We start from the raw sequence: 144,179 nt of genomic DNA on the forward strand, positions 1-144,179 counted from the left end.
CAAGATTCAGTAGTCAGCTCTGGGCAACACCAGATTGTAAACCAGTTGAAGGAAAGGATCTACTCTATTCCCAACTGTATAGACAGCTATCATATCCACAACCAAACACGCGTCCAAGAAGCTCACAAATAATAGCTACTTGTAAACATGTATTGACTACCTGGGCTCTTTGCGGGGGCTGATGGCAGACTCTGAGAGGACTCATGCCAAGAAGTACTTCCCAGAACTACTGCTGCCAGTGCCCTTATCTTCACGGTGAGCCACAGCCACCCCCTGCCTCAGCAGGAGACCCCCTCAACACTAGCAGCCGTATGGAGGACAGGCTCTTGGTGCTCCAGCCAGTCGTCAGGGCTGTGCCACTGAGATGGGAGAGCCAAGTTCAGGACGCTGGTCCACAAGAGACCTCCCAGCTCCACGTAATATCAAACAGTGAAAATCTCCCAGAGATCTCCATCTCAACACCAACACCCAGCTTCACCCAACAACCAGCAAGCTACAGTGCTGGACACCCTATGCCAAAAAACTAGCAAGACAGGAACACAACCCCATCCATTAGCACAGAGGCTGCCTAAAATCATAATAAGGCCACAGACACCCCCAAACCCACCACTGATGCAGTAATGCCCACCAGAAAGACAAGATCCAGCCTCAACCACCAGAACACAGGCACTAGTCCCCCCCACAAGGAAGCCTACACAACCCACTGAACCACCCTTAGAACTGGGGACAGACACCAAAAACAACAGGAACTACGATCCTGCAACCTGTGAAAAGGAGACCCTAAACACAGTAAGTTAAGCAAAATGAGAAGACAGAGAAACACAGAGCAGATGAAGGAGCAAGGCAGAAACCCACCAGATGTAATATGCAGTCTACCTGAAAAAGAATTCAGAATAATGATAGTAAAGATAATACAAAATCTTGGAAATAGAATGGAGAAAATACAATAAACGTTTAACAAGGACCTAGAAGAACTAAAGAGCAAACAAACAGAGATGAACAGCACAATAAATGAAATTAAAAATTCTCTAGAAGGGATCAATAGCAGAATAACTGAGGCAGAAGAACGGATAAGTGACCTGGAAGATAAAATAGTGGAAATAACTACTGCAGAGCAGAATAAAGAAAAAAGAATGAAAAGAATTGAGGACAGCCTCAGACACCTCTGGGTCAACATTAAATGCACCAACATTCGAATTATAGGGGTCCCAGAAGAAGAAGAGAAAAAGAAAGGGACTGAGAAAATATTTGAAGAGATTGTAGTTGAAAACTTCCCTAACATGGGAAAGGAAATAAATAATCAAGTTCCAGGAAGCACAGAGAGTCCCATACAGGATAAATCGAAGGTGAAACATGCCAAGGCACATATTAATCAAACTCTCAAAAATTAAATACAAAGAACAAATATTAAAAGCAGCAAGGGAAAAACAACAAGTAACACATAAGGGAATCCCCATAAGGTAAACAGCTGATCTTTCAGCAGAAACTCTGCAAGCCAGAAGGGAGTGGCAGAACATATTTAAAGTGATGAAAGAGAAAAACCTACAACCAAGATTACTCTACCCAGCAAGCAGCTCATTCATATTCGACGGAGAAATTAAAAGCTTTACAGACAAGCAAAAGCTAAGAGAATTCAGCACCACCAAACCAGCTTTACAACAAATGCTAAAGTAACTTCTCTAGGCAGGAAACACAAGAGAAGGAAAACACCTACAATAATAAAACCAAAACAATTAAGAAAATGGTAATAGGAACATACATTTCAATAATTACCTTAAATGTAAATGGATTAAATGCTCCAACCTAAAGACATAGACAGGCTGAATGGATACAAAAACAAGACCCTTATATATGCTGTCTACAAGAGACCCGCTTCAGACCGAGGGACACATACAGACTGAAAGTGAGGGGATGGAAAAAGATATTCCATGCAAATGGAAATCAGAAGAAAGCTGGAGTAGCAATTCTCATATCAGACAAAATAGACTTTAAAATAAAGATTATTAGAAGAGACAAGGACACTACATAATGATCAAGGGACTGATCCAAGAAGAAGATATAACAATTGTAAATATTTATGCACCCAACATAGGAGCACCTCAATACATAAGGCAAATACTAACAGCCATAAAAGGGGAAATCAGCAGCAACACAATCATAGTAGGGGACTTTAACACCCCACTTGCACCAATGGACAGATCATCCAAAATGAAAATAAATAAGGAAACACAAGCTTTAAATGATACATTAAACAAGATGGACTTAATTGATATTTATAGGACATTCCATCCAAAAACAACAGAATACACATTCTTCTCAAGTGCTCATGGAACATTCTCCAGGATAGATCATACCTTGGGTCACAAATCAAGCCCTGGTCAATTTAAGAAAACTGAAATCGTATCAAGTATCTTTTCCAACCACAACGCTATGAGACTAGATATCAATTACAGGAAACAATCTGTAAGAAATACAAACACATGGAGGCTAAACAATGCACTACTTAATAACCAAGAGATCACTGAAGAAATCAAAGAGGTAATCAGAAAATATCTAGAGACAAATGACAATGAAAACACAATGACCCAAAACATAGGTGATGCAGCAAAAGCAGTTCTAAGAGGGAAGTTTATAGCTATACAAGCCTACTTTAAGAAACAAGAAACATCACAAATAAACAACCTAACCTTACACCTAAAGCAATTAGAGACAGAAGAACAAAATATCCCCAATGTTAGCAGAGGGAAAGAAATCATAAAGATCAGATCAGAAATAAATGAAAAAGAATTGAAGGAAACGATAGCAAAGATCAATAAAACTAAAAGCTGGTTCTTTGAGAAGATAAACAAAATTGATAAACCACTAGCCAGACTTATTAAGAAAAAAAGGGAGAAGACTCATATAAATAGAATTAGAAATGAAATAGGAGAAGTAACAACGGACACTGCAGAAGTACAAAAGATCATGAGAGATTACTACAAGCAACTCTATGCCAATAAAATGGACAACCTGGAAGAAATGGACAAATTCTTAGAAATGCACAACCTTCCTAAACTAAACCAGGAAGAAATAGAAAATATGAACAGACCAATCACAAGCACTGAAATTGAAACTGTGATTAAAAATTTTCCAACAAACAAAAACCCAGGACCAAATGGCTTCACAGGTGAATTCTAACAAACATTTAGAGAAGAGCTAACACCTATCCTTCTCAAACTCTTCCAAAATATAGCAGAGGGAGGAACACTCCCAAACTCATTCTACAAGCCCATCACCCTAATACCAAAACCGGACAAAGATGTCAGAAAAAAGGAAAACTACAGGCCAATATCTCTGATGTACATAGATGCAAAAATCCTCAGCAAAACACTAGAAAACAGAATCCAACAGCACATTAAAAGGATCATACACTATGATCAAGTGGGGTTTATCCCAGGAATGCAAAGATTCTTCAATATTCACAAATGAATCAACGTCATACACCATATTAACAAATTGAAGGAGAAAAACCATATGATCATCTCAATAGATGCAGAGAAAGCTTTTGACAAAATTCAACACCCATTTATGATAAAAACCCTCCAGAAAGTAGGCATAAAGGGAACTTTCCTCAACATAATACAGGCCATATATGACAAGCCCACAACCAACATCATCCTCAATGGTGAAAAACTGAAACCATTTCCACTAAGATCAGGAAAAAGATAAAGTTGCCTACTCTCACCACTATTATCCAACATACTTTTGGAAGTTTTAGCCACAGCAGTCAGAGAAGAAAAAGTAATAAAAGGAATCCCAATCAGAAAAGAAGGAGTAAAGCTGTCACTCTTTGCAGATGACATGATACTATACATAGAGAATCCTAAAGATGCTACCAGAAAACTACTAGAGCTAATCAATGAATTTGGTAAAGTAGCACGATACAAAATTAATGCACAGAAATCTCTTGCATTCCTATACATTAATGATGAAAAATCTGAAAGTGAAATTAAGAAAACACTCCCACTTACCATTGCCACAAAAAGAATAAAATATCTAGGAATAAACCTACCTAAGGAGACAAAAGCCCTATATGCAGAAAATTATAAGACACTGATGAAAGAAATTAAAGATGATACAAATAGATGGAGAGATATACCATGTTCGTGGATTGGAGGAATCAACATTGTGAAAATGACTCTATAATCCAAAGCAATCTACAGATTCAATGCAATCCCTATCAAACTACCACTGACATTTTTCACAGAACTAGAACAAAAAATTTCACAATTTGTATGGAAACACAAAAGACCCCAAATAGCCAACACCAACTTGAGAACGAAAAACGGAGCTGGAGGAATCAAGCTCCCTGACTTCAGAGTATACTACAAAGCTACAGTAATCAAGACAGTATGGTATGGGCACAGAAAACAGAAAGATAGATCAATGGAACAGGATAGAAAGCCCAGAGATAAACCTACACACCTATGGTCACCTTATCTTTGATAAAGGAGGCAAGAATATACAGTGGAGAAAGGACAGCCTCTTCGATAAGTGGTGCTGGGAAAACTGGACAGCTATGTGTAAAAGAATGAAATGAGAACACTCCCTCACACCATACACAAAAAGAAACTCAAAATGGATTGAAAACCTAAATGTAAGGCCAGACACTATCAAACTCTTAGAGGAAAACAGGCAGAACACTCTATGACATAAATCACAGCGAGATCCTTTTTGACCCACCTCCTAGAGAAATGGAAATTAAAACAAAAATAAACAAATGGGACCCAATGAAATTTAAAATCTTTTGCACAACAAAGGAAATCATAAACAAGACGAAAAGAGAACCCTCAGAATGGGAGAAAATATTTGCAAATGAAGCAACTGACAAAGGATTAATCTCCAAAATTTACAAGCAGCTCATGCAGCTCAGTATCAAAAACCAAACAACCCAATCCAAAAATGGGCAGAAGACGTAAATACTCATTTCTCTAGAGAAGATATACAGATTGCCAAAAACACATGAAAGGATGCTCAACATCACTAATCATTAGAGAAATGCAAATCAAAACTACAATGAGGTATTACCTCACACTAGTCAGAATGGCCATCATCAAAAAATCTACAAACAGTAAATGCTGGAGAGGTTGTGGAGAAAACGGAACCCTCTTGCAGTGTTGATGGGAATGTAAATTGATACAGCGACTATGGAGAACAGTATGGAGGTTCCTTAAAAAATTAAAAATAGAACTACCATATGATCCAGCAATCCCACTACTGGGCCTATACCCTGAGAAAACCATAATTCAAAAAGAGTCAAGTACCACAATATTCATTGCAGCTCTATTTTCAATTGCCAGGATATGGAAGCAACTAAGTGTCCATCAGCAGATGAACAGATAAAGAAGATGTGGCACATATATACAATGGAATATTACTCAGCCATAAAAAGAAAGAAATTGAGTTATTTGTAGTGAGGTGGATGGACCTAGAGACTGTCATAGAGAGTGAAGTAAGTCAGAAAGAGAAAAAAAATACCGTATGCTAACACATATATATGGAATCTGAAAAAAAAAAGAAAAGAAAAGAAAATGGTCAGAAGAACCTAGGGGCAAGATGGGAATAAAGTTGCCGACCTACTAGAGAATGGACTTGAGGATACGGGGAGGGGGAAGGGTAAGCTGGGACAAAGTGAGAGAGTGGGATGGACATATATACACTACCAAACGTAGAATAGATAGCTAGTGGGAAGCAGCCGCATAGCACAGGGAGATCAGCTCTGTGCTTTGTGACTGCCTGGAGGGGTGGGATAGGGAGGGTGGGAGGGAGGCAGATGCAAGAGGGAAGAGATATGGGAACATATGTATATGTATAACTGATTCACCTTGTTATAAAGCAGAAACTGACACAACATTGTAAAGCAATTATACTCTAATAAAGATGTTAAAAAAGAAAAAAAAAACCATGTATTGAATGAGTGACAACTGATCAGGTCGTATCTCCCATCTTTCTTACCTGCTTTCATCCTGCCCTCCCCCATCCATTTGCTTACCCCACCCACCCCCATCAAGCCTCAACTTTTAGGCTGCTCAGATGTCTCAGTCACAGGGAAAGTCAATCTGATTGATTAATCCTCACTATTTTGTTTTATGGACCTAAGCAGTGGTGTGCTGGAGCAGTTTACAATGGTGTAGAAAAGTCAATTGTTGTATCTCTTTTTAATTCTTCACTCAGCGACAGCAGGTTGGTAGCTTGAAATCAGCCACAGTGGGAATATTTATATCAGAGGAATTGGCAAATGCTACAAATCAGGGCCTTTTTCTGTTCTTAAGGGCCATTTGTTAAACCTTTACCGGTACACCAATGGCAATAGTATGTATTAACATTATACCCTACCTGTCCCACCCACCCTCTGTTCTAAGAGAATTCTGGACCAGGCTTAATTCAAAGAATGGCGTACCAAGAAAGATTTAGAGGCCATACATTTATAAAGCAAATACTTCTTCCCACTCTCCTGTTCAGGCTCTTTCACAGCTTTCACTGGTAAGTGCTTTCCAACCTTACCTCTACTCTTAACAATGCACTTCATAGTTTGCCAGCCAAAAGAGACTAGAGTCAAATTAGAATATTTTAGGGATTTTCGCTAACTTCTCTATGTCAGTTTAGAGAGAATGAGAAGACTGCCTCATGCAGAAGCAGCTCCAAGTTCTCAAACTGGACTAGATTTTGTGCTTAAAATTGATATCACCGCACATATACATATGAACAGATATATTGGTATGTGTATGTACACACTTTTTTCATTCAACCTTCTGTACTTCTGAGACCAAAACTACCATAAAATTCCGTAGGAAATTACTTGTTTCCTGGCCTAGTGATTCTGTAGCACAGACTCTTAGAATTTTAGGTCTATCAGAAAAATGAGAGATTATCTGATAGGGTGCACTAGTCCTCAACCTAGCTATACATTAGCATCATTGGGGAACTTGAAAAAGAAATGACTCTCTTGACCCCTCCCCAGACAAATTCAGTCAGAAACTCCTGGATTGGAATCAGGCATTTCTAGTTTTAGAAGCTTCCCAGGTGATTCTAAGGTGTCATCAGAGAAAAATCACTGATCTTATCACCCCCCAGTTTTCAGATGAGAGACCCAAGCTCCAGGGCAAATGAGTGGAGGGAGAACTCTCTAAGACTCGGGTCTGTTCAAGTCCCAGACCACAGAGCTTTCACAATCATGCTCCAGACCTCAGGACTTCCCCGTTTCTGTTTCATAAGCCCCCAGATATGAGTCACAGAAACAATGAAAGGTTTTGCTATGGCAGGAATCTCATAAGGGGCAGGAGTCTTATAAGGCCTGACTTCATTCTTAAATCTAATTGATCCTTGATCTTGAGCAAATGATTTCCTTACATTTTCCCACTATTCAGTATTTTCTAAAATAAAGGGAGAATACTTGTGATAAGATATGGTAATGTAAATTATGTAAAGACAGGAACCACTGTGTCTAATCTTTACTGTGTCGAGCAGTGGGCCTGATCAGGGGCCACATGCCCATTAATCCACCTATAAATGCTGGATGTGTTCAATGCTTTGTCTAGATGATTGGTCATTTGATGATACGGTGAAGGTGTGGACAGTGAAGTCCTATCTCCTGGGTTCAAATCCTGGCTCCACTATTGACCAGCCTGAGACCTTAAGTAAGTTATTTAACCACTCTGTGCCTCATTTTTTTTTTTTTTTTCTTTTTTTTTTGCGGTACGCGGGCCTCTCACTGTTGTGGCCTCTCCAGTTGCGGAGCACAGGCTCTGGACGTGCAGGCTCAGCGGCCATGGCTCACGGGCTCAGCCGCTCCGCAGCATGTGGGATCTTCCCGGACCGGGGCACGAACCCATGTCCCCTGCATCAGCAGGCGGACTCTCAACCACTGCGCCACCAGGGAAGCCCTGTGCCTCATTTTTAAAGAATTAAAGCATTTTTAAAGTTGCTGTGCAAATTAAAGAGATAGCGTATAGAGTGCTTAGCACATTGGCTGGTCCAAAACCATTCAACATATACTAGTTATTATTGTTTTGTTGTATCAGCCTGTCTCGTCTCTTGAAGCCTGCTGGGAGAAGAGAGGAGAGATATGAGTGATGAAGGGCCAGGAAGTGGCAGCCTTTAAGCATCTTGACCTGGACTCTCTGCCGTGGCCTGGAGGGTTACTGGTAGCTAAGAGGAAGAAGCTACACTGCACCCCCAGGGGTAGCCCTAAGGGCAACACACCAGAGGAGGCCTGGAGCAGTGGACTCTGGGCTGGGCCCTTCTTCCTTCCTCAGTGAATGACATTGATTCTTTTTTGTTTTCTAATCAGGCTATTTTATTAGCATTGAATTACTTTAAAATAAACCAGTAGATGATTCTAACAGAGTTAATCGTTAGAAAATTTGTTAGCTTATAAAAATGCAATCTATAGAAAACCTTTCAGGAACACTAATATTACCTGCAATACTTTTTCAAAATTGAGATACAATTGACATATAACATTATATTATCAATAGTTTCAGCTGTACAACATAATGATGTAATATTTGTATATATTGTGAAATGATCCATCACCACACAATTATACAATTTTTTTCTTGTGATGAGAACTTTTAAGAACTACTCTCTTCGCAACTTTCCAATAAACAAGACAGTATTACTGACCATGCTGTATGTTAGACACTGATTCTGGGGGCAGCAGCCCCACTAACCCTTCTCTTGTCCCTCTAACTGGGCGCTGGGCTGCAGGGCGGAGCTGGGAACCTGAGCAGTGCCGGTACAATCCCAGCTCAGCAGCTGATCGCCATCTCCTGCTCCCCGCAGGGCTGCTTCTCAGCTAGAGTTTGTGTTTCACCCAGCATCCCAGTTCAGCCTCACCCAGACCGACAGGAGATGCTAATCAGAAACCTGTCCCCATGCATAACACTGTCATTGCTTCTGCTCTTCAGATCAGTCTTTAATGAAAACTCCCATGAGATCAAAGCAGAGCCGAGGAGGGAACAGAGAATGATAAATGTCCTAAAGCAAAATGCGATACAGTTCCGAGATGGCTGGGCTGCAGTTGCTCTTTTAGACATTTTATGAATGACATCGGCAAAAGTGTCAACAGCCTTTGTCTGAGTTTCAAATATTAGCACAGGATATTTTCTTCTGGTCATTATCAGAGGCAGAAACGCATTCCTACTTAGGGCCTCTTGTGGAGTCTAGTCTTCAACTAGAGCATCTTTCTAAAACTGGCTTTAAGGTTGTGGGATGAGGAATTTGATGAAAAGAAGCATGCAGAGAGATCAAAATGTAGTTGGACGGGGCTTTCAGAATCTCATTAGTTCAAAGTCTGAATTTACAACATACTTTAGTATGCAACTATTCACTTTTCCAAAGGATTCACTATCCACCCAGGCAGGGCAGAATGCATGTGTGTACATATGTATGTAAATATTTTCTTGTCTTATTTTCCCCACCAGTTGGCCCTGTAACAGCCTTTTCAGTTCTCCTTAATAGATGCCCTCCCACAACCCACCCCCGTTCTCAGCAATTTATCCAAGCTTGAATTTCCCAAAACCTGATAACCTAAGAAAATCTGGAAATATTCAAACATTTCAAATAAGCATTCTCTCTCAGCTCAGAATAATGTTTGCCCATCCTGATAATAGGCTTGAACTGGTGAGATGGTATCTTACCTTCACCTACTATCAAGTATTTACTATAGGATTTTTCTCAGAGGCACACTTTAATATTATTTAATTCACAAAAAAATCTATTTGCACAAAACATTTCAGGACCATGAAATTTGGAGCAGACATTCCTAAGATATGAGCCAGCCCCAAATCTTCACTTTAGAAATGAAGAAATCAAGCACAAGATGAAGAGAATCCTTCCAAGGTCACAAGAAAATTCTTCCATGGTTAGAAGCAAGGTTAGAATTAGAACACAGGACCCTGATTCATGATTGCTTATTAAAAAAATATGCATACATACACAAGATAGTTATTAAACAATTACTATATGCCAAACACTGCGCAATATACTAGAACAAATAAACCAAAAAGATATACTCCTACTCTCATGTGCAGTAGGAAAACAGATCTACAAGTACAAACTCAAATGGTATGAAATGATAACAGGGTACTTGACCTGGTCTGGGGGCGGAGTGGCAGTCAGGGATGACTTCCCTGCTGAAATGGCATTTGAGCTGAAATCTAAGAGATGGATGAGTAGGAGTTACTACGATGAAGAGGTGTGGCCCAGGGGAGTAGGAGAAGTTTCCAGGTAGAAGAGACCACAAACGCAAAGATCCTAAGTGTTTTCCAGTATACAACTGACTTTTGAACAATGCGGGGGAAGGAGGGAATGGGGCACGGACTCCCGCTCTGTGCAGTCAAAAATCTGAGTATAACTTTATAGTCAGCCCTCCATACCTGAGGATCCACATCCTCCATGGATTAAACCAACTTTGGATCATGTAGTGCTATAGTATGTACTTGTTGAAAAACATCTGTATAAGTGGACCCGTGCGGTGCAAACCCATGCTGTTCAAAGGTCAACTGTATATCACTACTTCTTGACAACTGAATCACGTAAAATGCAGTTTTTTTTCAGCCATCTTGTTTTTATCTTTCCTTTGATTTAGGTAGGTCTAATTTAAGAATATAATGTCCAGTCATCAATCCCTGTTGGTGACAAGAATCAGCAAGGACTAGCTAGCTTAAGAGGAAGGTAAAACTGGATTCTGGAGTGACGTGTTTGGTATGATTTTTAAAATAATGAACATAAAGAATTATTGGAATTCATTCTAAACTCATCAAAGCACTGGTTTTCAGTCTCCTTCCATATTATTCCCAAACTGAAAAAGATTCACCTCACCCCAAGTCTCTTGATTTTCACCTAATTCCCATTCAATTCAATTCCTTATTTATACTTTCCCACTTTCTTTTCCTAAAATAAAAGGAAAAGTGCATAACTTTGGAAGCATAGAGATCATGATGCCAGATGGGAAATATGAGCTTTAGAATTACTAGGAAGACTTCAATATATTGCTTTCATCTTAAAAGCAAGGAAACCTGAACCACGTAAATGAGCTCTGCGTACGGAAGGAGGTGGGAAAGAGTAATGAGGAAAGGGGGCATCAGGGAAGTAATGCCGTTAGGACTGTGAGTGGTTTTCAGTCATTCTTCTAGATGTGACATGCTGCAAATTGATTTGAGTGCCTCTCTTCTCTGGTCTTTTCATCTTCTCTTAACAACTCAACCCACTGCACATTCTAAACTGCAAGGTCTAGAGCACTTAGGAGTTGTAGTGAGACATATGATACAAATGAGAAAGTTTGCACATCAACTTGATCCATGGATATGGAGTTGTAGTTGTAATCACAAATGGGGAGAATAAAGGGCCTTGGAGCTGTGACAGATAGTTGACAACTTGTCTTGGGAGGGGCAAGAATGGGCAGTCAATGGTAGTATCCCGTGTTTTTCTGTGTTTCTGTGTTTGCCTCATACATGTGCTCTTGAGTCTTTTAACATGCTGAATCTGCATGGGATATTATGATTCATGTGGGTGTTAAGTGTTACAGCTGCAAAAGATATAAAGCATTCTTTAGGGATCTTTCTGGTCTGAGTGTTCAAAATGCATGTAGCAATAAATTTTGAAAGGGTGTAGGATGTAGGCTACAAGGCTACACAGAAGCATTAGTTTAGGAAATACTGAACCCACAAGAATATTAAACCACAAGGAACAATCTATAGAAGAGTCACACACAAGACAGTGATATAATTATGCAATTCATCTATAGGGATGATCTTAAAGAATGAGTCTAGCCGAAGAAGTTCTATAACTCCAAGATTCTCAGCCACTAACTCCAAAAATGATTAAGCCATATGGCCCATTAATATGACTTCACCAACATCCTTGAGAATGTTTTCTCTTCTCTCAGTTCTTATATCTGTCTGCAGTGCCAATCTCTCATCTCCTCCAGCACAGAAGCCTGGAGTTAGCTTTTTCCATTCCCCATCATCAATCATCTGTACACAATCCATCAGCAAATCTATGTGTTTCTTCCATCACTAATCTTTTGCTTTAGTTCTTTGAGGTCCTTTCTTTCCAACCCCATGCCCTCATCACCTCAGCTGGAATAATGCAATCATCTAGCTAGTCCATGACTAACCAACTCCTCTTCTGTGTTTAGAGAGTTCTCCAGTGTGTGAATCTCAATGGGAGGCTGTGATATTGTGATTTATACTAAGAAATATATATTTGGTCTTTGTCCCCATTTCTAGCATAGAGCTTCTAAAACCCTTGGAATTTCTTAAGTGACGAGAGCAAATAAAGGTGTCTTTTGTTATGTTAATGAGGCCACTTGTGGAAAACCCTAGGTAACCTGCGGCCTGGTTGCTAAGGAACCCAACCGTGTGATTAGAAGGTGGGAACTTTCATTTCCTCTCTAGCTCCCCACCTCTGCACTCCCCGCAACGCCTCTGTCCTCTAGGGAGGGGAGAAGAGCTGGAGGTTGAATCAATTGCCAATGGCCAACAATTTAATCAATTGTGCCTATGTACTGAAGCCTCCATAAAAACCCCTGGAGCGGCGGGTGCGGGGGCTGGTTCAGAACGCTTCTAGGTTGGCGAAGTGATGTGGGGAGAGTGGCATGCTCAGAGAGGGTGTGGAAGCTCCACGCCATCTCCCCATACCTGACCCTAGGCATCTCTTCCATCTGGCTGTTCCTAAGTTATATCCTTTTACAATAAACTGGTATTGTAGTAAGTAAAATGTTTCTCTGAGTTCTGTGAGCAGCTCTAGCAAATTAATTGAACCCAAGGAAGCTGTTGTGGGGACCTCTGCTCCACAGCCAGCTGGTCAGAAGCACCGGTGATAACTTGGGCTTTCCACTGGCATCCCAAATGGAGGGCAGTCTTGTGGGACTGAGCCCTTAACCTGTGGAATCTGATGCTATCTCCGGGTAGATAGTGTCAGAATTGAGTAGACATCCAGCTGGTGTGGAGAACTGCTTGGTGATGTGTGGGAACTCCTCACTCCCTCAACCCCACACCCACCCATTGGAATTGGGTTCAGAATCATTAGAGGCAGAGACCTTCTGTAGAAACCAAAAAGGGCAGATGAGTTGTCTCTCAGCCTCTCTTGCAGCTAGAGATCTGGTGCCTGCACCTGAGCTTGGCCAGTCAGAAGTACCCATCCCAGACACTAAATCTGGCACTATAATCTACGGGGTGGAAACAGTTGAGAATTCCCTTGCTGCAGTGGCAGTGGGTGTCTTCAGTGCCACACAGGAGCCCTTAGTATGCTGGGTCAGCCAAGCCACAGTGCCCAGTGTTCAGCTACTACGCTAGCAGTGTCCTCCCCAGACCAGCTCAGTGGGGGTGGTTTAGCTCTTGTTGTGTAGCTCCCTTCAGTTCTGCTCAGTTCCTCAACCTGGTTCTCTAAATTTCCCAGCATTTTTGTGAGTTATACAATAATCCATTTGAAAAATTCCTTGCATGCTTAAGATAGCAAGAATTTGTCTCTGTTCTGAGACTCTTCAATGATTGTCCAGTCTCTGTGTCTGCCCCTGCCCCCAAGCTGTCACCCATACACTGCCAAACTCTTTTAAAAGCTTCACCTTGATCATGTCATTTCTTAAAATATGCTTAAGAAGGTAAAATGGACTCTACGTGGTTAAGAAAGTACAAAGAATTCTACATGAAGTCTAGCTCCCCAGTTTGATGGTCAACATTCAGAATAACCCAGCCTCTCAGTCTAAAGAAGCTGCCATCTTCTCTGCTGTCTGTCTATCCAGTAGTTTTCCAAAAAAATTTTATGAGATCCATAGAGATAAATAAATTTTAAGAACCAATAACACGACACAATTGAAGCAAATACTTCATGAAAAAAATACTATAGGCAATAAACTGATATTTTCTATTCCTCTCTCCTTTTTTTTTTTTTCACTTAAAAAAAATGCTGGTTGACACTCATCAAATTGATTTGGAAAACACAGGCTTAGCCTTACTTGTGGTTTTCTGGCCACCCACACTCTGTTACCAGTTTATGACATGGGCAGGAACTACATAAAGGAATTCACTTAAAATCTTCCCTTAATCCCACTTGTCCTATTAGGGTTTCTTATATTTACACAAACCTTGCAGGAAAAAAAAAAAAAAAAGCCAAAATTGACATCATGACAACGAAGGGCTGTAAAATATTATTCTCAGGGCTAACTGAAGAATACTGTGCTTGAATATGCAATTAAATCAAGGATAAAAAACTGGTCTTTCCAATCTTTTATATGATTTTGCACATTACCACGGAAGAAGAGTTTTATTCCACACTCACAAAGGCATTTTTTGCTTAGGGTTGGTCTCTTGGAAAAAGTCCTGCTTTGGTTCAAGGGTTAGGGCACTGGCTACCCTGATTTATTTGACCCAGGATGTTTCTCTGCAGAAACTCTAACCAAATATATGTGTAACAAATCATTGCTGACATTCTTCAGATGAATGAGGTAGACTTAGATCAGTGAAATGATTAGAATAAAATGATTAGAAAAAGTCAAGTCTACAAGGGTGGGCATGACGGGTTTCAATGAACTGTTAAAACTGCAAATGTCTCTTGATAAAAAGTGGACTGAGGATGGGGGTTGGAGTCTAGAAACAGAGATAGGTGAAAACTGGCAAAGACTGAACAGCTCAGGGCTGGTAGAGGCACATCTGAGTTCCTGCCCCAGGGACATCCTCTCACCAGCTGCTGCCCTTTCACAGCTTACCACTCCCTTCCACGAGGTTTCTGGTGTCAGTGTATCTACTCCTTATGGTTGGATGGCCTGTAGCCTTTGTGCTTTGCAGCCCATTATAACAATCTGTTAACCTTTGTGAATACCTAATACATAGCAGAATGTGCTCCCTTGAGGTTAGAACTACACACTGAATTAAGAAAGGAAAAGATTTTTTTTTCTTTCATTTAATTCCACAGTGGTTCATCTTCCGACACAGCATTGTATTCATCCATCTTTGCGGGCTGGAAAGCTAGCCATTTGGAGTCAGACACACAGAGCAGATTCTCCCCCGCAAGAGCTTGGGGGAGCATAAATAATGACCTCTCTCCCTTCCTCCTGTTAGCCGAAATCTCTTAGTCTCCTGGCTATTTCCAATCACTTTGGAGTCTTCTGCAGCTCTCTGCTTCACAGCTTCCTTTCTCTGCAGTACAAGCAGCACAGAAGAGTTGCCAAAATACAACCAAATCAGAAATCCCTTGGTAAACAGGAAAATGCGTCCTGATTCCTGCATCCTGATGGTCTCATTTCTGCCCCTTCTGCCTACGCCTCCCAGTCTATCCTCACAGTACCCTTCAGAGATTCAGGCTTTTGTCACAGTGAAAAGCTGCTGGTATTGGGGAGACTGGCATTTATTTACTTTGTCTAATCCACGGGGACATCCTTGCCTTTCTCTGCACTAGCATTTGAGGGTAGCGGTAAAGTAAGGGAAGTTGTCTAATGGATCATGGAAATGAACTCTGGAAATTGGAAACAATCAATGACAAGTATTCCTAATGCTGCCCTCCTCCTGTACAGAGGAAGTAATACAGAATAGGGGTTAAGAACCTGTAGTCAGATGACTTAGGTTTAAATCCCGCTCTGCCTCTAACTCCTTATCTGAGCTTGAGACATTACTTAACCTCTCAAAGCCTGGGTTTCCTTCTTTGCACTCTATTCTATTATCCCCTGCAGGGATAAAGGTGTGTGCTCTACCATCCAGGAACTTGCACTGAAACGGAAAGAGTAGTCAGCCACATGTTTACATCATTGTTATCCCAGTGTTTCACCAACCGTGGATGCTGTGACCATCAAGTGCCTGGTAAGAATGTGAGAACGTGGGTCAAGTGCTTTCCTTAACATGACTTAGGAGCTAGAGCTCACCTTTCCCTCCATGGCTCATTTAGTCTTTAAAGACAAATGACACCCTTGGCCTTCCAGGTTCGTTGATTTCCTGGTGATACGACACTAACCTGAGGTTTCAAAGCAGAGTCTTTCCCTGTCAAGAGCATGTATGCCACAACGCTAGCATCCTATTCAGCAGGAGTGACCCAAGCGCTGAAAATTGATGCTTCTGGTGGCAAATGAATGGGTTTCATTCTGCAGCAAAATTTCTCTTTTCAAGATGAGAGGAGCCTTCCTTCCTTCCTTCCTTCCTTTCTTCCTTCCTTCCTTCCTTCCTCCCTCCCTCCCTCCCTTCCTTCTCTTTGCCTATTTGCTACCAGAAATCATAGAATTATTTGGGACACGTTTCTTTACTTCTAAATAAGGGTTGTTGACATCAGCTGGATATTACGGAGTCCTACCAAATATCTAGTGTGTTTAATTAGATCATGGTATTGTTGACAACTCATAAGTCCAATTTTTTTCTTCTTCTTTTGTTTTTTTTAAACTAATCTGGAGGACATCAGAACGGACTAAAACATTTTCCCCATCTGCAAAAGATTTCCCAGACAAACAGTACTTAAGCTGAGAAATCCCTCGATATATTTGTCAGTAGACCAATTCTCCTCATTGGTAGAGGGAGGTTTATAACTGGAATCCTTTGTGCATTGTGGAAGACAAACACACATGCATTTTACATGAGCAAATTCTAAACCAGCCAGCCATGATTTTTTTTCAATTACACTTTCTTCAAAATAACCTCCTTTAGAACCAGTTCTCAAAGGTTTTCTCCCCATTATTGTAAGTTGCTCTTGGATCCCTGGCAAGGGTGCAGAGAGAAAACTGAGAGTCAAAGGTTTCCATGTAACGACAGTTATTTTTTGCTTTGGAAGCTGCCTATTTTTGTTCTCTCTAGAGACAGAACTGCAGAAGACTTTTACGTCTGTCTCAAAATTCATTGTGTTTTTAGGTTTACCAAGTTCAGACTTTAAAAAAAACTCTCAACAAAAGAAACACAAAAGTAACACTTATCCTTTCTGTGCATGTCAGGGAGTCTGTTCAGCACTTGTGCCTGCTTGGAGTAACATCGCACATTGCATGTTGGCATTTACTGTGAAACACTACAAACTTAAAAGTAGCAACAGGAGGATACCATGGGGACAGCTGTGTTCTTTATGTGAATTGATTCAAGGCTCTCATTCATAAATTAGCTAAACCTTTGGGTTAGTTTTTTGTTTCTTTGTTTGTTTTTCAGGTGGTAACTCAGTAAACACTGGATCCAAGCCACTCCCAATGCTACCATTTAAACAAATTATTCGAAGTCTGGATTTCACATTTGTCGGGGTAAAAAAAAGCTTAATATTTCAAAACCAATCTTAGCTTTTATTCTTGCGTAATTAGTGGTCCTTTTGGGAAGGGGAGAAATGCTTAACATAAAATAATGCGAAGGCAATAAAGGCAGAAAATTCATAAAGAAGTAGAAACTAAGAGGGAGGCAGTACAGAGGAGATGGGAAAAAAAGGAGGGAGGAGGAGAAGAAGAAGGAGAGAGAGAGATTACATTGGTTGTATGAGCCTTTACAAAGGGCAGGGAAAAAAGAGAATTTAATGAGCGGACTTAACGTCATCACTGGATGGTGTTGGTGAGTACAGCAAAACAGACACTGAGAGTTTATCCAAAAAAATCCTTCAGGCTCTGATACAAAGTTTTCAAATGCTTATCTAAACCCAGCAAGCCCTATAGGAATGGCTTGAGTAAAGCTTAATATAACCCACATGGTAGCTGGGATCCCCCTACCCTTTTGAGATCTAGACAAGTTTGGCTTGCGCCCTTGATCTGTGTCTCACAGAGGCCCAAATCTCTTTTGATAAAGTCAGATTTATCAGTTTTTCTTTTGTGGGTCATACATTTTAAGTCCTATCTTACAAATCTTTGCCCTCAAAAGGAGGTATTTTTAATATAAGATTTCAAGCAATTTTAAATTGAACATTTGACATCCCTGCCAGCCTCCCCTCCACCAAGATTTCACACTGACCACTCCATGCAGAGATGCTTCAGACTAACACCATCCCCTGGCCCCTCACCCCCATACACTCCAGATTCTCCCCAACTCTAAGGCCTAAACTCCAAATCCTTCTCCCTCTAACATACAGCTATTTGAACTTCTAAAGCTCCAGGGTTAGCTTTGTGTAAATAAAACCTACAAGCTGCCCAGCAAGTCAGAAGAATTTCCCAGAACACAGTAGTGACTGTAACAGCAGTTTTCCTCTTCTTTACATTATTGAACTAACTCAAACTTCTGGCCCAAGTTTCCCATCAACATTTTGGGATTTTAAAAATTAAACTCTTTTATTGAAATAATATCCCAAACCTTTAACACCTAGAGACTTCAGACACTTGTTCTCTTTTTACTCATTGCATTCATACTTCTGAGTATGATGTGATGTGGCTGAATAAGAAATGAATAGGCTACCTCTCTCCATGGTAACACCCTTGTCTTCTGGTCTTAATGACATTCAACGCAATCATCTCACAGGCCAGTGACTACTCCTCTTATTTCCAATTCCTGAAACCATTTTGCCCACGTCTACCAATGGAAAATCCCAGGCATTGCAGGGTTACTCTACAACATAGGACTCGACCTTAAATTGCTCTTCTCAAGAGTTGAACTTCAACTTTAGGATTCATAGAATCTTTAACAATTTATCTTTAGCGGGATTTCAAACTGTCCTGCCACCTTAAGTTCAACATGTCCCAGAGAGAATTTGTCTTTCCTTCCAAAATGGCTCGCTCTCCTTTTCAACTGTCCCATCTCTAGCAGTGTTCAAATCACATTGGACTCTTACATCCTCCTTAGCCTCTGTCTGTTACTATGAAATGGCTAATACTTGTCCTTTTTTCTCCATTCCCACCTTATACCAGATCTTCCTTGCTTGAGTTACTGCTATAACTTCTATTCTCCCTCCATTCTTTCTCTCTTCAACTCTCCTGACTCTGTCATCAACCCTACATCATTTCTGTACTAGGCAGACCTTTCCATATTTGCTCAATGACCTACACTGAATCGCTCTGGCCTACCACACCTCCTGACTTTGAGGACTCCCGAAGACAGGCTTCACCCCGCCTATCTGAGATATCTCCCAACATGAGCTCCATTCCAGGAGGCTGGTCTCCTGGCTCTCCCCATGTGTACCAAGCTCATTCTGCCTTTGAGTCCTTTGCTTGGACTACCGACTCTCCCTAAAGACTCACAACTTAAAATGCTCCCCTTTCATGGTCACGTTTTAAATCCTTCTCTTTCAAAACTTGGTCACCTTACCTTCTCCAACAAATTTCACTTTTCCATAAACTATTGCTTCTCTTATAATTCACTGAGCCTAGTTTGAAATATCTGGATAATATCATCCAGGCCACAGAGTTCGTGATAATCAAACGGAAACAGATTTTTTAAAAAGTCAATATGCTTATAATACAGAGGCTCCATTAGACAGGAACTGAGCCCCGAGGCCCTGGTAAGTAGATTTGGACTCTGTTCCTCCCCTTGACATTTCCTTACATAGCGCTCATTTACAGGGGGACTGAAAGCGTCCTGGGGAAAACAAAAGCCGTGAATGCTGCTCACCGATGGGATCACGCCACACAGCCATGTCCGATGGACTGGGCTGGCCCCAACAGGAGCCGGAAGGACAACAGAGTCTTTAGAGAGAAGTTATCACTGGGAAGGCAGAATCTGGCCCAGTGATCCAGACTGGAGAAGTGATTTCAGGAATGGCCCAACAGCTGATACCAGAATCTTCCTGGCCTAGTCCAGGTGAGAGCACTTGTCATTGTAGAAAAAGGGCTCAGTTGTGTGAAACTGAACGAGCTGTGTATTAAGCACTGTAGCACTTCGGGGCTCAATAAACCTCACTGACAACCCTTTCTTCTATTTCCTCAGCCTCCTGCCAGGGCTGACTACACACGAGCATTCTTTCCTCTTTGCCAGAATGGTGACAAGATCTCTGGCCTCAGGGTATAGTGGCATTATTCCAATTTCCCAAACAATGGGTGCAGTGGAGTCCCACCTCCACAGGTGGCTAGAGGGAAAGGGAGCCAAGTTCCACTCCTAGAGGGGCACCTCTATAGACCTGCCAGGGCCCAGGGCTGCAGATTCCCGGCTCAGCTTGACACCGATCACAGTGGCCTGTGAGTGAGTGAAAGGCTGGATCACACTTTGAGGCCCACTCATCGTTGCTGTGCTTGCACCCAATTAAACCTCTCAGGATGGTTAAGGTCCATTTTCTAGTCCTGGACAGAAAGTGCAATCTTTTTCCTCTACACGAAAGAAGAGATTCAGGGTACAGACCGAAAACAAGCGCACTTTAACGCGACCTGCTGTCTTTCCATGACCAAAAAGAAGAGGATTCATATTAAATAAAAGGGCTACATTTTCTCACCAGCGCAGGCAGGGCTGGGTGCAATCTGCCAGTGAAGGGGAAGTTGATCTGATGGCCTGTGGGTTCCTGGGAAGATGGGTCCTTCTTAATTCACTTGGGAGAAGAAATAGCCCGAGTGTTGAGGTCTCAGAAGCTGCGACAGCAGTAGGATAGACCAAGTGACTGTCCTAACCCTCACATGGCTCTGGGGCCCTTCATTTCAGGGGCCATTTAATGTGGGACTGTCTCTAAAGGAGAGCAGCCAGTCATGAAGCCTGGACTGTCGTGTCACATCATAAGTGACTGGAGGATGATAACTCACCCTTTGAAATCACGGCTACAACCATTCCCATACTTACATTTCAAGTATGTATTACCACCAGTATTCAAATGACACATTATAACCAAGTTCATCAGCCATATACACATACATCCCATCAACTTCTTACACTAGGGCACAATCTGGTGTCCAAAGGAAAAAAATCTTATTGCGAAGTGGCATTTGCTTAGGGAGACTAAGACCACTAAGAGGGGAGAGTACAAGGTCTCTACCAAGATACTACGTTTAACCAAAAGGAGATACTATCTCATTCTGTGAGGCATTAGTGAGGCTCTGGCTTCGAGACCCAGTGGCAACATAGTCATTTCAGCTTTGGATGTGTTGATTTCTAGCACTATTATTATGGAAGTTGAACTATGAAATAGATTATATTTGGGTATTAATTTCCTTTTGTATTTGTTTTTATAACCTTAAAATACGTCAAAGTTCTCAGAATTCTATAAAACATTTGTGTACACATCTAACAAGGCACAAATGTTTAGATTTTACCTCCAGGTTTTTTGAAAAACAAACAAAATAAAATGTTATGGTTACAGTGGAGGCTCTTGTTTCCCTCTCCAGCACTATTTGTTCTCTCCTCCCCTCCTACAATCAACTTTTCCTGTTCCGTATCCTCCACATCTACAGTTTTAAATCTTTAAAAAAAAATCTTATGATCATTCATACCCACAGATAACATATAGTATGGCTTTGAGTTTTTAAACTTTTACACCAAAGCTACCATACTATACAAATCTTTCAGTAACTTGCTTTTTTTTCCTATTTTTTTAGACCTATCCATCTTGATACATTTACCTCTGTCCGTTCATGCTGTATTGTCTTGTTACATGAAATACCATGGCCCAGAAGTAGCAGCATCACTAGGGGGCTTCTTAAAAAGGCAGAACCCCAAGCCCCACCCCAGAACTAAAGATTCCCCAGGTAGTTTTCACATGAAAGTCAGGAAAAAACCCTGTTGTATTGCATTTCATTATACGAACATCGCCACAACTTACTTATACTATATAATATACAAATACATTATAATATATGTGTAAATATATTTATTGTTCCCCTATTGATGGACATTCAAGTTGTTTCCATTTCTTTTTCTATCAGAAACAATGCTGCAATGAATATACTTATATGCGTCTTAAAGTGCACATGTGTAAGAGTTTTGCTGGGTAATTACTTGAAAGTAGAAATGCAAAGTTGAAAGTATGTTCATCTGTTCATCTTCAACATGATATTGCCAAATTGCTTTCCAAAGAGGCTGTGCAAATTTTATACTCCCTTCTGCAGTGTACAATCAGATCCTTGACAACACTTGATATTGTTAAAATCTTTTTGAATTTTGCAAGTCTGATGAGAGTGAAATTATATCTCATGTGATTTTTTTCTTCTTTTTACTGCTTTATTGAAGTATAACTGACACACATCAAGTTGTACAAAAAGTGTGCAATTTGGTGTCTTGACATATTTACACTCCTGTGAAACTATCACCATAGTCAAGATAATGAATATGTCCGTTGCCCTCCGAATTTTCTCATGTCTTTCCATAATCTCTCCCTCCTGCTCCTCCCCTGCCCCAGGCACCACGGATTTGCTTTCTGTCACCATAGATAGTTATCACTTTCTAGAATTTTATGTAAGTGGAATCATATATACTCTTTTTTTGTATGGCTTCTTTTCTTCAGCATATTTATTCCAAGATCCATCCATGATGTTTCTTATATCAATAGCTCATTTGTTTTTCGTTTTTTAATTTATTTATTTTTGGCTGCACTGGGTCCCCACCGTTGCGCGCGGGCTCTCTCCAGACACGGCGCGTGGGCTTCCCATTGCGGCGGTCCCCCCACCCTCAGCGGAGCACAGGCTCTAGGCATGCGGGCCCCAGCAGCTGCGGCACACGTGCTCAGTAGCTGTGGCCCACAGGCTCTAGAGCACAGGCCCAGCAGCCGTGGCCCACGGGCCCAGTTGCTCCGCGGCATGCGGGATCCTCCCGGACCAGGGCCCGAACCCTTGTCCCCCGCACCGGCACGCGGACTCCCAACCACTGCGCCACCAGGGAAGTCCTAGCTCATTTGTTTTTCTTTGCGGTATTCGGGCCTCTCGCTGTTATGGCCTCTTCCGTTGCGGAGCAACAGGCTCCGGACGCTCAGGCTCAGTGGCCATGGCTCACGGGCCGCAGCTACTCCGGGGCATGTGGGATCTTCCCAGACCGGGGCACGAAGCCATGTCCCCTGCATCGGCAGGCGGACTCTCAACCACTGCGCCACCAAGGAAGCCCTCATTTGTTTTTAATGCTGAAAAGTATTCATTACATTAATATACCACAATTTGTTTATCATTCACCTGTTGGTGGACATTTGGGTTCTTTTACATTGGTATTACAAATAAACCTGCTATGAATATTTGGTCCAAGTTTTTGTGTGGCCATATGCTTTCATTTCTCTTGGGTCAATACTTAGGAGTAGAATGGCTGGATTGTGTGGTAGGTGTACGTTAAGCTTCTTAAGAAATTGTCAAATTGTTTTCCAAAAGTGGTTGTATCATTTTACATTCCCACCAGCAGTAGATGAGAGTTTTAGTTGTTCCACATCCTTGCCAACAATTGGCATTATGTCTTTTTAATTTTAGCCATTTTAATAGGTGCGCAGTAGTATCACATTGTGCTTTTAATTTTCATTTCCCTATTGACTCATGATGTTGAGTCCTTTCATGCATTTATTTACCATTCTTTTTATCTTTGATGAAGTGACTATTCAAATATTTTGGCCATTTTAAAACTTGGGCTGCTGGAGTTCTTAATTTTGCTCTTGAGTTTTTTTTTTAATATATTCTAGATACAAGTCTTTTATCAAATATGTGATTTTCATACATTTTCTCTCAGTCCATGAATTGTCTTTTCATTCTCTTGTCTTTCAAAAAAACAGAAGTTTTACATTTTGATGAAGTCCAGGTTATCAACATTTTCTCTTATATTTAGGTCTTGTTTAATGTCTTTCAGCAATGTTTTTTAGTTCCAGTGTACAGGTCCTGCATCTTCTGTCAAATTTATTCCCAAGTATTTCATATTTACTGTCATACATATTATAAATAGTATTATTTTCAATTTCTAATTGTTCACTGCTAATATGAAGAAATACAATTATTTTTTAACTACTTACCTTGTATCATGCAACCTTAGGGGTTTGTTGATTTGGTAGGATTTTCTCCATACACAATCATGTCTACAAATACAGTTTTACTTCTTCCTTTCCAGTTTTTATTTATGCTATTCATTTAGTTAGTTAGATTTGCTGGATTATTTCGTTTGTGTTATTTTAGTGATTTCTTTAGGGATTATAATATATATCTTTAACTAGTCACAGTTCAACTTCAAGTGACGGTATACCTCTTCACATATAGCATAAGAACCTTATACCAATATGTTCCCATTTTCCCCCTCCAGGCCTTTGTGTGTTGTTTGTTCTCATGCAGTTTACTTCTACATATGTTATAAATCTAACAACACATTGTTATGATTCTGGTTTTAGATGGTCAGTTATCTTTTAAAATGATTAAAAATAAGAAAAAAATTTGTTGTATTTGCAGGTGAGCCTCATACCTTTGTGTAAATTCAGATTTCCATCTGGTTTTGGTTTCCTTCTGCTGGAAGCACTTCCTTTAACATTTCCAGAAATACTGGCTTGTGGTGGAATTCTCAGCTTTTCTAGGTTCAAAAGTCTCTGTTTTACCTTTTTGATAAATATTTTTGTTGGCTGTAGAATTCTAGATTTCCTGGTTTTACTTGTAGTACTTCAAAGATGTTGCGCCATTGTTTCCTGGCTTGCACTGTTTCTGGTGATTAAATCTGCTGTAATTTTTAGTCTTTGGTTTTCTGAAAATAATATGTCTTTTTGCTCTAGCTGCTTTTAAGATTTTCTTTTTATCACTAATTTTAAGCAACTTGATTATGATGTCCTCAGTGTAGTTTTCTTCAGTGTGTGTGTGTGTGTGTGTGTGTGTGTGTGTGTGTGTGTGTGTGTGTGTTATTGAGCTTCTTGAAATTGTAGGATTATAAGTTACACCAAATTTAGAAAAAAAAAATTTGTCATCTTCGTCTTTGCTTGAGTGTAGTTTTTATCTCTAGACATTATAGTTTCCATCTCTAGAAGTTTTATTTCTAGAATAAATAAAAATTTTTTAAAATCTGCTCATCTCTTAACATGCTTCATCTTTCTTCTACATTCTAGATCACATAGTATGTAATTATAATAACTATTTTAATGACCTTAGTTACTACTTCTATTATCTCTCTCATTTCTGGGTAGGTTTTGATTGATTGGTTTTTCTCCTCATTATGGGTCATATTTTCATGTTTCCCTGCCTGCCTGGGAATTTTTTCTTGGGCCTTAAACATTATGAATTTTACCTTATTGAGTACCAATATTTTTGTATTCCTACAAATATTCTTGAACTTGTGCTGGGACACAGTTAATTTAATTGGAAGGAGTCTGATCCTTTCAATACTTGCTTTTAAGCTTTACTGGGCATGCTCAGAGCAGTCTTTTGCCGAAGGATAATTTTCCTCCTACTGAGGCAGTAGCTTTGTGAGGACGCTACCTAATGTTCCGTGAGTTATGTGAGTTTATAAGGCTTTTCCTCTCTGGCTGGCAAAACATCAAACTATTCCCAGAGCTACACGAGCCCTGAGATTGTTTTCTCTAATCCTTTCTGGTGGTTCTTCCTCCAGCCTCGGGGAGTTTCCGCACACACATTCACTAATTGGTTCTCTGGTGAAAATTTGAGAGGACCCTTTTCCGATCTTCAGCGCTCTCTCTCCGACTCTCTCCTCTCTGGAGTCTTCCCTGCAAACTTTAGCTGCCTTGGCCTCCCCCAAACACGCAGCTCTGTTTCCTCAACTCAGGGAGACTGTCAGTTTCCACCTGGGCTCTCTCCTTGGAAGCCCAGAAGCTCTCCAGGAAGGAAGCTAGGTCAACCATAGGGTTCACGCCCACCTCTCAGGAATCACTCTGCCTTAGGTCCAATGTCCAGTAACACCTTATGTATTCTGGATACTCATCCTTTTTAGGACAGATGTACTGCCAATATCTTCTTCCATGTTGTGCCTTTTATCTTCCCTTAGTTTATGATTTCTTTTGTCGTGCCAAGGTTTTTCATTTTGGTGACCAATTTGCCATTTTTTTTTCCTTTATGAGCTGTGCTTTTTCGTGTCTATATGAGAGATCTACTCCATTGCTGGGATCATATACATATTTTTTCCTATATCTTCTAATAGTTTTGAAGTTTTGTTTTATACTGTCACATTTTGGATACCCAAATATCAAGCTATTACATCTGTACTCATTGGCTTGGAACCTAGAGATACTTGAATTACAAATATATTAACAGTATTATCACAATCTTCACAAAATTTAGTATTATAACTATCTCTAAATTGTTTTTTGTTTGCTCATTTGGACCAAACTACTAAATAGTGAGATTAGTTAGTATAAAATAAATAATGGAAACATATATTTTAATAATCACCTCTGGCATTTCTTTAGCATACTGATGTCTGTACTCCATCCAGCTCTTCTGGGTCAGAATATCTAGCAATGATGCTCACTCAGACAGATAGGTTTAAAAATCTCCACGAGGGCTTCCCTGGTGGCGCAGTGGTTGAGAGTCCTCCTGCCGATGCAGGGAACACGGGTTCGTGCCCCGGTCCGGGAAGATCCCACATGCCGCGGAGCGGCTGGGCCCGTGAGCCATGGCCGCTGAGCCTGTGTGCCCGGAGCCTGTGCTCCGCAACGGGAGAGGCCACAACAGTGAGAGGCCCGCGTACCGCAAAAACAAACAAACAAACGAAAAAAACTCCACGGGTGATTCTGATCTACAACTTGCTGAGGGCAATTTCACTCATAATTATATGCTTACAAATATTTCCTTTCACTTAGCAGCCATTAACTGAGCAACTATTATGTGCTAAATACTGTGTTAGGTGGTGGAAAATAGATATAATTAAGGCATAAAGCTTGTCCACGAGGAACTCACAGTTTAGTAGAGGATGCTGACGCAAAAGCAGAAAATTTTATATAAATATACATGCATGTCACAAGCACAGTGATGGAGATTCGCACAGGGGCCGTGACAGAACAAAAGAGGCACCTAACGCTAAGTCGGTGTGGGGAGGGTCAGGAAAACACCCTGCTAGAAGTGAGACCTGTCCTAGAAAGAATGAGCATTAGATGTCTGATGAGAGGAGGAAAGATATTTCAGCAGAGAGGGCAATGAGCACAGGCATGGAGAATAAAGCCCAGGAAACTCAAAGTTGTTTAATGATCCTGCATCTTAAAGTCCAGGGGCAAAATGGAGACCATTAATGCTGGAGACATATGGTGAGTGCCACATAAAAGAAGACCTCAAAGACCTTAAGGACACCAGATTTTGACCTATAGGTCAGTGCTTCTTAAACTTCAGTGAGCACATGAATCACCTGGGGATCTTGTTAAAAAGCTGACTGATTCAGAAGGTCTGGAGTTTGGCCAGAAATTCTGCATTCCCTAACAAGCTTTCAGATGCTGCTGTCTGTACCGCTGGTCTGCAGACCACATTTTGGGCAGCAAGGCCATGTAAGTTGTCTACCGTGTTACAAGAGCAGCTAGTCTGAGATCAGAGTGCTGAAGAGGAGCACGGAGGCACTCTGGCTGATGGGGCCAGATCTCGCCATTCTGACTTTAGAGAAGACATCTCAGGTCCTCCAGACCAGCCCATCTGTCATCTAAATACCAACCAATAACCCCAGTTGATGTACAGAAGAAGACTGCCTAGGCGAGCCCACTCTGAATTCATGATCCATGAAATTGTGAGATATGAAAAAATGGTGGTGGTAATAAGCCAACAAGTTTCTGGGCAACTAAGTTTTGGTGTGTAGCAAATAGGTAACTAGCACAGAATTTAGTCTAATAGGCACTAGCTGCATATTTAAATAAATTAGGGAGCTTTATAAAAAATATCGATTCCCAAACCCTATCTATCTCCAGAGTTTCTGATCAATTGGTCTGAAGTAGGGCTCAGATATTGATAGTTTTAAAAGCCCCCAAGATATGCCTATAGAGATTTTAATGTGCAAGCAGAGTTTAAGGCTATTGCAATAGGTGATGATGCAAAACCACCAAAGAAGTTTAAGCAGGGAGCTGATGTGCTCATGCCTCTGTTTAAGGCAATCCTTGTCAACTAAATGGAGAACAGATTTGAGAGGTTGGAGGCTGGAGCTGGCAAAATCAATTAGGAAGTTGTCGGAATCCAGGTGAGAAACGAGGGAAGCTTCAATGAGAACAATGGTAGGAGGGCTGGAGAGGACAGGATGAATGAGAAAGGTTCAGAAGACAGACAGTTCTAGGAAACTGGATAAGGGAGATGATGCAAAGGAAGGAGCCCAGCATACAGTTTAGGAATGCAGCTTGGGTGACTGGGTGGGTGATGGTGACATTCACAGCAATTAGAGGCATAAGAGGAGAGGCAAGCATAGCAAGTGAGATGAGTTCATTTGGGGGATGCGTTGACTTGGCATTACTACCTGGAATATCTAGGTAGGGCTGTCTGGTAGGCAGTTAGATGTGTAAATTTGAAGCTCAGGGGAGAGGCGTTAACTACAGATGTTGATCTGAGTGGCATCATCGTTTAGATGGTAGTTGAAATCAAGAGAATGGATGTGACTGCTTTCCCAGGGACGTCTGTCAGGGATACTAAGATTGTCTAGCTCCAGCCCCATCCACCCTCCTCTTACGGTCTTCCTATTCTGCAAAGATGAAAAGACCTTAGAAGACATGTGTTTGAGATTTGGAAAGCCATCCTCTTTCAGTTCTTTCTGCTGGCAAGTAAGGTGATGTATTCTGGAGTGGAGAGGCAACTGCAGGACCAGACTCAGATGGCCAGAGGATGGCTTCTTGGCTCCTGTGCCCCCAAACTCCATCCCACCCTTTTATACCCAAACCTATTTTTCTCATGGCCTCACATACTGTGAGGACCCTCCATTTTCTCGCTACAACTCTGTACCCATATCCATAAAGTTAAATATTTTTTTTTGCTTGTCAATAGTTCTCAACACATTAAAATCACCTAAACTGCTTGAGAAATTGATGCAAAATTCCCAAGCTCAGATATTCTGATCTAACTGTTCTCAGGTGTGATCTAGGAATAATTGTGGGTTTTGAGAACATTCCAGGTGATTCTAATACGCAGCCAGGCTTAAAATATTGACTTCTGCTGGCATATATATAATCTTGATCATTTTTCGCAAATCATAAAATCTTGCTTGTCTGTTGCATTGTTGCATCTTCACTGTACGGATCATGATATGTGTTGGTTATCCAGTTTTCAGAGAACAAGTTAAAGGACAGTTATTTACCTTGATTTATACTCTAGTTGAAGTAAAACTTAGGCCGAGGCTTCTTGAATTCAACAGCAGTATTATTCATGTTTATATACCTATGAGCAACTTTCTTACACCAAACAGATGCACAATAAATAATTATAGAATGAACATTACTGACTCGAGTATTTTGTAGAAGACTGGTGTCTAAATCTATTAAATCTCCATAAAGCATAAGTATGCATTTTTTCCGTAAAATATTCATTGACAAGCTAGATTTGTGTTTGATCTGGACTTAGGGTGTGAACATAGCACACAAATGAGATGAACAAGGAGTTGAATCTTTTTTTCCCTGCCAACAGCATCTAATCAGGCTAGAGTCCTTCAAGTCAGTATTCTGATTAAATGCCCCAATTACCAGTTAATTGCTAGAGAATAGATGCAACTGACTCATTTATCTTAAAACTTCCAAGTTGGAAGCCTCAGATGAACAAGAATAATTCTAGCTCCAGAGTTTGTTAAATGTCAGGCTGAACCTGGCCAATGTCACCGTAAAATATGCCCTGAGGCATCACAACTTCGCATATAGCACCAAAGAGATTTAACATTAATAGGGTGTTTTGAAAGAGTGCAATCACAGCGGAGAGCTAAAATCCAACAGTAAAAACGCCATGGATCCACACTTTGCAAGATAAATACCTCTCATGACTCCTTAATTAAAGTCATTAATGATAATTAACCTCAGGGGAGAAACGACTCAGCCGATTGGTAAAAATACACTTGGTTTCATTTTGGCCTATTGTCTTCTTTCTAAGGTTACAGATGGACTGCCTTTCCTTGTACACGTGTGTACTCACCTGACAAGTCAGAAGTCAGAAAAGTGTGGATGGCCTTTCTGTTGATTTTCGAAAGAATCAGAGTAAAAATCTGACGCTGTATCGTGCTCTCTCCCAGATAAGCCTACTGTCTTCCCGGAGGAGACGTGGAAAGCACGCCAGTGCTGGTGACTTAAACGTCACATTGGATGACCAGTGATAAGTAATGCAAGGTTTACTCACGTTATTGGCTTGCTCAGAAAAGTCAATTCAGGGACTCAAATTTATTGTCCACTGAAATGCATGGATCAATTAACATGCATTGTTTACTCCTGGGTTTTAATCAGATTTGAAACACATGCACTGTATTATGACACCATGAGGAAGTTAGATGTGCACAAGTTCCCAGCACAGAGGTGGAACCCTTCCATTTTCTCATTTTTAGTATAGATCGGATGGCAAGGAAGAATATCCCATGAGTTTCATTGTCCCTATAATTGACACCATCACCGCCCACACCCCTTTCTTGCCCATGGAGAATCAAGGCAAATTCAACAGGTAAGGGATGGGTAAGCTGTTCTTTTGGCACTGAAGCGGGGGTGGGGTGGGGGAGAATCACAAAGGTTTGGGAGCCTGTTTACTTAAAGCAGCATAAGCCTGATAAGGGGCTATACGTGAATATTCTTTTAAAAACAGATCTAGGTGACTCTTTTCTTCCAAGATCCATCCTGGCCACTCATATAGCATCTCCAATTTCCACATAAGAACCCTGAGTAATAAATTCCCAGGTAACTTGTTCAGCACTGAAATTAGGATCCACTAGCAGGGTTTATGTCACCTTCTTCACAAACCTGAACTTTAAAATCAAGTCATATGAATGGTTGTATCTTTTGTGTGGCATAGCAAGTCACTTTCAGGATCTTGGATACTCGTTCCCTCAGTTTCCTAGACTGTTGGCTGATGAAGGCCCACAGCTCAGTTACTCTCTAGGAATTGACAGCAGCTGAAGGGAGCTACATTACACAGAGTTATGCCCCTTCCTTCCCCAGGCTGATTGCTATCAAAAGACCACGTGGGCCTAGACAAGGAGCATCTCAGTATTACCCAGTGAGGACAAAAGACAGATTATGTTAAATTTGTAAGACTTCTGGTGCCTTTGAGTAATGGGGTGGGTGAAAAATTCCAATAAGAACTGGGATTGATTTTTTGTGTGTCTTCCTGGCCAGTGGAATTCAAAGTCATTTAATCTAATATAAAAAATATAGTGATGCCCAATCAAAAAAATGGGCAGAAGACCTAAATAGACATTTCTCCAAAGAAGACATACAGATGGCTAACAGACACATGAAAAGATGCTTGACATCACTAATTATTAGGGAAATGCAAATCAAAACCACAATGAGGTATCACCTCACACCAGTTACAATGGTCATCATCAAAAAATCTACAAACAATAAATGCTGGAGAGGGTGTGGAGAAAAGGGAACCCTCTTGCACTGTTGGTGGGAATGTAAATTGGTGCAGCCACTATGGAAAACAGTATGGAGGTTCCTTAAAAACTAAAAATAGAACTACCATATGATCCAGAGCAATCCCACTACTGGGTATATATCAGAAAAAATGAAAACATTAATTTGAAAAGATACATGCACCCCTATGTTCATAGAAGCACTGTTTACAATAGTGACAACATGGACAAGTCTATGTCCATCAACAGATGATTGGATTAAGAAGTTGTGGTATATATATAGAATCAAAAAAAAAATGGTTCTGAAGAACCCAGGGGCAGGACAGGAATAAAGACGCAGATGTAGAGAATGGACTTGAGGACATGGGGAGGGGGAAGGGTAAGCCAGGACGAAGTGAGAGAGTGGCATGGACTTATATACACTACCAAATGTAAAACAGATAGCTAGTGGGAAGCTGCTGCATAGCACAGCTATCAGCTCGCTGCTTTGTGAGGACCTAGAGGGGTGGGATAGGGATGGTGGGAGGGAGACGCAAGAGAGAGGGGATATGGGGATATATGTATTTGTATAGCTGATTCACTTTGTTATACAGCAGCAACTAACACAACAATGTAAAGCAATTATACTCCAATAAAGATGTCCAAAAAATAATTTAAAAAAAAGATGTGGTATATGTATAAAATGGAATATTACTCAGCCATAAAAAGAATGAAATATTGCCAATACAGCAATGTATTGTAGAGAATATTATACTTAGTGAAATAAGCCAGACAGCAAAAGCCAATACTATATATTACTTATATGTGGAATCTAAAAAATAATAATAATAAAAAGAATCTATATAAGAAACAGACTCACATAGAAAAACCTATGGTTACCAAAAGTGGGGGAGGGACAAATGAGGAATACGGGATTAACAGATACAAACTACTGTACATAAAATAGATAAGTAACAAGGATTTACTGTATAGCACAAGGAATTATACACAATATCTTGTAATAACCTACAGTGGAATGTAATCTGCAAAAAAAAAAGAATCACTATGCTATACACCTGAAACTAACACAATACTGTAAATCAACTATACATCACTTAAAAACATACAGTGATGCCATCCTAGCATTAGGATGAATTCATTACTCAGTGATATTTTTTTCAATCCAGTATGGTGGTGGAGCAAAATTCATACCAGCTAAGCGCAATATAAGCACTAAGTTTTACATCCAATTCATCACTGCCTGGGAATGTCAAGAAATTTCATGGCAAAAGATGAAATTTAATAGAATCCTTAAAGACTGAATAAAAATGAGAAAAGTGAAAGGAGGGAGTGGGCAACATTCCAATTAACCATGGTGCAAAAACATAAAGCTGGGACGTACCTTTCATTCCTAGGGGACGGGATCCTTTAGGTACTTCTCAAAAAGCACCAAAGGCGGGCTTCCGTGGTGGCGCAGTGGTTGAGTCCGCCTGCCGATGCAGAGGATACGGGTTGGTGCCCCGGTCCGGGAAGATCCCACATGCCGCAGAGCGGCTGGGCCCGTGAGCCATGGCCGCTGAGCCTGCGCGTCCGGAGCCTGTGCTTCGCTGCGGGAGAGGCCACAACAGTGAGAGTCCCGCGTACCGCAATAAAAAAAAAAAAAAAAAAAAAAGCACTAAAGGCACAATGTTAACAGCCGTATCTTTGAGATGGTGCTTGAAGCTCTAAGCAAGAACTGTCCATATCTGCTTCTAAAGGGTCTCCAACGCTTCTCAACAGGTACTGGCGTCATTTAAGCTGGAGCAGCAGGTTTACCTTATCATCATGCATCAACCCTCACCCCCTGAGATGTTCTCTTCGAGTGTCAGTGATGGAAAAAGCAGCTGCTCCTCCTCCGTTTCCACACCTTACTTTGCCACATTCTTCAGAAGGAATCAGGGCGAGCACGGGCTCCTCCAGTATTCCTCTGCATCTCTCGTGGGCCACCATGGTTAAAACCAGAAAACACGCACCCACATCAGAAATGAACTGTGCACGCAGCCTCTAGGAACAACTCTGGACTGCAGCCCCTCTTCAGGCATGGATTCTTTTTGCTATTCGAAGTTAAACAACGTTTCCTTCTCACCAATTAGTGGAAAATGCTGAAACTGCTCTTTTCCAAACCATCCTCTGTTTCCATTAGGAAGCTGTTAACCTCTATCAGCTGGGTGCATACCTGGCCAAACCCAAATTTTTCTATTTACTGTATTGCTTTGCTTGATAACGGATAAAGAACCATGGACCTATAATCTACTATTTTAAAATACCATTAAGTCTAGTATTTAGCTATAGGAATTGGTGACTATTTGGAAAAGCCCCGGTATTTAGTTTTATCTGTGCATATTCAACCAGGAGAAAATATATGCAGACACTTAATGTCCTCTACTTCTTTTTCTCTGTGTCTCCAAACTTTGCTAACATCCATTTTTTGTCTCCTTCTTCTCCTCCCTCACTCCCCCCCACCCATTCCTCTGTCTGATTACATGTCTGCGCTCTAGTCCATAGTTTCAAGAGATCCAGGAAAGCAGGCTCTCTAGCTCCTTAGAGCATCCTTCCTGGGCACTTTAGTAACAATGAATTTGCTTCCTTGCCCTACATTTCTCTCTCATCTCTTCCCCTTGCTCTTTGTTTCTAATGACAATTGACATTGTTCTCTTCACAGTTCATTTAATGTATCACAGAGCCAAGTCCCTGACTTGGCTGAGTAGAAAAACTCTTCCACTCTGATAAATTACACATGATAAATACATAGGGAGATATATAGAAGAGGGAGAAATGATTTTTGACAATGAACAGGTAAGCTCTAAATTAGTGTCCTAAGATGTTCATCCTTGCTCCTGACAGGTGCTAAGATTAAAGCTACAGATTTCAGAATGGGGGCAGAATATCCACAGGACAGGTGAGGTGTTTCTTAATTTAAAAAGTCCATCGGAAATGATCTAGAAATAATCAAAGAACGATTTTTCTATAGACTTCTTGAAACATCATCAACAATTACAGAGGGAACACTAGTCTAGCAAGTTTCCTGATTTGGGGAGAGATGTCAAATGTCCATAAATGGCATGAACAGCAAACTCCAACTTGAATCCAGTGGTAACTGAATGTTGCAATTACAACTATTTCTGTTCCTCTAGAAGTTACCATAGTACGCAGGGTTGATGGGGGTGGGTGGGCACACTGTACATAAACAAGCAGGGAGAGCATATAGCCCAATTCTAGTCACCAGAAGAGTCAGGGAGCCCCCACAAACTAATATTTAAATCAAATAAACGTTAAGCTATTTATGCAGAATCCCAGAGTCCTGGCCCACAGAGCATTCTCACAAGGGATTGAGACAACAGACATCATACTACTGACTTGTCTCTGTAGATGCTGGACAGAGAGCCAGTTTGAGCATGAGACTGACCTGGACCCTCTTAACTCCTTTCCTTGACTGGAGCCCAAGTAAAGGCCCAGAGTCAGGTGGTCGTCCCGCCACAGGGAGTGTGCAGCCTGGCTTGGACTACTTGCCACAAGGAAGCAGAGTGGAGAAAAGACGAGGCTGGGTCTGAGGGCTTGAGAGTCTCAGAGAGAGCAAGACACACTTCTGTGTGTCTGGGCCATGTACAATCAGCGATCTGATGAGCCGCTCTCACAGGAGGGGAGAGAGGCACAGGATTCCTCCAAGCAGTCCCGGCCTGGAGAGCGAGGTACAGGGCCTGTCTCTCTTAGGGGCCTCAAAATTCCCAACTAGAAACCCCCAAAGAGCACTGGGTATGGTTTCTTTCTGTGTTAGTCTGCTAAAGCTGCTGTAAAACAAAGCACCACCAACTGGGGGGAATGAAACAACAGAAATGTATCATCTCACAGTGCTGGAGGCCAGAGTCCCAAATCAAGGTGTTGGCAAGGTTGGTCCTGCCTGGGGGCCATGAGGGAAGGAGCTGTTCCGGGACTCTCTCTTCGGCATGTAGACGGCCGTCTTCTCCCCGTTTCTTCACATTGACTTCCTCTACACGTGCCTCTGTGCCCAAATTTCTCCCTTTTATAAGGATACCAATCATATTGGATGAGGACCCATGCTAATGACCTCATTTGAGCTTGATTACTTCTGTGAAGACCCTTTCTCCAAATAAGGCCACATTGGGCATGGTTTCTTGCTTGAATCAAGTGTTCCAGGAAAAGCTGGCTTAACAAGTATGGAGTTTATCAACTTATACAGCACTAGCCAGACAGCAAAATGCCTTACTCCAAGGTACGTGTGCACTTCTGGAGCACATAGCTCGTGCTGGAGAGCCCAGCCACACTCCTCCAATCGCCGTAAATTCTGAAGAAGACTTCTGAATTACATGGCTTCATGAACGCTTTGGGGTCCCACATCTTACACAGAGTCCCTGTCAGGAACATGAATAACCCACTCCTTTGCACATGTTCCCTGTCAGAATTGTTCAGCGATCCAGAGCTTCCATCTCTAAATATTTACAAAGTACTATTTATCAGTATGAAAGAGAATGTTTCTGCTCCACTATGTCTGGCATATGGTAGCAGCATGAGATAGAAGATAAATCGTGCTGGGTGATTCCAACTGGATTTAATGCCAGCAATAATTATTTCTAATCACATGGAAAGTTCCCTCCTGATACCAGCCCATCTAACATTAGAAAATAATTTTGTCAGTTCTCATTGTCTGCTGCTGTTTCTATAAATAATCTCCTAGGTCCTTTGAAGTCTAACTTTATATCTTTCCTTTTCTCTTTTCTCGTCCATTCTTTCTATGGTAATGTTCTATCCATTCTCTAAATCCTGGCTTTTCATTACAGGATGGCTTCACAAAATCCTATCAAGCATTTGGGGCTTAAGCAAATCCTGTCACAACTACATGGAATTTCAACAAATTTCTTGATTCTCGGTGCACTTCTGCCCTGTTCCCCATACCCCTCCCCTCCAAGACGGCGACTAAATATAACAGCCTGAGAGCAACCCAGATCAGGTGATACAGAATTTGCATTTGGTGTGTGTTATTGGTGTGAGGTTGGAAGGAGGTTAGATATGTTACTGGGGTAATAAGACCCCAAAAGGGCACCTGACTGCATGCACTGTGTGTACACAGCCTACAGCGACCCACACCTCATGAAAGCACAGACAAATTTCCTGGCAAACTCTGATCTGGAATTTTAAACATAACTGAACATTTAAAAAATAACTGGCTGTTTAACTGCATTCACTTGTAGGTGTAAAAATACGTGTCGGGGTACAGCTAAAACATCCTATTTCCAAGCAATACAAAGAGGAGATTCATGTCGATGACAATTTTCCATCAGTGGGGCATGGGGGAAAGCCACATCTCTGCCACAAACCCACCAATCGGTCCAGGCTGATGATGCCTCTGGCGCAGAGGGCATTTTCCTTCTGGGCTTCATGCAGCTCCGGAAGGCGACACCAGACCAGAGGGCCTCACCAAGAGAGCGTCGGCCAATGTCAGGTTTGCTCACCCCAGCTTTGGAAGTTTGCTGCCTACCATGGCACTTTGTCCTGTGAGCCCAGGACTTGGCCAAGCCCCTAGCCTTAGAGCAAGCAGAAGTGTTTTTGCTAACATGCAAAAACTCACTTCCTACTGTGAGAAGAAGAGTCAGGAGAACAATCCCCTTAAAAGGCAGCAGCGGGGGCCTTTGTTCCTGGCTTAGGAGTCAAGTCTGTGCGCCTCCCGCTTCCGGACCCCTTTGTCCATCTATCTTCCTGGGTCTGGGGAAAGTGGCTTCTCGTTTTGGCTCTTCCTGCTCCAAACTGGAGGCCAGACTGTTGGTATCTAAACTCTCCAGGCCACTGAGAAATTAGTTTACTCCTACTTTTACGTGGGGTAGACTGACCTGGGTCCCAGGCTGCTGCCGCCAGCAGGCCTCCAAGAGGACAGCCTGACACTGCGAGTCACAAGACCGTCCAAGGCACACGCCAAGAGAGTTCTCTGGGCCTAGCTTGAAGCTCTTTGACTTTGAGGTGAACTCTTACTTATAACTGATCTTGGGAACTTGCCTTCAGACAAATAATCCATTTTACAATCTGCCTTTGCCCCTGGAGCAGGGAGAGGCCTTATCGCTTTTCCATGTAGAGCTTTACTGTGATGCTCCAGGGGTATAAAAACATCAGGGTCGCCAATCAAAGAAAAGTTAGAGACATTAGTGCAGGCACTGAAAAAGTACATGATTCTGATGACTGGGTCACAATTCCTTCCTTAAGTCAGCTGGTTTCCAGTTCTTTGCTTTCAACAGAAACGAAGGAGGAATTGTCACCTCATATATCATTAAAAATAATTTTGGATAATAGATCATCATGGGATGGTGGGGGGACCAGGGAGGAAACTAGCTCCAAGGAACGAACATAACTGGTGACTATGCTCTAGCAAAATTCTTTCTGTTCCATCTACTAATTTAGTGCTTTGCTTAAATACTTCAAGAGAAATTTACTGTATGCCAGGGACTAGTTTATGAACTTTACATGCATTAACCTGTTCAAACCTCACAACAACCCTGTAAGGTAAGTTGTACTATTACTCCTAATTTACATTTGAAAAAGAAAACTCAAGAAGTCGACTACTTGTCCAAGGTCACAGAGCTAATGAGTGACAGAATTGGGACTTGAATTGGTAGACTGGCCCCAGAGTCTGTCTGGATAATGGCTGTACTGTATTTAATATTACTTCTGAGCTTATAGCAATAAAAGCAATAATGGCAATAGAATTGATGCTGAACCCTAACTTATTTTAGCCATAGGTATACCCATCCACTGATACATGAATGAGTTGAAAATTTTAAAATCGCTATCCAAGCTAGTGGGAAGCAGCCGCATAGCACAGGGAGATCAGCTCGGTGCTTTGTGACCACCTAGAGGGGTGGGATAGGGAGGGTGGGAGGGAGGGAGACACAAGAGGGAAGAGATATGGGAACATATGTATATGTATATGTATAACTGATTCACTTTGTTATAAAGCAGAAACTAGCACACCATTGTAAAGCAATTATACTCCAATAAAGATGTAAAAAAACAAAACCCACTATCCATATTGAGATAAATTTCCAATAAAATTTTACTCTTTAATTATCAAAATTTGTAACACATTCTGGTTAATTTTTATTAACTTGATATTGCTAATATTGCTAATAATAACCAATCCAGAAGATATTTTATCATTTAAAGATTTGGACAGGGCTTCCCTGGTGGTGCAGTGGTTGAGAGTCCGCCTGCCGATGCAGGGGACACAGGTTCGTGCCCCGGTCCGGGAAGATCCCACATGCCGCGGAGCGGCTGGGCCCGTGAGCCATGGCCGCTGAGCCTGCACGTCCGGAGCCTGTGCTCCGCAACGGGAGAGGCCACAGCAGTGAGAGGCCCGCGTAGCGCAAAAAAAAAAAAAAAAAAAAAGATTTGGACACAGGGAATTACAAAATTAAATTTCTATATATATGCATTTTTGTTGCAAAGTATAATAGAGTAAGAAATATAAGATTTTTAAGCAAAAATACTACATTAAGATAAATTTCTGTGGAGGCAAAGTTGAAAAGGAAAAAGGAATGACATAAATTTTCCAATTTTTAAAGCTGGGCTTATGTGTTTTTCTCATTTTTATATTTATCTTTGCTGTATCTTTGATACAATAAATTTTTTTCTTATGCATAACATATCCTGTATTTTTTTAAAGTGGATAACTCTTGGTATCAGATTACCATAATATTTAGATTCCTTTGGAGTTTTTAAAACCTCTTTATTCAGATATGATTGACATAGAAAAATCTGTGTATATTTAATGTACACAACTTGATGAGTTTGGAGATAAGCATACACTCTTAAGACCATCACCACAATCTATGCCACACATATATCCATCACCTCCAAAAGTTTTCCTTTGGATATTGTTTTTAAAAGCAATGCAAAGGTTTATTTTATTTATTTATCTATTTATTTATTTATTTTTGGCTGCATTGGGTCTTCGTTGCTGCACGCGGGCTTTCTCTAGTGGGCGGTGAGTGGGGGCTGCCCTTTGTTGCGGGGTGCAGCCTTCTCATTGCAGTGGCTTCTCTTGTTGTTGAGCACGGGCTCTAGGCATGCAGGCTCAGTAGTTGTGGCTCACAGGCTCTACAACGCAGGCTCAGTAGTTGTGGCGCACGGGCTTAGTTGCTCCGCAGCATGTGGGATCTTCCCGGACCAGGGCTTGAACCCGTGTCTCCTGCATTGGCAGGCAGATTCTTAACCACTGCGCCACCAGGGAAGCCCAAGGGTTATTTTTAAATGTCAACATATTTACAATATCCTGGCAATTATACCTTTTGCAACTGTTTATACTTACAATACATTTTTTTGAATGTCAATCTAAAAATGTGCAAGGAGTTACATTGTTTTTCAAAATTATTTTTGGTGTTATGTGAACAAAAATGTTCAAAGACCACTGCTCTAGTCTGTGGGCCTCTCCCCTCCATTCCCTGTGTGTTTTAGTTTTCTCACTCTTAGCACACCCTAATTTAATTTACTATTTAATCAATATTTATTAAGTGCCACTATGTGCCAGAAAGGGTATCAACATACCAATGAACAGGACAGAAACATTAATGATTTTATGAAATAGTGAGATGCTAATTCCTTCTGTGGAATTTTTTTCTTGCTACCCTTCTCTGTGGCTTCTGAGTCTCTTTATTTTCATGTATTATTTTTGGTTGGGGCCCAGTTCCCCTGAGTATAAAAACCATTAAAAATTATTTAAATTATGATATATCTCAAACATAGAGTAGTATAAGGAACAGTAAACTGTATACTTGTCTTCTTACCACCCAAGTTTAATAAATCTTACCATTTTGCTCAACCTGCTTCATATTAAACAACAAAACAAAATAAGAAAATATTACATACACAAATGAAGCCACCTAAGTACCCTTCCCTAAATCCATATGCTTTCCTCACTCTTCAGATATAAACTCTGTCTTGATTTGTGTTTCTAATTCTTAAGAAATGTTTATACTTTTGCTACATATAAGCAACTTAGAGGTGTATTGATTTGTGTGTTTTCAAACTGGATAAAAATAGTATCATTTTGTACATATGTTGCAACTTGTTTTTGGTATTCAACATTTTTTTTTTGAGATTTATACAGTTTATACATGTAGTTTTAGTCAAGTCCATTCATTTTTCTTTGGTGCATAATATTCCACCATAGGAATAAGACACATTTAACCGTTCTTCTTTGGTGGAGATTTAGGTTGCTTCTCGCTTCTCACATCATGATGTGGCAATGAACCTTCTTGCACATGCCTTCTGCACACGTTTTTGCGTTTCTCTGGGGTCTAGATGAAGAAGTGGAATTACTGTATTATAGTTTGTGCAGGTTCAACTTTATTAAGTATTGCTAACTTGCTTTTTTAAATTGTTGCTCACCCTTACACTCCAGCACAACATGAGCATTACTCTTTCTATTCTTTTGGTGGATACCTTGGAATTTTTAAAAATGTAAACCTACGTTAATATTTCTCTTCTACTTCTGACATAAGGAACTTAGCAAGTTTGAATTATCCATTAATACTCCCCCCATGTCATCTTATTTTTCCCTGAAGTTTTAGTTTTACTTTATTTTAAAAGCATAAAAATTAATTACTTTTAAAATAAGTAATTAATCTTTGATTCAATTTTCAATTTTTCATTCTGTTCCCCTGGGTTCATGTTTCTTTTTGTTGAAGTACATCCTCTAATTGTTCTTTTAGTGAGTATCTGTAGGTGACATATCCCATTAGTCTTTGTTCAAAAATGTCTTAGTCTTTTTCCTGAATGATAGTTTAGATAGGTATAGACTTATATTTTGACAGTACTCTTCCACCCTTGATACTTTGAAATTATATCTCCAGGGTGTTCTGGTTATTGTTTCTGAAGAGTTTAATGTTTCTGAAGACAAGTCTTCTGTTAGTTTAATTTTTATTCCTTTGGTTTGGTAGCTTTCTGTTTATCCTAGACATTCTGCTATTTTGTCATAACATGTCTAGGAATGGATTTATTTTTATTGATCCTATTGAGTACTTGGAGTATATGTCTTCTGAAAGTATGAAATATTCTCAGCTACTGTCTTTGCTTTTTTAAGTTCAATTTTTACCTAACTAAAAAAAATACATGTACATAATTTTAAAAGCAAAATACTTGTGTAAGACTTATAATGAAAACCAGCAATTTCCTGCGTCACATCTCTCCAATCCTGACATTTTTAATCCTTGGAAGCAGCTACTTTCCACTTTAAAATATTTTATCTGTTTCTTTTAGAATTTACTTCTATTATTGAAAATAACATTCATGTACTATGATTTATTGATTTTTTGTTTTAGATTTATTAACTTTCTAACATGAAAGGTAAGAATTTACCCCTCTTAAACCCTCACCCTCAAACACATATTTTGCAATATCTCTCTTTCCAATGTAGTTTTATTATATTCATTGTTAAACCATTCAGAGAATTTACCCAATTATAACTTTTAAAATATTATTCAGAATTGAGCCATGTGTTATGCTGTGATTACACTTTTTCTTTTAAAAGTTTTTATTTTCCCTATTTGAGTATTGCTTTGTTCTTTAATTCATTTAGATTTTTATGTATTTAGAATTATCCTACTATAAAGCATCATTAAATATGATCAGATACATCAGGTAGTCTGTAGTTTCATTTATTTCTTACAGATATCTCTCCTAGAGCCCTTCAATCTCCTCTTCTGGGCTGAACTGGTTGCTTCCCAGCTTGGCAGCTGTCACCCAGGAATCTCCCCTAATCATCCTGCAGATTCCCTTTTCCTCTTTTCTAATTGAATCTCCTGTTTCCTGGATCCTATGCCTTCTTCCTTTTTGGTTTATGCTCTGATGTTGATGTAGCATATCCTCAAATAGCTTTCTGAGGAATGGTACAAGGAAGTAAATTTTCTGAGACCTTGCATGTTTTAAATTCAAGGTCTTTATCCCTCTCTCACACTTTGTTGATAGTTTGACTGGGTATATAATTCTAAACTGGAAATCATTTTCTTAGAATTTGCTGTTGAGCAGTTTAAAGCTTCTTATTCCTGATACTTTATACTTCAATTTTTAAAAATTGTGTTTGAATTATATTAGAATTTCAATCTCCAGGGCCCAGAAATTTGAAAGTAGCACACATTGACATGGGCCTTTTTCTTTTGGCGGGGAGGTGAAATTTAGTGGATTTTTTTCAATCTAGAAACATTTTTTATTTAGTACTTGGAATTGTACTTGAACTATTTCATCTGTGCCTCTTTCCTTTGATTACAGAATCTCTCAGTAAATGTCTTCAAAAAGAAAAACTCCACTCTTCTTCTAGGGAGTGAGGAGAGGTGGTAACCTGGCTGTACCTAGTGAGAGAGGGATCTTCTTATGAAGACTTTCAACCAATTCTCCTTTTAGAGTTAACCAATCCTCAAATTTCTGAACCATTCTTTTATTTTGAGGTGCAAATTAGCTTGGTTATTGTTGACTTCTCCCTTTTGAGATTAGATTTAATAAACTCCCATCTTCCAGCTGTTATAATTTATTCATTTACTTTTCAACTTCTGAAATTTTGTCTTTTTCTTTTCTCCTATCTAGAACTTTGCAGATTTACATCCTTTTAATGCTTTACTGTCATTTTAGTAAAGTCTTAACAAGAAGCAGCAGTAAATGCATTTTTAACTGGAAGTCAAAGTTACTATCTTTTTAAACAATTACTCTCCATTATTCTTTCTCTTTTCTTTTCCTAGAACTTCTATTAAATGTATGCTGGAGAATTTCAGTTTATCCTATAGTCTTTAACTGTTTGTCAGTTAAGTTGTCAGAGACAACTTCTGTCTCTAATGTGCTGTGTTCTGGATGAATTGCTAGTGCATTGTTTCTTCAGTTTTTCCAATCTATAGTAAACTGCATTGCATCTGTTAAGTTTTTGTTTCAATGACTATTTTTTAATTCTGAAAATTTCTGATAATTTCTTTTCCCATTCTTATTTAATGTATCCTTTGTTTTGTTTCATGGTTTGAAGTCTTCGATCAAACTTTTATTTAAAAAATCAATTTCCTCTAGAATAAATTCATATTAAAGATTTAAAGTTGGCTATCTCTGTTAGCATTAAATTTCTTTTTGTATTTTGGAATTTGACTTTGAAGTCAATTTTTAGTCATCGTCTTTCTCTTTCTCCTTCTGTGCTCAGTTTTCCTTGTGCAGTGGTTTTGTGGATATCATTACTCAGCTCCCAGATCTGGTCATATGAAAACAATTCAGTTTTCTTGCCCTGACGTGATATTGACAATATGCAGATTTACTTAGCCAGCCAGTGGCTTAGTTCGGCTCTAGGTTGGGAGACTGTCTCTAGGTCTTCCTATCTTCTTAGACCTGTAGCTTATCAGGAGCCATTGCCCTAATCAGCAATTGAAAGTAGCTTTTTTCAGACCACTCTCAGGATCAAGGTAGCTCCGCTAATTCAAGGAGTGAGCTTTAGGGATCATGTTTGGAGAACTTTAAATCCCCATTACCCCACAAGAGCCAAACTTTTATATGCCACTCTATGAGTCCAGGAACCTATATAGCCTAGCGATTTCAGCCCCTTTCATTACTCCGTGATTCTTTTCCAAATCTGGTCTTAAGCTATGTTTATCTTATTTTTGATCTGGCTTATGTCATTTGGATTTTCTCTCTCTCTTTTTATATTATTTGACTGAACCATATGAAATTGCCAGTTTATTGGCAAAATGGGCAAATACTAGCAATTTTATATAGTTCATATTAATAAATCCATTTTTGCTACATGTTTTACACTCGGATGCATCAAAGCATGAACCTCTTTTGACATCTTGACTGGAGGTCTTTATAAGTCTTTGATCTTTCTTTCTCTTCCCAAGTAGTCAGCCAGTCAAACAGCCAAATACCAGAATCAACTCACAGCTCCACACAGAGAATTTTTCCTCCCATAAAGTGCCTTTCAGACTTTGGAAGGCTGTAGAGAGGGAGGGAAGTGGTAGTGGGAGGTTGATAAACAATGAATGATTGAGAAAAAACTTTGTCTACCTCCTCCAAATGGCATTATTCCTTTCTGCCGTCATCCAAAAGTTTAAGCCAAATTAAACTGCATTGAGTCTAAGAGCTATGGTTGGTATTTTTCATTTGGCAAAGGGGGAAAGACTAGAAAATATGCATAGTAAGGGAAGAAATAACATATTTATATATTATTTTTATCCTTAAAATCTTGAATTATACCCATTATCAGCAAACATATGAATAGCCTTGCTTATACAATGAATAAAAAGCCATGGGTCCTGAGGAATGTCAGAACGAGGCAGAAGGCATCAGAGCCCCTGGATGAGTTCATGAAATAGAGCCACTCACCCACTCTGAATCACCTGCCCACCTCCAGAAAGTGATATGAAAGAGAAATCTGTGCCTCTTTGAAGGTACAGAGGAAGAAACAAGTGAAGACACACTGAAAAATACTAAGAGCCTTCAGAGTGAGCATGGCCCTTCCAACACCTTGATCAGAAGGCCCAGGTGGAAGAGCAATGGCACAGGGGCATGCTTTTCTCCTGGTGCAGAAAGGAGCACAGGAAGCCATGTGGCTGACAGGGTCTTGGTGCTCCGGCTGGGTGTCAGGCCTGAGCCTCTGAGGTGGGAGAGCCGAGTTCAGGACACTGGTCCATCAGAGACCTCCCAGCCCCACATAATATCAATCAATGAGAGCTCTCTCAGAGATCTCCATCTCAATGCTAACATTCAACTCCACTCAATACCAGCAAGCTCCAGTGCTGGACACCCCATGCCAAACAACTAGCAAGACAGGAGCACAAGCCCACCCACTAGCACAGAGGCTGCCTAAAGTCATACTAAGTTCACAGACACCCCCAAATCCACCACTGATGCGGTAATGCCCACCAGAAAGACAAGATCCAGCCTCATTCACCAGAACACAGGAACCAGTCTCCTCCACCAGGAAGCCTACACAACTCACTGAACCAACCTTAAGCAAAGGGGCAGACACCAAAAACAATGGGAACTACGAACCTGCAGCCTGAGAAAAGGAGATCCCCCAAACAGTAAGTGAAGCAAAATGAGAAGACAGAGAAATATGCAGCAGATGAAGGAGCAAGGCAAAACCCCACCAGACCAAACAAATGAAGAGGAAATAGGCAGTCTACCTGAAAAAAAATTTACAGTACTGATAGTAAAGATGATCCAAAATCTTGGAAATAGAATGGAGAAAATACAAGAAACGTTTAACAAGGACCTAGAAGAATTAAAGACCAAACAAACAATGATGAACAACACAATAAATGAAATTAAGAATTCTCTGGAAGGAATCAATAACAGAAAAACTGAGTCAGAAGAACGGATAAATGACCTGGAAGATAAAATAGTGGAAATAACTACCGCAGAGCAAAATAAAGAAAAAGAATGAAAAGAATTGAGGACAGACTCAGAGACCTCTGGGACAACATTAAATGCACCAACATTCAAATTGTAGGGGTCCCAGAAAAAGGGAAAAAGAAAGGGTCTGAGAAAATATTTGAAGAGATTATAGTTGAAAACTTCCTTAAGATGGGAAAGGAAATCATCAATCAAGTCCAGGAAGCACAGAGAGTGCCATACAGGATAAATCCAAGGAGAATCATGCCAAGACATATATTAATCAAACTATCAAAAATTAAATACAAAGAAAAAATATTAAAAGCAACAAGGGAAATGCAACAAATAACACACAAGGGAATCCCCATATGGTTAACAGCTGACCTTTCAGCAGAAATTCTGCAGACCAGAAGGGATTGGCAGGACATACTGAAAGTGATGAAAGGGAAGAAACTACAACCAAGATTACTCTACCCAGCAAGTATCTCATTCAGCTTTGAAGGAGAAATTAAAACCTTTACAGACAAGCAAAAGTTAAGAGAATTCAGCACCACCAAACCAGCTTTACAACAAATGCTAAAGGAATTCTCTAGGCAGGAAACACAACAGAAGGAAAAGACCTATAAAAACAAACCTAAAACAATTAAGAAAATGGTAATAAGAACATACATATCGATAATTACCTTAAATGTAAATGGATTAAATTCTCCAACCAAAAGACATAGACTGGCTGAATGGATACAGAAACAAGACCCATATATATGCTGTCTACAAGAGACCCACTTCAGACCTAGAGACACATACAGACTGAAAGTGAGGGGATGGAAAAAGATATTCCATGCAAATGAAAATAAAGGAAAGCTGGAGTAGCAATTCTCATATCAGACAAAATAGACTTTAAAATAAAGACTATTAGAAGAGACAAAGAAGGACACTACATAATGATCAAGGGATCAATCCAAGAAGAAGATATAACAATTGTAAATATTCATGCACCCAACATAGGAGCACCTCAATACATAAGGCAAATGCTAACAGCCATAAAAGGGGAAATCAACAGTAACACAATCATAGTAGGGGACTTTAACACCCCACTTGCACCAATGGACAGATCATCCAAAATGAAAATAAATAAGGAAACACAAGCTTTAAATGACACATTAAATAAGATGGACTTAATTGATATTTAGAGGACATTCCATGCAAAAACAACAGAGTACACTTTCTTCTCAAGGGCTCATGGAACATTCCCCAGGATAGATCATATCTTGGGTCACAATTCAAGCCTTGGTCAATTTAAGAAAACTGACATCATATCACGTATCATTTCTGACCACAACACTATGAGACTAGATATCAATTACAGGAAAAAAAATCTGTAAAGAATACAAACACATGCAGGCTAAACAATACACTATTAATAACCAAGAGATTACTGAAGAAATCAAAGAGGAAATCAAAAAATACCTAGAAACAAATGACAATGAAAACACAATGACCCAAAACCTATGGGATGCAACAAAAGCAGTTCTAAGAGGGAAGTTTAGAGCAATACAATCCTACCTCAAGAAACAAAAAACATGTCAAATAAACAACCTAACCTTACACCTAAAGCAATTAGTGAAAGAAGAACAAAAAAACCCCCAAGTTAGAAGAAGGAAATAAACCATAATGATCAGATCAGAAATCAATGAAGAAGAAATGAAGGAAATGATAGCAAAGATCAATAAAACTAAAAGCTTGTTCTTTAAGAAGATAAACAAAATTGATAAACCATTAGCCAGACTCATCAAGAAAAAAAGGGAGAAGACTCAAATCAATAGAATTAGAAATGAAATAGGAGAATTAACAAGTGACACTGTAGAAATACAAAGGTTCATGAGAGATTACTACAAGCAACTATATGCCAGTAAAATGGACAACGTGGAAGAAATGGACAAATTCTTAGAAAAGCACAACCTTCTGAGACTGAACTAGGGAGAAATAGAAAATATAAACAGGCCAATCTCAAGCACTGAAATTGAAACTGTGATTAAAAATCTTCCATCAAACAAAAGCCCAGGACCAGATGGCTTCACAGGGGAATTCTATCAAACATTTAGAGAACAGATAACACCTATCTTCCTCAAACTCTTCCAGAATGTAGCAGAGGGAGGAACACTCCCAAACTCATTCTACGAGGCCACTGTCACCCTGATACCAAAATCAGACAAAGATGTCACAAAAAAAGAAAACTACAGGCCAATATCACTGATGAACATAGATGCAAAAATCCTCAACAAAATACTAGCACAAAGAATCCAACAGCACATTAAATAGGTCATACACCATGATCAAGTGGGGTTTATCCCAGGAATGCAAGGATTCTTCAATGTATTCAAATCAATCAATGTGATAAACCATATTAACAGACTGAAGGACAAAAATCTCAACAGATGCAGAAAAAGCTTTCGACAAAATACAACACCCATTTATGATAAAAACCCTCCAGAAAGTAGGCACAGAGGGAACTTACCTCAATATAATAAAGGGCCATATATTACAAACCCACAGCCAACATCATCCTCAATGGTGAAAAACTGAAACTATTTTCACTAAGATCAGGAATAAGACAAGGTTGCCCACTCTCACCACTATTATTCAACATAGTTTTGGAAGTTTTAGCCACAGCAATCACAGAAGAAAAAGAAATAAAAGAATCCAGATCGGAAAAGAAGAAGTTGCTGTCACTGTTTGTGGATGACATGATATTATACATAGAGAATCCTAAAGATACTACCAGAAAACGACTAGAGCTAATGACTGAATTTGGTAAAGTTGGAGGATACAAAATTAATGCACAGAAATCTCTTGCATTCCTATACACTAATGATGAAAAATCTGAAAGAGAAATTAAGGAAACACTCCCACTTACCTTTGCAACAAAAAGAATAAAATACCTAGGAATAAACCTACCTAAGGAGACAAAAGACCTGTATGCAGAAAACTATAAGACACTGATGAAAGAAATTAAAGATGATACAAACAGATGGAGAGATATACCATGTTCTTGGACTGGAAGAAGAACCATTGTGAAAATGACTATACTACCCAAAGCAATCTACAGATTCAATTCAATCCCTATCAAACTACCACTGGCATTTTTCACAGAACTAGAACAAAAAACTTCACAATTTGTGTGGAAACACAAGAGACCCCGAATAGCCAAAGCAATCTTGCAAAAGAAAACCGGAGCTGGAGTAATCAGGCTCGCTGACTTCACACTATAATACAAAGCTACTGTAATCAAGACAGTATGTTACTGGTACAAAAACAGAAATATAGATCAATGGAACAGAGATAAAGCCATGCACATATGGTCACCTTATCTTTGCTAAAGGAGGCAAAGATATACAGTGGAGAAAAGACAGCCTCTTCAATAAGTGCTGCTGGGAAAACTGGACAGCTACATGTAAAAGAATGAAATTAGAACACTCCCTAGCACCATACAGAAAAATAAACTCAAAATGGATTAAAGACCTAAATGTAAGGCCAGACACTATCAAACTCTTAGAGGAAAACATAGGCAGAACACTCTATGACATAAATCACAGCAAGATCCTTTTTGACCCACCTCCTAGAGTCATGGAAATAAAAACAAAAATAAACAAATGGGACCCAATGAAACTTAAAATCTTTTGCACAACAAAGGAAACCATTAAAAAGACAACCCTCAGAATGGGAGAAAATATTTGCAAATGAAGCAACTGACAAAGGATTAATCTCCAAAATTTACAAGCAGTTCATGCAGCTCAATATCAAAAAACAAACAACCCAATCCAAAAATGGGCAGAAGACCTAAATAGACATTTCTCCAGAGAAGATATGCAGATTGCCAGCAAACACATGAAAGGATGCTCAACATCACTAATCATTAGAGAAATGCAAATCAAAACTACAATGAGGTATCACCTCACACCAGTCAGAATGGTCATCATCAAAAAATCTACAAACAGTAAATGCTGGAGAGGTTGTGGAGAAAACGGAACCCTTTTGCAGTGTTGGTGGGAATGTAAATTGATGCAGCCACTATGGAGAACAGTATGGAGGTTCCTTAAAAAATTAAAAATAGAACTATCATACGACACAGCAATCCCACTACTGGGCATATACCCCGAGAAAACCATAGTTCAAAAAGAGTCACGTACCACAATATTCATTGCAGCTGTATTTACAATTGCCAGGATATGGAAGCAACCTAAGTGTCCATCAACAGATGAATGGATAAAGAAGATGTGGTACATATATACAATGGCATATTACTCAGCCATAAAAAGAAAGAAATTGAGTTATTTGTAGTGAGGTGGATGGACCTAGAGACTGTCATACAGTGTGAAGTTAAGTCAGAAAGAGAAAAACAACTACCGTACGCTAATACATATACATATATATGGAATCTAAAAAAAAAAAAAAAAGGTTCTGAAGAACCTAGGGGCAGGACAGGAATAGAGACGCAGACATAGAGAAGGGACTTGAGGACACGGGGAGGGGGAAGGGTAAGCTGGGACAAAGTGAGAGAGTGGCATGGACATATATACATTACCAAATGTAAAATAGCTAGCTAGTGGGAAGCAGCCGCATAGCACAGGGAGATCAGCTTGGTTTTTTGTGTCCACCTAGAGGGGTGAGATTAGGGAGGGTGGGAGGGAGATGCAAGAGGGAGGAGATATGGGGACATATGTATACGTATAGCTGATTCACTTTTTTATACAGCAGAAACTAACACAACATTGTAAAGCAATAATACTCCAATAAAGATGCTAAAAAAAAAAAAGCCATGGGTAACGGAACCATGTCTAGTTTGTGTGTGTGCATTTTGGGGACTTCATTTTTGTTAAAAACAAGACAGAGAAAAGTGAAACATGAAGTTTTTCAAAGAAGAGTGCAAATATCCATCATCGTGAACCATTCAATAGCTTCCTTTCAAACATATTGAATTTAAGAAGCATTGACATCTTTTAGCCTTAAAAGATTCAGTATCTCTGAATTCCTGCCCTACCTTGTCACAGGCTCCTCCCCACAAATATCCATTCACCCCTCTTCTAACATAATCCCCGCTCTGCATCTGGGCAGATTGCCACCCAACTGAAAGACTACCTTCACCAGGCTACACAAGTAGCAGAGACACCATGTGACCAAATTTTGGCCATAGAATCACATTTGACTTCTGCGAAGTATCTTTAAGGGAGAGGTATGATCTTTGTCTCTGCATTCATGTGGCTGCCTGCAGCAATGATTTGATGGCTGGAGTTCAAAAGCTATCTTAGAGCATGAGGGCGGGCAGAGCAGAGAACCGGGGTTCTCTGGGGGCCCTGGGTCTCTACTGACTTAGTGGAGCCCCCAGAGAAGCTCCGGTTCTTTGCTTTTAGACTTCTTTTATTTGAAACAGACATAAGCTCTTGTCCTGTTCAAGCCACTGTTATTTTTCTTTTTTTAAAAAATTGGGGTATAGTTGCTTTACAATGTTGTGTTAGTTTCTGCTGTACAATGAAGTGACTCAGCTATATGTATACATATATCCCCTCCCTCTTGGATCTCCCTCCCAACCCCCTCCCGCCCATTCCACACATGTAGGTCAACACAGAGCACCGAACTGAGCTTGTGCTATATAGCAGGTTCCCACTAGCTATCTGTTTTACACATGGTAGTGTATGTATGTCAATCCTAAGTTCCCAATTCATCCTACTCCTCCTTTCCCCCCACCCCATGTCCGTATGTTCATTCTCTATGTCTGAGTCTGTATCCCTGTCCTGCAAAAAAGTTCATCTATACCATTTTTCTAGATTCCACACATATGCATTCATATACAATATTTGTTTTTCTCTTTCTGACTTCACTCTGTATGACAGACTCTAGGTCCATCCATGTCTCTACAAATGACCCAATTTTGTTCCTTTTTATGGATGAGTAATATTCCATTGTATGCATGTACTTCTTCTTTATCCATTCTTCTGTAGATGGCTTCCATGTCCTGGCTATTGTAAATAGTGCTGCAATGAACATTGGGATGCATGTGTCTTTTTTTTATGTATTTATTTTATTTTATTTTTGGCCGCACTGGGTCTTAACTGCTGCACAGGCATCCTCTAGTTGTGGCAAGCAGGGGCTACTCTTCCTTGTGGTGCACAGGCTTCTCATTGCAGTGGCTTCTCTTGTTGTGGAGCACAGGCTCTAGGTGCGTGGGCTTCAGTAGTTGTGGCTCGCAGGCTCTAGAGCACAGGCTCAGTACTTGTGGTGCACAGGGTTAGTTGCTCCGTGGCATGTGGGATCTTCCTGGACCAGGGCTTGAACCTGTGTCCCCTGCACTGGCAGGTAGATTCTTAACCATTGCACCACCAAGGAAGCCCGATGTGTCTTTTTGAATTATGGTTTTCTCTGAGTATATGCCCAGTAGTGGGATTGCTGGGTCATATTGTAGTTCTATTCTTAGTTCTTTAAGGAACCTCCACACTGTTCTCTATAGTGGCTGTATCAATTTACATTCCCACCAGCAGTGCAAGAGGATTCCCTTTTTTCCACACCCTCTCCAGCATTTATTGTTTGTAGATTTTTTGATGATGGCCCTTCTGACCACTGTGAGGTGATAACTCGTTGTAGTTTTGATCTGTATTTCTCTAATGATTAGTGATGTTGAGTATCTTTTCATGTGCTTCTTGGCCATCTGTATGTCTTCTTTGGAGAAATGTCTATTTAGGTCTTCTGCCCATTTTTGGATTGGATTGTTTGTCTTTTTGATATTGAGCTGTGTGAGCTGTTTGTATATTTTGGAGATTAATCCCATGTCAGTTTCTTCATTTGCAAATATTTTCTCCCATTCTGAGGGTTGTCTCTTTATCTAATTTATGGTTTTCTTTACTGTGAAAAAGCTTTTAATTAGGTCCCATTTGTTTATTTTTGTTTTTATTTTTGTTACTCTAGCAGGTGGGTCAAAAAAGATCTTGCTGTGATTTATGTCATAGAACGTTCTGCCTATGTTTTCCTCTAAGGGTTTTATAGTGTCCAGTCTTACATTTAGGTCTTTAATCCATTTGAGTTTATTTTTGTGTATGGTGTTAGGGAGTGTTCTAATTTCATTCTTTTACATGTAGCTGTCCAATTTTCCTAGCACCACTTATTGAAGAGGCTGTCTTTTCTCCATTGCATATTCTTGCCTCCTTTGTCATAAATTAGGTGATCATAGGTGTGTGGGTTTATATGTGGGCTTTCTATCCTGTTCCATTGATCTATATTTCTGTTTTTGTGCCAGTACCATACTGTCTTGAGGACTGTAGCTTTGTAGTATAGTCTGAAGTCAGGGAGCCTGATTCCCCCAGCTCCGTTTTTCTTTCTCAAGATTGCTTTGGCTATCAGGGTGTTTTGTGTCTCTACACAAATTTTAAGTTTTTTTTATTCTAGTTTTGTGAAAAATACCATTGGTAATTTGATAGGGATTGCATTGAATCTGTAGGTTGCTTTGGGTAGTATAGTCATTTTCACAATGTTGATTCTTCCAATCTAAGAACATGATATATCTCTCCATCTGTTTGTGTCACCTTTGATTTCTTTCATCAGTGTCTTATAGTTTTCGGAGTACAGGTCTTTTACCTCCTTAGGTAGGTTTATTCCTAGGTATTTTATTCTTTTTGTTGCTATGGTAAATGGGATTGTTTCCTTAATTTCTCTTTCTGATCTTTTGTTATTAGTGTATAGCAATGAAAGAGATTTCTGTGCAATACTGTTATCCTGCAACTTTACCATATTCATTGATTAGCTGTAGTAGTTTTCTGGTGGCATCTTTAGCATTTTCTGTATACTTTTCTTTTTCTGTTCTGTGTAACCAATTCATAGTGCCTGCAAATTATTCCATTGCTAAAGTAAATTTTGTATCATGACACGTTCATTTTGATGATAAGGCTCAGCACTTAGTATTTTCATGACAAAGTGAAAGGGCAGAGAGATTTGTCATTTGATTCATTCCACTTTAGTTCCAAATGCTTGAAAAACAGTTGGGTTTCCCTCAAGTTTGCTTGATCATGCAGCGCTTTCCAATGACTTTAGCCAACATGTTTGAAAACTGTGTTTTTCATGTCATAACTATCTGGTCCTCTACAGTAAAATCTTTTCATTTTCAAATGTCAACCTCCCTATGAAAGAGAAGAAATGCGTTTGAAAGCTAGACCCCGTAATTGCTGTGAAATTGCTGTAGGTGTTCCTCACTACAAGTGTGTTCTTCATTTATTGGCTATATTAACACCCACCACTTGATTCCTTCCTAATTTTCACTGTGTCCTAGGCTAAGTTCTCATCATCCTAAAGATAAGGCAGATACTTGTCAGAAACTTTTTGATTTAAAATGAGAGAAATTTCATTCGAGCTGGCTTAATGAAAGCATAATGTATTTGTTCACACCACTGAATAGTCCATGGAACATAAGTCTTCTGGCTTCTGGCATGGCTGGGTCAATTGGTGTTATCAGGAATCTATTTCATTACATTCTAAGGCCTTGCTCTCCTCTGTGTAGGATGTCTCTGCATGGTGGACAAAATCATTCCCAGCAATTAAATGTTCCCATAGTCTTTTTTCCCCCCCATAATCTTTAATATTAGCATTACTACCCCAAAATGGGCTGCCTCTCATTTGTCTGGCTTAAGACATGTGCTCACCCTAGTCTAATCCCATAGCTGGGGGTGCAGTCTTCTGATTAGCAAGACCAGTCCACATGGACCCTTGTAGCCAGAGGTGCTGCATGAGCAGAGCATGAGAATAGAATGAAAAAAAAGAAGAGGAATTTTATCCACATAAAAGAGCATAGTGAGGGGCTTCCCTGGTGGCGCAGTGGTTGAGAGTCCGCCTGCCGATGCAGGGGACACGGGTTCATGCCCCAGTCCGGGAAGATCCCATATGCCATGGAGCGGCTGGTCCCGTGAGCCATGGCCGCTGGGCCTGTGCGTCCGGAGCCTGTGCTCCGCAACAGGAGAGGACACAAGAGTGAGAGGCCCGCATACCATAAACAAACAAACAAACAAACAAAAAGGAGCATAGATAGCAAGAAAAGACTGCAGATGTGCACCACAGGGCAATTCAATAACTTTAAAAATAAGGATAAATCATGTGTTACTTTCAACATCTTTAAATGCTCCCTAGGTCTCATCCTTTTCATCTTACTATATTTTACATCTCATTATATTTTACCGCTAACTCACTTGTAGTTCAGCTAATACTTATTGTTCATACAGGTTTCTCACTCCTCTATCTTCCCTTCTAAACTTCTGGGTTTTCAACCTAGAGGGACATGATTAAGAAGAACAAGGCTGTGGAGAAATGGGGACTTAAAATTCTTTTCCTTAAACAGATGGAATGGTTGGGTTTAAGCATTTGGAGGGATAGTCAGTTAGAGGGTGAAAGAACCCTCATTTTGGAAGCTCTTTGAGAGATCATGATACTGGGTGCTAACTACGTGGGAAAGGAATAGTACTGACAACTGGCATAAACAGGATGGTGGAGTTTGTCTATCACAGGTTTTTATTTCTCGGGGATTTCAGCTCCAATTCATGTAGGGACCTCAGTGTAAGCCAGGGAGAGCGAGAAGGCCAGGACATAATAGAACCAAGGGTGGATCAAGAAGGATTGTTGGCCAGTCGTCCAAATGCAAATGGTGCCCTTGGCTTTGACCAAATGGCATCAAGAGCCACGTGATCCTCAGGTGGTAAGTGGCATAAGGCAGCAGACAATATGCAAGTCAAGGGGTGAACATGTCAAAGTCCTGAGGGCTGAGTGGAGCCCTGAGTACAGGGTTCCACTCAGCAATGCTGGTTACTGAGAGATCTGTATTCCTCCCTCAAGAATACATACTGGCAAAAGCTAGCCAAAACTTCACATCCCGCAGGGAACCTCAGGTATCAATCAAGAAACAAAGGTAATCAGAGCACACTCATGAGGACCGGGGTGCTGGCTTTGATCTGGGGCTCGCCATTGCCAGACAAATCCCAGATTACAACCTCTGGAGGGTCTGTAGCTGCTAATACCTTGCTGACTTGAATCACAATGGCTGAGAACTCGAGGCTGAGTTTTCCAGTTAAAGTTTTCAGCTGAGAGCCTTCCGATGAAGAGGAAAAAGATAAATTTGAGGAAATTCTCAACTAGTTCATAACTTACACTTATTTTTATATCTTGAAGCTTCTACTAAAATGCTGGGCATTGTACTCAATACAGACTTACTGAATTAAAGGAGGAATGACATAAACACACACTCATCATCCCAATGTGACCATACATAAAACTAGGGGTGACAAGTATAGCCACAGATGGGAAGAATGCTGGCTGGGGCGTCTGGCTATATGAACTTAGTCTGCTTATTGCAGTGTTCTAACCACACAAGCCAAACAGCTTCGAGCCCACACCTCCAGAATCCACCAAAACTCTTGTTAATATCAACCTGCCCTTTTAGTTCCCAGGAGTAGATGTGAGTTCCTAGGTCTACACTTCATTGAACCTTGAAGTTTTGGGAGAGAGTAGTGCAAGCCATTGGAAGTAGAAACATGGGAGTTGTCACTCCCAGAATAATGACATCTCCAGGCCCAGTACTATCTAAGAAGGGAATTCTGTCCTTCTTAAACTTTTATACTGGGGTGATTTGAGGGCATTCTCACCCATTGTATCTTTCTGGCTCCACTATAAGAAAAACACTTCTTGCCTCTCTGTGCTTATTTCCCTCTCAAACAACATGTAAACTTTACAGAGGCAATCCTTCATGGCTTCTATGGCCACTAGTTATATGAGACTGCTAAACAGTTTTTGGAATGTCTTAGGAATCAGAAAAAGGAGGTGTTGCCAGATTATCTTGGCCATCATTGGGCTGACAGATGTCTCATCCAGGTTGTCCTCATGCCCAAGTGATTATTGGGAGCCAGGCCAGAGCTCCAAGCTGGTGGTCCAAGGGCACATGCAGCCAAAGTGGGCAGCGGGTAAGAGGCATAGTTGAATCTGAGCTATACGTGGGTCAAGGCAGGCAGCTAGCCTGAGAGGTAATCAAAGTTACACAAGGCAAGGTTCCCTGTGGGGGTAGAAACAGTTTGTATCTTTTATAGCAGAGAACATTCAGGTGGGGGGAAAAAGGAAAAAAATACATTGAATAGCTCTGTGTGCCCATGAGTGCCCTTGACCTTAGGGAGAGCTTGGTTAGAGGACATCATGAAGTTCTACTGTCACAGTCTGAGACACTCTTTGTTGGTGACTACCTCCTTCATTCTTGGAGCTCTGTTTGTGAAAGGGACTCTGTTCCTGTTATGTGGAGCTTAGTTTCTAAGGAATCACCTTCAAAGTGTCCCTCTTATACCCCTAGGAGCTCTAAGCCTTAGTCTTATGGGAGGCTTGGGTCTTATTTGAATTAGGGCTGTGGGTGGGGTCAGGGACCACATCTTTAGGAAGGTGATGGTGCTGGGGAGGAGGCCTGCCTTGTCCACCAGACCATTCTTCCCCCAGCGGCCTCTGTTTCCTGGGGCCGGGCAGTACAGCACTCTGCTGTGTTCTGGTGAGACCTACAGCTGTGTGCTGGGCACACATTTGCTGGGCAAATGTTCAGGGTGAGCACCACTGATTACACCCTTGACGGTGGTCCAGTTGGCCTTGACATTTGTAGACAAGGTCCCTGGGCCTCTGCATCATGCAGAAGCACTTGGGAGAAGGTGGCAGTCCTGGACAGACATTCTCTGCTCACCCACAAAATCCTCAGAGGGTTTCCCTCTGTGGGTTTATAAAAGCCCATTATCTAATTCATGACTCAGAGAATTGAGCTTGCTGGCAAGAGGCTTTTTAAGCCACATTTTGAATAATTTCTCAGCAATTCATTACATGGGAAAACAGGTCCTTTTTGTTCTAATACTTAGCCTACGAATGCAACTCCCCTCTGCCAAAATTCATTAACAAAACCTGTGTATAGGGGCCCAGCAACTCTGGCCAGTTTCTTAAATGCACTCAAACTTGCTGATCATTGAAATGTAAATTTTTACCTTTGGCTGGAAATGACTCATGGGTCTCAGCTTGTAGGAAACGGCAATGTCGCTTTCAAACACCCGGGATAGCTCCAGACCAAGTGCCCATTGTGAGATGAGGCTTAACGTGTGGCAACCAAGAGACGGCCGCGTGTCATCTTTCCGATTGGCAGCAGAGGGAGGGCTGGTAATGAACATGCTAACAGCTTGAAGGGGGACAAAGCTCCACTTGTTGGCAATATGGTGACCCAGAGCTCAGCAGAGCCCCACGACAGGACCAGGCTGTTCAGGCTCTGCTCACACCAACCATCATCCCTGTGAGAATAGTTTGGGCTTGCCATCCCAGGCTGGCCTGTGCAGAGTGGTGGGCTGGGTTCTCTACAGAAAGGAAGAGAGAGGGGTGGCCAACGGAGCTCAGACCAATGAAGCTGGTGCAATGGGTGAGGCATAAATAGCCATCTCAAACTTTGCTTGATACAAAGCTGGATATGCTTATTTCTAAATATATATTTTTTATTTATATTATATGTAACATAAGGTATATTTAAACTATATTACCTTATATATTTAAATTAATATGTTTAAAATAAAATATTAAATATATTAAAACATATATCTTTTTAGTTTTTTTATTGTGTTAAAATACACATGACATAAAATTTATCATCTTAACCATTTTTAAGTGTGCAGTTCAGTGGTATGAAGTACACCTATATTGTTGTGTAACCATCACCACCACCCATTTCCAGAAGTCTTTTCATCTTGCAAACAAAAACTCTGTACCAATTAAACAATAACTCCCTATTCCCCTTTCTCCCCAGCCCAGGGAAACTACCATTTTACTTTCTGTCTTAATGATTTTGACTACTCTAGGTATCTCATAAGTGGTATCTTCTTATAATGATGTCTCTTAAGGGCACTAATCCTATCATGAGGGCCCCACTCTCATGACCTAATCTAACCATAATTATTTCCCTTGAGATCATCATACTAAGTGAAGTCAGTCAGACAGAAAAAGACAAATATCATATGATATCACTTATATGCAGAATCTAAAAATATGATACAAATGGACTTATTTACAAAACAGAAATAGACTTAGAGAATGAACTAATGGTTACCGGGGGGAAGGGTCGGGGGGGAGGAATAAGTTGGGAGTTTGGGATTGACATGTACACACTGCTATATTTAAAATAGATAACCAACAAGGACCTACTGTATAGCACAGGAAACTCTGTTCAGTATTCTATAATAACCTAAATGGGAAAAGAATTTGAAAAAGAATAGATACATGTATATGTATAACTGAATCACTTTGCTGTACACTTAAAATTAACACAACATTGTTAATCAACTATACTCCAATATAAAATAAAATTTTTTTAAAAACTTAATTATTTCCCAAAGGCCTCATCTCTAAATGCCATCTTATTGGGGGTTAGGGCTTCAGTATATAAATTTTGAGGGGACATAATTCAGTACATAGCACTATACAAATACCTCTTCAAGACCCTGCTTTCAATTATTCTGGGTATATACCCAGAAATGGAATTTCTGGTCATATGGTAATTCTATTTTTAATTTTTTGAGGAACTGCCATTCTGTTTTTCACAGTGGCCGTCCCATTTTACATCCCTACCAACAATGCACAAATTTTCCAATTTCCCCATATCCTCGTCAACACTTGTGATTTTCTGTTTTTTTGATAGTAGTCATACTAATGTGTGTGCGGTGGTATCTCATTGTGATTTTGATTTGCATTTCCCTAATGATTAGTGATGCTGAGCATCTTTTCATGTGCTTACTGGCCATTCAAAAACATATAATATACACTTTTAATATATACTTTATATATTTTAAAAGTACATGCTAATATAGATGCTTGGGGAAAAAACTGAAAAAATCATAAATTCAAGGTTACTGATTCTGCTGGCAAGATTAAGGGTAAATTTTTGGTTTCTTTCTTATATTTTTCTATACATTCTAAGTTTTTTAATAAGAAGGCTTTTCTCTTATAATTGTTATTGTCATTATCATCATCTAACATTTATCATTTTGCTCCTGGCACTGCACTAAGCACTTTACATGAATTCTTTCAAACAAGTCTTATAATCACCATAGGTAACTGGCACCACAATTATTTGTAAATATGCTATTTTGTTTTTTTTAAAAAGTTCAAGGATCTCAGGGCTGTCAAGGTGACTTACCACCAAGTTCATCAGAAATCCCTTTGTGGTCACTTCCATAGCTCATTCTGCCCCTGAGCACTAAGTTAAGCAGGTTGCTCAGTAATAAGACAAGCTTCTTTGTGCTAGTGTTCTCAGAAGCACTCTGTGGAGGTGGATAATTATACATTCCATTTGTTTAAACAATGTAACAGATAATTATGGAGCACCTACTATGCACTAGACACTCAGACACTGGGCTCAGAAGGGATGCCACGAGAAAAGACAGTCTCCACCTTAAGAGTTTGGCAGAATTAGACACGTGAACAAGCTTCTGTAGCATCCTGTAAATGCTCTCCAGGGGAGCCATGACAGTGGTACAAAGAAGGATGGGCTCTGCCCCAAGGATTTCTATATCTGGTGGCACATCAGAATTATCTGGAGTGCTCTGTAAAGTTACAGACTCTGGAACCCCACCCCAGACTTTCTGGATCAGAATCTCTGAATGAATCCCTGGGAATCTGTATTTTAAAATAGTTGCCCAGGTGATTCTGATTTGCAGCCAGGATGAGGAATCACCGGTAGATCCAACTTCTTGACTTGCATGGTATGTTGTAGATGCTATTGTTGACTGATCGAGTAATCTCTTTTCAGATAAAAGAGGGAGGGAGGAGTTCTATAGAATAATAATATAGAAATAAGATGGGTGGGGAAGAACGCTTATGAAGCCTGTGTTTTATTCCCTCATTCAAGCTCAGTCCTATGGGTAATATATCTTGCAGAAGTGTTAAAGAAGACATTTCTCCTTGGTATAATCATTTTGGAAAAAAGTATGGTGGTTCCTCAAAAAATTAAAAGTAGAACTACCGTGTGATCCAGCAATTCCACTCCTGGGTAAATATCTGAAGGAAACAAAATCAGTATCTCAAAGGAATATCTACACTCCCATGTTCATTGCAGCATTATTCACAATAGCCAAGATATGGAAACAATCTAAATGTCTTTCAATGGATGAATGGATAAAGAAAATTTATATGTTAGAATATCATTCAGACTTAAAAAAGAAAATCCTGCCAATTGCAACAACACGGATGGATCTTGAGCGCACTGTACTATATGAAATAAGTCAGAGAAAGAAAAATACTGTGTGGTAGCATTTACATATAGTATCTTTTTAAGCCAATTTCATAGAAACAGAGAATAGAATGGTGTTTGCTAGAAGCTGGTGGGGAGAGGGAAATGGGAGATGTAGGTACATTATATTTTCATTATATGAAGAATAAGCTCTGAGGATTTAATGCACAACATGGTGACTATAGCTAATAATATGGTATTATATACTTAAAAGTTGCTGAGAGTAGCTCTTAAACATTCTCACCACACACCAAAAAGAGTTAACTATGTGAAATGCTGCATATGTTAATAATCTCGATCGTAGTAATTACTCTACAATGTAGATGTATATCAGATCATCACATTGTACACTTTAAATATATACAATTATATTTGTAAATTATTTCTAAATAAGTTTGGGAAACAAAAACAAAATTCTTCAAATGTTTCTTGTCACTCTTAAAATCTAAACTCCTTGAACAAAAACAGAAGACATATTTCCCTAGTAATTTTTTTCTCAACCTAAAACTATTGAATACATCAAAGATTGTTTTATACAGTATTTGTGTAAATATTTCTACCACCCAGCATCCAATTCAGTCCCTATTCATCAAACAATTCAACTCGATAAATATCTCTTCTTGGACCAAATATCACTCTTAGACCAAATAAGAAAGCAAATAAGAAATGACCCCTGATCTTAAGGAGAGCAAAGGGCTTTGTAGATAGATAATATAAGGAGAAAGAGAGAAGAGTAGTAGGTAATAAATGCATAGACACTGAGAAGAGTTTGATCAGCCCGCAAACAACTTCAGTTCACGTGAACCTTGAGGCTGGATTCATATCTTCCCACACTACTGAATTGCTGGCTGTAAATTTAGAAAGTAACTTCTAGTTTCCTATCCCAAATCCACCCTCACCCTCTTTTCCCAGTTACTGGAGACAAAAAAGTGCCCAGTGGGGGAAAAAACTTAAAATTTCCAGCCTCCTTTATATTTAAGTGTGGCTGATGTGATGTTAGCAGAAGTCATTGGCTGAGGCTTTCAATAAAACCCTTGTTTCCCCTTCTGCCCTTTCTACTGCCTGAGGTTCAGAAGTGATGGCTGGAGCTCCAGCAGCCAAGCAAATCACAGAGACCTTAGCTCTGACATCTCTGTGCCACTGAACTAAGGACAGTCTCTACTTACCTCCAGACTTTCTAATACATGGGAGAAATAACTTTCTGCACGGCAACTGTGTGTTTAAGCCTCTTTAGCCAGGTTTCTGTTCCTACTAACTACCACCTAATAGAAAATGTGCAACATCTATCTCCCAGAGCCTAGATGTTATACATAGAGAAAACCACAAACGTGCTTCAATGTACTTGCATGTGTGGCTTGCAAATTGGATTCCTAAACACCATCAAAGAACTAATAAACACTCGACTGAGGGATCCTCTATTTCACTCCTCTCAGGAATGGCAGTTAGTTTTCTTGGCAAAGGTCTTGCAGGTATATGGTCAAGTTTGAGACCAAACCCACAGGTTTATATCCGCCTGGGCTTTGTATTTCTACTGCTGTGTGACATCACTGAGCCATCCCACGAGGCTCTTGACCTCCCCAATTAATCAAGGATTAGAAAGGCAGTGTTGACATTTATAAATTCTGTTTCATCACTGGTCATGTCAAAAAGAGACTGCTTTGTTGCCAAATTTGTGGGATTTGGGGAAAGATTCTGCTGTTATGGAAGACTGGGTAGAAAGACAGGCTCCCCTTTCACTCTTACAGAAAATCTACCCCTGCCCCAAAGCTGGCGATTACATTTCCTTTGCTTTGATAAACTACAAGTGGTTTTAAATTGAGTCATAAATTTCTCCAGGCCTTTTAGAGACCAACCCCCTGCCTTTGATTCCCTCACCTCCCGTGGCAGTGAAATCTGCTGGAGACCCACTCATACACTTTGTGCACGTTTAGGCTGGGAGTTTGAAATTTACAGGCCAAGCCTTGCAGCGTGACCTCGACTTTTTAATAGCTTGAGAAGGAACCAGAGAGACTGCAAGTGGGGATTCATCAGGGCTGCAGGTCTTCGAGACAGACAAAGCTGCATCTAGAGAAGACCCTCACACCAAATGCTAGAAGTGAACAATTTATTGGTGGCTCCAATAAGCTCCTTGAGGTGACTATGTGGACAACTGGCTTTGGAGTCATGGTCTAAAATTAGTTTTTCTTTTTAAAATAATGATTTGTAACATATATACTTTGCCTTGATTGGTAACATATATACCAAGCTTCAGGAACTGAATAACTTTATGTGTAAAGCTGCTACGTTCAGTGAAAAATCGTTAGCAAACTCCATCTCACCACTAAGTCCTCGTACATCCCCTTGGCAGGTCATGTGCAGAAGACCCTGGGTGGGTTCGCGGATACCCTCATCTGTCCCTGATTTTCTAGAATCAATGTATCAGGTGAGGGACAGCAAAGTGAATGGGGAGCTTCTCCCTAAGCAGGGGGGTGCTCGCGGCCCGGAAACAGGAGCAGCAATTTCCTCTTACCCACTTCTGCAGGCTGTACTCTTCCAGGTGGCTCAGAGCACGCTGGGCAGGGCTTCACACTTCCCAGTCGTGGCCAACTCCAGTCTGTTCTCTGAGTTCATCTGACCTTAAGCAAAAGAAAATTCCACCTCTGAGGTTTTGCCTGAGGTCAAACCTATCCCTAGCAATATGTATGTACATATGTAAATATGTGTATATATAAAATAACTAGTTAATTCTCATGTAATTAGCAGCTGTGAGGTAGGTACTATTACTAGCCTCATACTATGGATGAGGAGACTGAGGCATAAAAGGTTAAAAATAACTTCCCTAAATGCATACAACTAGAGAGTGTTATAAGGATTGAGTTACTGTGTAAAGCGCTTGGAACAAAACCTTGTACACAGTACGATATAAGTGTTAATTATGATTATGATAGTTATTATTACTCTAACATTCCAGGCACTCTACTAGCACTAGAGATACAATGATCAAAAAGATACAGCCTCTGTCCTTTAACAACTCACTGTGTGGTGGGAAAAATTGTCATGCAAATTGATAATTATGCTATAGGTAAATATCTGAGGTCTGAATAAGGGACCGTAAGAGCACACGGAGGAAGCACTTGGGTTCAGCCTGGAGTTCTTACAGAGCAGCACTGTCCAGAAAAAGTATAGTACAAGCCAGATACTCAATTTTAGAGTTTCTTGAAGCCAAATTTAAGAAGTGAAAAATATGGAGAAATCAATTTCATAATATACCAAAATATTATCCTTTCAATGTATAACATATTTTAAAAATCATTACCATAAAAATATTTTACATTCTTTTTTTTGTACTAAGTCTTTGAAATCTGGTGTGTATTTTATACTTAGAACACATCTCAGTTCAGACGAGCCACATTTCAAGTGCCCCGTAGGTCTAGTATCTCCTATATTGATCAGCAGATACAGAAAGCTTCCTGGAGGAAGTGACATTTGAGCTGAAGGAGGAGGTTGGGCCCTATTTCTAATTACTCCTGAGAAGGATGAGATTGTGATTCACTGGTGACTTTGATCCCAGGCTCTACTTCTCTAGGATAATACCCTGTGTGGTTGGCAGAATAATGACCCCCAAAGATGTCCACTTCCTGATCTCCAGAACTTGTGAATATGTCACTTCACCTGACAAGGGGGAATTAAGGTTGTAGATGGAATTAAGATTGCTAATCGGCTCACCTTGAAATGGAGAGCGCATGCTGGTTTATCCAGGTGGGCCTAATTTAACTACAAAAGTCCTTACAAGTGAAAGAGAGAGGCTGGAGAGTCAGCGCCAGAGAGATGCCACGTGAGAAAGACTCCACCAGCCATTGCTGGTTTTGCAGATGGAAAGGGAGGTTGTGAGCCAAGGAACGTGGGTGGCCTCTAGAAAATAGGAAAGGTAAGGACCCAGACTCTCCCTTAGAGCCTCCAGAAGGAACACAGCTCTGTGGACACTTTAATTTTTGTCCAGTGAGACCCATTTCAGACTTCTGACGTTAAGAGCAGTAAGATAATAAATTTGTCTTGTTTTAAGTTACCAAGTTTGTGGTGATTGTTGTAGTCGTAGCAGCTGAAGGAAACAGCCTCATTTCCTTCTTCTTTCCTGGTAGCCCCAACTTGATCCCCACTCCTTGAATGCATTCCGCGGATGTGGGTTGGGTCACTGGGAACACCAGCTGGGGGATTTCCCAGCTGCTGCCACCGTCACCTCCACCACTAGACTACACTCATGTTCCGAGGTCCTATGTCCCCAATCAGCAATCATGTGACACTCCTGTTTCCTGAACAGTCTGTTAAATGAGACGCTGTAGGTGAAAGTCCTTCCTCTTCACAAAAATTATCATTGTCTGGTACTGCTGTTCATAATGTTAATTAAAAGGAAAGGTTATTAATAATAGGGAAACTGGGGGAGTGAGGGAGTATATGGGAACTCTGTACTTTCTGCTCATTTTTCTATAAACTGAAAACTGTTCTAAAAATAAAATCAATTAATTTTTTAAAAAGTAATTTACAAATAAATCAAGTAATTTACAAATGAAAAAAGTAGAGGGAAAATGGCTCACAACCCAATACCTGCAAATATGTGGAAGGCCTTGTTAGCAAGATGTAAAGGAGAGATAGGATTAGAAGAGTAATAAGGATGCTTTTCAAAGCACAGAAGGAAGACTGTACTATGTGAAGCAATAAGGGACCAGGAAAAGAAGGCTCAATTCCATGAGTCCACGGAAAAATACGCGTGACTGTACTTTTGTTCTTCAGGGATGCAGGACCTTTGGTGTCCCATTCCTTTACGATGGGTATATAATGAAAGGAAAATGGGCCAAGTAATTTAAATAATGACTTCTGTCCATCACACCCAGTCTCGCCCCACTGAGAACCATCTGAGTGTATTCTTAACCTTTCCTCATGTTCCTCTCCTGTGAAAGGAGAGCGCAGGTTGTCCTTCACCCCTGCCGGGCAGCAAGGCTGCCTTTCTTACCAAGACTCCTGGGAAAAGTGAGAGACAGATTGGACCCCGTTCTCATGTGAATAGTATTCTCCTTACTGGCTCGCGGGAGGAGGCTTGGAGAAGACACTGAGTAGAGTGGAGAGGGACACACACCTCGGTTAATATTCCTCATTTGTTTCCAAGAGTTTAGGATGAAAGACAAGCCTCATATCAGCAGGCTTCACCTCCTGCGTCTAACCAGCCAGGTAAAGACAACTTTTTTTTTTTCTTGTTTTCCTATTTTTTAAAAACGGTGCATTATAAGAGTGTTTAAGTTGTAAGAGAGCAGTGAATTCAAGGCCCCTTGAGGAAAAGAGCAGGAAGAAAGGATGCCCAGAGAACATCAGTGCTCTCTCTGCACTGAAAGCCCTCCATGCAAATGGACAGGGAGATTTATTACTCACTGCAGGTTAGAGAGCAGATGCTTGCTACTCCAGAGATTTGGCACTCTGGGATTTATAGACTTAATATAGTTTATGCTTTTGTGGACTCATTCGTTGGGAAAGTATAAGATTCCTTGGCAATAAAACTTAAAGCAGGGATAATAAACCACATCCTACAGGGTTTGAGAATCTCCCTGCACAGGTCCCACCAAATCCTCTGCCTGGATAAGACAGTTCCAGGCAATTCTTACCCCAGCCCTGCTCCTCCCTCAGTGATGCGGCCAGTGTCTCAAGAAGGGAAACTCAAAGAGAGTGAAACTGGGTGAAGATGAGCAACTTCATGCCCGACCAGACGGGATGCCTAGGGCTCCTTGAAAATGCGAAAGGGAAAGAGGTAGCTTTGTTGTAGGTATCTACGTTGATATGTTATCTTGCTGCCAATTGAAACAGTAGCAAAGAAGAACAAACGTGTTTCAGCATATGGACACTGCCGCACACAAATATGGAAAAGAATATGGCAAATAATTGGTTATTTGAAATCAGTGTTTTCCTTTTCTTGATCACATCCTAAAGTACTTATTACCTGGCAAGAAAATGATGCAGTTCAGCTGGAAGCTTAAGGTGCCCAGAGATGGATTTAATTCAATAGCATCATCGAAGTGCAACTTTTAAGCACCTAGTTATTAGGGAAGGAAGGGGAATATGTCTGTGAGTCAGAGGCTGGGAGCATTCCTAAGAAAATATAAGTTTTATTACCTTTGTGGTATCTCAGGGCAGAGGCAGGCAGGCCTGGGAGATGGTAGATGAGAACCCAGGGATGCATGGTTCCCAGACCTGCCCCAGCCATCAGAAGACTCCCTCAATACAAAGCACAGTCAAGGACAAAACAAAGGGAATAGCCCAGAAGATGAGGCTGCAACTCTGCTATTTTTAAACTGCCAATTAGAATGTCTAAAATTACGTGGCTGGAACTACCACATCTGCTTCAAGATAATCATACTCTTCTGAGCTGAAGTCTTAAACCTTCTGTTTTCCAAGCCCCTGATCAGAATATTTTAAAAGATCATTTCTTGGCTGCATTAGGCCCAAAGCCAACTTGTGCTTCAGTATGTTTTCTCCTGGGAATGACTTTTCTTGGTTATAGTTCTCAAAACCTGTCTTTTGAATATTTTTGTTTGTTTCGGGGGGGGGGGGGAATAAAGAAAAAACTAGAGATTAAAAAACAAAAGAAACAGAAAGAAAAATATCAGAAAAAAAAACTTGTATGAAGATTAAAAAAAAAAAGTGACAGGGTTCTGTGAGTCTGTTTGATCGATCAAATTAAAGTGATTAACGTAGGCCTGTTCATTACTCACCCTTGGCCTCCTGTTAGCCCTTCTTTCCCTCCAGGTTTCACTATCCAAGCAGGAAGAATATGATGTTTTGCTTAAGGCAAATGAATCCAGTTTCCTCCACTGACATCGGACCCCAGAGAGTTCAGTTCAAATGAAATGAGAAACCGTGCATATTAAAATCCTCATCAAGCCCACTTCCAAGACCTGATACAGAGTCTAGGCTTCATGAAGCCTGCATGAACCAAAAAGGTGTGTCGAATCCCCAGTAATTCCTGCACCATCCACACTGCACACTACCCACCTTGGCTGTCTATGCAACATGTGGCTCGTGTGTAGCCTCTTGAAGCTACCTGATATAAGAGGACAACTCTGAAACACGATAAGGACTGAAACAAAAAGAGGCCAAAAAAAAAATCTATCTGTATATGCCGTATATGTGTATATATATAGGCAGTGTTTAAGTAAAATTAATTTTATTTAATGGATTATTAGGTTTTAGCTCATGCCTCTGTATGGTTCGGGGTGGGGTGGGCGTTGAAGTATACTTGATTTACAATGTGTTAGTTTCCGGTGTACAGCAAGGTGATTCAGTCATATATATACACACATATATATATATATATATATATATATATATAAAACTTTTCATATTCTTTTCCATTATAGGTTATATTTAATATAGTTCCCTGTGCTATACAGTAGGACCTTGTTGTTTATTTTGTATACAGTAGTTTATATCTGCTAATCCCGAACTTCTAATTTCTCTCTCCCTGCCCCTTTCCCCTTTGGTAACCATGTTTGTTCTCTCTGTGAGTCTATCTTTGTTTTGTAAATAAGTTCGCTTGTATCATATTTTAGATTCCACGCATAAGTGATATCATGTAGTATTTGTTTTTCTCTGGCTTACCTCACTTAGTATGATAATCTCTAGGTCCATCCATGTTGCTGCAAATGGCATTATTTCATTCTTTTTTATGGCTGAGTAATATTCCATTGTATATATGTACCACATCTTCTTTATCCATTCCTCTGTGGATGGACATTTAGGTTGCTTCCATGTCTTGGCTATTATAAACAGTGCTGCTATGAACACAGGGGTGCATGTATCCTTTTAGATTATAATTTTCTCTGAATATATGCCCAGGAGTGGGACTGCTAGATCATACGATAACTCTATTTTTTTTTTTTTTGCGGTACGCAGGCCTCTCACTGTTGTGGCCTCTCCCGTTGCGGAGCACAGGCTCCGGACACGCAGGCTCAGCGGCCATGGCTCACGGGCCCAGCCGCTCCGTGGCATGTGGGATCTTCCCAGACCGGGGCACGAACCCGTGTCCCCTGCATGGGCAGGCGGACTCTCAACCGCTGCGCCACCAGGGAAGCCCGATAACTCTATTTTTAAAGGAACCTCCATACTGTTATCCACAGTGGCTGCACCAATTTATATCCCCACCAACAGTGAAGGAGGGTTCCCTTTTCCCCACATGGTCAGCATTTATTGTTTGTGGACTTCTTAATGACATATGCCTCTGTATGTTGTGAGGAAAGCACATTCTATGTGGTCATTTGGAAGTTGTATCCTACTTCCCATGATTGTGTATTTATTCTTTAAATTCTGTCAGTCAGGAAGAGAGTTTTAATTTGTTTTTCTCAGAGAAGAATATGAAAGATTCTTGAGGACAAATAGAGCAAGTGTTTTCCATGCCTTGGGAGAGGGCATGTGTGTCCACCATGTGCACACTTGTTCCAAGTGACGGGGCTGGTGAGAAGGCCGGCTGTCCCCTGGCGGCCTCTTGCCCCTGTGCAGCTCAGCCCTGGGAAGCTCCTTCCCAAGAGGCGACCAAAAGAAGCTGGAAATGATGTGAAGGAAGGACTGTTGCCACCTTCAGCATCTCTGTCTGGATCAGTCTTCAATGTATTTTCCAATTATTACATTTCCCAGAAAAACATTTATCCCCTATAACCTCACATTTAACAAAAGGCTGCTTACACCATAAAAAAAGGCAAACGGTGGTGAACACAAAATTACTTTTTAAATGTGTGCTTATGGCTTCTAAGCATTTACAAATATATCTGTGTACACAGTGCAACCAGCACCATGGCACACATCTTGCAGCTGAAGCCACTTTAAAATGAGGTCCTATTGGCCTTTCAGTAACTACAACTCCTTGGATGAATGCAAGATGAGGCAGAGAGCTCTGCCCCAGGTTCCAGGGCAGTATCGTTAAGAGATCTGAAAAGATACAAATAGCAGTGGTTCTATGTTATTGTGGGGAAACTGAGTTACACTCTAATTAAATAATTGTTCCAAAATTAAACTGAAAAAAAGAAATCAGGAATGGAGTTCAAGTGGAATCCTGGTCTCCTAGCCCTTATCATCTAGCCCTTTTCTCATTTAAATACTACAGTATATCTTCTTTCTGCCATAATAAATAGTATAAGCTCTCTTCTCTCCTGAAAAGAGTTCATTCTGGGGACCAGACAGGGTGCCTATTTCTTTTTAATACTGCCCCTCAGTCCTGTGAGCTCTGATTAAATGATTTCACATGCTGAGTCCAATAATTGGAGTTGCCTAGTTCCCGACCATTTGTTTGCCAGCCATAATAAGTGTCACTGTTTTAAGGGAATGACTGATATAGTGGAGAAGCGAGAAAGGGGCTGCGAGGACTAGCAAACAAGGAATCCTATTCAGAAGAAGTGAGGCGCTAAAGGTCACCACTGCCCAGCTTCCCAGGCACGCCCCCATCCCCCCACCCTCCCTACACCTACTCTCTCATAAATTACAAATCCACATTCAGAGCTCAATACTTTAACCTTGCAAACTGGATCAAAAACTCAAATTCTGGTAATACCAAGGCCTTGTTTCCGGCCCTTCTTCTGTTTTTGTCATTGACCAGCGTCCTCAGGTCAGCTGCTTTATCTTTATAAAGCTGTACTTTCCTCACCTGTCAAAAAAAAGAGACCTATCAGGGCCTCGGTAACATTCTGTGGCCCGAATTAGGCAAGTTGGTTAGAGATACTCTAATGAAAGCCCCCCATGGTCACCTAGAGGCCCCAGAGGAGAACCCACGAGCCTCAGAATGTTATTTTATGTATTTGGAAGGAAGTCTACTACAAAATAGACTATGTCTGCACTTACAAACTTAAAATTTAATAGTAGCAATAACACATGAAACCAGGAAAAGGAAACCAATAAAAGAGTGTACATACAATACCTACAGTTTTAGAAAGTATATAAAGAGGGGTCTTGCCATTTGAGAATTCATTAAAATGTCCACAGAGCATCCACCATGTGCTCCACACTGCAGCGGGTGCTTGAAAGAGGACAAGACACAACCCTCAAGGTACTCCGCGTTTGCCAGGACGCACGGAGTGCTGGGAACCCAGAGGGGGTCTGTGAATTCTGCCTGCAGGTATGTGGTTCAAGATGACACGGAGCTGAAATGCAGGCTGAGCCTTAGAAACAAGCAGGAGTTAGCCAGAGAGAAAGGAGATTAAGAATCCAAAGCTGAGGCAATGCAATGGGCCAAGGAGCAGAGCCTGGAAAGGGCAGCTGTCACCGGTTTGGAGGGGCTAGAACACGAGTTATTGGAGGTGAGAAAGGGCAGTGGAGGAAACTGACAAGGAGAGCAGAGAGGGGTCCTGAGGAGCAGAGGCAGCCAGGCCCCAGAGGTTGGGATGTACACCAGGGCACAGCTCTGGGCACCTGGAAGCGGCTGTTGAGCAGGGGGAGGTCACAGTCCATCGTGTTTACATTGTAAGAGCAGAAATGCAGGACTAGGTGAGTGTGTACGTGGTGGAGGAGGGACATGAAATAGGGGATGTAGGTAGAGAGAAAGTTGTGGTGAGCATAATTATTACTAAAAGAAAGAACTTTTGTTCATACATTATGAGGAGACAGCCTAAGGTAGGGATGAGCAAACTGCAGCCCATGGGCCAAATCCTGGCCCTTACCTGGTTTTGTACGGCCCCGAGCTAACAATAATCTTTACTTTTTTTTAAATGATTGAAAAAAGTCAAAAGAAGAATAATACTGAGGACTTCCCTGGTGGTCCAGCTGTTAAGACATCGCGCTTCAACTGCAGGATCCCTGGTTGGGGAACTAAGATCCCGCATGCGGTGCAGCCAAAAAAAAAAAAAGAATATTTAATGGCACATGAAAATTACATGGAATTCAAATTGTTGTGTTCATAAATAAAGTTTTATTGTTGCACAGTCATGCCTGTTTATTTGCTATTGTCTACGGCTGTTTTACCATCACAGTGGAAGAGCTGAATAGTTGCAACAGACCACATGGCTCCCAAAGCCAAAACTTTTTACCATCTGGCCTTTTATCGGCAAAGTTTGCAGAGCCCCAGCCTCAGGCTTGAAGATGAGGAGAGGGTATAGGCTTCTTGAGGGCAGACATGGTGTTTTCCCCTCTCCGTACACCCAGCTCATGCCTGCCTCATAATAAATGCTCCAAGAGCGCTCGGTGGAGGAACAAGTGAGGACCAGGTGGAAACAGTCATAATAAACTTGAATGATGACAAACTCGCCCCAGAGGTTGACAAAGTAGCAGTTTACCTTGGCAGGGTGACCTTCAGATCTGGGAAGGACCCAGTGCCCCCTGGCCCCAATATATTCCACCACCTTTAGTGGGGCAGGAGAGGAGGGGGAAAGACACCAGAGAGCAAGATATGAGTGACACAGAAAGACTCATTTTTTTCATTCTCTTATTTAAAAACAATTATGAGGCACCTACAATGAGTTGGAACTGGGCAGATCCCCAGGATACATTTGGGGTATAACACTGGTCTTCTAACTAGTGTCTCTGTCTCTTTCCCTCCCCTCCAATTTCTTTCCTGTGCAGATACTAGGGTAATTTTTCTCCAACACAGTAGAAGAGAGTACTCCATGCACCATATTTCAGCCTCCCCTAGAAAAAAGTCCAAACACTCAGCCATGCATAAAGGCCCTGTGTGGTCTGGTTCTTCTTTAGCCATCACTCCCCAAGTCCTCCTTTCAGTGCCACACTCTAGGGACACCTAACAACCTTCAGTTTCCCAAATGGGCCAGGCTATTTCGTGCCTCTAAGTCTTCGTTCTTGCTGGTCCCTCTGCCTGCCATGTGAGCCCTACCACCCTGCAGCATCTACTCATGCAATACAATGCAGTTCCAGGGTCACTAGTTTTGTAGCTGGCAGATGTGAGGATAGCACATAGCACTGGGTAGAGAGGTGGGAAGCCTGGATACGGAAAAGATCGAGACCCAGGATCCTGTTTATTAGGGGCAAGCATAGGGGTAAGACAGCATTGGCAGGCTCAGAGCTGAGGTTGGGACTCAGGGCTTGAGCTGTTTTCAGGCTGTCAGAAGCTATTGATTTTATAAGAGCTGGAGTTCTCAAACTTTGGTGTGCATCAGAATCACCTAGGTGATTTTTTAAAACACTGGTATCCAATTAGAGTGGCTGAAATTAAAAAGACTGACAATACCAAGTGTTGGTGAGGACATGGAATAACTACAACTCTCAAACAGTGCTGGTGAGAATCTAAAAATGGTGCAGCTGTTACCAAATCAGGGTTATTTTGCCCCAAGCACAGCAAGCCAAAACTCTGAGACCTTGAGGTTTGCAGCAAAGATAAGGTATGTGTGCAAGGCAGCCAAGAGAGCTGGGAGTGGAAGGGGTGGAATCTCAGATCCAGAATCCAGATCTGCCTCCCTAAGGCAAGGGACTCGGGGTATTTATGGAATAAGGAATAAAGCAGCAGGGCGTCTGAGGTGTGGAGGGAGTGGGCAGCATGGAGAAAGGTGATTGGTAAAAGATGTGGTAATGGTAATCTTTCTGCACAGGTGTAACTAAGATACAGGGCCTCTGCACTCAAATGTGCAGGCACTTGGCAGGATCAGAGGGTGGAGTTTTCAGCCCTCTGACGTCTAAAGGTCACAGAGAGGTCACTCACACATGTCCAGTTGGAGGGTCAGTGGTCCTATCCAGTCTTAACCAGCTCAGCTCCAACTAGACACAGCTGACTCCAAGTTCCTGAAAACAGCTCAGGCAAGCATCTTACCGTTTAAGCTACATGCTGCCTGGAGAACCTGCAAGTCGTAAAACCACCTTGATTAGGGAAGGCAGGAGAAAGGGATTTGACTAAAAATTACTCAGGGTTTCACAGTCATTTTGGAGAACAATTTGGCAGTTTCTTATAAAATTGAACATAAACTTGTCGTGTGGCCGGCAATTCCACACAGACTTCTATGTGATTGTTCATAGAGTTTTATCCTCAATATTAAAACTCTATAACAACCCAAATATCTATCAAAAAGTGGATGGATAAACAAACTGTGGTAGAGCCACACAAAGGAATACTCTATACCAATTAAAAGGAATGATTCAAAGATATATGCAACAAAATAGATAAATCTTAAAATATTATGCTCAGAGAAATAAGCCAGACACAAAATAATACATAGTGCATGCTTCTATTTTTATGAAATTCTAGAAAAGACATTAATTATAGTGACAGCACATCAACGGATGCCTGGGGCCAGGAGTCTGGGGGGTTAAGGGCATTGAGTGCAAAGGGCATGAGGAAACGTTTTTGGGTGATGGAAATGTAGATCTTGATTGTGGTGGTGGTTACAGGGGTGTATGCTTTCATCAGAACTGACTGAACTTTGTGCTTAAAATGAGTCCACTTTATTGTTTGTAAATTATATCTCAATAAGGCTGACAAAAAAAAAAAAAAACGGTTCCAGGCCCTGTAACAAAACTCCTGAATCAAAATCTCTGTAGGCTGGGCCCAGGGCATCAGTGTGTTTAACAGGCCCAACAGGGGATTCTGATTTTCACTAAGTTTGCAAATCATCTGATTACCATTTTACTGAGCTGGCTGAGAATACTGCAGCCATGGCTCCAGCTTCAGTGCTCTCTGTATCAACCTTGGCTTTTGGAGTGAGTGGTGGTGTCACAGTCTCTCAGTAGAGACTCCATTAAACTAGAAGAAACCTTGTAAGGCCACACAGGCCAATCCCAGGTATAAATCTGCTCCCTGGGTTCTGCCTAGTCTTAGTGCATGCAGTAGAAAGTTCCAGATACTCCTTGAAAAAGGCTCCCGAGTGGGCTTCCGACTCACAGTCCTTGACAGGGGACATTTCCAAATGGCAGCTCAAAGCCAAATCTCCCCAAAGTGAGCAAACGAGCTCCCCTTCCCCAAAGCTCCCACATGAGCCAAGCAATACTGCAGTCAAGTCTGTATTCCAAAAGCAGTGCAGTTTCTGAAGTTAGGTTATTTACTTTCCTTCTCACCTCTCTATGGAAACTAAGACAGTTGTGCACTGCATAGACTTACATGCAACTGTGCCTGATTAAAAAAAGCCTCAACTTCAGGTTGTAGAAAATTACAATTTCCAACTAAAATAAATATGCCACTTTAAGGAAAGGATGAGTAATTCTGTGTCTGTGATGTTTCTTGGGATGGGTTCAGGGGTTTAGAGTGTAATGCAGTACAGGACTCTACCTGTGGTAAAGTGCTTCTCTACATCAGTAGCAAGCACTCCAGGGTTTCTTCAGCCTGTTTAATTGTGTAAGATAGCTTACTAGATGTTTAGCATACTGTAATTTGGAATGCAATGCATTATGGGTTAAATCACCACCCAAACACTACAAATAAATTACAGCCAGAGGTAGAAATGGATATTATATTGTCTTTGGCAGTAGAAATTTTACCTTCCTGGAGGCTGACGGCCTTGTCTTGATCAGGACTGCTGCTCCTCTGGCATCTGCATTAATAGAACAGATCACTGGTAAAACAGAGCTAGAGTCGCAAAGGACTGCTGTTACAGAACAGCTTGAATTACATTGTCTCTCGACAATGTCAAAGAAAATTCAATACCCGAGTCAGAGGGACTTTTACAGGATTATTGGGAAGATGATTTTTATCATTGATGCTCTTATTTTTGTTCATGTGTTTAAAATTTTTGTTCAGTTTTAAAGCAGCCTGATTCTATAGAAAAATTCTTGATCTAGGTCTTTTCATTAAGTAAACCTGGAGTAGAGAAGCTCAACATCCCTAAATAATGTAAGACAAAATTACATGCACTCCACAACTCTCAGAAAAATAAATGATGGAACGAAATCTCCTTATATCAGTGCATCTTGGATATATCTAGCATTAGAACAAAAAGGGAAAGGCTTTGGTGCTTCAAGAAAGCAGGTGAGAATATCTGTCACATCCTAGCAGCAGTGTCTGGGACTGGGAATGTTACTCTGGAGTAACAGGGGTGGTGGCATTTGTAGTGGACATTACGGTGACGACTACTTACAGAGCATTATCTGTTGTGATGGTGTACGTCCCAAAGAGTTGTGAAGATGATCAAAACGATGTACAGGAAGCACTTAGTACAGTTCCCAGGGCACTGTGAGTGCTCAACACAGGGTGTAATTACCATCATCTTTGTCATCATTAACCCTATTTTAGAAATAGAGAAATTGAGGATCACAGAGACTCAGTAGCTTGTCTAGTGTCGTAAAGTAGTGAGTGTCCTAACAGGAATCTAACTCGTGTCTGACTGACCCTAAATCCATGGTTTTAACCAATCTCTGTACCTTCTTGGTTTGTAGCTGCATGAGCCTGCTGAGAAAATTATCTCCCCAAACACCAAATTACTCTCTTGACCCAGCTAAATAACTGAGATTTTGGAAACAACTCAGAGGTCTATATTTACCTATTGCTGGGTCTCTAGTTAGAGCACATGAGCCGAGTGAAGGGGGCTCACAGGCTGATGAGTGAGGGGGGGGCAGGGCAAAGCTGTGTCAGGCTAAGGGAGTGGCTTTGCGTACATCGCTATTGGAAGTACCCAGGCTCCCGTACCTTCTCCACACCTCCTGTTCTGAATCAGAGGTAGCATTCACAGGTATGCAGGGCACACTGACATCTGGGTTGCTGGGATTTGTCCTGCAGATTTGGTGAATTTAGGATACACATTAAGCTGTCTTAATGACTTCACAGTTTCTCCCAAGAAAACACATAAGGTGTCTAAAGCCAAGTATATTTAATAAGTGATTTTTTTTCATAAGGAAAGGCATTTCAGCCCTAAGTGATGAAAATCACTTAGGTCGCCTGCGGTTGAGGACACAAATCCATCTCTACTCGGAAAGTATCGCAGAAACCAGAAACTGAAAATGTTCACGGGCAGTACAGAGAAGGGCTCTGTTGCTAGCATGCCCACTGATGCATAAATAGATAAGGACTCCACAAAATCTTACTAATAAAGTTGATGTGGCTTTGGTTGACTGGCCAACTATGGCTGCCTTCAAAGTCATTAACCTTCAGACCAGGCTCAAGATTTATTACGAGATCTTGCTGCCTGATAGTCTGTAGGGATATTCTTATAGCAGTTGTTACTATCATGTTCAGCCCCTGGGTAAATTCCCAGCAACCAAGGTTTCAAGAGAAATTGAAATCAAGTTTAACATAATTCAACCACAACAAGAACACAATAGGAAACAAAACAGAAAATTCCAGAGACCAATGATTTCCTCATAGATAATTTTACATAGACATTAAATAAGAATTGTTTTAGGAATCCAGGGAAGAAAATTTTTGCTTTACATGAAAACACTATTGATTCATTATCATCATCATCATCATATTTATTCACCACTCACCACATATGAAGAATTGTGCTAAGTACTTCATCCCAACATCTCCATAAAATAGAGATGCATCCATCCTAGAGTATCCACCCTCAATCCTAATTGAGACACACAGAGATAATCTTGAGATAATATTTTCTCAAGATATCTCAAGAGACATAGAATATTTTCTCCAAAAATGTCTAAGCAAATTAACCTCAAGGCATTTATTTTTTTAAGAAACAAATGTATGCTATCCATCACTTTTAGTTAGAAGAGGCATTCAATAAAATCAAACTAAATAAAATGGAATGTCTAAATCCCCCAATAGTGGGGACTATGCCTCTAAAGCTATAGGAAGGCACCAAAATCTTACACCTGGCCTGTGAATATGAAAATTGATTAAGCCAGCTCCTTGGGGAAACTTAGTAGAACCAATGCTTGAGGATTAGAGCTTCAGAAAGTCAGCTCCTTGGGAATACAAAAAGGTGCTGTGTTACCTTCCATCGCAAGAGCCTTTTGAAATATTGTGAAACAAGAAGCGTCATCTTATCTCTGAGTTGAATGCACAAAATGAGGGAAGGACTGAATCACACCGCAAGACCAAGAAGGAATCCTCCTTTTGCGTTTTCTGACCTCTCCTCCCTTCATCCAGAGGCTTTAGGGTACACCCGTCTACCTTAACCCTCTAGAGATCGGTCTAAGGGCCAACAGGCGCTGCTCTCAAGGTGTGGCAAATGACATTTAAAGACTTCTTTTTTAACTTCACTTCCAGCTCTTACATTGAAAACATTCACCTTTATAAACATCTCTTTTCACATTTTTGTCCTCTTCCCTCTAGGAGAGTCAAGGCAGAATTCCTATAGTGCTCCCTTTCTAGACAGAATGTTCAAGGGCTCTAAATACGTCCCTCTAAACTAGTGTCTTAGTTTGGATCCCTCCCAAAAGAGGTCCTGAGACAAAACCTTGAGTACAAGCAGTTTTCTTGGTGATAATCCTTGGGAGCAGACTTGAAGCAGCGGGAACATAAGGGAGGGAGAAAACCGATAACTCATGCATCAATGAGGAGGTTACGACTGAGGGCACCTGAGGAACCTGGGGACCCTCTGAGAAGCCATGTGGAACACATCTCAGAATCATCCCACTGGGCATTATCCACCAACTCCCATTCCCCACTGGTGGAGGGTGGCCCAGGGACATGAGCTCCTCTTCACTTCCTGTTGACACCAGTGTACTCATGGAGGGTGTGCAACAAGCAGGAGAAAGTCCTCCAGCAGAGAAGTGAGCTGCAGGGCCTTGAGGGGGAAAGCAGCTGGTGTGCCTTCCCCGGCAGCTGCAGGTAGATTCAGGTTGGCTGGGGGATATGGGGCAGGGCAACTGCTTTTCATATGCCCCTACCTCTCTCTTCTCAAATATGCTTCAGGAGTTCTTGACCAAGTTGCCTTGGGGAAGAATTGACCTCTGTCCCTTACTAGTTATGTAACCAGAGGCTGACTTAACCTCTCCAGGTCTCAAATCCTTTAACATGGAGATGGTGATAGCACTCACTTCATATGGCCTTGTGGAGACTTAAATATGTAAATACATGTGAAGCTGTTAGCACAATGAACAACAAGGCATGCAATAAAATGTTGGCCATCTTTATCACTTTTGTTTGTCTTACCTTTTATGTTTTTAAGAAGAAATAGCATGGGACTAAGAATTCTGAGACCCTGGTTTCAGCCCTAGCTCTGCTGCTAGCTGTGTGATCTTGAGAAAGTCACTTAATGTTTCTGAACTTGAGCTCCCTCATCTGTTAAATAAAGGGGTTTAAATAAATGAGTCTTTGAGGGGGAGGGTGTTAGTCAAGGAATCTTGTATTCAAACCCAAACACCTAAAATGTCAAGATGTGGAAACTGGAAATCCAAAGAGATGGGGCCCTGGCAGTTCAATCAGGTTTGTTTGTTTGTTTGTTTTCTAAAAATCGATGGACTTGATACTGAGTTCCTTAAATCTCTTTCAGTTACAAGTAATGAAACATCAAACATGAACTGGGTTAAACGGAAAAGGGGGATATATTGACTTGGAAAATGAAATTAAAATCCCCATCTAGATTACCTTCAATTGTGGCTGGGTCTAGGGGCCAAGTGATACCATCAGGACCACGTTTCTCTGCACCCCTCAGCTCCATGTCTTTCTCTGCTGCCTTCATCTCAGAAAGGCCTGCCCTCCTGGTGGCAGCAGGAGCAGGTGCCAGCAGCTCTCCATCTCACTCCTATCTTAGGACCACAGGAGAAAAAGTTCCCCGCAAGAGGTATTTAGTCCTGGGATTGACTGTTATTGGCACAAATAAGGGTGAGACATGCTCATATCTGAACCAATCACAGCAACAGGACAGGAAATATGCTCATTCATTGGCTTGGACCACAGGCCGACTTCTGAATGAGAATATCTAGGGGGGGCGGGTGGGGTAGGTGGGAGCAGTGCTATTGCCAACAGAAGGAAGGATGGCTATCATGTGCCAAAAACAACCAATGCCCACTGTGAATCTATTCAACTCCAACCTCTAAAATGTCTCCTTGCTGACTCCTTCTTGTCTTCTGGGTTTTATGAAAACCTCTGAATTTCACCATCCAAGTTGCCTCATCCCTTTGCCACATTTCCTTGCTGTTGCATCCACATCCCTTAACTGAATAACGAATGGGTCAGTAAGTATGTATGAAACACTCTCAATTCTGTGGGGAAAATAAGACATCTCTGAGACTAGACCTTTATCCTCAAAGAGTTTATAATCTAGCTGGGTAAAAAACCCCAGAATTATTCTGCTTATGTAGGTTCATAAGCAGTACAAGTTCATAAAGGGGGAGATCAATAATATGAACAGTTCCAGGCAGACTGAAATGATGGTCAAACCTAGCCAGATGAAAGTCAATAAGGATAAATATAAACTCCCACGCTAAGATCCAGGGGCCCTAGGGAGCCACTGAAGGTTTTTAACCAGCATAGTGATAAACAGTGGTTTAGGAAGAATTATTCAGCAATACGTATGGATGAGTCAGAGTAGGAAAAGATGGGAAGGTGGGGGCCAGTTTAGAGTCTACTGCAATAGTATTTGTATAGCATGAGGTTACAAACCCTAGACCTGAGGTATTTGTGGAAATGAAAAGAAAATGTGTACGGAAATGTACTGGTTGAGGAAGGCAGAGAAGAATGAGTTAAGGAAGAAAATTGTCCATGAAGATTTGAGGCTGGAAGACTGAGGAAAGGTGCCATTAGAAGTAAGAAGGTGGGAGGAAGGAACGCTGACTGGGAGTGAGGGGCAGGATGGAGAGTGGAGCAGGAAATAAGCTGTTTTAGACGTGCCACATTCGTGATGCTGGAGACATGCAGGTGGAAGTCTTCAAAGGGCCACTGGAAGTTTGGTTCAGAGTCAGGGGAGAGAAGACAGCAGTTAGGGAATCAACTTCCTGGAAGTAGGAGCAGATGAGATGAGATTAATGTCACTTACCTGTCAAAACAATAGAGAGTCAGAGAAGAAACCCAGACCTTTCGGCTCCTCCCCCTGCTGCCCGAGTGACCTTGGCCTCAGCCTCCTCACTCATACACTGGAGTTAAGCAATAGCAAAAGCAGCACTGACTATGGGCATAGAGTCCACAGTTGGCTCTCTTCTCTTGCACATCCTATAAGGACGTGCAGTTTCCTGATCAGTCATTCTGAGTTACACCACTGCCTGGAAACGAGTTTGTCCCATCAGCTACCTGGCCCCAAGTGCACCTTAGTCTCTCCACGGAGCATGCCCAGGGCTCTACATGTTGACACCCATGTTTACTTCAGCTAGACCACAGTAAATATGACTTGTGCACGACATAATTCACATATTATGTTAATGTCGTTTGATAATTCCAACACCCACACGCTCCGCATTGCTGACTACCCCTGCCTCAGGGTGGAAACATGTCAAAAAGACTTTCTTCTCCCACCTGGCCAAGCTTCTACTGAATTTATCTTTGACCCAACTTTAAGTTTTCTAAATATTTTATTCTCCAGCTATCTAACTTAAAATCCTTGAAATGCATGTCTTATCCAATGTTTCTGCCCATAAGATGGACCATGAACGCCGACTGTCCCCTTTATCATCAAGACAGAGCATCTACTTGACAGTCCTTTCTCACATTAGAATTTGAAACCAAGATGAGTTATTTGGACAGAAACGTTTCCCCTGCTGCATTGCAATGGGCTGGCATCCAAGCAGGGCGTAAGGACACCTCTCCAAGTGGCAGATGGCAAATAACTGGCTTTGTATAAGTAACTCAACCTGATGATTACGTCTAATAATTCCAGGCCTGATCCTGGAGACTCTGACAGTGCAGAGAGCGCTCCCACTGCCATTTCCAATGATGAAGCATCCTCAACAGGAAGTATGCTTTCACTAAAAAAATTATATGTGTGTATGTGTGTGTTTGTGTGTGTGTGTGTGTACAGGTTAAGGTGTACTGTACTGTCCCACACAAGCTGGCATTAACTCTTGCTGGTTCATCAGTATTGCTTTTGCTAAGTCATTATTGCTATATTTAGGTATCTCCAGCCTCTGAGCCAAACTATAATCCTTTGAAGTGGCCCCTACGTATGTACAGCAACATCAGGATATATTTACTATTTACTGAGTAATTATTATATGGTAGGTACTGAAATTACTCTCTTAATTTTCACAGAAATCCCATGAGGGGTGTATCATGAACTCACATTACAGGTGAAGAAAGTTAAGTAACATGCTTAATGCTCTACGGTTAGCAAAGGTGGGCTGGAACACAAACTCAGATTTGAATTTGAATTTTCCCAGGCCAGATGTCTTTTCTACCTTGACTACTATTAGGAGTCAGTGTTAATGAGTGCATGAATGAGGGACTCTAAAACTCACACCTTTAACCTTTATGTTATATTGGACCAATTTATAGCCACAATAATAAACCCAAAGCCCTTGGACTTCCGTATGTTCCCTAGATGTAGATGGTTGACAATGACATAAAATTGAGTCGTCTTCAAAAAATGTAACACCAGAATGGGTAAACTGTAGTACACTCAGATAGTGGAATATTATTCAGGAAAATGAAATGAGCTATCAAGCCATGAAAAGGAAAAGACATGAAGGAATCTTAAATACATATTACTAAGTGAAAGAGGCCAATCTGAAAAGGCTACATACTGTACGATTCCAACTACACATATGACGTTCTGGAAAAAGCTAAACTGTGGAGACAAGTAAAAAGATCAGTGGTTACCAGGGGTTGGGGGTGGAGAGAGATGAATAGGCAACAGGCAGAACACAGAGGGTTTTTAGGGCAGTGGAAACACCGTTTACGATACTATAATGATGGATACGTGTCATTATACACTTGTCCAAACACACATAATGTACACCACCAAGAGTGAACCTTGAAGTAAACTATGGACTTTGAGTGATAAGGATGTGTTAATATAGGTTCATCAGTTGTAACAAATGTACTATGACACTGAGGGACGCTGATAATAGGGGAGGCTATGAATGTTTGGGGACAGGGAGTATATGGGGAATCTCTGTACCTTCCTCTCTATTTTACTGTGAACTTATAATTGCTCTAAATAAACAGTCTTTAAAAAAAGTACTAGCAAGGGAAACAAAATAGACCAAGGTGATTCACACGTGGAGAAAACCTGAACTGAACTCTGGTCATCTTTATCACTGCCATTGACCACCACCATTCCTCAGGTCAAAATCTGGACTTAGGCCACACTTGCCAAGGAGTGGCTAAAAGACATGCATCGGCTTGGCTTTGGACCATTAATTTCACACATTAGGATTATGACCTTGGGGAATTAAATTTGCAGAGGATTTACTGTGAGCAAGGCTTGGTGCTAGGTCCTAGGCTTGAGTTCCAACTCTCCCACCCACAGTCTAGGTCTGGGAGTACATTCCTACAGTATCTGGGGTGCATCACTGCTATTCTCCTTCCCTAGGATCTTGCTGATGGCCTGATAAACACACAATATCCATGCCCCATATTCCTCGACATTATACAGCTACAGAAGCAGCACATTGTTCATATTTGGCTAGTGGCTCTTGCTTTCTGCTACCCAAATGTGTGCCAACATTTCCCCATAGTTAATGACTCTAAGGAATGAAAGTCCATGCACATCTGGTTCATCTCCATCTTTTCTAAAAAAGTCACCTCTTTTTAACTCATCTCTCCTTGTAACAAGTGGATTTTTCTTTCTATTAGAGGTTATCTCTTAAGTTCACTGTCGAGTCCATTTTAATTCTTGCATTCCATTATGAGGTAGTCATTCAAAAAGAATTGCTATCCTGTCAGTTACATAGCTCTGCTCCCGGCATGGGAATTGTATTTCTTTAATGGCTTTATTCCTCTAAACATATTCTTTTTCGAGGTCTCCATTATCCCCCCAGTCCTCGGAGGGAACCACTGGCAATTGCAGAGTAGGGCTCTCTGCTGCCTAGAGGCTTGAGAAACAAATCTGAAATATTTTAAAACTAAAAGAGCTCCTGAACTGATGTGTGTCCTGGATTGACTGTTACTGGGCACGAGCACCAGACACAGCACAGAACGGCAATTATTCTTCCTGGCAGTCACGGTGCCAAATGACTTTTTTCTGTGTTTAAAAATGGACAGAGGTTTGCAGTAATTGGATGAAATAATGTAGAATAATTTAAAATATTGTTCATTCAGAGAGAGATTAGGCTTTAATTAAATGGTGTCATTTAATATACCATCCAGCAGATACTATAATTGGTTTCTTTAGCAGAGGACACAGTAATATCTAGGCTTACTGAAGTGATAATGGTACTAATTTAGCCCAGTGGATACATCAACAGCTTGGCTGTTTCTGACACCCCCGGCGAGCAAGAAGTAAGCTTTGAGCATGATCTCTGCCTAACTCTTAATCAGTCCTTTCTTTCTGAAATAAAATTACTAATCACGCAGACTAAACAAACTCTGTTTGTATTAAACAGGTACAATATCTGGGATTTTCAGGGGTATTAAGCTCTTCGTTTCTATGGATAAAAAAAAAGCAGGGTTATCTTCAAAGCAGTTATGAAATTATATTTCATTTGAACAGGGAGAACGGCATTTATTATTTTCAAAACCTGGTATAAATGCAAACCAGCACTCCCAGTTCGTTCAGAGAGGGCAGACAATTTTCTGGCATGACAACAGCTGTGTATTTTAACTCCTGTTTTCTGTTGGTCATTTACAAGGACGTTCTCATTTCCAGGCTTGGCTCCTGTTTCCTCATGGCTCATTCCTGAAATGTGATACAATAAGGTCCTATTCTCTTCAAACTATTCTGCTTGATAATTCTGAACAAAGCTAGAAGGGGGAGGGGGTGGGGTGTAGAATTTAACTGAATCTAAAAGAAAAAAAAATTGCCTTCTAAGGTCTAGTGCCCCAGACAAATTACAAAGTAACCAGAGATTAGATTAAAAGCCTTTGCTAAATTCTTCATTTTCAAAACTACATGCACGGCACCTAGGGATGGAAAACTTTCATTCCTCTGTTTGCAAATGACCGTCAACATGTTTATTTTGGAAAAGAATGGAAACATTGATTATGGCAAAGAGCTAGCTGGGTCACAGTGTCAGAAAAACAGGCTGGCTCTGTCACTGGGTGGGGAAACAGAACTGGCAATTACAGGATAGGATCCCTGGAGTGTAACTCCACCTTTACAGACTTTCCAGCGGATTTTCAGGGATTTGGTGCAACACGTCAGAACTCCTCCCTGACCCATTAGAACTCAGGGAAGGTGTTCCCCACTTCATCCTCAGAAGATGCGAAATGTAACTGAGGACACAGGAATTATTTGCAAATGGCATCCTGAAAACTCTAAAGTCGGGATACTCCCTGCAAATTCAAGAGAGCTGGCAACCCAAGCGGAGCTGAATAAAGGCTGCCTTGGAGTCAGCCTGGGTCCTCACAGTTAAAGGACAAACCTCACGCCAACACAACTGCACATCAAATACAATTCTCAGGGACCATTACAGTCGCTGAAGCCCACTGGGATTCCTTTATCCTTGGGATGTCTTCCTTACAAAGCAAACCACACTCGCTGGACTGAACAACCACTAAAAAGTGACTGTGCTCTGGACAATTAGAGCCTCTGCTTTGCTCTCCTGTAAATTACTCTTTAAACCAGGGCCAACCAGTTGCACCCAGAGCACCGTTCTGGAAGGTCCTCACTGACCTCCTAATAGCTACATCCAGTGGCCTGTATTCAGTTATTGTGCTTCTTGACCTCTCTGGGGCAGACAATACCCACCTCCCTGGCCTTTCTCCTCCACTGGCTACAGCAACCTTATGTTAGATTCTTCCTCCTTTCTCTCTGACTGCTGGAGGACTTGTTCTAGAATGTGGACATGCTCAAGTTTCCCTGTTTAAATCTTTCTTTGACTTCCAGTTCCTACCGGCTAAAAACTCAATGGCATGTCATGCAAAAGCCTTCAAAGATGGCTTCAAACATCCTTACTTTTCCAGCCTCGTTTCTTGAAACTTTCTAATAACTATCTATTCTTCCCTCACCCCCTGACACACACACATTCTTATAATTATCTCAGTACCGCATGCTTTGCCAGGTTTCTGTGTCTTTGCTCATTTCCTCTCCTTTTCTCTTTTTCTTTCTTCTTCACCCAATGAGACCCAACTCATCTCTCAAAATCCTTCCTGGCCCACTAGACTGGAAACTGCATGCAGGCAAGACCACTCCTGTCCTGCCCTTCACTGGGACCTAGCACAGAGCATGGCACAGCACAAGCATGCAGTATGTGTTTGCTGCAATGAGTTAAGTTGATGTCCCCGATTATTTAGTCACACTGTCCTTCACATTCTCCTCTCACTGGATTCTCACCATATCTTAAGCATCACAATTTTTAGTTTGTGCCTTAATTATCTGGATGGGAATCACACCTACCAAAACTGAGTTTTTCCAGGTCAGAGACTTATCTTAGCCACACGCTTGGCACATAGTAGGCACGCAAGAACTGTTTGCTGAATGAAGGAGGAGAATGTGAGAAGTGGCCAGGTGAGCGTCAAGAGGTGGGTTTCCGTCGAACACCTGTGCCCTTCCCCCTTCCTCGGGGGGGCGGGTGCGGAATTCCATAACTTTACCACCTCCAGCCAGGGTTTTTTTTAAACTCCTGCCTCCCGGATGCCTGCTGTGACGCCAGAGTCACAAAGCAGGCAAGGACTGATTTGGCACTTTACCCACAGCCCAACTCACAGCCTCCCTCAGGGATAAAGAAGCCTGTTCTAACCTAATCAAAGAGCTGCTTCATAAGGCTTCATTTGCGTGGATTCTCTGCATTCTCCTGCCTACTCCCTTAGACACCCACCAGGGAATAACAGCAACCTCCCAAGCCTGCAAAATGAACCCACCGGGATTACAGCCATTCCCCATAATTGAGCACACTGCCGCTCAAAATGCCCATACATTTTGCATTAAACACAGTGTATCAAATTAAAAATGAAACTCAAGTTGTGTGCTTAATGGTTTTCCCAGACCTGAGGTTGAGACCAGACCACTGGTCCATCTCTTCATGAATGTTGGCTGGTTTTGCTGCTTTTTCCACAGACACTGTTTAGCTATTATGGGGCACATGAGGCACTTTTATTCATTCTTAAACCTAATGTCCAACTAACTGAGAAAGGGGATTCATTAAATAATTTAAACTAGATCTAAATTAAAGGGCAGTTTTCTCAGTCGTATTTGCAAAGAAGTTCAATTTGACTGAAAGAAGTAATCATGTAAGCCATGTTGGTTTGGGATTACCTCTAATGGGGGTAATTTTGAATCAGCTCCATTTATATCTTCTTTCAATAAGTAGCATAGGGAAATCTTGCCTGTGACATCTGTACAACATTTCCTCCTAGACAATGTGTTTAAACTTAATTCTTTGAAAAATTATGTTTAAAAGTTTTGGTCACAATCATATATTGAGCTTTTACTGAGGACCTGTTAGACAAGACGATGAGTCACATTCATTTCCAAGATGCTAAAAAAAAGTCCCCGGGTAACTTCCGGAAAATCAGTTGGTTGTAGACATCATTCGTGTCAGTTTATTCTTAAAAGAGCTGGGAATAGAACTCAGAATATTTGACGTGTACTCCAGTGTCTTCCTACCTCACCTGCTTAATATTCTGCCAGGGAGACCTACAGTCCAGAGTTGAGTCATAGGGGAAGCAGGGTAGGGGATTCCGGCTAATTCACCAGGTATTTGCAGAATGTGTTCTTGTGCTAGGGAATGCAGTAGGAGCAGACTGATCTGTTCCTGAAAGTTGGCTTCTCTAAACTGGCATGCAGTTAATGTCAACAGGAAACAAGTCAAGGTTACAGAAATCCTGCAAGTCCTTCTCTCAAGTCCAGGGCTTGATCCAGCCCACCAGGGCCTCTAGAACAACTTCTACCTGGGCCATTCTACTATTCCTTTTTCCAAACAGTGGATCCAAAGAGGAGTGCATAAAAACAATCCTTTCAGTGGGCTTCCTCAGAAGGCCAAGTCCCAAGTTCACTCTCACAGCCACCAGCCAAACTCTCAACTCCCTGAGCCAGAGGAGCTCTTCTTACAGGCAGTCCTCTTTCCAGGTACGATTTTGTAAACAGACTTTCTGGGCCTTGAATTTGGTCTTTTACTCTCTTCAATCAATGTGATAATAATAATTATTATAATAGTTATATTATCATTCACATCAAAACACTTATTTCCAGTTGCCCGCTTCGTAATGAGCTCAGTACATTCCCCCCTCTCTTCATGGTAAATCAGACTGGGGAAACAGCATAGGCCAGAGGCCTTCAAGCAATCAGGTCCCCTCTTCATGATGTTCCATGCTGCTCCCATGCTGGTTTCCAGCTGCTCTTCCTCAAAGGAGTTGCTGGCAGTGTGTTGCCAGCTGTTCCTAGTGGGGATCTCCCATCAGCAGCAGTCCCTTCCACCCTTCCTGTCCCCTACCCCAGTTTATCACCTGGGAAATTTCCAGCTGCTCTGGTCAGCGGCCTCTCTTGCCTCTGGGAGCAGGTCTGTAACTTCCCAGTAGCTTGAAAACTTCATTTCTAGTCTCAACACCACCTTTAGAGAATGGCTCCTCAGAGGGTTCACTTGGAGTCTTCTAGAAGTAGCTACAAAGCTGAACAGCCCTTGAACAAACATTAAGAGAAAAAAAAGACCATAATGACATTTATAAAGAGGTATATGGCTACACAGCATTTCTACATGCATTATTTATTTTCATTTTCACAAAACTCATAGGAAGTAGATACTGTTATTTTATGCATGAAGATTGTGGCAAAAGGCCCCCGATTCTTCATGTGTTCCTCTGCCCTCACTTTCACTTTTGTAAGGCATAAGAAAACCTAAATACTCTGCTGTTGTCAGTTCTGTGCCCATCTATGATTCCCCATTGTCTGTAGAATAAAATCCTAATTCCTTAACCTAGGGCACACGATTAAAGCCTATGCACTATGATTAACGACTTCTTTTCCCATTTTGTCTCTTGTGTGCATGCTGTGATCCAGCCGAAATGAACTACTGAGGGCCTCACACTCACCCATCTATGAGAGATACCTTGTTGCTATAAGAAAAGCACTAGATTTAGATACACATTTTTTTCAGATTCCCAAGTCTACCATTAGCCAGCTATTTGAATTTGAGAAGGAACTGAACCTCAGTTTTTTCTGTTGTTGTTGTTTGTTTGTTTGGCCATGCTGCGCTGCTTGTGGGATCGTAGTTCCCCAACCAGGGATTGAACCTGGGCCCCAGCAGCGAAAGCGCCAAGTCCTAACCACTGGACTGCCAGGGAATTCCCATGAGCCTGTCTTTAAAAATCGCTGTATCCACTTGAAATACATTTATTGGTGAGCAAACAGACATGGTCCTTTCGATTCTAGAGCCCACACTGTGGCAGGAACGGGAGGTGGGAACTCAACTTTGGTGCAGTTAAGTGGGGGGGCAGTCAAAAAGGAGGTGCGGAAGAGGGAACTGAAAGACATTTGGAGTGACTGGAGGATGGATGTGTAGGATGGAAGAGTGTTCCAAGATGAAGCTGAGGAAGGAAGCAGAGGCTAGCTCGTGAAGGCTCTTTAAGCTTTGTTCAGGAATCCTTTTGTCTAAGAAAAATGAAGAACATTCACAGGGTTATAATCAAGGGAAGAATGTGACCAAATATGCATTTCACAGTGATCCGTCTGGATGCAATGGGGAGAATGGACTGAAAGAGGATTCGAGGGGTGGGTAGAGGGAAGACTGGAAGCAGCAAGATCAACTGGTGGAAGGTGGGTGCGATGGTGCCTGAGAGATGGTGATAGCCTGGAGCAAGGCAGTGGCAGCTAGAGTCCAGAAAAGTGGGGGGATTCCAGAGATGTTCAGAGGGTGGAATGAACAGGTGTTGATGAGGCTGAGGGGCAGAGGGGGAGGGGCAGAGGGGGAGGAGTCAAGGATTCTGAGCAGGAGCCAGGCACAGGGAATAGAATGGACAGTGATGTCATTTACATGCAGGAAATGAGGGAGCTGGATGGGCGGAGGGAGAACGAAGTGTTGAGTTCAGCTTGAAAATTTTGTGTTTTGTGTGCTTATGGAACAGACAATACCACCCAATAGAGTTCTTTAAGAGTTAGATGAAATGACATATACAAAGTTCCTGGTACCCAGTGGATACCCACTGTTATGGACTGCATGTTTGGGTCCTCCCCAAATTCATATGTTAAAACCCTAATTCCCAACATGATGGTATTTGGAGGTGGGGCCTTTGGGAGGTGATTAGGTTTAGATTAGGTCATGAGAGTGTTGCTCGTGTGATGGGATCAGTGTCCTTATATGATGAAGAAGAGATACCAGAGTTTTCTGTCTCTGCTCGCTTGCACTGAGGAAATGCTCTGTGAGCACAGTGAGAAGGTGGCTGTCTACAAGCCAGGAGTCGCACCAAGATCAGAATCTGCTAGCACCTAGACCCTGGACTTCCCAGCCTCCAGAACTGTGAAAAATGTCTGTTGTTTAAACTACCCAGTCTGTGATATTCTGCTCCAGCAGCCTGAATAGGCTTAGACACCAACTGAAGTGTGGTTTTCTTTTCTATTTGTTAAACCATTCCCTTTGCCTGGAATGCCCTCTCCCTCATTTCCGTAAGTTCAGATCCAAGCCATATTGTAAAGCCCATCTTAAAAACTCACCTTCTCCCAGAAGCCTTCTCTGATTTTCCCAGGTAGAGACTTTCTGTGCATATGTTTTTACCTTATATTGTAGTTATGTATACCAATATCATATTGCTCCTAAAGCTAGAGACATTTCATTAACAATAGGACCCATGCCTGATTGACCCCTGACGCTCAAATAAGCACCTGATAATAAATAATTATTTATCTATTAATAAGCAATAAAATTATTATAATTTATGTAATTTATATATCCTACTCTGTATAATGTATAATATAGTAAAATTACAACAGTAACAGTATTAATATAATAATTCAGGGAGCCAATGCATTCGTTACTGAATGAAGATGCATATTTTCATCCTTGTCCTTATCTTGGCCCATTTCTCTCCTGAAAGAAGCAAAGAGAGACAGGCGAAAGAGCATAGGTTTCTGTATTAAACATACTTGAGAAAATAGTTTTTTCAATTCCTGTGTGATTATAATAAGTCACTTAATATCTCTGAATCTGTTTTTATATCTGGAAAGTGATAAGAAAAATACCTGGCTCTTGAAGTAATCATGAAAATAGACAAAATATAGGAAGTAACGTGCCCAGCACAGTACCCGGCACTTGATCAATAAATTCAGGCTCCTTCCCATTCCCAGTGTTGGCATTCACCAAAGATCAAGGAGGAATGGAGAACCAGAAACAACAATAAGACAATATTTATATATGTCAAGTTTTTCAGATATCATAGCCATTTGGTATTCTCATTTATAATATAAATTTCCAGTATGCCTGTTGTTATTAAGGCTGTAGTGTTTTACTCCGTTTTCATTTCCCATTACATTGTATGCCTTGCTTCCTCTTACTCTGCCCTCTCTGCAAATCTGTATATTATAGTACAAACAGTAAACAAGAGCTTTGCTTTGATCAGAGTCGGACAGAAATCACTGGTAAAAAGCTGAACTGCCCATTATTTAAAGAACTTTCTGAGAATAGGAAATAGTGAAGTAGAAAACAGTAAAAATATTCACTGAATACAACCACAGAACTCAGAATGCCATTGTGCCTAATCAGGGCTTAAAAGAAACAGCAAAATGTTTAAAATCAGAAGTTTAAAGATGCAAAAGTTCAGAGATGAAGAGTAATTTTTGAAAATGTTTGCATTTGCAGATAAAAGGGTTCAGCTTCCTGTCATTAATATCCAATTTGGCTTTATATTTTTCAGGACCAATCACACAATTAAAAGCATATCTGGTAACAGATGATAGCACAAAAGCATTTGTTTATATTATACCATATTAAGAGGTGTTAAAAAAAAGCTCAAAATAAAAACAAGAATTATGACCATGAAAGAAAAGCAGACACATCATTTATGAGTTTTTCCTTTGTGTGCTCTGAAAAGGCAGGATAATTTATTTTCCATGTAAAACAACCTTGAGATTGAAAAGAAAGTTACTTCTAGCATTTTCTGAATCTTCTCTGGGTAATCAATCAAGATGTAAAATTTGGAACTAGGCAGCTCCCTCCCCAGTAGACCAAGCTTTGTCTATATCTGCTCTTGTCAAAACAGATCTAATACTAAACCACAAGGCAAGTTCATAGGCACTCTTCCAGAGAGTGGAGTTACATTGTGAGCAGAGTGGAGTTCTTTTTTTTTTTTTTGGCTGCGTTGGGTCTTTGTTGCTGCGTGTGGCTTTCTGTAGTTCCGGCGAGCAGGGGCTACTCTTCATTGCGGTGCATGGGCTTCCCATTGCTGTGGCTTCTCTTGTTGCAGAGCACGGGCTCTAGGTGTGTGGGCTGCAGTAGCTGTGGTGCGCAGGCTTCAGTAGTTGTGGCTCGCGGGCTCTAGAGCACAGGCTCAGTAGTTGCGGCACACGGGCTTAGTTACTCTGTGGCATGGGGGATCTTCCTGGACCAGGGCTCAAACCCATGTCCCCTGCACTGGCAGGTGGATTCTTAATCACTGTGCCACCAGGGAAGTCCCCAGAGTGGAGTTCTGTGCACTGAAGTTTGATCCTCAACTCTGCCCTTACTGTGTAAAATGGAGAGAATACAATCTCTTCTCTACTTGTATGGATTACACAGACTAATACATGGCCCAGAGTTCTCACACAAATGGCAGCTTTTACAGATTGAGAGAGTATAACTTTAAAATTGCTGAAACAATCAGGCAACCCTACCTGAAAAGAAAAGCCCTAGAATCTGCCTTTACCCCTGGGTCACCCTGTTCCAGGTTCACTCCTTACTCTGTCTGCTCCCCTTTGAGGTCCCAGCATGCCTTGGGGCTGAGCCCACATGGGTCATGACTCTGCAAAATGTTTTCTGAAGAAGGTCCAGAGTTTCCATGCTGTTACTTTCTTCTAAGGCAACATTAGAACAATATTTTAATGAAATACTGCTCATTAGCTTTCTTTCCTAGTTGGTGTTTTCCTTTGGGATTTTTATGGCCTTAGATAGCAGGGTCTATGTCCATTTCACTCACCATGCACTCATCATTGCTAGGTAATAAAGACAATAATTTAACAACTCCTGCTCGTTCTTAGGTTCTTTAAGATTCATTTTCAGGAATGTGGAAGGAAGGGTATCTGAGGTTCTATTGGCAATCATTTTTTATAGCCTCAGTGGGTGGCAAAGGTGGCTAGAGAGCTGTTGGGAATAGGGGAGCTTCTGTCACTCACTGTGGCCACCTTCCCTTCAGTGGATCAGCTGACCTTCAGCCCTACCCAAGCCACAACTCCCAGTAGCAGAAGGTTCACTGGGGCTCAGGCTTGTAAGCATATGTGGGCAAAGGGAGAGTGAGATGAGCAGGTGAGCACCTCTACTTTGGATACTGTCATCTGGGGGAGGCCAATCTAAACCCAGGGGGCTCCTGGACAGTCCATCCTGTTGCCAATTCAATTTTGAATCTAAAGACACATGCTGTCATTTTACAGACATCTTTAAGCCCGGCCAGGAAGGAATCACAGGTTTGGAAACGAGCATCAGGGGATTCACGGCCTGATCATCACCTTCCACATCTCTTCCTAGACAATTAAGTATCTACCTACCCTACGGTCAGAGACTGAGAGAGCAGACGTTTTCACAGGAACCCAGCAGCATCAAAGTCCTTTATTCGATAACTGTTTATTGAGCACCTACTATGAGCTCAGGAAATAACCAAAAAATGTTACTCTTACTATCTGTCTAGAATTTTTCATGAAGGAACCTCAGCGACTTGTTCTAGGTTAGCATAATAGTATTTCTAAACTAGAGAGAGCCTAGAATTTGAATTTAAACCCTTTTTTAGGCGTGAGGAAAAACAGTCCAGGATCCTAAGTGACTTTCCCAATGTTAAAAAAATAGACATGACAGAGGTGAGTCCAAGTTCAGGTTTCCTGGATCACCATCCAGTGCTCTTGCCTGCTACATCAACCTTCTTGCAGAGTAGCATGAACATAATTGAGTTCTCAGAGAGATACACTGAAGCATCCAAACATTATTTTTCAATTAATCAATAAGCGTTTATGGCGCGCCCACTTAGGAATGCACTGTGACTTTCATGGGGGTCCCAAGCACTTCTGTCTTTGTGGGCCTACTCCTTCATAAAAAAAATTATTTAAAAATTATATTTAACAACTGTGCTGGTATAAATATGAATATATTAATATTATATATTAAAACATTTTCTTTGACCCAAAAGTTCATTTTTTTCTTCTGATTTCAAAGAAATCAAAATATTTTCAAGGGCCCTAAAAGTCTTGTGGGCCCATAAGTCAGTCCTGCATGTGATGGATTCAAGGCATGGAAGGCAATCATGGAAAGGACACTGAAAAACTGTGAAGATATTCTCACCCTTAGCCAACACACAGAATAGTTGAAGAGGGAGCGCAGAGAATGCACTTTGTTCTCTGAGTAGTGAATCCTCTGTAGACACAGTAAAGATGAGCATTTACTAAAATAAAAACTGTGTTAGTCACAGATCATTTCCTACAACCATGTCTCTCCACTAAAGAAACCCAGACACAAGCATTTTGGTTGTGTCAAGCCAGTCAATTCTCCCGCCCTCTTTTGCCCAACCATTTCTAACAACAGTCAACCATTCCGGGGATGGAGATAATGAGCCCATCTTCATCGGGGTAATATCTTTTCTCACTCCATCATTAGCCGGATGATTGGTGTCATCTTTCTTAATAAAAAGCCACTGCTAGAAGCTATCTCCACTAAATACTCTTGACATCACTTCCTTTAATAGAGCTTAAAAGTTATAAAATATTTAAGTAGCAAGGCGTGACAGAGCATTTATTGCTCTGGGCCACTCACTCAGCTCTCTCTGCAGGTGTGAGACAGGACACTGAAGGCCAGTCCATTCCCTGCTTCCCCCAGAGCTGAGTGTGGATGCTGAATACTGCCTCATCGGGAAAACGATTTTGTTATCAATGTTGGTTTTAAAAATAACTAGATGGAAAAGCATCAGCACAGATGATTACCATGAAAGTAACCTGACAGCGCTAAGTCTCCGGCTCTCCATCCTCTGATTATTCTGTAACGTCGTTGTCTCTCTGTACCAGTGGACAACTAACTTACTGGAGTGAGGTCTTCTTAAGCAGGACAAAAATCTGTGCTGGACACCAACACCACGTATCCCTACTTTTCAGTAGAGAAAGAACTGGATGATCACACGAATTGGAGAGCAACTAAACAGAAACCAAAAAACGAATTGTGCAGTATTACACACACACACAAATAAGCTTTTAACAGAAGTAAGAGCTACAGATAAAAGTTGATTACTACTAGAATGGCAATGGAAAGCCATGACCCTCCCAAAGCAACACTCACTCTGTACTGATAAAGATGTATTCTTTCTCAAAATTTACGATAATTCTAATCATCTATAGGGTATATGCTCAATAAAAACTTTTTAAAATCAAGACAGTAGAATATCTAGTATGTCTAGTCAGGTTTCTTAATGTGTCTATTTATAAATATCAAATTTCAATAAGCCTTAATAATTTGTTTTGTAGAATGCTAGACAGTGGTCATTAGCTATAAGTAAAAATGAAAATATAAATGTACGCATCATTCACATGTACGATCCAAAGGAAACATTTGTAATTTTGAACTGGTTTTCAACTCATCCTTAAGAACTTAGAGAAGCACTGCTCTGCTGAGACATATTTACACATAGTAGGTGCTGAAGAAAACGTAAAAGCTCGATCCTAGTTGTTCCCACTATTCCCCCCAAGCCCCTTCTCTTTGTAGGATGATAAATCACTACCTCTCTAAGACACAGTGGCTTTGACAGGATGTAGACTCAAAGAGCCAGGAGATGGAGTCCAGGTTCCTTGCACTCGAAAAATGTCTCCCAGAAACACCCACAACTCTTTAGTAGGTCAGATAAAATTAATTTTTAAAAAATAAATTCAAAAACTGAGCGTTTGAAGGCTTTGAGAAATCCACCCAAATTGCAGAAATGCTGAGTATAATGTGAGTGGGTAATTAGGTGGCAGCTCATGTCCTGACAGATAATTCCAGAGAAAAAGCCAAACAAAGCCTGCCATATGTTCAGCTCTCTGTGTAAATCACTACAGCCAGAGAGAGCTTTACGGAATATTCTATAGCATATGTCTAGTCAGTATGTTTGTTCCATCTTACTTACTGCCAAGTTCCAAATGCTTAAAATAATTAACCTTTCCCACCTCTTTGGAAAGCTTTGCAATATATTCCAAAGGGAATACTTTGCCGTCATCCTTTGAGGCAGTCAGTACCCCACCAAAATTTACCAATGAAGTAGGTTTATTCCCCTTTGGAATTCAATTCTGGCATGGATATTAAGAAACCTCTCTTCTCCAGAATACTACTCAGGTGGTCATACAAACAAATGCCAAACACTGGTTTTTCAACCACCAAGAAATACATATAAGAAATAATATTAATGAAACAAGCATTCTACTGTGTTAAGTTGTTATGTGTAAGAATATATTTTTATTACTTATTTTATTGAACATTGATTAAGTACCTTCCACTTAAGCTTCAGATACGAATATAAATAAGACCTGTTACTTGCTCAAAAGAATTTAGACGCTGATGGTGGAAACATATCTGAAAAAAAACATTACTCTAATAAAAGGAAGATATGGGGGTGTAATGGATTCATACTGTGTCAGATAAGTTTTGCTGGATACATGTTTCTCAGAATTCCCTTCACTCTAAAGCTCCAGGTTAGCATGGACCATGAAAGCTATTTTATGGGAAATTTGGAAGACAGAAAAGTGAAATAGCCTTATTCTTATTACACTCTGAGGTTTGGAGCAGATGTGGCTGCTTATTGCTGGCTTACCTGGTCGGGGAAGGGGGACAGGCAGCAGCTGGGCTCACAGCAGCTCCAACTCCTGCTACATCCTCCTTCAGCATCTCTGACTCCTGGCTCAGTACATATCAAGTATCATGACAAAGTGCAGTGGCTTCTCCTGCAGCGGACACCTACAGCATCAAAGTTGGAGGTCTCAAGATGGCAAAAGACCAACAACACAGGTTCCAATTCACCCTCATAGGTCCCATTCAGGTTCCAATTTGTCCTTCTTCCCCATTTCCCTTTCCAACTGCCTGCCCTGAAGGCAGACATGACAACCACCCATAGGCTGTTTTACCAGTCAACTGGCTTCCACAATTGTTTAAGTCAAATTCCTATAAAAACCCATATCCTAATGGTTCTGCCAGGGTTATCAAGAAATGAGCCTTGGGCTTCCCTGGTGGCGCAGTGGTTGAGAGTCCGCCTGCCGATGCAGGAGACACGGGTTCGTGCCCCGGTCCGGGAAGATCCCACATGCCGCGGAGCGGCTGGGCCCGTGAGCCACGGCTGCTGAGCCTGCGCGTCCAGAGCCTGCGCTCCGCAATGGGAGAGGCCACAACAGTGAGAGGCCCGCGTACCGCAAAAAAAAAAAAAAAGAAATGAGCCTTAATCAGATGATATTTGACTTGAGGGTCTTCAAAGATAAGGAAGAGTTCCCCAATACAGCGAACAGTAGAACGACCTTGAAGGCGTGGAAAATAGCACATGCAAAGGCTTGAAGACATTCAAGAGCATCATATATTCATAATATAGTGACCATCAAGTTTGTGAGAGAGGGTGCTAGGAGACAAAACTGAAAAGGGAGACTGAATAGGTCTTAAGGACCACATGGGCCATGCTAAGACGTTTGAATGAAATCCAGTAGGCAATCAGGAACTACAGAAAGATCTTAAGCAGATAATGCATGGATGTGAGTGCCTGTGAATGTGTAAAACGATCAGATTTGTATTTTAAAGATAGCTCTGGCAGCTGTGTGAAGGATGATTAGAAGGGACAGGACAAGCCTGGAGCCAGAGAATTTGGTTAGGCGCCTGTTGCAAAACCAATTAGCAAAAGATAAAGGACGGTGGAAGTTGGGGAGAGTCACCTGTCCTGTTTAGTCTATAATTTCACTTTGTATATACAATTATATGGGGAATAAATTCAATCAGCATGGGGATGCTGAAGATTCTCCCTTTAAAACTGTCCTTCTCGGGCTTCCCTGGTGGCGCAGTGATTGAGAGTCCGCCTGCCGATGCAGGAGACACGGGTTCGTGCCCCGGTCCGGGAAGATCCCACATGCCGCGGAGTGGCTGGGCCCGTGAGCCATGGCCGCTGAGCCTGCGCGTCCGGAGCCTGTGCTCCGCAACGGGAGAGGCCACAACAGTGAGAGGCCCGCGTACCGCAAAAAAAACCCTGTCCTTCTTCACACAGAGTTAAATCACACTGACTGAGTACCAGTTAGGAACTCTCAAGGTGGAAAAAAAAAAAAAATCAAGAAACCTAACTCTATGGGAAAAGAATCTAAAAAGAGTGGATATATGTATATGTATAACTGATTCACTTTGCTGTACATCTGAAAACACAACATTGTAAGTAACTGTACTCCAATTAAAAATAAATAAATAAATAAATAACAAAACCTAACCCTAACTGGTTAGAGAGTTTGGAAGGGCTTTAAGACTGGTATGACCCAGGGAATCAACCACGCCACCACCAAAATTCAGTGATTCTTTTTCGTCTCTCTGCTCTACCTTCCATGAAAATTAACACAAGTACAGCAACAACAATAGACAGATAACATGTTAAGCACTTACTTTGCACCATTTAAACCAGGAACTGTTTAAAGTGCTTTAAATGTGTTTACTAAGTTTCATCCAGAGGCACACTAAAAGCAATTAGAACTGCACAAGCCCTCGACCACAGGCAGCAGGAAATAAAAGCATTTTCCCCGCCACCGCCAGGCAGTAGTCACCTCAACACCATTGCTGTGGCAATGGCAATGAGATTATACTCACTGACTAATCAAATCTCATTCTGAATCTGGGAATGGGGTCGATGCCATCTGACCAAAAAATGTGGCATTTCATTAGAAGTACAAAGGAATGACTGGGAAGTCAACTCAATATCCATTATACTCTGCTTTACTTTTAGTCTAGGATCCAGGTCCTAGATCTTCCCTTGTGTGTTCTGTTGGTACTTGCTGTCACCTTCACGGAAGTGGCTGTTTAGCATCAATGCATCAATGTGGCTATTTTGTACCATGTATCAATACTAAGGGAACAGAAGACAAAGTCTTATTTTCCTAGTTCTAAAACTTCCTATTCTTCCATTGTATTCTAAACACAAGTTTCACGTCCCGGTAAGATTGTAAACTCATTGAAGATACGGACCTTGTCATATTATTCTGTATTTCCTAAAGCCAATATATAGTAAGCATTAATATAAATGTTATTAATATAAATGCTTTCTAACCTGAATTGTAAACTTGGAGTCTGAAACATATCTACGTAATGCTATAATGCTACGTAGAGCCATTTATCCATTTAATTCTGTCCCTTTTCTGCCTCACGTATTTTGAAGCTCTATTATTTGGCGTATACACATTTATGACTATGTTTTCCTGATGAACTGATCCTTTTATCATTTGGAAATGTCCCTTTTTATCTATTTTTTCTGATATGAGTATAGCCACTCCAGTCTTCTTATGCTTCCTATTTGCATGGTGTATCTGTTATCCAGTCTTTTACTCTCAACCTATCCACGTCTGTTTTTTTAATATATTTATTTATTTTATTATATTATTTTCTTCTTTTCCCTTTTTTTTTTTTGGCTGCACTGGGTCTTAGTTGCCGCACACAGGATAATCATTGAGGCATGCTGGATCTTCTGATCCGGAGCACAGACTCTTCTGGTCTCTTCTTTGTGGCGCTTGGGCTTCTCTCTTGTCGTGGTGTGCGGATTTTCTCTTTCTAGTTGTGGTGCACGGGCTCCAGGGTGAGTGGGCTCTGCAGTTTGCAGCACGCGGGGTCTCTCGTTGACGCGTGAGAGCTCAGTAGTTGTGGCACGCGCAGGCTTAGTTGCCCCGTGGCATGTGGGATCTTAGTTCCCCGACGAGGGATCGAACCCACGTCCCCTGTATTGGAAGGATTCTTTACCACTGGCCCACCAGGGAAGTCCCTCCATGTCTATTTTTAAAGTTTAACTCTTATAGACAGCATTTTTAAATCCATAATTTTAAAGTATGGTCTTGCTTTTTAAAATCCATATTGATAACCTTTGCCTTGGAACTGAACTGTTTAATTCATTAATATGTAACATAGTTATTCATATGTTTTGATTTAGGCTTACCATTTTCATGATTTGTTTCTTGTTTGCCCCCTCTGTTTGTTTTGTTTTGTTTTTTGTTCTGCTCTCTCTCTCTCTCCTGACTTCTTTGGAATTATCTTAACATGTTTTAGAATTCCATTTTAGCTTTATTTATTGGCACTTTAGCTGTACTCTTTTGCAATGCTTGTTAACGTTTGCTCCAATGATTAAGATATCCATCTCTAAGTTTTCATTCTAGTTAGACTTATTATTATACCACTTTACAAAAAATATAAGAATCTTGCGATTCTCATAGTTCTATTTATTCAACTACAGTAGTCTCCCTGCCCACCCCTTCCACTCCCCGCTTCCACTCCCCCATTATCCACAGTTTCGCTCTCCATGGTTTCCATTACCCAAGGTCAATCACGGTCCAAAAACATTAAATGGAAAATTCCAGAAACACAGGCATACCTCATTTTATTGTGCTTTGCTTTATTGCATTTCGCAGATATTGCATTTTTTACAAAATGAAGGTCTGTGGCAACCCTACATTGAGCAAGTCTACTGGCACCATTTTTCCAATGGCATTTACTCATTTCGTGTCACTGTGTCACATTTTGGTAATCCTTGCAATATTTCAAACTTTTTCATTATTATTACATTTGTTATGGTGATCTGTGATCAGTGATCTTTGATGTTACTATTGCAAAATGATTATGACTTGCTTAAGTCTCAGATGATGGTTAGCATTTTTTAGCAAAAAAAGTATTTTTTAATTAAGATGTGTACTTTTTCAAGACATAATGCCATTGCATACTTAATAGACTATAGTATAGTGTAAACATAACTTTTGTATGTACTGGGAAACCAAAAAATTCATGTGACTCACTTTATTGTGATTATTGTGGTGGTCTGGAACTAAACCCACAATTCTCTGAGGTATGCCTGTAAACAATTCATAAGTTTTCAATTGCACACCATTCTGAGTAGCAAGAGCCATCCTGCTCCATCCCACCTGGGACATGAATCGTCTTTTTGTCTAGAATATCCATGCTGTATATGCTACCTACCTGCCCATTAGTCACTTAGTAAGCTCTCTCAGCTATCAGATCTGCTGTCCTGGTATTGCCCCCTGCTTGTATTCAAGTAACCCTTATTTTACTTAATAATGGCCTCCAAGAACAAGAGTAGTGACGCTGGCAATTCACATATGCCAAAGAGAAGCCGTAAAGTGCTTGCTTTAAGTGAAAAGGTGAAGAGCCTAATGCTATGTCATAATGCTTGTGTCATTCACCTCACTTCATCTCATCATGTAGGCACTGTATCATCTCACATCTCCCAAGAAGAAAGGTGACTACAGTACAATAAGATATTCTGAGAGAGAGAAAGACCACATTCACATAATTTTTATTACAGTATATTGTTCTATTTTATTATTAGTTGTTAATCCCTTAGTGTCTAATTTATAAATTAAACTTTATCATAGGTATGTATGTATAGGAAAAAAACACAGTATGTATAGGGTTAGGTACAATCTTCAGTTTCAGGCATCCACTGGAGATCTTGGAACATATTCCCCCAACCCTTTTCCTTTATTCTATACTCTATTCCTTTATTCTATAGTTGTCATGTGAATTTCATCTACATACATATATACACACATATATATATATATATATATATATCATAAACTCTACAGTAAACATTATGGGTTTTGTTTGAAACAGTTCTGTTTTAAGGAAATTAAGAGGTAAATTAGTCTTTTATATTTATCAATATATTTACTACCTTAAGCATGCCTCACTCCTTCCTGAAGATTCAAGTTCCCTCCAGTTTCAAGTTTCTCTCCAGTATCATTTCCTTTTATCTCAGGGAGAACTTCCTTCATCATTTCTTTAGTGCAGGACTGCTAATGATGAATTCTCTTAGCTTTCTTTTATCCCAAAATATCTTTAATGTATATTCATTCTAGAAGAATATTTTTGTTGGATGTAAAATTCAGGGTTGACAGGTTTTTTCTTTATTTTTTAAGCATGGCAAGGATGTTGTTCTGCTATCTTCTGACCTTTGTAGTCTGCAGTTATTTAAATTAGTGTTCCCTTGTATATAATATATCAGTTTTCCCTGGCTGCCTTGTTTAATATGTGTCTAATCATGATTTTCTTATATATCCTGCTTGGGGATCATTGAGTTTCTTGGACCTGTAAATTTATGTTTTTTTAACCAATTCTGAGAAGTTTTTGGCTATTATTTCTTCAAACATTTTTTTCTGCCTTATTTTTTCTCTCCTCTCCTTCTGAGACTCCAATTATACATATATTAGACCCTTTTCTATTAATTCACATCTCTGAGGCTCTGTTTGTTCTTTCAATCTTTTTTCTCTCTCTTCATCTATCTTCAAGTTCATTGACCCTTCTCCATTGTGTCTATTCTGCTCTTAAATCCATCCAGTATTTGTTTTGTTTTGTTTTAGCTATCATAATATTCAATTCTAGAATTTTCGTTTGATTTTTTAAAATATTTTATTTTTCTTTGCTGAGCTTTCCTATCTCATTTATTACAAGTATATTTTCCATTACCTTATAGTGCATAGCTATAATAGCTCCTTGTCTGAGAATTCCAACATCTAGGCCATCTTCCATTGATTGCCTTTTTACTTGAGACTGGATCACACTTTATATGTCAAATAATTTTAGATGGTATTCTGAACATTGTAAATGTTATGCTATGGAGGTTTTGGGTTCTTTTGTTAAACTTATTCTTGCTATTTCTGATGTCATTTTGAATGGAATTATTTCTTTAATTCCATTTTCAGATTTTTCAATGAGAGTATATGAAAATACATGGGTATTTTTGTGTTAATTTCATATCCTGCAAACTTCCTAAGCTTTCTTATTAGCTCCAGTAGTTCTTTTATAGATTTTTTAGAAGCTTCTGTATACATGATCATTTGTCTGTAAAAAAAGACAGTTTTACTTCTTTTCCAATTTGTTTACCTTTAATTCCTTTTTCTTATTGCACTGACTACAACCTCCAGTATGATCTTGAATGAAAGTGGTGAAGGTGGACATCCTTGCCTTATTCCTGCTCTGAAGGGAAAGCATTCAGTCTTTCACTATTAAGTATTGTTTATAGATATTTTTGTAGATTCCCTTTATCAGATTGAGAATGTTAATAACTCCTTAAATTCAGGCATCAGGAAAGAGCCAGGTCAAAACACAAAACAAAGTGGGATCTGTAAGGAATCTAGAATATCATCTCTGGTAGAAGCTGTCAGAGACAGCGGCCAATGACCCTATGTGGTAAAATGAGGTATTGTTCACTTCTTTCCCTTCTATATCTGAGTAGGAAAGAGCTGTCACAAAGCCCCCACCCTGAAAGCCCCCTTCTGGGCCAGTCTCCAGTGCTGCTAGTGCTGGTGGCATCATCTGATGACTCCAGGAAGTAGATGAATGAGATGCATGAAGGAAGGAATCAACAGAGAAGAGGGCTGGCTTATCAAGGGGGATAAGTCTTCAGGACTAGTAAATGGAATTCCTGTGGAATACAGGCTTGAGTTTGACAATAACACCATCCACTCAGATGTCACCACAGTCACTGCTTGGCTAATGCAATGTGTCCTTAACTTATTTTTTATATCCTTCTCCATCCCTTTACTAAGAAGAGCCAAAGAATCTTACTGTTCTATGAAATCTCCCTCTGGAATCAGGCAAAATTTTGGAAAAATGGCCTGACACTAGGGGAATTCGAGGAGTCTAATATCATGGGGCATTTGGAATAGTATGCTGGCACCTGAGGTTTTTTAACTCCCTGAGTTGTGGTTTAAACAACCCAATTCAGAGTTAGACATCACACTAGAAATTAGTAATACATTGGATAGAAAAAGCCTTACTACTATTAGGTAGCAACTTGATTTCAAAAAGTGATTCCAGATCCCATCCCAGGCTTTTTGAAAAAAAGATTCTTTTCTACATGGTTTATATTAGTAATACAATTATGATAAAATTATTTCCTAAAGACTTAGGGTTTGGCTCATCTATGAAAAAAACAAGACCCTTTTCCAATTTGGTATCAAGTTATAGCCTTCTAAAGTAATTTCTTCTCAAATGTAAATCACCCTTGACAACAGGTTTCTGGATCCAGAGATGGAAACTATATGATCAGGTTTCCTTAATTGTCCCAGATTATATGTGAGTTGAGAGAGTTTAGAAAGATCAAATGATACACAACTTCATAAATTACAGACATGGAGGAGCCCTCTGTCTCCCAAATTTCAGTATTACTGGATCTTGGTTGTTCACAGGTCTACATCAGAGAGGAAGAGAGTATTAGAAAGAATATGGATTTTGGAGTTAGGGATTCCTAGGGATTCCACCTCCATCACTTATGAACTATCGATAGCTTTGGGGCAAGTTGCTTTATCTTTATGAATCTCACTTTTCTCATCAGGATTCTAGTGACAATTTAAAAAGATGATGTTTGTAAAGCATCTGGAACACAGCAGGGCTTCTCTTTGTCATCCTCTCCATCAGGAGCTCTGTCATCTTTTAAATGTCACCCATATGGTAGCATCTGATGGTTCCAATGGAGAATAATTAGACTCTGATCAGGAGGTCCATGCTTGGACACAAATCAGTGAAATGGTGCTTTGGGGACTCTTGGGTAACCTCTGTCCACTGGACACTTGTCTTTGACCTTTGTTTTCTTCTACAATTTGAAACTACTGTAAGTCACATTTTTGATGCCCTTCTCCTCTTCCTACCGCTCTCTCCTCCTATTCCACTGTCTGTCCCCAGTGCATCCATATGGTATGCTCTTAAAAATATTAGATTTAGTCCCCACAATCTACCAATCTCCTTGATGGTTTTAAATTCTTTTTAAAAAGCTATGCTTTAACAAGAGACAAGTCTAGAAAATTTAATTCAGTACATCTTCCAAAGCACATTCAAAATTACTTTAAATGTCTTGCCTATAATCTTTTAGGAACAAAGCAGGGTATAAATAAATAAAAAATAAGTACATATGGCTCTAAATAGGTCAAGAAAGTCATACAGAAGGATCATCACTGTTCTAAAGACATCTATTGGGACTCATCTATTGGATTAGTGTGCCCCAGATTAAAACTTACTGGAGCTATTGGTGGGGTGCAAAATACTTCTACCCCTAAACCACTGAGTCATAGGACCCAAGAGTTTGGAGAGATCTTGAGATCACTTAGTTCAATATCCTACCCAAACCTACTATTACATCCTTTATAGATAAGTAATAACAGTGATAATAATGTCAAACACTTATGTGGAGTTTAATATGTGTTTTCTAATATTAATTTATTTAATCTTCATAGTAACCTTGTGAGGTAAGTAGTAGTATAGTCCTATTTTACATATGAGGAAAACTAAAGACAGAGCGAGGCACAGATGACCATCCAACCTCTGCTTGAACTTTTTTTTTTTTTTTTGCGGTACGCGGGCCTCTCACTGTTGTGGCCTCTCCTGCTGCGGAGCACAGGCTCTGGATGCGCAGGCTCAGCGGCCATGGCTCACGGGCCTAGTCACTCCGCAGCACATGGGATCTTCCTGGACCAGGGCACGAACCCATGTCCTCTGCATCGGCAGGCGGACTCTCAACCACTGCGCCACCAGGGAAGCCCTCTCCTTGAACTTTTACTGTCTGACAGTTCCATTATGGAAGGGCTGTACTTGCAGAAATTTAAAGTTCTCCTTATAAAAGTTAATCTCGAAGATCTTCTTTGCTAACAACTCCAACTCATTTTCATTCAATCTGAGCTATTTCTTCTTCCTCCCAGATGATAAGAATTCCCAACCCAAACTCACCACACACTTTTAGTCTATTGCCCTCTCTACATGACAGCAGTGTTTTCCAGAAAGCATCCCTTGGCATCACTCTAAAGGTTATTGCCTGAATTACAAATTTACCTTTGTCCTTTGCTTCATGGAAGGCCCCAGTTACCACACTGCTTCTTCCTAAGGTCCTAGAGCTCTAGGCAGGCAATAATTCAGGTCTCTTTAACAAGCAGGCAGTGGTTCTGCTGTCCAGGGACAGCAGTCAATAAACATGCTGTGCCTCCAACCTCCCCAGCCTCCACTAACCTCTGAAACTAATTACCTTGCTAACTGCAGAGGCTGTACAGCCATGCTAATGAGCCGCTGGACGATGGCATTTTTTTGCTCTCAGAGCAAAAGCCACAGTGCACCAGCAGGGATGGGAGCCTCCCCGGGTCAGCTCTCCTCTGAGACTCAGCTCCAGAAATTCTCAGAATACCACTTAGCAGGGATATGGACTTGGACGCGAAATCCCCTGGTGCCGAACACGTCCATTAATTAGCATTCAGAGAAATAAAGAAAAATGAAGATTTAAAGGTCACTGCATTAGCATTTCACCCCATTTCTCAATAGCTATTTGTGTACACTAATTTTCCACTCATTTCTCCTATTAATCACTGTCTCTATGGAGAACTTGGCCAAACACATTAGCAGATATGCTTCCTGGTGGCCATATTCTTCTCTGTAAATAATAATAAAAGAAATCACTGTTTATTTGCTCAACTTTAACATTTTTATGTGAAAGAGAATTATGTAGGTGGTTAAACATTTCAGCTCCCACTGAAAAGAATGCAGACAGAATTTCTTGTTTCTCAGCAAACCAGGATCAGTGTCAGTGTCAGGCTTTTTTTTTTTAAAAAAAAACACCAAAATCTGGCCAGTTAACGAATTCTCTCTCTAGAAGAATCTCTTTTTACAAAAGACCCAGTAGTGATAGACTCTTTTCCTGTGTGAGCTGAGAAGTCATCAAAATGTTCCAGTTGCAAAGAACACAATATGTTATTTAGATTTTAAGTTTGTCAGAGTCCCTGAGAAAGTTCTGGCAGCAGGTTGGAATTCAGTAGCTTCTGGTTACCATACCTGCACTACCCCCACCATCTGCAATAACCTGAAAGCTCTTACCTCGAAAGAGTTCCTTTCCCGTGAACATTTAGCACTGTTTTGGTTCTACCCTCACTGCCCTGCTCTCCTAGAACCAAAGGGCCAACGTCCCTGGATGGATGGGAGGAGGACAAGTTCCCTAGCGGAACTTGTTCCCCCAATTCCCAATTCCCAAGAGCTCAGAGAAGAGAGAGCAACCACACGTTCCTTTCAGGAGGTCTTCAAATGCACTGCTTCTTCAACTCCTGCCCTTCATGGAAAACATTTTACTCCTTATTATGGAAAAACATCGTCAGAGAAAATCTTCCCCAGGTGCTTTCTTTGCAGGGATAGCTCTCAGAGTCTGAGGAGTTAGGAAATAGGAAACTGCTCCTCAATCATTATGACCAGTGACAGCAGCCTTGAGCTGTGACAGCCAGCAAAGTGTATTACTTTTTCCTGCATATTCACACTGTATTTCTTCAGTATTACACACTCACATACATCAAGTACAGAATGTTCCTAAAGCTGCTGGGAAGAGGAGCTAATGTCCTGACAATTCATCTCTGAAATTTTTTTTTTTTTTCCAACAAGCAGCCAAAAGTCATATCAAACTAGCCGCTGTAAAGGTCACATGGGAAATCTGTCACCATCTTTGAATAACTTTTTTTTTTTTTTTTTTTTTTTGCGGTACGCGGGCCTCTCACTGTTGTGGCCTCTCCCGTTGCAGAGCACAGGTTCCGGACGTGCAGGCTCAGCGGCCATGGCTCACGGGCCCAGCCGCTCCGCAGCATGTGGGATCTTCCCCGACCAGGGCACGAACCCGTGTCCCCTGCATCGGCAGGCGGACTCTCAAACACTGCGCCACCAGGGAAGCCCTGAATAACTTCTTACGTGCAAGTGGAGAATACATTGGAACAAGGGAAAGGAATTGATGCTTCTTCGTAGATGTCAAGCTGAAAGGCATGATGAGTCCTTCCTGTGCATGGTGACAGTACCTCCTCCTTCCCTGCCTCTCCACTCAACTGTCAGCATCACCCATTTAATGCCAATGTTTATAATAATAAGAGCATTATTGATGCATTGGCTTTCATAGAGCAGAGTGATACCCAATGAACTCTGTTATTATAAATATAATAAGCAAGAAACTTGGAAGAAAAAAGACAGGGGCATTTAAGGTCACCAGAATGTAGTCAACCCAACAGCAGAATAAAGTGGAAGTGGCTGTGCCTCAGTTTCCTTGGTCAAAAAGACAAGCTTACAGTAAGAAGTGTATCCAGGACAGGCTGGCACTTAACCTAACCATACCTACAAATACATAGGATTAACAGAGAGTCTGAGCACAAGAATTATGATGGACAATGTGATGCTTCTGATCCTTGGCTGGCACTCTAAGCTTTACGTGGCAGAAGAATCCATCACCAGATGCAAGCATTGGGTTCTCTGAGTCCTTATGTGACCTTACCTTCCCCATCCCAACCCACCTCTGGGTAGAGCTGGGGTCATCGAAATAGTGATGCTTCACGTGTCACAGGCTATTCTCTACTCCCCTGAAGAGAGCTTCCAAGTACCACCAGGAGTCCCCAGGAATGCCTGTTCTGTGCCCATGAACAAGCTCCCTTCTGCTGGCCCTGAACTTGTTCTGCTTAGAGCTGGACTCCACGGAGTCTGCTGCCACCACTCACTGCACCACCACCAGCACCCTGACCTTCCACGACACCTTGTGTGTTGGGTGGTTTATGGCAAATTGAACTGGACAACTTCCCTCCCACTTCAGGAACATTTGCTAAAGCCACACTTTCTGACATCTGAATAGTTATAGTTTTAATATAACAGTTCTAGTTCTTACCAACAATTCCCTCTCTGCTTAGGTTCTGAGGGTATCAGAATCCAGCAACACACAATAAATACCGTGTCCTTGGAGTCACTGCACTCCCCAATCGGTCATGTTACTGGCTCATGTCAGCATGCCTGGCTCCCTCTTCCCTTTGGATAAGTTCTCTCCAAAGAGGCTCCCTAGCTCACATGCACAGAGCTTCTGCCTTGTCATCCTGCACGAAGCCAGTCATTCCCAGACAAATCAGAGCACTGGCCATGGGCAGATATCAGGCTGGATCAGGCTCCCTCTTATATTCATATAGGAAAGCGCTTCCATATGCTCAAAGAGGATGTTGCATGAGGCTCCGGGGCAGGGACCCAACACACAACATAGGACCACCTCTCTCATATTTATTTGCTTTCTCTGACCTGTCACATCTTTGGCCATCAGAGAAGTGCTGATGGAAGCAATATATTTCTAATTCCAGAAGGGTCGTGCACAGTTTTGAATTGAAAATTTAAAAGCTTCCTTAACACTCCTAAAGGCAAGGATCAAACCAGGGTTTGGTCAATGGAATGCTGGGGAACAATTTCCACCTTTCCTGTGAGGTATTTCAAGTCCTTCTATTACCGCTCAGGCCCAACTGCTCACAGGAACCACTCAGGAAACATTTGCTTCTCAACGGAGTTCTATTTTATTGCCCCATGGAAGAGAGAAAGGGATAGCGAGAGAGGTAGGAAGTATTCTTGTTTCCTTTATCCCAGCTCAAGTCCTGAATCAAATCCACCATTCTCGTATCTACTAAACAAAAGAGGAACATTTCCACTGGAGCAGGTCTTTACATCCTCCTTAACACTGGAAGGGTGAATGCACAGAACAGCTCCAGGCCTCTCAACGGATTGAATCCAGCCCGTCTGATCATCTAGGATAATCTTACTCAGTTAAAGTTAACTGACTGTGGACTTTAATCACAGCTACAAAGTACCTTCACACCACCACCTAGATCAGTGCTTGACTGAGTAACTGGGGACTGTAGCCAAGCCAAGTTCACACATAAACCTGACCGCGACACTAGCAGTAAGACAACACATCAAATCCACTAGTCTTAATTTCCTCAACCCATTCACCGTACTCTTTACTTCAGTCCCTCAGACTTAACAGCTATACAGTAATGATGGAACACATCATTATTGGCAACTGTTCAAATTTTAACAGTTGTAAAATGTACCACTGTAAATATGAAATGTCTACCCCTCGCTTCAGCTGAGCATGTTCTCCATGTCCATCATGCCCCAACCCTGGGCCCTAGTCCCTCAAATACACATTCAGCCTGGATCACTCTCCACCTGGCCACTGGTGCTCTGGTAGCACAGGCATCCTCTCTCTGACACTTCCTCCCGACAGCTGACTTTTCAATCCCCGCTGCTGCAAATACTGTTTCTTTCTCTCTCTCTCTCTCTCTCTCATTGAATGAGGTCAATGATTGATACCACAACAAATTCATTTTCTCTACCCTAAGCCAGACTCTCACTGCTGCTTGGGGTTTTACTTGTCTCCAACTGATTCCCTCTGCCTTTCCTCCAATACATTAAATCTTTCCCACTCTCTTCGAGCCTCCAGGCTTCCCTTCTCTGCAGGTGACCTGGTGTCCTACTGAAGCTGCATAACGTGAACTTTTTCCCTCTTTCTTCCACGTCTAAGTGTCTGTTTCTTCTGCCGCCCTCTGCTCCTTCGCTCCCATTACAGAGATGGTTCTTCCTTCTCCTCCCTGAGGTTGACTCCTCTACCTCTGTTTGTATTTAGCCATCCTAAGCCTCCTGCCTCTTCTTGAACCTTATCTCGTATTTATCAGTCCTCTCCCTGTAGCCTTCGAGTTCTTCCTCTCTTCATTGCTTTTCTCTCCATCATTAAAAGCATGTGCAGCATTCTTGTGTTTCAAAACACGACGTAACAGAACAAAATTCCTCTCTAGATCCCCACTCCTTCCTGAACTTATATCCTCTTCCTTTCCCTCCCAATGTTCTCAAAGAACCCATTCTGTCTACTTTTATTCTACCCCCAGCTCCTGCCTCCTTACCAAAGAAATCATTGTTTTGAAGATCATTAATTTACCAGTCACCAAATCCGATGGCTTTTTAACAGCATTTGATTGTTAAACAAACCTCCTTCACGTTCCAAGGCCTGGAAATTTCTTGGTTCTCCTCTGCCTTTCTTGACCACTCCTTGTCTGTCTCCTCTCACCAGTGATTCTCCTTCATTGCACATTCACAGCTCACCTGCACCTACATCTTTCAAACTGGGTATTCTTACCCCGAGACTTCACCATGATGCAGTAGGAGGATGTGAAGACATAGGATAACCAGGGTGCACGGAACCGGAGAAAATACATGGAGAATGCAAAACTGGCTATGACGTTTAATATGAAACCATAAATCTTTCAAGAAACAGCCACACCTTCCAGATCCCAGACGTGTGCCATTCGCTGTCCTCTGCCACCGGGGGTGCTTTAATGGAAACACTTTAGAATCACTGGACACATTATCTCATTTGACCGTTATGGCAAACATATTATCAGAGTGAGAGAGTTATTAACTGGTTTTGCAGGCAAGAAAACTTAGGGTAGGGTAAGTTTTGATTAACTTGTGGTTTCAGTTATCTAGTGCTGTATAACAAACCACTTCAAACTCAGTGGTATGAAACAACCAATTTATTATTTCAAACAGTTATGTGCGTGGATGGGGGCTCAGCTGGACAGCTCTTTTTTTTTTTTTTTTTGGTCTCTCTTGGGATTTCTCATGAAGCTGCATCCGATGGGGGCTGGAACGTCTTAGATGGCTTGCTTGCATGTCTGGCACCTGGCTGGGGACAGTTAAAAGGCTGGCCTCAGCTGGGATGCTGAAATAGCTGGGTCTCTCTCTCTCTCCCCATGTAGTCTCAGGGCTACTCTCTCTATGGGTTCTCCAGAAGGGTAACTGGATTTCTTATATGGTGGCTCAGAGCACCCCAGAGAACAAAAGTCTTCTTAAGGTTTAAGTCCAGAACTGGCACAGTATGACTTCCACCATATTCCATTGGTTAGAGCAGTCACAGACCCAGGCCATGCTCAAGGGGAAGGGAAGTGAGGCTCACTGGGGACCACCAGTGTAACCAGCCACTGCATTTGTCTAGCCGATGATGCTGGGACTGGGACCTGTTCTTTAACTCTAAGTTTAGTGAACCTTGTTTTCGTTCTACTGTCCTTCCTTGTTGTTATTCTTACCCCTAGCTGAAGTTCTGTCCCCTGCCTCTTTCTCTCCACTCTTCTTTGGTAACCTCATTCCATTTCAGGAACTCAGCAGTTCACTCCATGGGAATGGGTGTCATGCCTTCTCTGTTTGACTTCTCTCATTTCCAACTGTCTGTGGATTAAGATGTCTGACCTCAGACTGGACACACCTGAGATAGGTTCCATGCTCTTCCCTTCTGTACTTGCTGATTCCTGTGTTCCCTACTTTGGATCCTGGAATCAGCTTCTCCTAATCACCCAAGATTGAAGTCACTGAATACCTTTGATACCGCCCTCTCCCACAGCCCACACATAATCAAGGTGGCAAAAGCTCGCTATCTGACCTCCTCCTCACCTTTTAATCCATGCCTTTCTTGTCATTCCCACTCCATTCCCAAGCCTTATAAACCCTTGCCTAGACTGTTTTCAAATTATAATTTTAAGCACGAGTGGTTTAAAACTAGAGGAGAAAATCATAATCCCCAAACCCCAATACCCTCACACAATTGCAATCTTAATTTGGTTTATTTCTTAATGTATTTTTAAAAGAATTATTATTATATTATACATATCATTGACTGCTTTCTTCACTCATAATATTTTTCAATTTTGCTACATACTGTTCATAATGATAACATTTTGATGACTATACAACTTTCCATCCTATGCATTCCTAATTTACATAAAAATTTCTCTATTACTGGACCTTTTTCTCAGCATTACCTTTTTTTAAAATTTAATTTTTATTTTATATTGGAGTATAGTTGCTTTACAATGTTGTGTTAGTTTCAGGTGTACAGCAAAGTGATTCAGTTATACATATACATATATCCATTCTTTTTCAGAGTCTTTTCCCATATAGGTTATTACAGAATATTAAGTAGAGTTCCCTGTGCTATACCGTAGGTCCTTGTTGATTATCTATTTTATATATAGTATGTGTAATTACTTGTTATTTATTTTTTTGCTATTATAAGTTACGTGGTGATGAAAGAACAACTTCATTTATGTAGCTTTTTGATGTTTGAGGTTATTTCCTAAATATCCAAAATTGGTATTGCTAGAATTAATTATATTAATACTCTTATAGCTCTTGATACATATTGTCAATTATTTTTCAATTCAGTTATGCTGTTTTATATAAAGTTTTGTACATAATATATGAATACATAACTTTCCTATGCCCTTAATTTGAACTAAATATTATAATCAAAGCTTTGCTAATTTAATTAGCAAAGTGATATCATTATTTCAGTTTGCATTTCCTTGAATAATAGCAAGACCAGCTTTTTGGTTGCATTTCCTTACCAATTATTATTTTTTCTTTTAGGAATTGTAAGCCTATGTCTTTTGTCTATTATTCTTTGATATCTTGCTATATTCCTTATCAAGTTTATGGTACTTTACATAATAATAATCCTAAAATTTTGTTACATTTGCTATAAACATTTTTTTCCTTTTTTGGGGGGTACCCCATCTATGGTCTACTTTTTCTTCAATCATCTACATACCTTTTAATATGACTTTTTTTGAAGTCCCAGTCTTGAATGTGACAGTCTCCTCCTAAAAACAAAACCAAACAACCAAGAAAGAAGTCAGTAGTTTCTTACTGTTTAATACAGCAGTTCCCATTTCTTTGTGACTCAGGACACCCATGACAGACAGTCATCACATGCCTGTCACACTACCATTGCACATATAGGATTATGCACAATTTTTCACACATTTGTTTTCACTTCACCTTTTTCCCTTATTTAAAAAAAACTTATCAAGATTTTCTAATTCTCTGCTGAGATTGCCTATTTTTCATTTGTTACAAGCATATTTTCTTTTACCTGATGAGCATAGTTATAATATGTTAAATTATAGTTAAAATTCTTTTCTGACAGTACCAATGTCTACATTGTCTTGGAGTTGGCATCTGTCAATTGTTCTTTCCCTTAGAAATATTTTCCTGAGTTTTCATATATTAAATAATTTAGGGTTGTGTCTTTGGCATGTTAATACTATGCTGTGGGAGACTCTCAATTCTGTTATATTCCTTCAAAAAGTATTCTTTTTATTTTCTTTAGAAAGCAATTAACTTGGTTAAACTCAAAATGTAAAATGAAAGCCTGCCTGCCCTGGTGGTGACTCTGCATGTATGGTTTAATGTCTGCCAGGGTCTTGGGCAAAGTGTATGTGCAGATTTTGACATTTCCTCCTCTGCTTCTCTTGTTTCTCGAGTTCCCCATCAGCCTCCAGTGCTCCTAGCTGCCCAAGCCTCGTCTTTCTAAATCCCCTTGGCAGAGAGGCAGAGGATTTCCACTGCAGTTTTAACCCCATGCCAACACCATGATTGCCTGCAGGGTAAAACTGCTGCAGGGCATTGGCAGTCACCTCTCCCAAATTGTGACTCTCTTTTTGCTTTGCTACAGTCTCCAGAGCCCTCAGAGTGACTTTTTTGTTGTTGCTCAGACTTTATAGTTGTTATCTGTCAGACAGTCAAGCTGTTAGATTAGAAACCTACTCTACAATACAGGAAGCAGAACTCTTTCAGAATATATACTTATGAGGTGAAGTTTCATAAAAATACACATACTGTTTGTTCAAGGTGAACACAGAGCCATTCTGGTATGGAGTATCACCATTTTGCTCATAACTTTTTGTTTAATTATGGCTGCAAAATTTTAACAAGAAGCTACCAGTGTACTAACATGTCTCTAAATCAATCACCTATAAACACACTCTCAGTGAACATATACAACTTTTGTAATTCTTTTGTTCTGCTTGTTCTGATTATATCCATTGAAATGTAATATGTATCTGTTAACTATACATAATATATAAATATTTAATATATCTGAATATATATTAAATATATTTTTATGTATTTAAAAATATATTTTTATGTGAAAATATTTTTATATCTATTTTTAACATCTTTTTTGGAGTATAATTGCTTTACAATGGTGTGTTAGTTTCTGCTGTGTAACAACGTGAATCAGCTATACATATACATATATCCCCATATCTCCTCCCTCTTGCGTCTCCCTCCCACCCTCCCTATCCCACCCCTCTAGGTGATAACAAAGCACAGAGCTGGTCTCCCTGTGCCATGCGGCTGCTTCACACTAGCTAGCTATTTTACAATTTGGTAGTATATATATATGTCCATGCCACTCTCTCACTTCATTTCAGCTTACCCTTCCCACTCCCTGTGTCCTCAAGACCATTCTCTATGTCTGCATCTTTATTCCTGTCCTGCCACTAGGTTCATCAGAACCATTTTCTTTCTTTTATTCCATATATATGTGTTAGCATACGGTATTTGTTTTTCTCTTTCTGACTTACTTCACTCTGTATGACAGTCTCTAGGTCCATCCACCTCACTACAAACAACTCAATTTTGTTTGTGTTTTATGGCTGAGTAATACTCCATTGTATATATGTGCCACATCTTTATCCATTCATCTGTCGATGGACACTTATGTTGCTTCCATGTCCTGGCTGTTGTAAATAGAGCTGCAATGAACATTGTGGTACATGTCACTTTTAGAATTATGGTTTTCTCAGGGTATACGCCCAGTAGTGGGATTGCTGGGTCATATGGTAGTTCTATTTTCAGTTTTTTAACGAACCTCCATACTGTTCTCCATAGAGGCTGTATCAATTTACATTCCCACCAGCAGTGCAAGAGGCTTCCCTTTTCTCCACACCCTCTTCAGCATGTACTGTTTGTAGATTTTTTGATGATGGCCATTCTGACTGGTGTGAGGTGATACCTCACTGTAGTTTTGATTTGCATTTCTCTAATGATTAATGATGTTGAACATTCTTTCATGTGTTTGTTGGCAATCTGTATATCTTCTTTGGAGAAATGTCTATTTAGGTCTTCTGCTTATTTTTGGATTGGGTTGTTTGTTTTGTTGATATTGAGCTGCATGAGCTGCTTGTAAATTTTGGAGATTAATCCTTTGTCAGTTGCTTCATTTGTAAATACTTTCTTTTGTCTTTTGGTCTTGTTTATGGTTTCCTTTGCTGTGCAAAAGCTTTTAAGTTTCATTAGGTGCCATTTGTTTATTTTTGTTTTTATTTCCATTTCTCTAGGAGGTGGGTCAAAAAGGATATTGCTGTGATTGATGTCAAAGAGTGTTCTGCCTATGTTTTCCTCTAAGAGTTTTATAGTGCCTTACATTTAGGTCTTTAATTCATTCTGAGTTTATCTTTGTGTGTGGTGTTAGGTAGTGTTCTAATTTCATTCTTTTACATGGAGCTGTCCAGTTTTCCCAACATCACTTATTAAAGAGGCTGTCTTTTCTCCATTGTATATTCTTTCCTCCTTTAACAAAAATAAGGTGACCATATGCGTGTGGGTTCATCTCTAGGCTTTCTATCCTGTTCCATTGATCTATATTTCTGTTTTTGTGCCAGTACCATAATGCATTTAAGACAATTTTAACCCTCAAAATTTCAATCACATGATAAGTTGAAAATTTTTAACATAATGCTAAGGGACAAAATGAGGGTGGAAAACTGTACATTTGTTCTAGTTCTGTGAAAAATGCCATTGGTAGTTTCATAGGGATTGCATTGAATCTGTAGATTGCTTTGGGTAGCATAGTCATTTTCACAACGTTGCTTCTTCCAATCCAAGAACATGGTATATCTCTCCATCTGTTTGTATCCTCTTTCTTTCATCAATGTCATAGTTTTCTGCACAGAGGTCTTTTGTCTCCTTAGGTAGGTTTATTCCTAGGTATTTTATTCTTTTTGTTGCATTGGTAAATGGGGATGTTTCCTAAATTTCTCTTTCAGATTTTTCATCCTTAGTGTATAGGACTGCCAGAGATTTCTGTGCATTAATTTTGTATCCTGCTACTTTACCAAATTCATTGATTAGCTCTAGTAGTTTTCTGGTAGCATATTTCGGATTCTCTATGTATAGTATCATGTCACCTGCAAACAGTAACAGCCTTACTTCTTCTTGTCCAATTTGGATCCCTTTTATTTCACTTTCTTCTCTGACTGCTGTGGCTAAAACTTCCAAAACTATGTTGAATAATATTGGTGAGAGTGGGCAACCTTCTCTTGTTCCTGATCTTAGTGGAAATGGTTTCAGTTTTTCACCATTAAGAACTATGTTGGCTGTGAGTTGGTCATATATGGCCTTTATTATGTTGACGTAAGTTCCCTCTGTGCCTATTTTCTGGAGGGTTTTTTACCATAAATTGGTGTTGAATTTTGTCAAAAGCTTTTTCTGCATTTACTGAGATTATCATATGGTTTTTCTCCTTCAATTTGTTAATATGGTGTATCACATTGATTGATGTGCATATATTGAAGAATCCTTACATTCCTAGGATAAACCCCACTTGATCATGGTGTATGACCTTTTTCACGTGCTGTTGGATTCTGTTTGCTAGTATTCTGTTGAGGATTTTTGCATCTATGCTCATCAGTGATATTGGCCTGCCGTTTTCTTTCCTTGTGACATCTTTGTCTGGTTTTGGTATCAGGGTGATGGTGGCCTCATAGAATGAGTTTGGGAGTCTTCTTCCCTCTGCTATATTTTGAAAGAGTTTGAGAAGAATAGGTGTTAGCTCTTCTCTAAATGTTTGATAGAATTCGCCTGTGAAGCCATCTGGCCCTGGGCTTTTGTTTGTTGGAAGATTTTTAATAACAGTCTCAATTTCAATACTTGTGATTGGTCTGTTTATATTTTCTATTTCTTCCTGGTTCAGTTTCAGAAGGTTGTGCTTTTCTAAGAATTTGTCCATTTCTTTTTGGTTGTCCATTTTATTGGCATATAGTTGCTTGTAGTAATTTCTCATGATTCTTTGTATTTCTGGAGTGTCAGTTGTTACTTCTCCTTTTTCATTTCTAATTCTATTGATTTGAGTCTTCTCCCATTTTTTCTTGATGAGTCTGGCTAATGGTTTATCAATTTTGTTTATCTTCTCAAAGAATGAGCTTTTAGTTTTATTGATCTTTGCTGTTGTTTCCTTCATTTCTTTTTCATTTATTTCTGATCTGATCTTTATGATTTCTTTCCTTCTGCTAACTTTGGGGTTTTATTGTTCTTCTTTCTCTAATTGCTTTAGGCGTAAGGTAAGGTTGTTTATTTGAGATGTTTCTTGAGGTAGGATTGTATTGCTATAAACTTCCCTCTTAGAACTGCTTTTGCTGCATCCCATAGGTTTTGGGTCATTGTGTTTTCATTGTCATTTGTTCCTAGGTATTCTCTGATTTCCTCTTTGATTTCTTCAGTGATTGCTTGGTTATTTAGTAGTGTATTGTTTAGCCTCCATGTGTTGTATTTTTTACAGATTTTTTCCTGTAATTAATATCTAGTCTTATAGCGTTGTGGTCAGAAAAGATACTTGATACAATTTCAATTTTCTTAAATTTACCAAGGCTTGATTTGTGACCCAATATATGATCTATCCTGGAGAATGTTCCATGAGCACTTGAGAAGAAAGTGTATTCTGTTGTTTTTGGATGGAATGTCCTATAAATACCAAATAAGTCCATCTTGTGTAATGTACCATTTAAAGCTTGTGTTTCCTTATTTATTTTCATTTTGGATGATCTGTCCTTTGGTGAAAGTGGGGTGTTAAAGTAAAGTCCCCTACTATGATTGTTGTACTGTCGATTTCCCCTTTTATGGCTGTTAGCATGTGCCTTATGTATTGAGGTGCTCCGATGTTGGGTGGGTATTTACAATTGTTGTATCTTCTTCTTTGATTGATCCCTTGATCATTATGTAGTGTCCTTCTTTGCCTCTTGTAATAGTCTTTATTTTAAAGTCTATTTTGTCTGATATGAGAATTGCTACTCCAGCTTTGATTTCCATTTGCATGGAATATCTTTTTTTCATCCCCTCACTTTCAGTCTGTACGTGCCCCTAGGTCTGAAATGGGTCTCTTGTAGACAGCATATATACGGGTCTTGTTTTTGTATCCATTCAGCCAGTCTATGTCTTTTGGTTGGAGCATTTAATCCATTTACACTTAAGGTAGTTATCAATATATATGTTCCTATTACCATTTTCTTAATTGTTTTGGGTTTGTTTTTGTAGGTCTTTTCCTTCTCTTGTGTTTCCTGCCTAGAGAATTTCCTTTAGTATTTGTTGTAAAGCTGATTTGGTGGTACTGAATTCTCTTAGCTTTTGCTTGTCTGTAAAGTTTTTAATTTCTCCTTCAAATCTGAATGAGCTCCTTGCTGGGTAGAGTAATCTTGGTTGTAGGTTTTTCTCTTTCATCACTTTAAATATGTTCTGCCACTCCCTTCTGGCTTGCAGAGTTTCTGCTGAAAGATCAGCTGTTAACCTTATGGGGATTCCCTTGAAAGTTATTTGTTGCATTTCAGTTGCTGCTTTAAATATTTTTTCTTTGTATCTAATTTTTGATAGTTTGATACGTGTCTTGGCATGTTTCCTCTTGGATTTATCCTGTATGAGACTCTCTGCGCTTCCTAGATGTGATTGACTATTTCTTTTCCCATATAAGGGAAGTTTTCAACTATAATCTCTTCAAATATTTTCTCAGTCCCTGTCTTTTGCTCTTCTTCTTCTGGGACCCCTATAATTCAAATGTTGGTTTGTTTAATGTTGTCCCAGAAGTCTCTGAGATTGTCCTCAATTCTTTTCATTCTTTTTTCTTTACTCTGCTCTGCAGTAGTTATTTCCACTATTTTATCTTTCAGGTCACTTATCCGTTCTTCTGCCTCAGTTATTCTTTTATTGATTCCTTCTAGAGAATTCTTAATTTCATTCATTGTGTTGTTCATCAGTGTTTGTTTGGTCTTTAATTCTTCTAGGTCCTTGTTAAACGTTTCTTGTATTTTCTCCATTCTCTTTCCAAGGTTTTGGATCTTTACTATCATTATTCTGAATTCTTTTTCAGGTAGACTGCTTATTTCCTCTCATTTGTTTGCTCTGGTAGGTTTTTTCCTTGCTCCTTCATTTGCTGTGTGCTTCTCTGTCTTCTCATTTTGCTTAACTTACTGTGTTTAGGGTCTCCTTTTCACAGGTTGCAGGATCGTAGTTCCCGTTGTTTTTGGTGTTGCTCCTAGTGGCTAAGGTTGATTCAGTGCGTTGTGTAGGCTTCCTGGTGGAGGAGACTGGTGCCTCTGTTCTGCTGGATGAGGCTGGATCTTGTCTTTCTGGTGGGCAGGACCATGTCCAACGGTGTGTTTGGGGTGTCTGTTACCTTATTATGATTTTAGGCAGCCTCTCTGCTAATGGGTGGGGTTGTGTTCCTGTCTTGCTAGTTGTTTGGCATGGGGTGTCCTGCACTGTAGCTTGCTGGTCATTGAGTTGAGCTGGGTCTCAGCGTTGAGATGGAGATCTCTGTGAGAGCTTTCGCTGATTGATATTACGTGGAGCTGGGAGGTCTCTGGTGGACCAATGTCCTGAACTTGGCTCTCCCACCTCAAAGGCACAGGCCTGACACCCGGCCAGAGCACCAAGACCCTGTCAGCCACATGGCTCAGAAGAAAAGGGAGAGAAAAAAAGAAAGAAAGAAATAATAAGATACAGTTATTAAAATAAAAAAATTATTAAAAATAAAATAATTAAAAAGTCATAAAAAGAAGAAAGACGAGAGCAACCAAACCAATAAGCAAATCCACCAATGATAACAAGCACTAAAAACTATACTAAAAAAAGAAACCCTAGGACAAATGGTAAAACCAAACTATACAGACAAAATCACACAAAGAAACATACATATAGACACTCACAAAAAGAGAAAAAGGAAAAAAATATATATACCTATATATATGAGAAAAAAAAAAGGAAGAGAGCAACCAAATCAATAAACAAATCTACCAATGAAAATAAACTCTAAATACTAAACTAAGATAAACATAAAACCCAAAACAAATTAGATGCAGAAAGCAAATCTCAAGTCTACAGCTGCTCCCAAAGTCCACCTCCTCAATTTGGGATGATTCGTTGTCTATTCAGGTATTCCACAGATGCAGGATACATCAAGTTGACTGTGGAGATGTAATCCGCTGCTCCTGAGGCTGCTGGGAGAGATTTCCCTTTCTCTCCTTTGTTTGCACAGCTCCTGGGGTTCAGCTTTGGATTTGGCCCTGCCTCTGCGTGTAGGTCACCTCAGGGCATCTGTTCTTTGCCCAGACAGAACAGGGTTAAGGAAGCAGCTGATTCAGGGGCTCTGGCTCACTCAGGCCGGGGGTAGGGAGGGTTACAGAATGCGGGGCGAGCCTGTGGCAGCAGAGGCCAGCATGACATTGCAACAGCCTGGGGTGCGCTGTGTGTTCTCCTGGGGAAGTTGTCCCTGCATCACAGGACCCTGGCAGTGGTGGGCTGCACAGGCTCTGGGGAGGGGAGGTGTGGATAGTGACCTGTGCTTGCACACAGGTTTCTTGGTGGCTGCAGCAGCAGCCTTAGAGTCTCATGCCCATCTCTGGTGTCCACGCTGATAGCTGCGGCTCCTGCCTGTCTCTGGAGCTCGTTTAGGTGGTGCTCTGAATCCCCTCTCCTTGCGCACCCCGCAACAATGGTCTCTTGCTTCTTAGGCAAGTCCAGACCTTTCCCGGACTCCCTCCCGGCTAGCCGTGGTGCACTAACCCCTTCAGGCTGTGTTCAAGCCGCCAACCCCAGTCCTCTCCTTGGGATCTGACCTCTGAAGCCCGAGCCTCAGGTCCCAGCCCCTGCTCGCCCTGGCGGGTGAGCAGACAAGCCTCTTGGGCTGGTGAGTGCTGGTCAGCACCGGTCCTTTGTGCGGGAATCTCTCTGCTTTGCCCTCTGCACCCCTGTTGCTGCACTCTCCCCCATGGCTCCAAAGCTTCCCCCCATCTCCGCCAGTGAAGGGGCTTCCCTTCCTAGTGTGTGGAAACTTTTCTTCCTTCACGGCTCTCTCCCAGAGGTGCAGGTCCCGTCCCTATTCTTTTGTGTCTGTTTTTCCATTTTTCTTTTGCCCTACCCAGGTACGTGGGGAGTTTCTTGCCTTTTGGGAAGTCTGAGGTCTTCTGCCAGAGTTCAGTAGGTGTTCTGTAGGAGTTGTTCCACATGTAGATGTATTTCTGATGTATTTGTGCGGAGGAAGGTGATCTCCACGTGTTACTCCTCCGCCATCTTGAAAGGCTCTCTCAATGTGAAAATATTGATATAAATCAGTCTCTTGTAGTTTATCAAGCTCTGTCCCTTGTGGTTCATCACCATCAAACCAGTTTGATAAATATTCTCATGTAGATTTCTGGTAATTTATGTTTCTTTTCTCCAGAAGAAGCAAACTCTGACTAAATTGGTTTATGCTAAATTGGCTTACGTTGACTCCCATAAATATTTTGCATCTACCTCACAACTACTTTATAATATTTTGATACAGTACCTAGGTTTTATTGTTTATATTTTGAGTTTAAAAAGATGTTTTTGAACTCCTATACTAATAGATATTTTGTAAGTTCCATGACAAACAGTTTAAGTTCCCGTAGGAAGCTGGGAGCCAGTGCTCATGAATAGACTTTTCCGTACATTTCCAAAGGCAGTTGGAGCTTTACTGTGCTGGTTAGGGCAAGGTCAATGGACTCGTGGTGGCTGGCAGGAGCGGGAGAATCCAGTTCCTTTTTGATCAAACATCTTAAGAACACTGGCATTATCACTGGTATTCATTCTATGTTCTGATATGAATATTAAAACTTTGATAAGAGCATGAGAATTTTGGCACTATTACTAGTTTCCTCCACCTCACATATTGGCCACCACTTTGTACACCTGGTAAAATGAGCCTTGCAGCAAGTCGCAGGAGAGCAGTATTGTCTACCTTCAGACCTAAGTCCATTTTCACGGGCCATGTTCACTGGTGTGTTTTTCATACAGAGAAGCAGGAATATATACACCTTTTACATGCAAACAATATTTGCCCCACTAGGACCACTTCAATCAACCATTAGCAATCATAAGAAGCATTGATACTAATATACAGTACTTGTATTTGTGACAGAATGTCCATGTGGATGCCTTTCTAAAGAGTAAACCTGTGTACATATGACTAGTGTCATATTCTCAGCTCAGCTTCTATTCCACAAAGCCAATCAACTTGCTGTCCTTTATCCATGCTGCACTGGGTCCTCACCAGTGACCCTTTGCTTGGTCATCCTTACAGCCTCTTTCTTCCTCTTTGACCATCACATGAATCCCACACTTCAGCCCACATCTGAAAACTGACCCCCTCAAGAAGCTTCTCCAGCAACTTCCTCTTGATCTCGGTTTTAGAAGACAGATTACTAAGTCGGTGCTGCATTAATTTGTACTTGTTTTTAATCCTACCTGCTCATTTTTACTCACTTCCCTGGCTAAACAAATTACTGAGCACCTAACTACAATTGCCCCCACAATCTCTCATGTGGGCCTGAAATTTACTTAATACCCCATACTGGTAGATTAAAAAATATTTAAAAATCTTTTTATTATATAGCTAATACTGTTACATTGTGGAAAAATTATAAAATAGAGAAAATAATAAAATTACCCATAATTCCACCTGCAAGCAACAGCAACTGTTTGCATGTTGGCATCTATCCTTCTAGAGATCATTCTATATAATTACATAGCTATAGAGATGGATATGGATGCAAACCTAAATACAGACACAGATATAAATATATTACAAATGAAAAAACTGACTAGATTATGAATGATTATGAAAATAATTGCATGGGGAAATGCAATTTAGATACTTTATGTTAACATTATGCTTTACCAGTTTTTAGGTTTAATTCCAAAAGACTGTCTTCCTTTACCTGGAAGAGTGAAAAGGAATACTGGATTCCAATTTGCTGGATATAAGGACTTTCCTGGATATAAGGAAGGTTAAATACAAACACAGGTTCCTGAGGGATATTTAATCTCCTTTAGATATTTTAACAGAAACAGTAACAAAACTACATAGACGTTAATACATAGGGATAAATGTAAACGTGGTCTTCTCTGAAGACTAGAGCAAAATGGCAAAACAATCCTACAGGTTGCCACAGAAAATTCTGCTTCTATCTACGCGGTAAGTTTTCATGGGGCCATGAAACCCAGCTCTGATGCTGTCATTACCAAGTCCTGGGACCACAGGGAAGTCCCTTTACCTGTCTCAGCAGCGACAGCCTGAGTTTTAAAATGAGGATGTTATAGAGGAGATCATGGATGAGAGAATGTAGCTCATCAGCTGTGGTCATTACTCCTTTGCTTCTAGATAAGAAGAGGAACTGGCTTCTTGTTAGTTTCTATACTCTCTTCCTTCCCTTATAAATAGAAATTACAATTTCAAAAGACATTCCTTTTTCTTTTTTTTTTTTTTTGGAGTCAGTATCACTTGAGAGTTTTCAGCTTCTTGGAGACTTGCAAGGACCTTCTGACAAATAAAGACACACACCCCCACCCCACGACCTTATCCTCATGCTCATGGAAAGCTTTTGTATGATCATATGCCATCTCCTGGGTTTGGCAGGACCAGAAAATACAACATAGGGTGAGAACAAGCAATTTCAGAGCTTTTGAAACTCAGTAGGAAAAAAATAATGGAAGCTATTAGAAAATGGGTGAGAGATAAACCTAAGCGGTGTCTGCCCTGTCTTGTTTTCTTGTGCTATTACGTTATTCCTGGGGGGAGGAGGGGGGAAATGTCTTCATAGCACAGAGACACCATATAAACATTAAGGGAGCTCATCACTTCCACACAAAAAGGCTAACACACTCTTTTATAAGCTGGCATTCTTTGGATAGGATTTTGTTAAATGGCATTGTAACATATTTATTCAGACATAGTTTTAGTTTCTATAGGCATGTGGGTAGGACAGAGAAATTAGAGGAAAGAAGGAATTGGTGAGATGAAGAGTAAAGTAAGTCCAGACATGGGCTCTCAAACTTGAGAGCCTGAGCACCAGTTTCCTCAACTGTAAAATGTAGATAGTCATTCTCAGTGAGGTGTCATGATATTCAAATTATATCATTGATCTGAAAGGGCTGATAAATCAGAAAGCATTATATCATTATAAGGGAATATTACTACAAAAGATGAAAATCCCCTTGCCTGTACTCTGAGCATGCGTGATGTTCTCCCATAGCAAGATTTCCTCTCCTGATGCCTGTACAATCCTCATTTACTGTACTTTCTACATTTTGCCACCAATCTAGACTTCCTCTCTGAGCTCCAGAATGTTCATCCAATTGCCTACTTGACCTGTGCACTGAGATCTCTCAAAGGCACTGCAAACTCTACAGGTCCAAAGGTAAACTCATGGTCTTTCCTCCTCAAACCTCTTTCAACACTCCTTAACTCAGGAAATGGTGTCGTTTCTCAACCAGTGACTCAAGTCAGAAATTTTGAGTTATCACTGACATCTCCCTTTCACTCATGCTCTGTATCCAACCCATCACCAAATCCCACTAATAGTATCGTCTTATATATCTCTTGAGTTTGCCTACTTGTTTGCATCTTCATCACTACAACAATCACCATCCTGGTTCAAGCCAACCTCACTTCTAGTCTCCTCACTTCTCTTTCTGTACCCCCATTCTTAGCTCACCCCCTCTCATCCATGTGTTTACCACACTATTCACCAGAATAATTTTTTCAAAACACAGATCTGATCATGTAACCCTTCTGCTTCAATGGCTTCCCATCTTAGGGAAAAAGACAATGAGGACTCCACAGTCCAGCCATCACCCACTGGTCCAGCCTCATCTTGCCAGTTCCATACTATCTGCACTAGGCTTTTCTGTTTCTTGAATTTGTAATTTTCCCTCCTGCTACAGACTGCTGTGCTTTCTATGAGCCCTACCTAAAACCTCTTCCCTCGACTCTTCACCTGATTACCGGAGGTGTTATTTCCTTTTCCTTGACATACCTGACTAGGGCAAAGCCCCCCATCATATACCCATGAAGCATCATGTATGCCAACTTCAGAGCCCTTTCACGATTATGGTTTTATAGTTACTTCTGTGAAGCTGTCTCCTCCACTGTCTCTTCAAGCATGTCTGTTTGGCTCCATCCCCAATGTCTGACCTATACTAGATGCTGTATAAATATCTTTTTGAATAAATGAATGAATGAGTGGATGAGTGACAATATATTCATTATTTCTATATTTGTCTTCCCTAGGAAAAGTGAGCTCCTAAAAAGGCAAGTACACCTAATTCATCTTAGAAGCCTTCAGTGTCTAACACTGTTCTAACATATAACAAATATAAAATGTTTGTTGAGGGAACAAATTAATTCCAATATTGAGAAAAACAGATATTGAAAAAACAGAGTCATATGGATCTTAATTTGGGTCCCTCCTCTTTCCTTCACTAGTGGTAAAAACAGGGACAAGTGACCTAGCCTTTCAGAAACTGTTTCCTCATTACATACCTATCTTACAAATCTGTCATAAAAGAGGGAGCTAACCCATGTAGAGACCCCACAGAGAGACTAATAAATAGTAATCACGCAAAGTTTCACCAGTGTTCCTTCTCCCTCTCTCAGAGTCTGTATACCACCCACCGTGATACATCTGAGATATTATGGTGTGTCTTGCCCACTTTTTGTTTGAGAATGTAATCCTATGACCCTGAGTCTGACAAGTCTTAGTATCCTCATTTTTTCTCTCCCAAAGCTCATTCATTAATTCAGTGATTCATTCTTGGGCCCACCCATTCATTAAACTGTTGACTCATCAAGAGGTTGCTGTGTACCAAGCACTGTGTCGTGCATCCGTGATGACCCAAATAGCCCTCCTGATGCTTAGAGTCTACTGGGAGAGCCGGCCATCAGAGAAACACTTATGTGAATAACTATTTTCAAAGCTAGGGGAATTCAGTCTTCAGGCAGGATTCAGTCAAGGCTTTCCTAAGAATAGATGCTAGGAATGAGAAGTGAGGAGGACCTAGTCTGGCAAGGATGGTTTTCCCGAGGAAGAGATGTTGAAGCTGAGAAGGGGAGGATGAAAAGGGTTAGGCAAGGGAAGAGGGTATAGAAATATCTCTAGGTAGAGGTGCCAACATGTGTGAAGGTGCTGAATGAGGCTATCTGAGAATCTAAAAGAATATTGATGTGTCTGGAGGGTGCCAGTGAGGAGTGAGTGGTGTGGAAGGAGCTCAGAGAGGTGGAGAGATGCCATGGTCTGCAAGCCCCTGCAGACCATGCTAAATGTCATTCACCTGCTGTGCAGAGAGTCAGGCAGAAGTATGGAAGGAATTCAAGGCAAATTCAATATGAAGGAATGCAGAATCCAATCTGATGGTTAAGGGAATTCATGGCAATCTGGGACAGAGTGTAGAAAACATCTATTTAAATTAGGTGATAAAAATTGAGAGAAGTTATGAGTGAACTAGATAAGAGTATAACTTGAACCCATGGAATGCTGGTAGTGAAACCAATACCGTGTAAGGGATATGGACTCAGAGTCCCTTGTTGATACATCAGCTATAAAAAGGGTCCAACATGTCATCTATGGCTTGAATAGAATCATCCTGGACACATGTAGCCCTGGAATCCCTCCAGCTATAAATTTATACAAATTAACAAATGCCTTGGTAACCTCAGCCTGCCTGAAATGAAAATATGCTCCAAGAGGGTTTAAAATTAAATTTTAAATGATAAAGTAAATCAAACCTATCATTTGGTTTAGGAATAATCTCTGTGCTGTAACTTAACATGTAATGTTTGAAAGGTTCTTGACATTTTAGACTTGTGATTTTAAGTTTAAACATAAAAGAAAGTTAACTAAACTTGTGAATAGTATTGAAAATTTAAGAGAATTTGACAATTAGATTCACTAGAGCTATTCAAATACTTGGAAAGTTCCTGTTTGTTAGTGTAGACATTCAAAGATTCCCCCCAGTAAAGTCAAATATAGTAAATGTATACATGAGTTTAAATGTTTAAGATAATTTAATTAATTGAACTTGTATATGGGATCAATTGCATAAGGCAGTTTAATTTGTATAATTTGAGCTCTTCAAACATTAATCAAAGAAAAAATGAAAGTGGTTGTTCTTACTAAATTTACAAACAGGATAACAAGATTTGTAAACTGAACTCAAAGACCTGAGGGAAAAAGTCTGTTTTAACTTTGCAAATTTAACAAATTGAATATTATTTTAAAACAAAGTAACTGTAAGTACTCTGTTCCACACTCAAAAATGGTTCTGAACATCTACCAAAAACAAATACCCTCACACTGACTTTAAGAACTCGAGACTCTCAGTGCAATTGTTGGTCTACAGTCACCTCAGATTTCTTGATATATATGTGTGTGTGTGTGTGTGTGTGTATACTAGTAATCCCTTCCTGAATTAGAGACTGGCTATGAATACATTTTAAGCTATGCTAGCCAAATCAGTCTTTGGCTGGATTAAAGACAGAATCTGAAATTAGTTCTCTGGAAGCTCATTCATTTCTCTACTTCTGTGGTTTCCTTTCATATCTTAGTAAAAATGACAGCCTCGTCATGTAGGGGGAATGGAACTCCTTAACTGTTGGTGAGGTTGGAGAGGTGAGCTGGATGTGGGGCCAACAGACTGGACTGGTTCAAAGCCCAGAGTGACTCACAGAGCTGTGGGGACACAGACTAGGACCCAAAGAGGGGAAGAATTAGTGATACCATCAACTGCCCAGACAGGATTTAAGTATGCCACCCTACAACATGACATGCTGGAAGTGAAGGGGGAGGCTGGACAGAGAAGTGAGGTGCCGGGCAGGGAAGGAGGACGCTCCAGACACCTAGGAGCAGGCCAGCTGGCCTCCACGTGAGAGTTTCTGACAGCAACACTGAAGGGCTGGAGGGGCAGGTCGATGGCAGTTTACTGTAGTGAGCACTGAAGACAATTTCCAGAGTCCACTGGCTGGTGGGGTGGACGTTCCCAGTGTCATGTAGGACTAGACATAAGATGCGCTAGAGCTGAATCAGGGAGTGAGGCTGGAGGCACGCTTCTTTTCCGTGTTCCACCAATCATGTTTTAAAACCTTAAATCATTGGAACATTTTCCAAAAAAGCAAATCTTAATTGTAAACCAATACACCACAGATAAGGAAAGCTGCATTGTTGAAGAGGAGACGGGGGAGGGGCATTGGGTTCCCTTTTATCTACTGGAGATGGAAGAGGTCCAGTTAGCCTCCTTTTAATCATTAGGGATGGGAGAGAGGCACCCGTAACTTCTCTTTCAACCATTCTGGGTGGAGGGGTGGGAGGCACACGCAGCCCCTCCTTCAATCCTTACCCCATCCTTGAGGGCAACTCAGAGAGATCTGAGTTAGCAAACTCTTGCCTCTGATCATTTGCCCTGAGTCTTGTCCAAGAAAAACACAAATGTGTATGTTGTCTTATAAAGAGGCTCTTGCGATGTTGGCCACAGCTGGAGACAAACAAGAAAATTAAGTTTCCATGACAGTTATCAGGCTTGAAAGTAGACAAGGAAGAAAAATATATTGCCCATATTTTCTCTGGCACAAAATTAGGGTGTAATTACACAATGGCAATTGTCCTGTGAACAACTATAGCCTCAGGCTTTGCTCATAATGGTTACCACCAAGGCAGAATGTTCCGGGTTGTTGTGGATCTGAAGCTGTGCTACACTGAGCTGGAGTGACAGGACGTTTCTGTGACGAGGGTAAAGAGCATACTGAGTGCTCATGTCTGATCAGTACTAAGTGCTGGGCTGCGTATTTGCCACGTAACGTGAATAGTTATAATGAAATACAGGGGAAGGTGTGTGGCAAAGGCCACTTGTTCTTTATTAAAGGGAATACAAATTGGTCCAACTTTCCCTTAGAGAAATTTGGCAGTACAATCACCATTTTAAGTGTGCATAAGCATCAACACAGCAATTCCACTTCTAGCAGTGTATCCTATAGAAATACTCAGCAGATGTACACATAGAGAGAGAGAGAGATAAGGACTTTTTTGCAGCGTGGTTTTTAACAGCAAAAAGAAAAAAATGGGAATACTAAAATAACTTTTAATAGAGATTTTACCTAATATATTATATATATATATTACATAATCTGTACCCAGTATGGAACACAACACAGCTTTCAAAAGGAGATACTTCTAAATGTATGGGCACGGAGGGATATGCGTGTAGTAAAAAGCAAAACACAGTTTCAGGCAGTCTGCATAGTATACTCCCATTTGTGTGTAAAAACCTCAAAACTATGCATCTACATAATGCATAGAGACAGCTGGAGCCACAGTAACTGACATTGCCACAGAGAAAGGTAAACACCAAATTTTAACATCTTTTTCCCCTGGGGAGCAGGTATACAGGAAAAACTTTAACTTCCTACTCTTCAGTGGTAATCGAAATACTTTCAACAAGAAAACAACAAAGTGGGCACGAAAAACAAGAGAATGACAGAGTCAGCATTTGCAGCCCGGCTGGGCTGACTCACTGTCCGAATCTTCTGCCCTATGCCACAAGCCACAAGCCAATTTTATATATAGACAGCTGGCCGCTGTCTATATATAAAATTACCTGTCAGGCTACCACTTGGTCTACCAACACCGTGGGACTCCTCCCAGCTGTCACTACTCCTGTTGCAGGAGGCTGGGGCCAAAATTTTAGTTCCTGTTTCATCTCCTCAGAACGATGACCAGCCGTTTACAACCCCTGAGATGGAGAAGGGGACTTGCTATTTGAGACCCCAGACTCCTTTGACCAGGAATTTCCCTTTTCATTAATCAAAAATAAAGACTTCTCTTAAAAGCCTAAACATAAGTTACCTGTTAAGCAAACCTCTGAACAGAGCAGATGCTGAGAACAAACGTCTCAAGCAGACAAGGCTGGGGCCTAGTTAACTACCCCAGCCCTTCCCATCACTTAAACCCCCGGTCCTGTTGCTGTAGGTAGGTTGAGGAGGGGCCTGGGTTCTTTTCCACCTACTTGAGTGCTGTGAAAACCCTCCATGGCTGATACTTGGTGTGGTTCCAGTGAGAAGCCTTCTGGGCCTGCTGGTCTCCTGGCCCCCTGGGGCCTGGCTTTCTGAGACTCTGATCTCAGACGTTCCCTGCTCAGGCTCTGTGGCCAAGGGAGCCAGCTATGGCAGAAAGGCCTCTGACTTTCCTGACCTTGTGCTTTTTCACCTCCTTCTCAAGCCCAGGCTTTTGCCCTCAGCAGCCAGACCCTCTTAGTGCTGGTCACAAGCTACTCACAGGTCTGTGCCACTCCAGGCTCAGACACCTTCTCATCCATGTTACTGACCAACAGGAGAGACTCTTTTGCTTGATGTTACAATTCTGTTTGCACTCTTTCTGTCTGTTCGGGAAAGATCTACTTTTGACCCCTTGCTTCTAACTTTTCAGATATCCATGGTTTTTTTGAGGTATCATCAGATTAACAGGAACAAGATGTATTTCTCTGGTTCCTATCTCCACAGACCATAGTGACCATAGTGATCTCTTCCTACTTCACCCCCAAGGGTCTCCATCATTCTTCTTCTGGGAGAGTTGGATCTTCCTCACAATCCACAAGGCGGGCACCACGTCGCCATCAGTGTTCCCTGCACTCAGCAATGAAAGAGGCAGAACCGAGACAGGAGTCTCAACATGACAGGCAGGCTGGGGAGGGCCTTCAGAACACTGATCTTTCTGTGCCTGGAGGTCTGCTGGGTAAGGATCTACCCAACCCCCATCCCCCACCATCCCACCATTTAAAACCAACAAACACTTATTTTAAATCTTTGTCTCCGAGATTTTTCAGTAGGATTCTTTGAGGAGTCCCCAGGGGCGATGCATCTGAGATTTGAAATGAATATTCAATATTATAATTTAAGACTCTTATTCAAATTTGGGTTTTATGTTCTTCAAACAAGTGTTTGCGATACCAGTCTTAGCAACTGTCAGTTTAAAAACCTCTGTCTCCTCTTCTCATAGGAAAGAAATCACATGGATGGCTCCATGTTTAGTTCAGAAGACAGAAAACTCTTTGCAGGTGGTTCCTTAACTCAGAAAGCTAGGAGAATGAAGAAAATTTGGAAGTCTGTCTCCAAAACAGCCCTGATTGACATGATGATTGTGCTTATCCACCACCACTGCCCTCAATTCCCCCAGGTCCTGGGACGGAGGTATGTTGGTACCGTGGATAAGACCTAGCTTTGCAGACAGTGGTGGACCAAGCCTGAGCAAATGTGTTTGGGGAGATTTCTGAAGACAGGCCTCTATCTTGGTCTGATCTTCGACATTTCTCAAATGTTCTGGTTGTGTCCTGCAGAAGTTTGCACATTGTACCCAGTCCCATTCCAAATTCCACCTCTTAAGTGTTTAAGCTTCCTGAATGACTCTGTTTGGAGGTAACCACTGGTTACAAAAGAAAAGAAAGGATAATCCTGCAAGCGACTACTCTTCTCTTTCTTGGTTTCTAAAGTACTTCTTTTCTGGTACACCATAAAATGTCTTTATTTATTATGTTTACTGTTTATCATTTATCTCTTCCTGTGGAATGTAAACTTCAAAAGGGCAGGAATCTTTGTTTTGTTTACTGACAAATCCCATATGCCTGTAAAAGATCTGACATATAGTAGGCAGTCAGAAAGTATTTGCTGAATTAAACTGAAGTTGAAACTGGGACACAGTTCAAAGTTCCCTTCCCTGATATCTGAACCCTCTGCTTTTCAAAGCTTTTCTTGATTATGGGTTAGGCCCATCTGTGCCAGCTTGTTGGTATTCTCCTTGGAGGCGGCCATGCTCCCTCCTCCTGCCAACTGCCGTGACACTGATACATTGTTTGTATACAGCTCCTCCTAGGCACGGAGACAGTCTTCCATATCAGAGCCCACAGCCAAGCTCAGGCAACCGGCTCAGATGTGAAACCCTAGACTTGGCAGCTGGCACCTGGCAGCCAGACATGATAAGCGGTCCGCAGCTTTCTTCAGACATTTCCAAGCACTTCTGGGTATGCCTGCACTTCCCTGAGCAGGAGCTTTTTCACTTGACATGACTTGGAGGGGAATGAGCAAGCCCTGGTGCTCTGCTCACCATCAGCTGCTTTTCATTAGAGCAAACATTCAGCCATACCCATGTGTTTGGCCCAGCCCTGCCTGGAGAAACGGGCACAAACGCTGGGCCAGTGACCAGCAGGGCCAGAAGTGGGCCCCAGATTCAGGCTCCCTGCCAGGCAGAAGGGAGGAGGACTGCAGACTGTCACTGAGGAAACAGAAGCACTGAAGACCAGATGGGTGAGGGGATTTGTCCAACATCATACGGCAAGACGGTGGCAAACTGGACTGCATTTCCTACTCCTTCACTGCCCTGCCTCTTGGCTGTTAGTGTCTTCTTTTACCTTTAGCCCAAGCGACAGGGCCACCACACCTGCCCTGCATGAGTATGGCTCAGGCATGGAGGGTCTTTGAGGCCTTTCTTGTCTACGTGTCTTCACACAGCTCAGTTGGTTCTTTACTGGAAGACAACTGACTTCAATGCCATTCTCATTCATTCTATTTTACCCATCTCTTTTGCCCTGAGCACCTAACACAGTTACTTGCATTTAATAGGTACTCGATAGACAGCCACTGAATAAAGAAAGAAATGAATAAATATGTTTCATCCCCTTAGTTCTACAGATGTGGCACATGGTTTCTTCCATGAGTATTGTAGTTTAAGCACCAACCTACCAAGGCAATCACACAGCTGACCAGTCCTCACTTCTGGGAGCAGATCTCCAGGGTGGATATTTTAGGTAATTTGGTGCTCTTGAGCAAAGGCAAGGAGGCCTGGTTGTTGAGCATCAGGGCCTTCTGGAATTGATACCCCAAATTTCCAGCAGGGCCAAGGAGAGACCAGGACCAAAAGGGCAGGTATGAGACAGAAGAGAAGTATTTCTGCCCTGCATCACCCAACATCAGAGCTGGGCAATGACAGTCTATTCCTTACTAGCTAGGCTAATGTGTCAGCAACGATGCAGCCAGATAAGTGAAAGCATGTGAGTTATGAAAATACATTTTAGGTTAATTTCTGGGAGACAACGTGTCAAAATGGCAATAGCACAGGTTTTGTGGTTAAATCAATGAGGTTCGTATCCCTGCTGCACCATTTACCAGCTGCAAAACTTAGGACAATTACTTAACTTTGTTTACTCATTTGTAATAAGGAGGAAAGTAAATAGCTGGCAGGAATAATGTGAACGTGAAAAGGAAAAATAATGTGTGTGTGTGTGTGTGTGTGTGTGTGTGTGCGTATCTTAACACAGTACCCAAAACATTGTAAGTACTCAGTTGCTAGTATAAGACTAACTTCAGTCTTTCATCATCACTCAATAATTGTTTTTAAGCACCTGGTATGTGCTAAGCAGTTGGTATTCTGTTTAAGTTTTATTTTAAAATATCCCACATTAAGAAATATTCACTTTGAGGACTTCCCTGGTGGCGCAGTGATTGGGAGACCGCCTGCCAATGTGGGGGAGACGGGTTCGAGCCCTGGTCCAGGAGGATCCCACGTGCCGCGGAGTGGCTGGGCCCGTGCGCCACAATTACTGGGCCTGCGCTCTAGAGCCCAAAAGCCACAACTACTGAAGCCTGCATGTCTGGGGGCCCATGCTCTGCAACGGGGGAGGCCACCGCAATAAGAAGCGCATGCACCACAGCAGGGAGTGGCCCCCGCTCGCCGCAACTAGAGAAAAGCCCACATGCAGCAATGAAAACCCAATGCAGCCAAAAATAAATAAATAAATAAATTTATTTTTTAAAAAAAAGAAAAAAGAAATATTCACTTTGAAGAAAGTTTTCAGGAGCGGCAGAGGCATTTTATAAAAGTTGCAGGTGAGCTGTAATCATTGATAAGTCACCAAAAGAAGCCTCGGTAACACTAGCTCTGTGCTCGGTAACTATTAATGAGCAACAGCTCCCTCTGACTGAGTAACTGGGAAAACACTATCTTCTGATTAGAGAGGATACGGTCTTGAAAAACTATCTTCTTAACAAAGGGAAACCTGTGTGGTTTCTTTCCTTTTGCCTCTATTGCATGAAAGGGAGGTGGTAAGAAAGAAAAACCGCCCCAGGTCTTTAAGCCAGGTGTATCCACCTTTATAAAATCCACGTGCTTCTTGTGGGGTTTCAATGTTTTTTAAGCTAATAACAACCATGAGTCAAGAGGCTCCTCGTTTGGTGTAAGTACTGGATGTAGCTCCGAGATTAATGAAATATACAGTCTTTATTTCAAATTATTTTATTTTTGTCTGTCATCCTTTATTTTGCCCCCATGTAGATTAATTAAAATCAGTTCAGAATTATATAATTAATTACATTCAGCTTTAATTATGGTTCCTGCTAACATGATATCCAGTGAGAGTCAGTTACTGATGGCCACAGCCAGGTGCGGTCCCTACTGGGTTTGTGTTAGCTAAAGAAATTTCAGAAAATTTTGGCTAATGAATTGTGGCCTGTAGGCCACATGTTGGATCCCCAGGGTACTGGTGATCTGAACTGCTTGGAAGGGAAACTGAGGTCACCCTATATATACCTTCGATAGCTTAGGCCAAGTTGACAAATAATGTTGCCTTCTTGATTTTTTTCATCCTAGCACACATCACTGTTGATCACTATACTCTCTCCTAGTAAGCCTAAACTCTGCCCCAGAATATTTTTCAAGATAGCCATCACCAGTTGTATTAGTTATCTATTGCTGCCTAGCAAATTACAACAAACTTAGCAGTTTAAAAAAACACACATTGGGCTTCCCTGGTGGCGCAGTGGCTGAGAGTCCGCCTGCCGATGCAGGGGACACAGGTTCGTGCCCCGGTCCGGGAGGATCCCACATGCTGCGGAGCGGCTGGGCCCGTGGGCCACGGCTGCTGAGCCTGCGCGTCCGGAGCCTGTGCTCCGCAACGGGAGAGGCCACGGCAGTGAGAGGCCTGCGTGCCGCAAAAACAACAACAACAACAAAAAAAAACATTTATTATCCCCCAGTTTCTGTAGGTCAGGCTTCTGGGCATGGTTTAGCTGGATTCTCTGTTTCAAGATCTTTCACAAAGCTGCAATCCAAGTGCTGGCCAGGGCTGGGATCTCATCTCATCCAGGGCTGGGGAAGGATTTGCTTCCATGCTCCTGTGGTTGTTGGCAGCATCTAGTTCTTCACAAGCTGCCAGGCTGAGGGCCTCCATTTCTTGCTGGTTGTTGGCTGGAGGCTTAGCTCCTGCCACATGGCTCTTTCCCTAGGCAGCTCACAACATGGCAGCTTGCTTCTTCAAAGCCAACAAGGAAGGGAGTCTTCTAGCAAGACAGCCGTTACAATTTTATGTAATTAGGTACAGCTTGTCACCTTTGCTGTATTCTACTGGTTAGAAGCAAGTCACATGTCCTGCCCACATTCAATAGAAGGGGATTACACAAGGGTGTGAATACCAGGAAGTGGGGATCATAAGGGTTACCTTAGACTGTCCCTTACACCAATATATCAGAGTTATCTGGAGAGATAACACAGTTTCACCTTTTTTGATTTAGGCAGTTAGATTGCCTGTGATGGGAATTTTTGACCCGCTGAACCAGGCCACTTAAAAGTATTTGAAGGTCATGTTAAGCCATTCCTGGAAGACTATAACTCTAAGAATTTTTGTTACAAAGGAGCATTCTAATTAAATTCTAAGTATTCAAACTAAAAAATATTAGAGAAGACTTGCATGTTCAGCAATATGGCAAAGTTTTTAGTACAAAACGTCTAAGAATATAGGATAAAAATACATGAAAACTTTAAAGGCACGGCTGAGTCCATAAAAAAAAGTAAGACAAAGCCTCAGAAATTTGAATCAATCAGAATACACAATTCTAAGAGGCAAGAGAGCACTGAAGCACTTGTCTGTGGCATCTGCTAATCACCAATGAACTGAAACTTAGGTTTTAATGGGCTAAAGATGTGGCAGGGAGAAGAAAATCCTAGGTCCAGCATGGTGGGAGGTTGGATTGGAGCCTATCTTCTCCACCCACTAAAGCCAGGACATTGAAAAGACAAGACCCTCAGTGGTAAACTGGTGGGGAGGAACCATCTCTCACAGAGAGGTGATAGAAATGATTACTTGACTATTAGTAGAGAAGAAAATATGGGGAAAAAGTTCTCCCCTGAGAATTGCTAACCACCATGAGCAACCCTCATGAAGATCTGGGGCAAGAATTTGTACTTGTACTTCCAAAAAGTCTCAAGCTGAAAATTTAGATTAAAATTATCTTGGGATATAGCTACTCCAGGCCTTGGGTAGAAATGTTCCTAATCATTGCAGAAAGAATGTATTTAAATTCAAGCTTCACATAATTCCCACAGATAAAGTTTGAATGAACTCATAGTAATCATAACCACAACAACAAAATCACAAAACATACAAGGAAACAAGCCAGTGGGAGCTAGAGTCTGCAGAAACAAACCAACCCAGAAACTACAAAGGTAGACTTGCAAAGACTGCAGATACAGAAATTATAAGATATAGAGTATAAAATAAATACATTAAAAATGTTTAAATATGGAAAAAGAATTCAAAAGGATGCTTAGGAATAATAGATGATTATATTTGATTAGGCAAAATTGAAAAAATTACGCTGCTAAAAACACAAGATACATAACTGACATTAGAAACTTGGTGGGTGATTTTAAAAGCAGATTAAACACAGCAGAAGTGAGAATTTTTTTTTTGTTTTTTTTTTTGCGGTACGCGGGCCTCTTACTGTTGTGGCCTCTCCCGTTGCGGAGCACAGGCTCTGGACGCGCAGGCTCAGTGGCCATGGCTCACGGGCCCAGCCGCTCCGCGGCATGTGGGATCTTCCCGGACCGGGGCACGAACCCGTGTCCCCTGCATCGGCAGGCGGACTCTCAACCACTGCGCCACCAGGGAAGCCCAGAAGTGAGAATTTATGAATTGAAATATAGATCTGAAAAAAACTGCACAAGAATCAGCTCAGTAAAACAAAGAAATGAAAATTTGAGACGAGGTTAAGAGAAATGGGAGGGTAAAGTGAGAAAGTCTAATGGGAGTTCCAGAAGAAGATAAAGAGAATAGGAAGGGGTAATATCCAGAAAAAAAAGTAGATGAGAATTTCCCAGAACGAACAAGTGATATAAATCTTCATATGCAAGAAGCCCTGTGAAACCCAAACAAAGTAATTAAGAGACAAAACAAAAAACCTAGATTTATTGTTCTTAAACTCCAGAACACCCAAGTCAAAGAGAAGCTCTTGAATCATGAAATATTTTAATCTGTTGAGGAAAAAAGGCAGATTACTTATAAAAGAACAATAGTTAGACTGATCTGACATCTGAGTTCTCAAAAGCAACAAAGAAGACAGAAGAAAATGGAATAATATATTCAAAGGGTTGAAAATGATTAACTGTCAACTTAGATTTCTGTTGTTAATACAATAATAATAATATCTAATTTGGAACTTACAAAAGAGAACACATATACAGGGAAACTACAAATAAGGTGGAAGAGTGTGACAGGAGTTAAAGTTCTCATTTTTCTGGAGAAGGGAGAAAATATTGATAACTTGAGACTTTATTGAGTTAGTATGAATATTAAAATTTCTAGGGCAAACACACACAAAATCAATGGAGTATATACCTTAGGAAAACTTTTAATATGGACTGTAGCCTCAAACGATCTAAAATGAGGCAACGAAGAGAAAAAAAAGAGATACATAGAAAAAGTTAGAACTAGAAAGCATACAATAATATTGACAAAATTAATCCAAATATACCATTAAATTTAATCAATGTATACAGACTAACCTCCCTAAGTTTAAATGAAAAAGATGGTCAGATGGGGTAAAACCTACCTATGTGAAGACACACAAAACTAAAATACAATAAGGTTTAAAATTTTTTAATGATATTCTAGGTAAGTAGTAACAAAATCTGGAGTAGCCATGTTTATAGTAGACAAAATAGATTTTTAGGAAAAAAAATCACTAGAGACAAAGAGGGTCACTGTATATGAATAAATGTTCAATTGGGCAGGAAAATACAATTCTACCCTTGTGTGTTCCTAATTCGATAGCCTCAAAATAAGTAAATCAAATTGACAGAACTACAAAGAAAAATATTCAAGTTCACCATCATAGTGACAAATGTTATCATATTTTTCTCAATAATGTATAGACCAAAAAACTTGAAGATTTAAACAGTGAAAAGCTTGATCTAATGAACATAATCAGAACATGGTACCCAACAGTTACATTCTTTCCACACATTTTTCCAAACACACATGGAACACTGTGGCAGAGACAGACAGAAGACTCCCAATAACCATTCTCTCTCTCTTCTCTGAGTTTTTACCTAGGAATATGGCCATTCCAAATAAGGAACTACATTTCCCAGCTTCCTTTGAAGGTAGCTGTGGCCACCTGACTACACGCTGGCTAATAGGATACAAGCAGAAGCAATATACGTGCACTGAAGGGAGGGCACAAGTTCTTTCCTTCCCTGTCCTCCTTCCTGTCTGGAACACAGCTGGGGTGGTAATGTGCACAAAGAGATAAAAACAAGAATGTTCACAGCAGCATAATTCGTAATAGCCTAAAACCAGTAACACACCAAACATCCATCATCAAAGAAAGGAATAAGTAAATTTGGAAAATCCATACAATAGAAAACTATTCTAGAGTAAAAATGAGTGAACAGCAGCTACACTTGTCAACACAGCATGGAATGAAACAGGACACAGAGGAATATATGTAGTACCATTCCAGTTATATAAAAGTAAAAAACTAAGTAATATATTTTAAGGGATGCATACAAATGTGGTAAAAACTAAAGAAAAGCAAGAGAATTATAAATCCAAAATTCAGCAGAGGATACTTCTTCATAGGAGAGAGGGGGGCAATTAAGGAGGGAGATACAGAGCTACAGATGTACTAGTAATTTTTATTCTGAGGGATTACACAGGTTAATTTTATTATAAATCTTATCAATCTATTTGTAATCTTATAAATCTATTGAAATTATATATACATAAACACACATGTATTATGTATTCTCTATTGTATACGTAACACACTAAAAAGTGAACTTAGAAGAGAGAAGTGGTAAAACTACCAGGTTCTTCCCAGACATTCATGTCTTTAAAAGCCTGCAACAATTATGACTTACCTATTGTTTAATGTCTAACTGATTTAGTAAGCCCTGGAGTGTGGGAACCTGAACTACCTGGCACCATTTTAGTAACTCAGAGGTGGACTTCCCGGGTAGCTCCTGCCTTAGCCCACCCTTTATCAGACTTTGTGTCTGGACCAATAGTTTTCATATTTTACTTTTTGAAATCCTGTTCATTTTTAGTGGACCCTTCCATCAAATGAGATCTCGTGGAAAGCCAAAACACACAGCAGATAAAAGCAGAGCTGCCCTGACTGGGGAGAGGGGTGCCTGAGACCCTTCTTGTTAACATTACTAGTGCCTGGACGTAACCCCGGGAGTCTATGGCTCTGGGGAATGTCATTAATGAAGGTACAAAGCAGAAGTGACATTATCGCATTTGTGCAACATCCTCCTTTTGCAAAGGAGGAAACTAGACCCTAGTTGAAGCTCAGACCAGCGGCAATAAATTTGTGGTCATTGGAGAGGACAAAATTAATTAGATTAATTGCTGGGTACCATCAGCTTTTAATAACTATCTGCCAGACTCTGCTCTAAATGTACACACACACACACACACACACACACACACACACACACACACACACGGACTATCTCGCCCCCGCCCCTTGCCCTTACAGAGCTCACCGTCAATGAACCTCCCTAATACGGCTGGTTCCAAGGGGGACAGCAGCATTTGCCATGGCACACGGTGAAGCTCATTATCACAGGATAGCTGGTCATGAAGCAGCAGAGGCAGCCTTTTCCTGCTGGGAGAATCGTTCTTACCCACCTGCTTTACCAAGTAACCCTGTCAACATGAATCAAAGCTAGGCAGGATGCAGACAGTTGCTTGTCGAATACTCAGCTGCAACAACAAAGGCCTAGACGAGGTGGGTACCTTGATCTCTTCTCAGCAGGCTGCCCGGGCCTCAGAGACAGCGGAGATCTCAGACCTTGGCTCCTGCACGTGCAAAACCAGTTATCTCAGCAGCTGCTGCTCCTAACAGGAATTCCCTCTGGGCGACGTTCATGCCTTTGTTCCAGTCAGCGTGTCTTTTTCAGTTCTAAAGCTAGAGTCAAGAATCAGGCTTACACATCTTGCCTGGAAAAATGTCCCACAAATGCTTTTACCTTAGAGATGACTATACATGAACTGACGTGTATACTTTAAATGTAGGCAGTGCAAGGAGTCTGGTACCTAAAATTTCTCCTTTAAAACACTTGTGAGCATCCGTTTGGGCCTTTCTTCCAAGGCCTTTCTCCAGGTCAGCCAAAAGCATAGACCATCTTTATCTAGAATTTTGGATTTTAATTTTCAGCTACCTGGTCTGTAGGACCAGAATGCCTTTGAAAATACGATGAAAGCTATAACCCTCTCCGAGAAAAATGCACAGAACTTTGCACACAGTTTCGGAGGATTCATGGATCCCTGGAGCTATGCATGAAAACCCCTCCCTAGGCTGACAAGCATTTACTTTCTCCAATTATAAGAAGAGTTCTTGACCAAGAAAGAATGGAGCTTGGCATTACCCCTACTATCAAGTCAGTCTGTATAGGTCTGTTCAATAAGCTGGTCAGGTGGTTAGTCCTATTCCTCCAGCCACACTCATTGGGATATTTTGGTTCCAATGGAAGACAGATTAGATTAGATAAATAGATTAGAACGCTGTAAGGCGTATTTGCTGCCTTTTCTCTCCTCCATTCCCCCCTTGGGTTTCTCTTCCTCCATCACCGCCTTCAATGTTGGCTCCTCATCATATGGCTCCTCTGTTTGAAACACTTCAGTGATTCACCATCTCCGACAGGACAAAGTCCAAGTTCCCCGACATGCTTTCCAGGTTGTCCATCTTCCTCATCCATCTGGCTCGTATCCCTCCACTCTTTCTGGTCCCATCCACCCAGAAGTCCACCTCGTGCTTCTGCCTCTCATGCCTGGCTCATGTAGTCCCACGGCCTAGAATGCTCCTCTCCCTCCAGCAGGCTCATCTCTGGTCATCAGTTCATTTGGCTGCCATCTCCTCCAGGGAGACTCTGCTGACCCCTCTGTGTGTCCTTTGTCTCGCTGAGCTTCCTTCCCCCTCTCAGGGCACATATCAGTATTCAATTGTCCGCTCATAGGTCTGTCTTCCCCACAAGATGGTGAGCTCCCCAGGGCTAGTTCAGTTTTATATCACCAGTGTCTGCTGCATGGCGGCTACTCAGTAAATGTTTGAGGAAGGAAGGATGGAAAGAGCCTTTGAATATACCCATTATATGCTCTAACAGGACAAGGTCTCCTTGAAAGTTTATACCTGCAGAACAATGCTAAATCACAGGGTGAAAAGGAGTGGGTCAGAATTAGCATGGGGACCTGAAAAGAAGCGAATCACTCAGTCGGTTCCGAGGGAGCCTGGCATGCTGCACTCACCCTCTCTCCTTATGGTATGGCTTCATGGCCAAGGGTCCAGAGAGCACAGTTCTCAGTTGGAACGGCACATCAGAATCCCTGGGGAGCTTTAAAAAAATACCGATGCCTGGGTCACACCCCCAAAGATTCTGATCTAATTGTTCTAGGGTATAGCCTAGGCATCAGGAGTTTTAAAATCTCCCCAGGCGATTCTAATGTGAAACCATGGCTGAGGTCCGCCACTTTAGATTTGGACATGGATTGAAGTCTAGCTCTGGTCCTAAAGCAGCTTTGAACATTCTGGTAAGTCCCCTAGTCTCTCTGAACTTCAGATTCCCCTTCATTTGGATAGTGTGAGGATTAAATGAGATGATGACTAGTAAGTGCTCAGCCTGGCACCCCATAAGGAGACACACAGTAAGTGTTAGCAGATGTCATTATGATACCACCGACTTTGTCTTCCCAAAGGGAAACTCTAGAAGGATGCTGAAAGAGGTAGTGAGTCATACAGAGCACCAGCTCCTACAAGACTGGCTGGCTGGGATGACTCTTGGTTGTTCAAGCATTCTGGAACCAATAGGATGCTCATAGTAATCAACACACCTTGGTTAACGAGGTAAGATTACTGAATGCAAATTAGTCAGAGATATATTGCAGCTGTTTGTCAGCGAGGCCTCGGAACAAAGTAAAGTTTATGAGCTTAATAAAGTACGGTTTTTTTTTTTCCGTCCCCAACCTCACTGAGTCTGATCAACAATCAGCAGCTCAGCAGTCACTCAAATCAGTTCAAAAATCCTCAGGATGTGGGGTAAGATTAGCAGAGGGGCTCAACTGCAGAGAGCATAAGAATCACCTGGGGGCATTTAAGTACAGAACCCCTGGCTTCAGCCCCAAGGATCAGTGGGGCTACTTAGAAGTGTTTGGGGGCTTTAGCCCAACACTTCATAATCCCCACGAGCACCGTAAGCCACCCCAGATTTCATAAAAACAGTAGCATACATTGATATGAAATGGACAACTGAAACTTCCTTATCCTTTAAAGTGTGACTCTTTAGAAAGCATTGCTCTTTGTGAAAACTGGCTGTATTTTAAGTGAAAATGCACCCATTTAAAGTGAAAGTTTTGATCGATTTTAACAATTTTATACACCTGTGCAGCCACAACCACAAACACTGCCAAACATAAATGTGTCCATCAACCCCAAAATTCCCCCCCCCCAGGCTCTCTTTCAGTCAGTCCTCACTCCATCCCGCATCCCCAGACGTGGGCAACAATGAAATCATCCCTCTGTCACTATAGACGAGGATGTATTTCTAGAGGTTTTTTTTTTTTACAAATATAATCAAGCAGTGTGAATTCTTCTGTGTCTGGCTTTTCCCGCTCAGCAAAGTGTCTGTGAAATTTATCCCTGTGGCTGCGCGTATCACTAGTTTATTCCTTTTTATTGCTGAATCATTGTCCATTGTAAAGATGTACCACAATTTATTTATTCACCTGTTGATGGACATTTAGTTGTTTTCAGTTTGGGCTTTTATTCAGTTGTACACATGCTAAGTCAAACAGTGCATTTACTACTTAAACAGTTTCAAAGACTCAGCCCCTTTACCCGACAGATTGCTGACCCTAAGTCTCTCCTGTATGCAAGGTCTAGAGTTGCCTTCTCCAGGAATTCTGATGAGGTTTGAGTTACAGCC

The sequence above is a fragment of the Leucopleurus acutus genome, assembly GCF_964270905.1.
Source record: "Leucopleurus acutus genome assembly, chromosome: 1".
NCBI classification, from domain to species: domain Eukaryota; kingdom Metazoa; phylum Chordata; class Mammalia; order Artiodactyla; family Delphinidae; genus Leucopleurus; species Leucopleurus acutus.